The sequence below is a fragment of the Pangasianodon hypophthalmus genome, chromosome 3 (assembly GCF_027358585.1).
Source record: "Pangasianodon hypophthalmus isolate fPanHyp1 chromosome 3, fPanHyp1.pri, whole genome shotgun sequence".
NCBI lineage: Eukaryota > Metazoa > Chordata > Actinopteri > Siluriformes > Pangasiidae > Pangasianodon > Pangasianodon hypophthalmus.
Genome location: NC_069712.1, coordinates 25,819,716 through 25,963,894, shown reverse-complemented (window position 1 = coordinate 25,963,894; position 144,179 = coordinate 25,819,716). Strand labels below are relative to the sequence as shown.

The 144,179-nt window shown below is 39.1% G+C and overlaps 5 protein-coding genes across 8 annotated transcripts in view; 1 reads left to right on the top strand and 4 right to left on the bottom strand.

Annotated features, from left to right (window-relative positions):
* The window catches only part of golga4 (golgin A4), a 32,547-nt gene extending 21,209 nt beyond the window's left edge, over nucleotides 1–11,338 (bottom strand). The window contains exons 1-5 of one of the 2 annotated variants that reach the window (XM_034301217.2): nucleotides 11,085–11,338; nucleotides 8,816–8,881; nucleotides 3,663–3,764; nucleotides 725–793; nucleotides 207–530 (exon numbers count right to left, since the gene is read on the bottom strand). In XM_034301217.2, the coding sequence (XP_034157108.2) occupies nucleotides 207–530; nucleotides 725–793; nucleotides 3,663–3,764; nucleotides 8,816–8,881; nucleotides 11,085–11,162 (639 nt within the window). In that variant the 5' untranslated portion in view covers nucleotides 11,163–11,338. Of the gene's footprint in view, nucleotides 1–206; nucleotides 566–724; nucleotides 794–3,662; nucleotides 3,765–8,815; nucleotides 8,882–11,084 lie in introns of those variants that run through there. The other variant, XM_034301219.2, reaches the window with a different exon arrangement.
* Nucleotides 11,339–33,558: 22,220 nt separating this feature from the next.
* On the bottom strand, nucleotides 33,559–59,731 carry kcnk12 (potassium channel, subfamily K, member 12). Its single transcript, XM_026939503.3, has 2 exons — nucleotides 58,076–59,731; nucleotides 33,559–36,287 (listed from the first exon to the last, which is right to left on the bottom strand). The coding sequence occupies exons 1-2, from the start codon at nucleotides 58,413–58,415 to the stop codon at nucleotides 35,395–35,397; spliced, it is 1,233 nt and encodes a 410-aa protein (XP_026795304.1). The 5' UTR covers nucleotides 58,416–59,731; the 3' UTR covers nucleotides 33,559–35,394.
* Nucleotides 59,732–68,895: 9,164 nt separating this feature from the next.
* msh6 (mutS homolog 6 (E. coli)) lies at nucleotides 68,896–79,020 on the top strand. The gene is made up of 10 exons (XM_026939496.3): nucleotides 68,896–69,252; nucleotides 69,993–70,195; nucleotides 70,294–70,469; nucleotides 71,041–73,585; nucleotides 76,088–76,380; nucleotides 76,683–76,800; nucleotides 76,949–77,038; nucleotides 77,156–77,310; nucleotides 77,938–78,140; nucleotides 78,267–79,020. The coding sequence occupies exons 1-10, from the start codon at nucleotides 69,002–69,004 to the stop codon at nucleotides 78,346–78,348; spliced, it is 4,116 nt and encodes a 1,371-aa protein (XP_026795297.3). The 5' UTR covers nucleotides 68,896–69,001; the 3' UTR covers nucleotides 78,349–79,020.
* Nucleotides 78,420–102,108, bottom strand: fbxo11a (F-box protein 11a). Of its 3 annotated transcripts, none has more exons than XM_026939497.3 (22): nucleotides 101,788–102,108; nucleotides 93,965–94,092; nucleotides 92,960–93,041; nucleotides 92,710–92,854; nucleotides 92,361–92,490; nucleotides 92,029–92,112; nucleotides 91,690–91,822; nucleotides 91,485–91,591; nucleotides 91,009–91,120; nucleotides 90,815–90,921; nucleotides 90,381–90,518; nucleotides 87,411–87,628; nucleotides 84,476–84,656; nucleotides 83,869–83,991; nucleotides 82,484–82,569; nucleotides 82,265–82,341; nucleotides 81,955–82,098; nucleotides 80,869–80,979; nucleotides 80,682–80,789; nucleotides 80,487–80,595; nucleotides 80,270–80,368; nucleotides 78,420–80,104 (listed from the first exon to the last, which is right to left on the bottom strand). In XM_026939497.3, exons 1-22 carry the CDS (start codon nucleotides 101,873–101,875, stop codon nucleotides 79,975–79,977), a joined length of 2,640 nt encoding a protein of 879 aa, XP_026795298.1. In that variant the 5' UTR covers nucleotides 101,876–102,108; the 3' UTR covers nucleotides 78,420–79,974. The 3 variants fall into 3 exon arrangements, with proteins under 3 accessions (XP_026795298.1, XP_026795299.1, XP_026795300.1); XM_026939498.3 differs by having other exon boundaries at nucleotides 91,485–91,588; XM_026939499.3 differs by having other exon boundaries at nucleotides 92,710–92,842.
* A 10,685-nt stretch (nucleotides 102,109–112,793) lies between these two features.
* On the bottom strand, nucleotides 112,794–122,812 carry LOC113542106 (uncharacterized). The gene is made up of 4 exons (XM_026939423.3): nucleotides 122,475–122,812; nucleotides 117,495–117,584; nucleotides 114,730–114,891; nucleotides 112,794–114,438 (listed from the first exon to the last, which is right to left on the bottom strand). Exons 1-4 carry the CDS (start codon nucleotides 122,721–122,723, stop codon nucleotides 114,271–114,273), a joined length of 669 nt encoding a protein of 222 aa, XP_026795224.1. The 5' UTR covers nucleotides 122,724–122,812; the 3' UTR covers nucleotides 112,794–114,270.
* Between the last annotated feature and the right edge of the window lie 21,367 nt (nucleotides 122,813–144,179).

The window sequence follows — 144,179 nt, the reverse complement described above, 5'->3', positions numbered from 1 at the left end:
AGTAGAACACATAAGACCTATCTCTCTGCATATAAACAAACATATCAACAGGCACATCAACCTAATGTCGTCATAAAACATTATTCCCTTTTGATATAATCTGGCCAGATTGTAACACCATGGACGTTTTATATCACAAGATTTTGCAAAACATGGCCTTGCAATGACAGTTTATTTCAGTCAGTAGTCCTGACATTTGCTAATACCTCAGAGTATTTTCCTCTATAGTTTGCTAGGCTCTTTTCCACCCTATGCAGCCGATATAAGAGCTGCTCTTTGGACAGAGCCTCTGTGTTGCCAGGTGCATCTTCGGCTTCACTCTCGATGTCCGATGGAGGGTCGAAGGCAGGGGCTCCTGGGGCCTCATTCTCCCCCAGAGGAGTGAGAGATTCCCGTGACGCACTACGGACCAGACTGTCCCTGGAGCCGGAGCGGAAAAGCCCCTCGGCACGTCCCGAGACCCGAAAGAGAGACTCAACTGAGGACACCCTCTGCTGCAGCTTCTGTGCCAGAGACTGTGACTCCTCTCTCTGAATGAGATGACACATAGATGAGATAGTATGAGAGCTTGTACCCGTATAATCGTAGATAATCAAGCAATTAAAAGGACATAAGCAGATAAAATGTTAGAGTTAAAATATCTGTTAACTTTATTTGTTAGCTACCACTGTCCTAAATACTTTATATGGCTTCTATGGTGATAGCAAATTGTTGTGCTACTTGCCAAGGGAGAGGCGGCTCCATCTCCATTCACACTTCCACTGGGAGAACTAACTGCTCCTTTAGTGATGTTCTGAACAGGACCGAAATGAAGAAATAATCAGTGGAAAAATGTTTAATAACTGGGTTCTGTTAGTATACTATTAATCCAGCTGGCTGCACCCTGATTACTCTAGATGCAATATTAGTATTGCAGTGAGCAATGCAAGGGCCTCTGGCTACTTCCACATGCAGTCTGAGCGCCATGAAAGAGAGCACTGCATTAGAGACAATACACCAGTTACAATGTACACACAGTAGCCACAATGTCACACAACTGCCCCAATTAGACTGGGTCAGAAGACTTGCGAGGTTGAACTGAGGTTTAAAAAAAAAAAAAAAGGCATACTCTTCTCTCAATGTCAAATGTCACCTGAGGGGGTCCAGCCAGATTTATTATGTAAGTCAGTGATGGGTAATGTGTGAGTAGATGCACAAAATCCCTCCCCACATTCCACTCTATAAAACCTTACTTAGCCAAGACCAGATAATCTACAGAACAAGCTCAAGCCTGTGGAAAAAAAAACACTGTGTGGAAATGACGCTATTCCTCCACACATTTAATACATAGTGTATAAAACATGTTAGCCTCAAAAATTCAGTGCAAATAAATCAAATGTTAAAATAGTGCATCAGTGATCTCAGGTTTGCAGTAGGCTTTGACAAAACAAGCGCACTACTGCCATACATACCTAAAGAGTGTACATGTACATGTACATGATTTTCAAAGTACACAGTACACCAACTTTCTCTCATGGGAAAAATTAAGAAAAAGCCCCCAGTACCATTACCAGCTGTATATTATAGTTACCGAACAGATTCAAGCCAGTATTACGGTTATGTAAACTTTACTGCAAAGGCATGCCCCTGAAGTACCAAAGGCAACCCCATAAACAACCCAGAAATCACAGAATATTACACACCAAAATGCTCTGCAATTTTAACTGCAAACAAAAGGCACAAATAACTATTTGTCTACTGAAAAAGGTGACGGAACAGCAATTCATTAAGAACTGAAGCCAGTGGAAGAAAATGGCTGACACTGAGTGGGACGCTATTAAATTTTGAACTGACAGTGAGTTGTCATTCTGATCTATTTTGTATTCCAAAAAAATGTCCAATTCCATTTCTTTAAATATGCGACGAAAACATGGTTAAACCATCTATTCCCACCAAAGTATTCTATATATGGCCCACAGATGACTACAAATAATAATGAAGATAAATGAGCTGCCCATGGGCCAGATGTTTGCATGCAAGGAGACGCAGTCGAAAGCTAACTTGATTCAGTTGCGAAATGTGCTCACAATGCATCTAACCTCAGATTCACACCAGACCATCTGTTCCTTCCACACCACTTGTGTTTTGTTTGTGCTACTGGCATGACAGCACACTTCGGTTTTATCAAGAAAACTAATGATCAAATGTACAACTGTGTTAGGAATATGCCTGGGACCAACAGCTAAGCCGTCAAAAAGCCCAGGATTAACCAGTTCAGTAATGAAATAATTATTGCTTTAATAATAAAGTCTCGCAAGTATAGGTATGTATAGGAAACTGTATGCATGCCAATAATATGGCTGAAAAAAGCTCAGTTGATATTTCAGATATGTCAGAAAGGTCCTGTTAGAATTGTTAGATGTAAAATTGATGTATGTGTCCATGACATGCGCATATTCCACGACCAGGGTTGCCAGATCTGTGTGACCAACGCAGCAGGTTGCCTAAAGACTGCTTTTACTAATGTCCTAAAACAGTCTTATATTATTACACATTGTCACAAATAAAGAATATCTATGAGAAGGAATGAAAAAATATAATCAACTGGTAGCTCAAAAGTGGCTCAATTTTGCTTTTGGGAGGTGGACAAAATCACACTGAAAACCGCTGCTAATTTAATAATTTTAGTACAAAGCTTATAAATAGGTAATCAGCTGCTCTTCCCATTTATCCACCCATTTTGGTCTGACGTCCCACATAATGCATGTATGTATGACAGAAAGACGTTTGCATTTTGTTGTCATGTGCAGGCCAGATAAACTGCATACTGAGAATGTATGCCACTTTCATACATCGCACACAAGGATTTTCACACCAAATGTGACTAATTGTGCCGGAAAACAGGAGCAAATAGTTTGTCTTCACTAATGCTCATGCTGTGACACTAACGTTGTGTAGATCATACTGCAATGCATATGCAAGTACAGGTTTGAAAACGTACATTTAAAAACTCTGGAAACAAAAGTGCTAAGCAGCCTAATTAAGATGGATTTCTTTTTACAGCTCCTTCTATACCTACAACTGGTTTGGGCTAGTACAAGTAGATCAACTAGAAGACTGCTGATCAGTCAAAAGAGTCTCCTTAAGTATGACAATAACAAATGTATTATTTATTTCAAGTTCATCAAGGACATTGACTGGCAACAGAAGAAGCTCTCAGACAAAACGATTTCTTATGGCAGAACAGCAAATTACACATATTCAGTTACTCATTACTGTGGGAAATATGTGTAGGCAAGCAATAACTACACTTGGGGGAAAAAAACAAAGCATAAAAGGATCCTCCATCCCCTGAGATATCAAAAACAAACAATTCAGAAAGGACAGTCAAAGTAGAAAGAGCACACAAGCAACTGTCAATTTATAAAAACACCACTACAAGGATTTAGATGCAAGAATTAAGGGTGAAATGCCTTTGAGTTATGCAAGAGAGCAAGAAAATAGGAGGAAAATGACAGAAGGCTGCAAGCAGGTGATGATGGGAAGTATAGAAACATCCTTTAGTTCAAACCTCCAAAGGCATCGCATTAAAGGGGTGAGGCAGGTAGAAGCAGCAGGTTTACTGGGGTTTAGTCGGGGTTGTTGGGTGGGCAAGAGGAGGCAATGTGTGAGGATGAACTCACCGCACTAGGCACCTGGGCCGCTTTGGGTCGATTTGAATGGTCCAGAGCAAAGATAGTATATTCAGAGAGAAAAGCGGGCTCTGCTATCATCCCAGCCAGCAGCTGACCAACCCCCCCACACACACACAAAAATAAATAAATCAGACAGTGCATTAATGATTGGGGCAGGCAGTGCAGTGGGGCGAGGGTGACACAGAGCCATGACAAAACATCACCATGAGTAAGAGCATGAAGATGAGAAATAAGGACAGAAGAAATAAGAGACAGAAAAATGAAACAGTGAAATCCGCATGTTCTCATTTACAGTGTTTGATGTCTCATTTCATATAATCTGATTTGGAAAAATTTTTCTGTTTTAGTTTGTATTGTGATTAATGACCCCTGGATGTTAAGTAAGCTTGTGCAATATAATGATTTTATCTTCCCTGCATATTATTACACTGCCACAATATCCAGTAACATTTACTCTGATTATATTACCAGACCCGCCAACCTTAACCTCAGAGTACGCTAGTAGGAGTTATCACTCAAAATTACACCTAAAGTGCAGTCATTTTCTCCCCAGTAAAACCATATGTGAGCCAATCTGTATATCAATCTGGAATGATTTTTGCTAGTGCCTGGAAGCCCTCGCAAAAGGGCGCCTACTTGGGACTTGCGGGGGTGCCCACTTTCCTGTATGGTAAGTAATCTCCCTAGAAATCCTACTGTAATGTTACTAAATATATATATTATATATACACATACAGTATGTATACACACACACACACACACACACACACACACACACACACACATCAGCCATATAATTAAAACCACTGACAGATGAAGTGAATAATATTGATTATCTCATTACAATGGCAACTGTCAAGGGGTGGAATTTATGAGGCAGCAAGTGAACTGTCAGTTCTCGAAGTTGATGTGATGGAAGCAGGAAAAATGGGCAAGCGACTTTGACAAGGGCCAAATTGTGACGGCTAGATGACTGTGTCAGAGCATCTCCAAAACGACAGGTCTTGTGGGGTGTTCCCGGTATGCAGTGATTAGTACCTTCCAAAAGTGGTCCAAGGAAGGACAACCGGTGAACCAGTGACAGGATCATGGGTGCCCAAGGCTCACTGATGTGTATGTGGAGTGAAGGCTAGCCCGTCTGGTTCGAAACCACAGAAGAGCTATTGTAGCTATTGTTGGCTATGACAGAAAAGTGTCAGAACGCTGTGCATCGCAGCTTGCTGTGTATGGGGCTGCGTAGCCGCAGACAGGTCAGAATGCTCATGCTGACCCCTGTCCATCGCCAAAAGCACCTACAATGGGCATGTAAGCATCTGAACTGGACCAGGGAGGTGGTCTGGTCTGATGAATCACGTTTTCTTTTACAACGTGTTGATGGCCGGGTGCATGTGCGTTGCTTACCTGGGGAAGAGATGGCACCAGGATGCACAATGGGAAGAAGGCAAGCCGGGAGAGGCAGTGTGATTCTTTGGGCAATGTTCTGCTGGGAAACCTTGGGTTCTGGCATTCATGTGGATGTTAGTTTGACACGTACTACTTACCTAAACGTTGTTGCAGACCAAGTACACCCCTTCAGGGCAATGGCCTCTTTCAGCAGGATAATGAGCCCTGCCACACTGCAAAAATTGTTCAGGACTTGTTTGAGGAACATGACAAAGAATTCAAGGTGTTGACTTGGCCTTCAAATTTCCCAGATCTCGATCCAATCGAGCATCTGTGGGATGTGCTGGACAAACAAGTCCGAACCATGGAAACGCCATCTTGCAACTTACAGGACTTATAAGTTGCTGCCAGATACCACAGCACACCTTCAGAGTTCTTGTGGAGTCCAGGGGTCAGAGCTGTTTTGGTGGCAACACGGGGGTAATGTTATGGCTGATCGGTGTGTGTGTGTGTGTATGTATACACACACACACACACACACACACACACACACCCACACACCCACACACCCTCCAAAAGTACTGGAATCGCAAGGCCAATTCTTCTGTCTTTTGCTATACACGGAAGACATTTGGGTTTGAGATCAAAAGACGCATATGAGATGATAGATCAGAATTTCAGCTTTCACTTCCTGACATTTAAATCTAAATGTGTTAAACAACTTAGAACATGGTACCTTTTGTGCCAGACCACCCAATTTTTAGATGAGCCTAAGTATTGGAACAGATAGTCTTAAAGTAAATAACACTTAATATTTGGTCGTATATCCCTTGCTTGCAGAGACTGCATTAATCTGGCAACCCACTGACATCACCAAATTGTTGCATTCTCCTTTTGTGATGCTTTTCCAGGTTTGCACCACAGCTTCTTTCAGTTGCTGTTAGTTATGGAGGTTTCTCCCATCAGTCTCCTCTTCAGGAGGTGAACTGCTTCTCAATTGGGTTAAAGTCTGGTGATTGACTTGGCCAGTGGGACTTCATTCTGCTGCTACATCACGAGTTACATCATCAATAAAGATTAGTGAGCCCATTCTCATTTTCATCAGCTGTGAAGAAAAACCCAAAAACAACAGTCAGTGACCTCACAAACAACCTCCACAGGGCAGGAGTGAAGGCATCACAATCCACCGTTCGAAGACTTCCAGAGCAGAAATACAGAGGCCATACCACAAAATGCAATCCACTCATCTGCACTATGAATCGGGAAAGACAGATTGGAAATCACAAAGAAATACAGAGATGCGTCACAACATTTCTGGAACCAAGATTAACCTCTACCAAAGTGATGGAAAGGCCAAAATGTGGAGAAGCAAATGCTCTGCTCATGATCCAAAACATATGACCTCATCAGTCAAGCACGGGGGAGGCAGTGTCATGGCTTGGGTTTGCATGGCTGTTTCTGGAATGGACGCACTAATATTTATTGATGATGTAATTAATGAGGGTAGAATTAGTTCAGAAGTCTGCAGAAACATTCTGTCTGCCAATTTACAGAGAAATGCATCCAATCTAATTGCGAGAAACTTCATCATGCAGCAAGATAATGACCCAAAACGCACTGTCAGCACAACAAACAACTTCATCAGGGGAAAAAAAGTGGAAGGTTTTAGACTGGCCAAGTCAATCACCAGACCTTAAGCCAATTGAGCATGCATTTCACCTCCTGAAGAGGAGATTGAAGGGAGAAAGCCCCAAAACAAACAACAACTGAAAGAAGCTACAGTACAAGCCTAGAAAAGCATCATAAAAGAAGAATGCAACAGTTTGGTGATGCCAGTCACTGGTCATTGCCTTGACACAGTTATTGCAAGCAAAGGATATGCAACAAAATATTAAAGCATTTTAAAGCAATTAATATCTGTTCCTATACCTCTGAGCACCAAACATTGACAAGTCCTTAATTGATTAACACATCTAGATGTAAATATCAGGAAATGAAAGCTAAAATTCTGATCTATAGTCTCATTCATCTTTTAATCTCAAACCCAAATGTCTTCAGTGTATAGCAAAATCAAAAGAATTGGCCTTGCCATTTCAGTACTTTTGAAGGGGACTGTATATTTATGTATGTATGTATATATGTATGCATTTTTTTTCCTATTTACTTCCATACTGCTGCAGAATGGTGATTAAATTGTGGATGAGTACATGCACATAATTTTTCTTTATTTCCTTTTTTCTTTAGCATTTACGTTTGTGTAGTATTTTTTCTCTTTAGTGTGTATTTTCGAACCTCTTTCCTTTTCCTCTTTAATATAAAATTTCTTCCTCTTTTATGTATTTTTAATTTTTCGTTTCTTATGTAATTGTTTTTCCCTTCTTTTCTTAAATCTAAAGATAAATGAAGAATTTTTTAGTTCATTAACATATATTTACTAACGATGTCATCAAAAAACTTTGGCTGAAAATAGTTAAAAAAATAAAAATAAAAATCCACCGAAAGTGAAAATAGGATGAAAAAATTCCCAACTGCACAGCTGATAATATTATTACTCCCTATTGTACTCCTCTTAAATCTGATATGGTGGAAATGCTCATTTTCCTGTCTTTTTTTTTAGGGTATTGGCTCTGTAAGATTAAATAGTTTATTGCGGTTATTTTAAATGATAAACTATGAGAAGGGAAAAATCAATACTGCACAAGCCCAACGTTAAGTATCTGTATACATATTCAGTCTTGGAAATAATGGAGACATCAAAAAGGTAAAGCTGCTGAGACAACAGAACTTTTGATTTGACATGGTAGTGAATTTTTATGGAAACCTTCAGGAAAAAAAAAAAAAATCAGAAACCTAAGAAAATCCGGTATAACTGAGACCCTTACAATTACACCCTTTATACACAGTTACACAAATACATAGTGTGTTTATTTTATTTTATTTTTATGACAAATGCTGTCAGCTGCGGTAAGATTTTAGAAAAACAAAAACCCTGTATTTTGATGTTAGATGTGATTAATAACCTTTTAGCTCCCTGCTGGAATATGACAGGGTAAATCCACCTATGCAGAGGATAAAGTCCCACCTCATCATCCTTATCTTTTCATCAATTGTTCACTAGCACCACATGACAGGGTCAAAAAAAAAATATTCTGCAATAATATCACACTTTATCTTCAACATCATGCAATTTAAAATTTTAATTGTTGACATTATAGGCTAGAAAATGTTGTGACCATAACCAAGACAACAAATCAAATATCTGTGGAATACAGAAACATATTGCTGTTATTACAAAGACTCATGGTAAAGTGACCAAATAACAATAGCAATCATTAAGTCTAATCCAGGCAAGCATAACAGATTGAAACGCAAATTTTGCCAAATAATTAAGGCCACAAAGAGAAGTCATAGTGCACACATTGTGTGCAACAGGACTTTCATGGCAAATGTGAATATGCGCATATGCTAAACACCATTTTAAACACCAGGCTGTAGGTTTGAATAGCACAGAGCATACAAACTAGCAGTAAAGGCAAGAACATTATGTACTGGGTTTTGAGAGTAAATAGAGTCGGTGTGATGGGTGAGGGTAGAACTACAGCCTGCAGGAGGGTAAACCTGTACGAACATGTAGGCAAACTTTTAGATGGTGTTCATAGTGCAAAATAAGAAAATTGTTTCTGAGAGTTCAAGTGCAATTAGTGTTACATCTTAAATGATTTTAAAGAAAAAAATAAAACAGATCTGACATTCCTTACCTCTCTGTCACTTGAGGAGGAAGGAGCATCCTGGTGCAGTCCAGGTGATTTACCAAGTGCCTTCACCTAGACAGGGACAATCATACAAACATGATGTATACACAGAATTGAAATTTACATAATTGTTTCTGACTATTGGTACTAGGACTGAAACCAGCCAGAAACACTAAATCAGATTTGACATATTTTCTGATTTAATCCACATCAGTCATATCAATCCTGTCATATTTTTTACGCTGAACGCATGTGACTTCATTGACTAAGCAAAGATCTTGCTTGTGAACACTGGACAGAAAATGTCTTAACACACACCGCCATTGTACGTCTGGTGTTTCAAATAACTTGGCAAAAGAGATTTACAAAGAGTAAACTTGTTTACTGTGAGCTATATCAGTAATGGATATAACCCAGAGCTTTGAGATCGGTATCGTACAGAAAAAGAAAAAAATTGGATATATTTGGATATATCCATTATGGATATGGTTATATTGGAGTCATTCAAATGACTCTTTGGAACTTGCTTTTTAAAGCAAACACCAAGGGTTTCCATATTGAGTCAACATCAAGTAACTTCCTTTAAGAACAGGATTCACTTTAAAGCTCAGTGAATCATAATGATTGATTGATTGATTGACTTTATTAATCCCAAAGGGAACTTCACATCACAGCAAAGATCACCACACAATAAATAGATAAAATAAAATAAGTTTAAAAAAAAGAAGAAAAAAAAAAAGAAAAAAGAAAATACTGCACAATACTGTATTTCATACAGCCCCCCTTGTTTCAAGCATCAAAGTACACACTACACCATGTTATACAAAATACAATTTAAAATTCTACATCAGTCATCTAATATGACATTGATTATTTAATCTAATGGCTGTCTGTAAAAATGACTTTTTATATTGTTCCTTATAACACCGGGGCCATATGTTTTTGTGATACCATATGTGTGTGTTGATCTGGGAAAACCTGCAGGATGTTGCAGTGACTGAATTCTGGAAAACAGCCAAAAATGACAAAAAAAAAAAAAAAATCACGTCTTGTGCAGAGATTTTCAGCCAATAAACTCCTTGACTTACATATATTTTACCAAAACTGTGGAAAAATGTGCAAATGTTTCTATTTAGGCTAATCTCTAGCCTTGCTGTGCAAGAAAAACGTGTTCTTGATATCTGGTGGTGAAACCAAAGTGAAACCAAACCACCAAAATTTCACCTTGATTCAGACTGGGTGAACTGACTAATAGGTGTTCAAGCACCATAAATGCGCTTTTCTCTCATAATAAATGTCAGGTTTTAATCGGGTTGCTGGACCGCTATGTGCTAATCAATTCAGTTTCTTATCAGATAGCAACTGTCAAAATATCTGCCATGCTCCAGGCACATCATCAAAGCAGAGAAGAGCATTTGCACACTGTATAGATGACAGTTCAGGAAAAGCCTTTAGATTTCACTGGTATATATTTTATATTTTTTATATATATTTTATAAAGTCATCTTGCCAGTACTGGGATTTGAACTAAAGACCTTCTGATCAGAAGTCCAACGTCTTAACCACTGAGCTACCACTGCCCCTATAGCCTGTATGTGTACACATATATATATACACTATTATACATAATAGACACCTTCGCTTAATACTAATGTCCAACTTTTGCCACACTTATATGATAATGACATAACTGCTGACATTTGTCATTAGCAGCAGTTAGCTTGTCAGGCTGGTTTTTGCTTCGTTTGACATGAGGATCAATATCCCGAGCCTGACAATAAAGAGGGGTGTGCTATAAGGAAGCAGAGCTGTGCGTGCGCGGGATTTTGATTGGCTGCTGCAATCCAGTCCTGCGCTCGGATTGGCCAATAGTTCATAATCACAAGCAGTCCGGCGTCGAAATCCGGAATATGTTTTGGAATGTAAGTGCGGAAAATAGCGCTGTTGTAACAATGCACTTGGCCGTAAAAGTACAGATACTAGTAGTAGACTCAACCAAACACCTTCACTAAGTTTTAAAGCACGACTCGTTCCTTTAAATGTCATCTAACAGGCTTCAGGTCAAAACACAGCGTCGCTAGTAACCCTGACCCTGCTAAAGACAACAGCGTATATTCATAAATAAACACGTTTTTCTGTAATAGGAACGACACAGCGGTGCTAACTATGATAGAAACAGTGCTGTGATTGTGACACAAATGACAGGATAAAGATAAAGTTACTTTGCCGACCAGCTAGCAGTATCAGATGAGTGTTAGCTAAGCTCACTACTAACCTGGGCCTGTTGTGGTGACAGGACATTCCTCTGTGGTGACTGTTCTTCATTAATTTTCTGCTTCAGTTTCTTAAACATGACCGCTAACAACAGGTGTAACTTCCCAGAGTTTTTATTTTTATTATGTTATTGTCTGGACCTGCATCCAGTTTACAGTATCGGTGGCTCTGTTATGTCGCTTCTCATTTCGCAGGTAAGGTGAACACTGCGCAGATGCCGACGTGGAGCAAAAGCAGGCAGCTACGGCATCTCGCGAGGCTCAAACAAAATGGCGAAAAGGCAAAGGCGAAAGAAGATGAAGTGGGCTGATGATGGAGTGGCTTGATTTCTGCTCAGAAGTGTTTAGCAAAATCTTTATTACACTAATCAGTAATAATTAGTTACATAAATATAAATAAATAAATATAATAATATTTCACATAATTCACAGAAATTTTCTATGTCTACTATGTGGTGGGTTTTTAAAACAAAATCCCTAAAAATTCTTATTAAATTTCGTGTCATTACTCACGCAACTGTTCCTTCAACCAAAAGAGTAATTTAATATTATACCATGACAAACATGAATGATAATAATAATAATAATAATAATAATAATAATAATAATAATTCAAGCTGCAAGCAGTATTTTCTGGGGCCAAGCACCCAGACTCGGTGAGCTGAGCGTTGCCTAAGCAATCACAAATTGAGATTCAAATATATAATATATAGAAAACTATATAAAATATCAAAAATCATTTGATAACTTTTATTTGATATCAATCATTTGATAAGTTCTTAAAATTAAATTAGAAAAATGATGTCACAGAAGTTGTCACAGTTTTTGACCACAGGTGGCACAGTCATTAAACTTTCTGGAGACATTAGTGCGAGGTCCTTGCCAGCGTGTTACAGGAGAACCGTTTTGAATAACTTTTGTTCAGACAGCTCTCAAGATGATGTGAGCCAAATTTAGTGAAGATTGGACAAAACTTGGAGGAGGAGTAGCAAAAATGGCAGCTAGGTGGAAGCATTTTATCATGTTATTGTAACTTTTGACCAGTAGGTGGCACTGGCAAGAAATTAGTTGCATAGCCTCGGGTCATGGTCCTGAAGACGCCTACCAAGTTTTGTGTCAGTGCACCAAGTCTTTGCTGAGATACAGCCTGTTTGGCAGCTTCACTGTCAGATTTGTTGGCCCGTTATGGGCAAAATGTTTGGAATATCAAAATTATGTTCATAAGCTTTGTGAGGCTTACTCTGAAGATGATATGTGCCAAATCTGGTGATGATAGGACAAAATTTGTAGGAGGAATAGCAAAAAATACTTTTTGAAAAAATTCAAGATTGTGGAAATTAGGCAGAAATTGATGTCATAGGATGCCTTGAACTTGTCTTGACCCAGAGATGCCTTTAAATTTTGGACACGCGGTTCCAAAGTTATGACCATAAATGCACTTCCAAATTAGGCCCAAATTTCACCCAATGTTGGTGCTATAGAATTGGCAACACCTGGCCCAAATTTGGTCAGAATGTTCCTTAGACCCTCCCCAATCAACTGTTTACCAGGCTGCCATAGACACCCTAGCCAGAAGAAGAAGAAGAAAAAGAAGAAAAAGTAGAATAGCAATAGGGTGCCCATGCACCTTTGGTGCTTGGCCCCCTAATAATAATAATATAGCACTTTTCTACCACTTAAGGTCGCTGTACAAAAGCACAGACTGCAGATAAAGTAAAGACTAGCAGGCAGAATAAAGTGAAGTGTTAGGAGAAAAGGCAGGGTGAATTTTATTATATTGGGACATCAGGTAAATTTGAACAGTTTCACATAGCAGCATTTATTTTCTCGTATGATAAGTGAAAGTTACTTACTAGGCCCTTGCAGTGGAAGTGCATGATAGAAATAACATGACTAAATTTATGTAACATTGTACAACGTGGGGTGTGGTCAGCATCAAACATGAAGATGACCCCAAAAATCTTGAGGTGATACATACTTTGGCATTTTTATTATGATGTTTTATTATAATGTTGTATAATTGTCATGACTAATATATTACACATATTTATGTACATATCAGACATCGTATTACTGTCACAAGATAAGAACAAATTTGGTTAAAATCATGAACATATGTTTATAATTTAATCATTTTCATGAAGTTCCAAATGACCAGTCATAATTTGTTCATTTGGGACAGCATGGTTCAAGTTAATCGAAACGTTCTTAAAATACAATAAGTGGAGAGAGGAAAAGTGAAGGGATATAATAGATGCATGAATGGATGCATGAAACAACCCACAACTATGGGTAAATTATGTATAGACAGATTTTATGTGCATTAAATTGTGTTGTTAGGAAGCAACTTAAGAAGCAGGGGAATAAGGTAAACTGGGAAATAATAAATGTTGCTTAGGCCAACTACTTAGTATTTAGAGATTTCTTACCTAGTGTACTGTGTTCATATATTTTTATACATTGATAGAAAATGAAAATAGAAAATGATAGAAAATGTTATTTACCTTTTAGGGATGTTTTTTTGTACTGTAATTTTTACCTATTTGGGTCCTACTTTTGGGTCCGATTTTTAGAAAAGATTAAAGTTCTAAATTTGGAAAATATTGACAATTTACTAAACGCTGTCTAAGAATTATAGAAAGTTCCTCAGGACATCTTAATAAGTAGTCAGTTTTTCAGTTTTACTCACTCAATACAATATTAGAATATGCTGATGATGAATTTGGAGAAGATTCTTTCAAATCCTGTTACTGAAATTTGATTTATTGATGTCATGGATAAGTGTACTACAAATAAATAATGTTTAATTTAAACATGTCATTGAGGATGAAAGTAAAGGCCTAAAAGGCCTGTCTTAAATTGGAATACACATACAGATACAGTATTTAGAGCACTTAACAGATACAGAATGCATATCTGTATCTGTTTACTGCCCCAAATATCCTTATGTGTATCCATACCTGGTTTTAAACACAAACTGGGTGTGGCTTAAACCAGATTTTTTTTTCTTTTTACTTTTTATTTCGATTAAATATGAACCCTACCACTCTGTCCCCAGAAACACTGGAAAAACTGGATAAAAACCCAGAGGTACAAATGTCAGGTACAATCCCAATCTGACGCACACCTCTAGTCTCACGCAGTTGCACTGTGAACCTTTCTGGCAAGCTTTCTTTAAAAAAGGTTGTAAAAAAAATAAATTAAAAAAATGCATCTGCATACTGTATATCTGTATGTATCCTTTTAGAGCACATTAACTGTTCATTACAAATAACATGTTCACATTCGCCTACATCCCTAATACATGTCATAAATTCACTGGCAGTGATAAAATTCTATTAAAGCAAACTAAAAAAAAAAAAGTCCTGTGTTACAATGAAGAGCCCACTGGTTCCTGTCTGCTCAGCTGGATTGTTGCTGTATGTGCTTTTTTATTACTCTAGATGTCACTGTGATCTATCTGTGCAATCCTGGGCAACAAATGGTTTCCTCTGGCCTGTAATCAGGTACAAATCTATCTGCAAATTAAGTCAGTAACATCTTTCAGAACAGTATTACTGCATTAAGGATTTCAGTAGACATTAATGTACATGTTTGCATCAAAAGAATTTACACAATCCCATCTTTTTTAAAAAGACCAGGGTGAATCCTCATGCTGATTTAACTGATGCTGACATTAGTAAAAATCCTTTGGCTGACTCACGATTGATTGTTGGTCTCATGGGGATCACACGTCTGTCAGGTTGCAAGGCAGTGTCTAACCATCATTCAAGTTTTCTTTATTTTCTCTTTTTTTAATCACTCTCAGATGGTACTATTGTCAATACCTTCACTGTGTAATTCTGTTTCATTTATGCTACTATATCTCACACCCTGGTGCAATTTCTTGTCTTTTATTATCACTTTTAAATTTAAATTATTGCAATTTCTACAGTGCAACTTATACAGCAAATCAAGCATATACAGTCAACTCCAGAATTATTAGAACCACTCATTCAAAAATCATTAACAATCATCTGTCTTTTTGTGTGTTTTTTAAAGGAAAACAACATGTTGCATTCTTTAGGATTGTCAGTTTTGCCATGTTTTAACATGTTTTTGTCCCCCATTTTCTCCCCAATTTGGTCACCTGCCAATTTCCACCCACCAGCTATCTCTCCCCATCGTACAACAGCTACCAATCAGGGAGGGTGAAGGTTAACATGTGCTTCATCCAAGACACATGAAGCCAGCCAGCTGTGTACATTTTTTTCTAACTGCTGCTCATGCAGTGTAATACACTCAATAGAAACATACAGCATACATGAGCATACAGAAGCCAATGATTGGCTAATGTTGCTGTGATTGACAGGGGAGATAGTAACACCATCCCTCCCACCCAGAAAGCATGGCCAGGTCTGTTTATTTGACTCCCAGCCATGAATGGCTGTAACATCAGCAGGATTTGAACTTGTGATCTCTCGGTAATAGGGCAAAAAGTCACTTGGGAGCCCAAAATACTGTTCTTCTTGTGACAATTATTTTTTTGATAGAGAAAAAGTACATTGTTTCTCCATTTTTTAAGTGGACAATTTGTACCACTGTGTATAATGTTTAAATTGTTTCTCCCAAAAGGTGTCAATAACTGACTTTATGTAAATATCATCCTCTGTTAAAAATGAAAGTAACCTTCTTGAAAAATGATCTCACGTTAAGCTGGAGGGGTTTAAATGGCCTCTAAACGGCCTTTTTTCATTTTTTTTTCCAAAATATCCTTACACACCCACACAGCATTCTCAGTCTTGGCATGAGGCAGCCTTATGGAGGAGATTAGCATTTTTTCCTCATTGAAACCCTGATGTGTAAATCGGCTCAGGGGTTCGAAACAGATAGTGGATGTGATCAACTGGAGGCAGCAATAATGCAAAACAATTAATCATTTCTGCCTATAAACTAGCCAGAAATACTGCTACAGAAATCTCTGCTTGTCCATGGTGTTCATACTGGCACCTTACTTAAGCAAACTTAACATTATGGAATTGTGATCTGGGTTAAAATATTGACCTCTCTCTCTCTCTCTCTCTCTCTCTCTTTTTCAGGTTCAGGTTTTTGAACAAAATGAGTCATTGAGACAAAAATGCAGGTGTAAACGAGCAGCAGAAACTATCAGTGTTCATGAAACCATTTGAATTCACAACTTGGCCTCACACTTACAAATTTGTAATAATTCGCACAAATCAATTCAAATGATCCTGACCCCTTCTGCTCCTCCTCGCTGCCTGACCCATCCTGATGCCCCTTCTGCTCCTCCTCGCTGCCTGACCCATCCTGATGCCCTACTTCTGGTTGGAGTTCTCATCAGTTGAGTTCGCTCGCTGTTGCTGGGGGTGGCCCCATATGGACGGTCTGAAGAACCATTTGGTTTGCTGGGGATGGCACCACCTGGGGACTGTGGAGATGGCTTGGGGATCACATATGGGGAGCTGTACTGTAATGGCTTGGGACTGCGATTGCTGTAGTGGCTTTGGGGCTGCAGTTGCCACGAACACCTTCGTACTCAGGACTGCATCAGTGGACAGTGGATAGATTTTAACCAATAAGACTTCTTGCAAAAACTGTGATGAATTTATTGGTTGCACAATTGCACTATTTGTCCATATAGTACACAATAATAGAAGGGATTTATTTATAATTGCGCCCAGATGAGGATGGATTCCCTTTTGAGCCTGGTTCCTCTCAAGGTTTCTTCCTCATATCATCTCAGGGAGTTTTTCCTTGCCACCGTCGCCTCTGGCTTGCTCATTAGGGATAAATTCACATATTTACAATATATTTTTTGTGAATCCATTTATTTCTGTAAAGCTTCTTTGTGACAATGTCCATTGTTAAAAGCGCTATACAAATAAAACTGAATTGAATTGAATTAAAAAAGGTTAAACTTAGGGAGACGGTTAGAGATCATACCTTTGTGTATGACAATTTGTACATAATGGAATAAAATCTTACCACATTGGCCTTATGTGTTTAAATTCATAATAAACTCATATTCATATTAATTTTTTTTCATGAGATCAGGTTATTGTTCATTTTATATTATTGTTCTCATTAAGAAGGAAATTTGACCAAAAAAACTCTATTCCAGTTTTCCATGGTAATGAGTACAATAATTTGTGCTCATTCTTTTTTGTTTCATTTTGATTAACTCAGCATGACTCTCATGCAATAAATGTCATGTGAGGGCTTCTATGCTGACCTGTGGAGACCAGTACAGAAAGTGATGGCACAAACCATTAATAACGAGTGTTGAAGGGGAAAAGATGTGTGTATGTGCTGTTTTCATGTCAGAAAGTCGATAAAATTTCCATTTCAGAAAGTCAATATACATAAAAACATACATATTGTATATTGATAAGGAAATTACAGAAAACAGTGATCTACTGAATCAAATGTGGCACTAATTTACTTGTATATCATGGAGTTGTACCAAATACCACCAAGTTGTGTTTAAGCAATGTATGGGTGCTCTGGATGCTGTATAAAGGAAGAGGAAGTCGTTCAAACTGAGATTATAGCAGTGGCTTAAAGAGAGTCAAAGAAAAAGAAAATGAAGAGAGAAGGACAAGAGATCATCTGTATTCAAACCACAAACAATATTTGCCAAAGTCAGGAGATTAGTATGTGGGCACACAGTTATGTTTTGCTTCAACTGACGTCTTTGTTCACGGATGATGCTGCTCTAGGCTAGAGCATACTCACAATCACAATGTGTGTTCTCTTCTTGTCCACATGGCTTTCTTCCAGGTTCTCATGTTTTCTCCCACCTCCAAAAACATGGCAGCAGGTAGATTGGTGACATTTTCTAATCTTAGCAGTATTTGGTTTTCCTCAAATTCACAGTGAAACCCTGAATCCAGACGGTTTTGCCAATTGCACCACATTGATTTTGCATCCAGATGAAGACAACCAGAAGAAAAGGACTTTATTAAAAAGGATGGTCCATTTATAATTCACGCCTAATAGTTTGAGATTTATGCAATGCAAAATTTCTTCCTTATACATCCATATAGTCTTTGCATGTTAGGCTACATAACAAATGCTCACAGATATTTACAAGTCATCAGTCAAATCCCAGCACCTCCAAGCTGCCACTGTTGGCTCTTCAGCAAAGCCCTTAATCCCTCAGTTGTATCCAGACTTAATTGTACGTTGCTTCGCATAAAAGCATCATCCAAATGAGTAAAATGTAAATGTAAAAATGTAAGACCACTTTTAGGAAAAAGATGGATTTTATTGCAGCAACAAGTTCTTTGGTGCAAACCAATTCAAAGGACAGTGGGTCATAAATGTATTATGCATGCGAATCCATTTAAAAATGTGTTGCATTACATAAGAGAGACGGAGCAGGGAAAACAGGGAATATTTAAATAGTAACATTTAAATGTAAATTGAACACAGAAGAGAGAGCCACATACATGAGAATGAATACTTTTTCTTTTATACACATAAAATAAAAATGTGTTTACTCTGACACCTTATTTACTAGAAAGAAGTAAGGGGTATTTCCCATAAAAAATCTATAGACAACATTTTAGACACAGTAAATCTTGCAGCTTCATTTTTTTTTTGCTTAGGAAACTGTCAATATTGGAATTAAAAACTATTTTGTCATATGTCGTTTACCTTTGTAGGCATCTAAAAGGAATTTTTAGATTCCTTTAGAGTTTTCAATATAACTTTTTATATAGAATAGATAAATCTTTGTTTGGCTTTAAAATATTAACCAGAACTCTATCATTCTTAAATTGTATACCTCTCATGTGTGTAGTGTCTGTGATCAGGCTGCCTCGGCCAGTCTTGAGGATCAGATCCATGCAATACATCATCATTACTCGCATCGTATCCTGTCATGTCTCCGGTCACCATTGACCCAGAACAGGAATGCTCTCAGTTCCTCCAATCAGATTTGGCCAATTGTCCTGCTAATTAGGACCAGATACCAAATGGCTTTGTCAGATATGATTTAAAAAATATATTCAAAAGCTTTCAAAGATACATTGGCAATTCTGCATGGCCATGTGAGTGTAAATGGCCAAATCTGATTCTGGACACATGTTTCCATGTTCTATAGAAAAGCAAGCCTGTAGTTTGCCCTTCCAGCCTCTTTTGTTGAATTTGTTCACTGTTCAACTGCCACTGTAGCTATTTTGCAATCTACATCTATTTAACAATAAACAAGAATCTTATATCTTAGTATTAAATTTATGACAGGTAAGTGTTTTCTGTGTCATAAGATATAACAAGCTATCCTGTTCCAATATGCAAATGCAGGTCATACAATACCAATTTACTAGAGAAGAAAGATCTAAGGTTGGGGCATTTCTAATTTCTATATTCATAGGATCTATTTTTGCCAAGTCACTATGTGGTAAAAGTAGACATCTGTTCTCATTGTCCCAGCTCGCAAGCTCTTGTGCTAGGTTTGTGCTAGTGAGAGCACTGCTAGGCATGGTGGATAAGGGTGGAGAATAACGACTGATAACTGCTTCCATGCGTGTAAACATGACACAACTGCAGCCACATTACCTGTAAAAACTGGTCTCTTCTATCATTCACCAGGCCCTACTAGCCATCAGCAAGCTGCATTCCATTTGTTATATGCCAGTTTGCATACTTTCTAGCTGATATGCAGATCATTTTTATAGGCGTCTAAAGGAACAAGCTTTCTAATACCCCTGAAGTACTCAAATCTTTAAGTGCAGCATGTATTTCGCTGGTTGTATTCCACATCATTTTTAGAAAACACTTCCAAAATTGCATTCTGAGCTCCTAAAGTGCCATTCTCCCACTGCCAAGAAAATCACCATGCAATTCAGGCACAAGCACTTTCATCCAAATCAGTCTATCACAAATGGGTGAACTTTGCCTGCATCTGGCAGCTTCTCATCTCAGTTCCAAACAGAAAGTACTTAATGCAAGTTCTTCACATAAACCTTAGTCAGTGTGATAAAGTGTGTGTGTGTGAGAGAGAGAGACAGAGACAGACAGAGAGAGAGAGAGAGAGAGAGAGCGTGAGAGTAAGCGATTGTGCAGCCTTGTGTAAAATAAAATAAACAGCTCCTATTTACACCAGGTTTACACTATAGTTTAGTTATTATTTCAAGTTCATCTGATTTTGCCTTATGTACACATACAGGATGCCAGAAAAATCCATGGGTGGCAACTGTATAATGATGTATTACAGGTATATTATATTATTCTGTATAATAACAGTGCAAACTGCAATTTCAAGCTATAAGCCATCTCTCAGTGTCCGCAAGCCACCTTGGGGCCCCATACGAATGCAGGATTTTTACACATGGTATAAATGAGTGACACATCATTCTGATGTCTGTCGCGCCTCCTGGTTGTGAAACAATCCCAGACTAAGACCACACAAGACCCTGAGGCTATGTTAACACCAAAGCCCCCCCAACCCATCTTGATACCCCATGTTAGTCAAAAGGCTAAATTTCAGGTACACACGTACAGGTAGATGTAAAAATATTGGCTACAGGACACAAAGTAAGTTTGGATGTTTCCTTGAATTTAGGCACGCTTCAGTGATTGCAAGCTGTGTTTGCTGGCATTGTTTGCTATTTCTCCAGACGTTTTAAAATGCTACCACTTACGCTTCTGCATTTGTAATATGAAACTGTGAAAACAGATCTACTAAACATAATTTAGGTCTATTAAAATATAAATTCAGAGCAACACCATTTATATTATTTACATTTACAGCATCACAAGCATTGGTTGTAAAAGTGTACTTAAAGCAGGGCCACATCAGCATTTTAGTTAGCACTTGAAGGGCGTAAACTAAAGCCATTATTTTTTAAATGTATTATTATCTCTTCTACCACTTAAAACCAATAACCTAGGCTCTGAGACTACAGTAGGCCTTTAATATGATGTTCTTAACTGAATTGTAAAGAGCACAATTAATTCATTGACACTGCCAACGCCCGACACTTTTCTAAATTGTTCTTAGATGAGGGTCTGACTTGCATAAGATGCAGCAGAGAGGTGTTGATTTTAACCCAAGTTTCAAAGCAGTGAGATGAAACAGTGCTGTACAGTGATGTATGCAGAACACGGGCAGTCTCGCCGCAAGTGTGGATCTGCTGTGAATTCTAGATAGCATGAAAATGTTCAATAGTTGTGTGCTGGGGTCATTTCAATATTATTATTATTATTATTTTATAGTTCTGCTCTGAGTTTCTATGAGTAAATGTATATATGTCTGGCCATTGCAGGCTAGATGCATGTCCAGCTAGTTTGCAGGCTCAGGATCATTTAACCATTCACAGCATGTGAAGTCATAACAACTTCTAGAATTACACCATTTGAAAGTATTAGTTTAAGCGAATAGCACTCCCTATCTTTTAGCAGTAATCCATAACAGTAAGTGGCCTTGAGCGCCCTACATTTCTTTAAATTCCAGATTTATAATTCAGGCCCACTGAATTATAACATTTGAACATTTTATTATGTTAGTATCATGCAGTACTGTGCAATGGTCTTAGGCACATGCAAAGAAATGGTGTAACCCAAAGATGCATTCCAAAATAATGAAAATTAAACATTTCTACATAAAAAACTATTATAAAGAACAGTAAACTGTAACAAAATAGAGTTTGGTTTATTTGGTGTGATAACCTTTTGCTTTTTAGCAAAGGGTTAAAACCCAACAGCCTTCATTAAGATTTTGTTGGAAAAGTGGTTTATTATGTAATATGTTTGGAACTGTTTGGAAATCCAAAATCTTTTTGTTCTGATACAACAATGCAGAAATCATAAAATAAACTATTATTATCTATTATTACTATAAATCTATTATTAAAATGTCTAAGCCTTTTGCATAGTACTGTATGTTTACAGCCCAACACAGGGGGCAGAGGGGCTGAGTTTATACTTGACGCATGACTCATGCAGAAGCAGCTGCAATGTGTGTGGCATTGTTCACAGGCTCGCTTGCTTATTTTATGTCCATATGGAGGATTAAATGTGATATTCACTAGATGCAATGTCAAAGCCAAAACATCCCTGTTGTTGTGTCTGATGTCATGAGCTGCATCTCAGATCTAAAACCGAGATCTTACATTCAGAAGTATTTACTAATCTAGAAAATTCAGAAGACTGGTATGCAAAACAAACCTGTTGGTAGGTTTGAAGGCTTGAAACATTTTTAAAATTCAAACACTGCCTGTAATAAGAAAAAGTGTTTAGTGTTAGTACTTGATAATGGTCGATAATTGAGACACAACACAAGATTGGTTAGCTGAGGACGATGAGCAGGAAAAATTTTTATTGCTGAGTTCCTACACTAATGCTGCATGTCAGGACATTGAAAAGACTAAAATAGCACATAAACTCTTAATTTAAATGTGGTTTGTTTGAATGTGACTTCCAGTCACATTCAAAATAGTTGCACACAAAATCAATTTAAGTAGTTAGAGTGATATTTCTAACATTAATTTGTTAAATAAATGGCTAAAACAAAAGAGAGTTCAATACAATTTAAATGCAATTTAAAAAAATACAATTTAAAACCAGAGGTCAATACAAGCTACATGTCATGTCCTAAATAGGTGAATACTCAGCCGTGCAATGATTTCATTTACCAAACAAGAAAGCTAAGAAACTTGCTGGCTAAAACACCCAGCCACTCACAACTTCCTCTTCCTTCTTAGCAACGAACCATGCTGAGTATGTTTTAGACAGCGTTGCTGTCTTGCTCTGACAGAATTGCTCTGACTTTAGTGATTCAAACTACAATAAGCTTTCACCAAATCTCTGTTGTAAACACACTATGTAACATCAAGGTAATGATACACATGGGGTAGTCACTTCAGGTAATAATTAATTTATTGTTCATTTTTGTACATGTCTTATTTGTTCACATTTTGGGAAACCCAAGAATTATGAGATAGTCATTTTGTTTAGACAGCTTTTGAAATGCCTCTGCCTAATCACACCATCTATCAAACCTCATCACTGACTTTACAATTAGGCATTCTGCCAACTAGCATCAAGACTGACACTGCTGTTGACTCATATGAATTTGTGCAGTTGTGGGAATTGCCTGCTGAGAACTGTACTCCTGGGCCACATGCCAAATGTCCTCAGTGTGGACAGAGAGCAGTTGACATTATGGCTAACCTGTGGAGAGATGGAATATCTGATGAGAATCTTCTGAAAGGTCTTGACTAGAGAATAGCTGTCTCAAACATTTGCTGCATAATTGGATTTCACTAAGGCAAGGTTCTCAGAGTACAATGAAGAGAATTTGAGATTTCAGGTGTTTAGACTTTTATAATTTGGAATATGAACAGCATCACACAATATAAAAAAGAAAAGTGTGTCTTGCTTCATGTTTTTTTTTTTTTTTATTTATTTTTAATTTCTGTATATTTAGGTACATACAGTATAACATACATGTATGAAGCAGAATTTGTTCTTGTTATATGTAATCTTAACATGCCAACCACATCTCTTTCAATGGTGGTACACTGAAGCCAAACTTAAAACCAGTACATAAACATGCACATATAGTGACATACAGTGAGACTCTTGATAGCTAACCATTGCCAAGAAAATACTCAGATGTTACAATAGATCAATAACTATCTTGCTAGGAGTACAACATTTTTCAGAGGCAGTACAGTCTATTTTTATTTGACAAAAAAGACAAAAGTGCCTAATTAGAGTAATTCAGCTAGGCCTTTTCCAGGTAGATCTAGATTTTTTCCAATAAAATAAAAAGTAACAAACATTACTTAGTTCACTTATACCTATTCCATACTTAGATTTTCTGATTCTAGAGTATGTAACTTGAGTTTAACCTGAAATGTTAATACACTCACTCACTTTCAATAACTGCCTTATCCTGATCAGGGTTGCAGTGGATCCAGAGCCTATTCCAGGAACACTGGGTGTGAGGCAGGAATCATGGATGCCAGTCCATCACAGGACAACATGCATGCACACACATTCACACCTAGAGGTAATATTTCTTAGCCAATCCACTTACTGGCATATTCTTGGGAGATGGGAGGAAAACGGATAACCCAGAGGGCGTTGGTATAATATGCACATGGGTAGAACATGCAAAGAAACTCCACACAGACAGTCACCCGAGCTCAGGATCAAACCTGGGACCCTGGAGCTGTGAGGTGCTAATGCTACCCCCTGTGCCACCATGCCACTCTGCCACCCTAAAATGTTAATACATCCAAATACATCCAAATATTTTGAAATACATGTATAAATTGGATATTTAAACAAAATAGATTGTGGAAATCCCAGAATACAGGTATTTTATATAACTGAGTATTTAGTACCAGTTAGGGTTGGTGGTGTTATATTCCATAAATAACTGTGTATCACTGCTGCTGAATCTTCAGAGACAATAAAAAAAAAAAACCTTTAACAGTAAACATTTAAGCAGTTTGTATCTACTGAATTGCCTGGCACTTCCATGTGAAGACAAATGACATTTTAACTGTGCTTTAATGTCCGTCATCAAAAAGTTATTGGCGTATTAGTGGGGTAGCATGTTGCCTCTCTTTACTGCTGTTTTGCTTTGATGTCTCATCTCAATCAGGAATGATCAATACCACAGTTTTCATGCCCAAAGGCTTTTTTTGCCATCAGTATCATAAGAATAGGTCATCCTTCACATGAATGAAGCAGCATGTAGAGTAGGTTGATGACACTAGTCCATTCTTTAAAAAAAAAAAAAAATCTTGCTGCACATCTAGAGTCCTCTCCACACAAATGTGGTTGTTACTGCTGGCAAGCTGGTGTTCTGTTTGAAGCAACAACCTAAACCTAGTGGTTTAATCCTAATAAACCATGGTTGTGATGAATTGTGATGAACATTTCTCACCAGCTGCTCCTTTCCCTGCAGCTACAACTAGAGTCTCACTGTTTAATATGTCTAATCCTAATGATAGGGATTACAACTAATCTAATTAATTAATACTTTCACAGCAGTTCTGTTTTGGTTACCACCGAAACAAAACTGAGATAACATCATCACGCACCAGCTCAATGTGGATGTTTGCGGAACAGTTTAGAATGAATGGCTCTGCATCTTGGTTCACAAGGAATGGTTCTTGGAAAATGACTTGGCTTGTTTGTGGAGGTTTGGTTCAATATCTGTCAACAGCATATTTATAGAATGGAAATGTGAAACACTATACCTGTGATGGTGTACTAAATAGGTCAGCTACACTCAGCCAGCCATGTGAAGATGGTTGATGTCTTCTATTGGGGCAGTGGTGGTTCAGTGTTTACGGCTCTGGGCTACAGATTGCAAGGTTGGGAGTTGGCACTGCCAAATCTGCCCCTGTCCGGCCTTTAACCCATTCTGCTCCAGGAATGCTGTACCATGCCTGACCCTCGTTTCTAACAAGCTAGGATATGTGAAGAAAGACAGTTATTGTACTGTATTTGTACATGACAAGAAAAGCTATCATCTTCTTCTACTTGACTTTTTCCGTACAGGGATCACAAACTCATTGGTGTGGGAACAAACCTTGAATGAAACCTTCACTTTGAATAAGCTTCAATAGCAAGGGCTCATAAGACACACTGACACCCAGCAAAACAAAAATGGGTGCATGCACACACACACACACACACACAAACAAAATCAAGACCTCTAAATACTAAATGGCTCAGTACATTAGCACCTCAACTCAGCTCAACTGTCATTTTAAGAGAACAGATATTGCTATAAGTTGATTAAACTTATTTCAGATTCAGATGGAAAGCATAGCTGTATGCAGGGACATGTGTCTCCTATTTTGTAATCAAACGGCGATGAGAAGTTTGAAAGTAGAAGGTCTCACTTCAACAAAACCAGCAGTGTTTCCCAAGATATAACAATAACCTACAGCATAAAAGAGATAAAGATGAAAAAAGAAAGCATGACTCTTTCGAATATGTTTTATTGTATATGGGTACCTTTTTGTTGTCATTATTTACATAAATAGAAAAGTACAATAATCATTTATAAATTTGCAAATGGCACCCACAAGGAAACTGCATACAGTAAATCAATGGTAAAGCACAAGACAGGCAACATGGAACATGAAAAGTTGTGGAACAAACATGACTGAGAGGACAGATGATCAAATCTAGTTGTTTGCCACATTATATCTATGTGATGTATTAGAAGTAACTCACCATAGTAAACTTTAGGATAGTATTTGTGCTATATCTGAATTTAGTTTCCAATTCATCACAATCATATACACAGGGATAGGGGAGATGGAAAGACAGATAGGGCTAAACTGAATCTGTTCCTATTTTTACTCCAAGCCATATAATTGAAATATAATCGAATTAAAAATCGATAACATCAAATAAACAAAATCCAAGACAAAGACATAATAATGCTATGCATTTGACATAACTTACTACCCAGTGTGAACTGAATCGGATTTTATTTGTTGGATTTGTTGCTTTCCCAGAAGAACCCTGTAACAGCACTGACATCAGCAGGTCTCATATGCTGTAAATGTCATACTGTCTCTTCCCTCAGGTCATCGTTGTTAAATGTCACATTGTCTAACCTCACAGTGTCACTTACATGAGCTTTAATGAGTGTTTAATTCCACTCTTTACATAACCACAAAAAGCCTAATAGCTAATAATCTAAACCTGGTTTCTGCAACTCAGACACCATAAATAGAATACACTTAAAAAAATAATAAATGTGTGTGTGTGTGTGTGTGTGTGTGTTAAAACTATTTGCTTTTAATATTGCTGTAGAAAAAAATAAACAAAGCATCTAAGATTGTTCAAATCACTGAATCTGTTGATGGATGTATCGAGCTGCCATGGCTACTCATTTCAGAAAAAATGGAAAATATGATTTTCCTTTTCTGTAGAAGGAAGATGAAAGACTCTGGGGTGTTTAAACCCATTGCAATCAATGGAGATAAATTTTGCAAAATGCAAAAGATTTACAGACAAAAAATTACAAAATATCTGATCACAATACAGAGAAAAAAATAAGGCAGTTAATATCAAGCCATGCATGCAACATTATTTCTGTAACTACATACATTATAAATGTGTTATTTTCTGTAACTAAATGCACTTTCCATATACATTCCAAATGCTTTATGCATCCTCAGGCTTCAACAAGTACAGTAGATGCAACAAAATGTAATACAAGCCAATTTTAATGCACAGTGACCACACCTGACTCTCCAGTCTATGCTCCTTATATGTACCAGTGCATCCACTACTTACAGTATTTAAGCACATTAGAAAAATATACCTATAGGAGTTTATACAACTATATCTCATATGGCTTCAGCATATAACATGCATGATACTACTATATATCAAGCCTGAATTTTAAATTACCTGAGTTTTTTTTCTCTCTATTTTTCCTTTCTTCTAAGATGCAGCAGACAAAAATCAAGTACCATTTTCTACTCAGGTACAAGAAAAAAAAAGGCTTACAATTCCTACCATGCCATGCTGAACATTTTCAGGACGCCCCATGGCTATTTACAGCATTGCAGGGATGCATGATTGATATGGTATTGTGAGTGAAATAGCTACAACTGCTGCACTGAGCTTGCAGCTGAAGGGACTGTGTTACACATGGTCTAAATACAGATGTAGCCGTGGAAGGGGGTAAAGCAGATGTCCAGTTAAAGCACTGGATAGAGACTGTGGGAAATTATTAGATAGTTTGGATGGCAAATGGGGAGCCAAATACCTGCTCTTAATGCCTTTTCACCGACCACTTACTAGGATTTTCACTGTACTGGCCTATATAACTGGCCTAACGTGCTGCATGCATGTAACACTCAATTTCAGGACAAATGTTCTTGGACTTGTTCTTTCACGTTATTTTGTCACATATACTATATTTTCCAATATCCCATGCACAGCTGTAAAGCAACAGTGTCTCTGATAATATTCTTATACATGAGTACATTTAACAGAATTTCCTTCAGGTTTGAGCTTTTTGTCACTAATCCACCAGAACCATCTCTTGTAGATGGAACTGTAACATTTTTAAATGATAGAATATTGTCAGTCCCTGCCTCAATTAACAGGAAGAATTGCAAATTATATTTCTACATTTGGGTAATCCATAATAGTTTAACATACCATAAATGGATTTTTAGAGTAATAAATTCAGATATTGATGGGGAGATGCATATCCCAATGAATGTGTGACTCAAGGACTACATGGCTCCACTTAAAAGTCTCTGTTTTCCACATATTAATACCTATATTGCTTGTATCATGGTTGGCCAAACCATAAATTGGAAGTAAGTGTGAAAGTTGGAAATGAACAGTCACTGTACAAAAAAGGCAATACACCTTCCAACAATATTTCTGTTTTTAATATTTCAGGTCTAATTGTAAAATTCTAGTTAATAGAACAATTCCATAGGGAGTATGCTTGTGTGCTCTTGTGATAAACGTTTAAGCAGGCATTAAGAACTCACTGTTTTACATGCTGGTTTGCAGAGATCCGAGAGCTCTGTTACTGATAAATTCCTCATCACTTCTCTTGTCACTCCTTTATTAGGTTATTCTACTTTTTTTAAGTTTTGAAGCTTATTGGTGTATTTCACATAGTGCAGAGGAGTAAAATTTCCCAAAATGACTCTGACTTCTGTAGTGAAGACAACTTTGTTTTTTTGTTTTTTTTTGAGGTATCATAAAAAGCAGCAAATACATATATGAGATCCCTGTTGATAGAGGGTAGAGGTAAATGCATTCCAGTAAAAATAATACATTTTCTCTTATTCTGAGAACTTCACACACAATAGCAGAGAAGACTGATGTGACTGATCCTAATTAAAGATAACTAGAATGACACAGGTTAGCCTTGGGCTCAACCCAAATCTCTCAAGTTGGGAAACATCTGCTGTGATGCTGAACCAACTACATTAAAGAAAAAACACTCAACAACAGGCATGGGTCTCTTTTATAAATGAAGACATGACTCTGCTTATTAATCCACCTGAGCAGATCACAGACACATCTGTCCATAGACAAGTCTGTCCATAGGTCAGTTCTCAAAACATAATGTTTAATGCCCAGAATGGTGCTTCAGTTGCACATGCTTTACATAAACTGTTCATATTGATAGACAATAATTACTTCTCAGTTTATTTAGTTTATTTTAATAAAAACTTTCACAGCTTGTTAATGCAAGCACAGAGTAATTTTTTGGATCCTTGAAACCTGATCTGGATTTCTCAGTGAATACCATTTAAAATAACTGACCTGCATTCTGGTCTTAACTTAAGTTAAGATTAAGATTGTCTTATTTAACAAATCACATTTTACAGTGTTATTTTATTAGACAAATTATTTTAACAATCAAGGTAATTGATGGAAAAAGTCTGTGAAACCTCTAGACAAAGACCTGTAAATGGTGTTTAGAGTCAGGATCCCAATCAACTGAGGACTATTTTAGTTATTTACACTTTCAGACTCCATGAGATGGAAAAGTTAAAGGCATCCACTAGTCTACACTCAGGAAGATGTATCAATACCATTGCTATTTTCCATAAAACTGGCATCATACAGAAATCAACAAGGCTACCGCTTAGACTACTAAGAGTTGTACAGTTAGGGTCAAAAGTCTCAGTTCAATCTCAGTTTTTCACAACTCCACACATTTCATGTTACACTTTTCATATTTCCTTTGGCAAGCCAATTAGGGCATCTATTTTGTTGACATCAAAAAAGGAAATTATTAAAACAAGCAGTTAGAAACAGACTTATTTCAGCTTTAATTCACTATATCAGAATTCCAGTGGGTCAAAGGTTTGCATACACCAAGTTGACTGTCTCTTTAATAGTCTGGAAGATACCAGAAATTGATGTATTGAACTTTAGAAGCTTCTGATTGGCTATTTGTTACAATTAGGAGTTAATGGGAGTGCACACATGACTGTAAAAGGACCTACCTTTAGAGACAGTGCCTTTTTGATCTTGATACCATGGGAAAATCCAAGCAACTCAGCCAAGTCCTCAAAAAACAAATTGTGGACCTCCACAAGACCAGTTCCTCCTTAGGAGCAATTTTCAAACACCTTAAGGTACCATGAGTATCTGTACAAACAATCGTATACAAATTTAAAAATCTTGAGACCATACAGATACTGTGTCATTCAGGAAGGAGGCACAAATTAACTCCCAGGGATAAAAAAAAAAATTGTCCGAAAGTTTCAACTGAACCCCTAGACAATAAGAAATTAACAGCTGAAGGCTTTGGAGGCATCATGTACCAAATATATCAATCCATTAAGAGAGACCTATATTATTATGGCCTTAAAGGCTGTTGAGCAAGGAAGAAGCCTTTACTCCAAGACTGACATAAAAAAGTCAGACTGGGGTTTGCAGGTGATCATGAGGATCAAGGTCAAGGTACAACAGGGCAGCAAAGTGAAAGTATTGGAGAGGCCATCAGGTCAGTGGCCCTGACCTGAATCCCACAGAAAATTTGTGGACTGTACTTACACCAGGTCTGACAGGAGGAATGAGCAAAAATTCCAGCTTGTGAGAAGCTTGTGGAAGGCTAGCCCAAGCATTTGATTAAAGTTCAAGCAATTTAAAGGCAATCCCACCAAATTATGGCTGGGCCATAATCTTGATTTTTTTTTTTTTTTCGAATTTATAAACAATTCTCGATTACAATTATTTTTAGTTCTTAGATATTGAAATAAAAAAAATTATGCAATTTATTTATATATATATTTTTCTTTATTAGGATGGACTTTGGAAAATGTAGACATTATTTTAATTATTATACATAATGTACATTATACATTACAAAATAGTAACAGCACCATCTATAGCAAATAGTGCAAACAATGGTTCATTGACATAAAGGATATTTAAAACAACTATTGTTTGCACTATTTGCTATAGATTGTGCTGTTACTATTTTTGCACAACTTAGGAAACCTTCCTTCTCGACAGAGTAAATGGTCACCATGTCTTTCCCGAAATGAAATGTCACCGTATCAATAATTTCGCCACCGTATCAATAATTTCTTTCCCCCAGGGGCTCTTCTTGTAATATGGAAAAGCACTGAAAATGTTTAAGCTAACATTGCATTCATCTTGAGGTTACAACTTGTAATTCCAAACCTTCAACCTTCTCACCTGTGTCTTAATACCGCCAGTCTACTTATGTGTGTCTCTTTGTGCTTTTAGTGACTCACGTAACCAGCGAGAGAGAGAGAGTGATATAGCTGGTGGTGTTTGCGAGACACACACACACACACACACTGGGTTCTACAATGGTGCTGAAACCTAGGCATTGAGGAAGACTCCGACACCGCCTTGGAAGCCTCCCCACTTTTAGCGAGATTGTCAAGGCTCTCGCCATTCTCCACCAAACTCAACATCAAGCGGTCCTCGACCTGTGCAACAAGCAAAGGCTGCGCTTGGAAGCCCTCATGCAGGAGTAGGCTGAGAACTGGAGGGCACTCCAGAAGCTGCTGCAGACCACCATATTTTCAGCTGTGTTCCCTGGCACCATGCCAGATGTCACGCTCACCAAGCTGGCCTCCACAGACAATATGGATTCCCCTCAGGGAATTCCCCTTGGAGCAGTCGCACGATGAGACCCTGAGGCATGCCTTCGACCAAGTGAGAGTAACTGATGGTCAGCAAATCTAGCCTAATATTAAATTTTATTAAATCGATTTGCACAAGTGTTTACCATCAGCAAACAGATGGCCTGATGGAGCGGTTTAATCAGATGCTAAAAACGATTCGTAAGTTCGTTCACGAAGATGTGCGGAATTGGGATAATTGGCTCAAGCCCCTGTTATTTTCAGTAGAAGAGGTCCCTCAAGCCTTCACAAGGTTTTCAGCATTCAAATTATTGTATGGGCACAAGCCTTGTGGCATATTAGACATCATTAGGGAAAATTGGGAGGAGGAACCTTCTAACAGCAAAAACAAAATTCAGTACATTCTGGACCTGAGAGCAAAACTCTACACCTTAGGTCACCTAACACAGGAGAGCTTGCATCAGGCCCAAGAACAACAGTCCCGACTGTACGACCCATGTCGAGCTCTAAATTACTTGCAAAGTGGCAAGGACCCTTTTAGGTCGCACAGCGAATTGGAGACATTAACTCCGAGGTCAAACGAACGGATAGAGCTGATGCACTTCAAATATACCACCGTCCCAGACAGCACAGGTTGCCAGGTTGCAAGAGGAATTTTCTGATGTGTTTTTGCCTCTACCCTGTTGCATGGACCTCATAGAGCACCACACTGAGACTCCTCCAGGTGTGGTTGTATGCAGCCACCCATACTGATTACCTGAACACAATTACTATGGTTCAGGATGAACTCAAGGCTATGCTTGACATGTCAATAATTGAGGAGCATATAACATGCATATATGATGCCTCGCATTGATGAACTGCTCAGTTAGGTACAGCTCACTTTTATTCGACACTGGACTTAAACAAGGGGTATTGGCAGATTCCCTTTACACCAATTTGTCACCCTTCCATTTGGGTTGTTTGGAGCCCCAGCAACATTTCAACTTCTCATGGACAGAATCCTCTGTCTGCACAATGCATATGCTGCTGCTTATTTAGATGACATAATCATTTATAGTAACGATTGGCAGCGGCATTTACAACAGCAGTTTTATGGGGGTCTGCTGTTGCATTCTCCTGACTTTTCTCTCCCTTTTGTTTTGCAGATTGACGTGTCAGACAGAGAGCTGGGGACTGTTTTGTCCTAGGTGGTGGAGGGGGAGGCAAGCCCCGTGCTGTACATCAGCCGGAAGATCTTGGAATGGGAGACCAACTACAACACAATCAAGAAGGAGTGTCTGGCCATCAAGTGGGCGGTCCTCACCCTCTGATCCTACCTACTGGGGCCTCTTTTACCCTCTGTTCTGATCACACCTTGCTCCAATGGCTCCACCGAATGAAGGATGCCAAAGGGCAGCCGCAGGCCGGATGGGCGTTGGGGGTAAAGCATGGTCGAGCGTCAGCTGTGGACAGAGAGGAGGCAGGTTGAACAGACAGGTAATGTGTGATGATTCTCACCTGTGTCTTATTGGAGACTGGCAGGAAAGTCTCAATATAGGCGATCATACACACACGTTGACGATTTACAAATGCAGATTCAACAATTAATTCATAAATGTAAAAACATTCAGAAATTTACAAATACACTTGTATATTTATAAATTGTGTTTTACATTTGTGAATCGTATTTTGTGAATGAAAATTTATTTATGCATTTGGAAATCATATTTTGTGAAAATGAATAAGGTTATGAATGTGTGGATTACTGTTTGTGAATATATTCATGTTTTTTGTGAATGTGAATTAGCTTCCTCGTTCGTGAATCAGATTTAATAAATGTATTCATTTTGAGACTATTCTATTTTCATCGAAAATGATGTAATTCTCACCAGTGAATTAGCACTTACGAATGCAGCATTATATTTCACATCAACTTGTTCAACTGACTTTCAAACACATACCAATTCCTTATCACTGAAGCGATATTTGTTATGAGCTCAGTCCATGAAGTACTACTTGTTTATCTTTTTTTCTTAAGTTTTTAAGGTGTGTTTGGGAGTAGCGCAGAGTGTAGGAGGTGTTTATCAAGTTGAGAAGGCTGAGTTTTTCCTCTGTATTGGTTTAAAAATTTTACATAACACAAATAGATTTTTTAGAATTATAAATTAAATATGTATATCTAAACATGTGAAATCTCAACTGGAACATTTTAAAAATTGTGTTAAAACATTCATTCTGATTAACCGAGTTCATTATTAAAATCACCCAGCACTTCACCAAATACTAACAAGATATATGTAAACTTTTGACCCACTGAAAATCTGATGTAGTAAATAAAAACTTAAATAAATCTGTATCTTATTTATTATTTTGACCTCTTATGGATATAAAGTAGATATCCTATTGACTTAATGGGAAATTACACAGGAACTGTATTGTAAACTATGGAGTTGTGAAAAATTGAGTTTGAATGTCTTTAACCTAGGGTAAACATTTGGCCTCAACTATATATTGCATCAACAAATACTAACAAATCCAAATCTTTGATCACAAAGGTATGGGGTAGCCATTGAGGAAGCAGTGACTTGTAAATTGAATCAGTTTAAACAGGGATCTATGATCCATAAGTCTAAATAAGGTTAGGTTATTCAGCATTAAAATGATCTAATACACAAAGGTAAATTAAGTACAGAAATTATGTGTTTTAAAGTACAGTCTTGACCTCAATCATACTGAAATGCTACTATATGATCACAAGAAAAGCATATCTTGCAAGACATATCAAAAATATACCTGAGTTGAAAGGTTCCTTTAGAAGAATGGACCAGAATACCATCTAACCTCTGCTCAATTCCAATCACCTGCTACAATAATCTTTTCTTTGTGAAAAACTTAAAATTCCACTTTTTTTTTTTTTACATACAACAACTACTCTTATTTATTATTATGACTTGAAGATGAAAATAATTAAGTCTTCATCATAAAGAGTCATTAAAACATTAATGTAGATAATTCCAAAGGGGTCACAGACTTTTTCTCACAACTGCATTAACATCATTCTGATATGTATGTTCTACATTTGAATTTTTAATCAAGATTATTTGCAATGATATCAAGCAATAATCTCATAAGAAAGAGATGCATAGCTGAAATAAAGGCATGTGCAATATGTTTGATAGCTGAGAATGATGTAATTTAACCTACATCTCATAAAGTTGATCCTGTATAATAGAGAAGATCTATATCAATCATAGGTAATGCTCTAAGTTTAGAATTCCAAAAAAATGTTTAGATTTCTTTGTATGGGTATGGTCAGTATGCTATACTATGCACTCCAAATATTTAAACTAGGTTAAAGCTGGAAAATCCTGTATGCACTTAACTATAAACTCTCCCACTTTTTAGAGTAACTGTGCACCCCTAAAAAGGCTTGGGAAGATCATTATGCTATTTTCACACTTTATCAAGTCACATGGGGTGTCTTACTCCACTGCATTCAAATCCATTACTTTTTGAGTTGTAGCCTAATTTCCAAACCAGTGGGGTACCATATTAATCCTGGCTCAAATGGATATCTGAAATACATCATGCAAATCATGCTGTTTCACTGGAACTTTGCACAAGGCAAAGTCAGACTGTAGTCAAAACAAAAATCCATCACAACATCAGGGCTCCTGTACTTAGAAAAGCTTTCCTGTAAACTACAGTATTACTCTTGATCCTTAAGACACCTTTACCTAGAGTCACTTGTCTCTGCCAGTCTGTTGTTCATGATGCCCAAAGCTCCAACTCCACCAGAGAAGCCATTGTGTCTTGAGCTTCCACAAACTGTCCTGGGGTACCCATTTGCAGACTCTGAGAGTTGTTTCTGCATGATGGCCAATGATATCTTGTTGGAGCCTGCCAAGTCCCGCATGGAGATCATCTCACCAGAGAGCCTTCTTCCCTCCCGGTCATTGTCACAAGGTCCTTCAGAGTTATATGGGTACCCAAATTGGCCCTGTCGGAGACGTGAGCCAGGGCGGATGGCATTGCGGCGCCCCAAGAAAGCACTAGTCTTGTTGCAGCGCTGGCAGCATAGGCAACTCATCTTGCTCAGCATCCAATTGAGCACCTGCTTGATTACAATGGAAATCACATTGAAGAGTGAGTAGATGCAGCAGACGCCGGTCAGGATTAAAAGGAAGTTGGCCAACCTGTACAGGCCCTGGTAGCTGTAGGCTTTGCTCTGGCTGCTCACCAGGTCTCCAAAACCAATAGTGCTGAAGGTGACAAAGCAGAAGTAGAGGGAGTCGAGGTAGGCCCAGCCTTCTATGGGGGTGTACATGGCTGAGGCGCAGCAGGAGATGATGATAGCTGACAGGCCCAGGATCAGCATCACATGGTAGACAGAGGGCTTCCAACCTGGAAGAGTGCTGGCTGCAAAGTCCTGGCATATTCCTGGTGGGAGGAGGCCACTAGAGCGCAAGTGACGTAGCCTAAAAGCTTTCATCACCACAGCTAAGAGGGTGATGATACGTTCTAGGAAAAGGTTAAAGAACAGAATGGTGGCTGCACACCCAAGTAGACCATAGAAGATCAGAAACACTTTGCCAGCTACCGTCACTGGGGTTGTCATCCCAAAGCCTAGGAGAAAGAGACAGCAAAATAAAGATTCAGCAAAAACTGTTATATATACAGTTGCACACTATATTTTTCATTTTAAATCTCATGTCAGAACCAAATGTTAGGGGAGATTTTAGAGAAAGATTAAAGATTAAACATTTCCTTTATTTTGTGCTTGGCAGAAATGCTGTTGAGTATCTGTCCTCTGCCAACTGCAAGTGCTTTATACAGGCTTCTTAATAATTAATAAAATAATAAATTCATTATTTTACATTTCCAAGAACATACAAGCTCACTTATAATTTGCTTGTAATTTGTAAAAAGGAGCAGAAATTTTGTAGATTGTTGCATTTTTCTATGTTAAGTTATAATTTCACTCAAGAATTTCACTTACTGCTTATGGACAGTCATAGAAAAACAATATGTATGGCAAATTAAAAAATGCTTGGGAAATACTATAATTAAACAAAATATGTAACTAGATTTAACAGATTCCAGAGTAAATATAAGCAGATGCTAACCACCAACAACTGGGGAAATATTGAAAGTGAATAAGAATATTTTTAATCACATTTGATGACAAAGAGAAGAAGAAAGAAAGAAAGAAAGAAAGAAAGAAAGAAGAGAACTGATACACCAGCAGTAAAGGAATGGTGCTTGCTAGAAAAGCACACATGCACAAGTGCACACATCGACAGTCAGACAAACAGACAGACAGACACACATACACTATATGGCCAAAATTATGTGGACACCTGACCATGACACCCATATGTGGGCCCTCACTTGCCAGTCTAATGTGACTGAGTAAGCAAGCTAACTATGTTTGAATGCTTGTGTGATAAACTGATTTAATCATCCCTACATGATATTACATTGCCACGATATCCATTGATGTTTATTCTGATTATATTGTATTACTACACCTGCCAACCTTGCTCCTAGGCATTTCGTGTAGGAGCTTTTATCACTCAAAATTTAACCTAACCTAACCATATACAGTCCCCTCCGAAAGTATTGGAATGGCAATATTTCAGGAGGTGAAATGCATGCAAAAATCCTTCCACTTTTTCCCCTGATGAAATGTTTTTTTGTGTTGGCTGTGTGTTTTGAGTCATTGTCTTGCTGCATGATGAATTTCGTCCCAATTAGATTGGTTGCATTTCTCTACAGTATGAATTGTTTCTGTCATCAACTGCTGTTGTTTTCCTTGGCTCACCTATTCTGATGTCTGGTGGATAGTACATCAGTAGTTTCTTTCTTTGTCAGCATATTCCAAATTGTTGTATTGACTATGTCCTGTGCTTGTGCTATGGCTCTGAATGATTTTTCCTCTTTTCCCAGCTTCAGGCTTTCTTTTCTCCCATAGACAGCTCTCTGGTCTTCATGTTGGTTAAATCTTTTTAACAACAAATGCAGTCTTCACAGGCAAAATCCAGGGCTCAGACCAAGAGTAGACATTCAGAGCTATTAATTGTTTAAACAATCAATCTAACAGGGCACACCTGGGCAAAAAGAAACACCTGTCAGTCATCTGTTCCATTATTTTTGATCACTTGAAAAACAAAAGGTGCCAAACTTAACACATCTAGATGTAAATATCAAAAAATGAAAGCTGAAATTCTGATGTATCGTCTCATATTCATCTTTTGTGGGAGGCAAAAGATCACCACATTTTTACAGTTACACTTTTTTTTTCAATTACACTTGTGTCCGCTTTGACATTAATGACCTACTATTATACTATTATAATACTCTTACTATACTGCCAGAACATGTGCTGATAGAAAGTGGGTGTACAGACACACGATTTCAGGAGTGTCTACATAAAACACAATGTACCAATGCTGCCCCTTGCAAGCTGCCACTCTAGCAAATTGCCTATGTTGCCTATAGCAGAAACCACTACTGCTTTTTTCTATGCTGTATATGACTCATTATTACTCTTAATATTAATCAGTTGATTGTGCTTTTGGAGTGTTATGAGATTCTGTTTCATTCTTCCTGACCGCCAGAGATGGTGTTATAGCAGTGGATAATAGGTCGAAAAATATATACCAATGAAGTTACTTAAGATGAGCTGAGGGACTATAAGCCACTGCAGCTCAGCACCCCACCTCTTTCACTTTCTCACCTTTGGGTTAGGATGTAGTGTTTTCAATTTCATCACACAGTCAGGTGCAGCTTTTTTGGAGCATTGAAATTCATCCTCCCAAGTTGTGACAATAAATTTTTTGGCATTGGATTAGATTATTTTTCCTTCATTACAACTTCACGGTGAGTTCTCACATGGTGCCACTTGCCTTAGGATTCTGTCCAGGGGTTGACTCCTGTGCTATTGAGTTAACCATTTTGACTGTTTATTTTAGATTGTTGCTCATTTTTGCACATTGCAGCTACGTGCTGTCAAGTTATGGCCCATTTGCTCTGTATGTGTCAGACTCAGGAAGTGAACCCAGGTCCCTGGAGCAGTAGTTTAACACTAATCCACAGGGCTATCAGAGGGTGGATAGACTCACTTGCAGAGCAAAAAAGCCAAAAACACCGTAAGCAAAAGCTCTGGACTGGACCACAACCGGGACGCTAAGGTTTTGCAAGCAGAATTGAGTTTGCAGCAGAGAGATCAGAAGCGCTGTGCATCAGCACCTTCTCATGCTCCTCCAGCTAAGGAAAAAATCTAATTCTAGAAGAAATCATTTGGCAGGGCACCTGTTGTCAAAGAAGTTTGCTTGCCTTTCTTCTGACATGGCGGAGATGAAACATCTCTTGCAGGCCCTCCAGCCAGCAGCCTTAGTACCTGCTGCTGCAATGTCTCCTACTGAGGACACTCAGTCACATTCAGTTCAATTTAAATTCATAAGAGTTATTATGTAATAAGAAAGCTTACTTCTAGCTGCATGTGGTCCTAGTATTTCTGTCTTGTCAGAATTAAGGAAAAGAAAATTAATAAGCATACAGTGTCTAATGTCCTTTACACTTTCCTCAACTTTATTAAGCTGGTGTCTGTCATCATGCTTTGCCGAAACATACAATTGTGTGTCATCAGCATAACAGTGGAACCTAATACCATGTTTATGAAATATTTTGCCCAGAGGTAGCATATATAAAGAAAAGAGCAGTGGGCTGTTCCCTTAATGCCTACAACACTTTCTAGTCTATCGAGGAGAATAGCATGATCAATGGTATCAAAAGCTGCACTAAGGTCAAGAAACACAAGCAAGGAAACACAACCCTGATCAGAGGCCAGTAGTAGGTCATTTACCACTTTAACCAGCGCTGTCTCTGTGCTATGATGAGGCCTAAATCCTGACTGATACATTTCATGAATGTTATTCCTATATAAGTATGAGCATAACTGCTGTGATACAACCTTTTCTAGGATCTTGGAAATAAAGGGGAGATTTGATTTTGGCCTACAGTTGGACAATTGACAGGGGTTGAGGTCAGGGTTTTTATCAGGAGTTTGATAACTGCTAGTTTAAAAGATTTAGATACATAGCCAGTGCAAAAGGAAGAATTGATTATTTTTAGAAGAGGTTCGATTGCTTCTGGAATTATCTGTTTGAAGAAATTCGTAGGTAAGGGATCTAGTATACAAGTTGATGATTTCGATGAGGAAATTAGTGAAATTAGTTTGGTCTCTCGAAGGGGTGTAAAACATTCTAATTGTTGATCTGATATTATATTATTATCTATATTATTTTTGCCTGATATTTTCAATTTTACCATTGAAAAAATTCATGAAGTCATCACTGCTACATAATGATTGTGTGCATGTTTCTGTTGTGGTCTTATTCCTAGTTAATTTTGCTACAGTATTAAATAAGAATCTAGGATAATTTTTGTTATTTTCGATTAGGGTGGAGAGATACATTGATCTAGCAGCACTAAGCTCTTCTATAGCACAGAAGACTCTCCTTCCATGCTGTTTGAAATACTACCAGTTTAGTTTTACCAAAAAACATCATTTACATTCAAATTTTTGAGTGGTCTGTTTTAAGGTGCGTGTGTGTGATCATTTTACCAGGGTGCTAGCTTTTTCTCTCTAATTATTTTTCTTTTAAGTGCAGCTACCTTATCTAGCGTCTAACGGAACATTGATTATAAACTATTCGGTTGCCTGGTCAAGTTCTTCGGGATCAGACGGTGATCAAATCATGGTTCAAGTGAATTTGATTGCTCAAGTGAATGTATGTTTGACGTGGTAGCATAGCAAGGTGCATATATTATGATTAAGACACATTTTAAAAGAGATGAGATAATGATCTGAGATAGCTTCAGATTCTGGAAATGTGACTATATTTTCTATATTTAATCTGAATGTTAGTATTAAATCAAGAGTGTGACCACCACTATGAGTGGGTCCTATTACGCTTGATTAACCCCTACTGAACCCAGAATGGACACAACTGCTATTCTCAGAGGATCTTCTGTGTTATCAAAATGAATATTAAAGTCTCCAACAATTAATGCTTTGTCTAAAGAAACAACTAGGTTAGAGATGAAATCCACAAATTCACAAAGGAATTCAGGGAATATGGCCCTGGAGGTCTGTAAATAATAATTAGTGGAATCATCTGGATAGACTTATTTTTTGTGGCTATGTATGTTATGTTAGTATAAAGAACTTCAAACACGTTGAATTTATGACTAGGTTTATGTGTGATGCCTAGATTATCATTATAAATAACTGCGACGCCTCCTCCTCTGCCAGTTAGACAGGGCTGATGTATACAACTGTATCCAGGAGGACTAGCTTAATTTAATGTTACATACTCATTTGGTTTAATCTATGTTTCTGTTAAACACAGTACATTAAATTCCTGATCAGTAATAGTTTCATTAACAATAAGCGCTTTAGTCATAAGAGATCTAATATTTGACAGTCCTAGCTTCAGATCAAAGGTGCTGGCTGTGCATTCGGTTTGATTTGATTTTATGTTAATTAGGTTACTAAAACAAACTTTCTGACATTTTTGTTTATCTTGTGGAACAGACACAGTCTCAATATGTTGGAACCTAAGTGAGTCAGTTTAGCCTGCTTGTCTGCTCCCTGGCCTTGGCTCTGTCACCAATTAACTAGGCCTGTTCTGTGACTATGTGCTATGCTTCAGTAAATGAGAGCAGCACCTTCCCCAGTGGCATGCGCACTGCTCCGCCCTAATAGCCAGCCTTGCCCTCAAAACTACTCCAATTATCTATGAAGGTCACATTGTTTTCAGAGCACCACCTGGACATCCAGCAGTTCAGCGACCATAACCTGCTGTAAGCTAAAATCGCCATGCTGTATTGGGATGGGGCTAGAGCTGAGGAGAGCAACCCTGTTAGACATGTGAAGCGGAGAGGACTGGTGCTCCCATGGGTGAGCCTTGGCGTTAGCATTGGCTTTGCAATTATGCTGCCGAGTCGTCACTCATTCGCCCCACTGTGAGGGCTCTAATGCCAAATTTGGGGGATTGCTAACTCCGCCTAAGGCATCCAGACTTTCCTCTACAGAAACTACACTACTCTTGCTCTCACTCTCACTAACCCTCTCTAGAGTCTGGATGTGCACCTCTAATGCTGCAATCTTCTCCATCAGAGAGCTAATGAACACTTATCACAAATAAAGCTATTACTAATGATGGAGGAAGAATGACTAAACATTCTGCACTCATCACACTGAACAAGCTGAATGGTTGCCATGTTATTTAACCCTCTGCTTGCTGTCCTTAGACAAACAACAAATGCGTTCTTCGAAAAAAAAATATGGTGAAATGAAAGTGAAAAATACAGCAGATGAAAATGGTGAAAACTGCATCACAGGACATCACAGGACTGTCATGGAATGATTCATCATTGATCATTGATCACTGATTGATCATGTAGTGAGGAAGCTACTGTTTCACCTTACATTCGTCATAGCCCTCACATTGACGCTATGTCTACATCTGCTTCTGACACACATTTTCAAGATCATCTTCTCACTGATGTTGCTGAGATTCAGGACAAGCCAGCGGGGTCCACATTAGTTGGTGGCTCTGGTGAGGGCTCACTTCACTCTTCAGGGACTGCTTCACCTCTGGTGGATGATACATTGGGGTTGCTTCGGATGGCAGTGGCCCGTCTTGGCCTTGATGAATGCCCTGCACATCCTGTTCAGTCCATTGTGTTTTTCACAGACCTTCCCTGTGAAAAATGAATTTGCTATGCCTGTGTGTAAGGACTTTGTAGTGCAATTTTCGAATGCCCTTAAAGGACCAGCAATGGCCAAGAGGCTTTCCAAGACTGTTTGCACTTTGGCTTCAATAGCAGAAGCAGAGTTTACTGGAGTGCAGAATGTACCACAAGTTGAACAGTTCAATTCAATTCAATTTTATTTGTATAGCGTTTTTAACAATGGACATTGTGGTTTCAGACTGTATTCTGCCTTTTGGCCACCTGATGGCAACCCTGAGGACTTTCTATTAGAGCTCCAGACTAGTTAATGTGTTTCAGCTGTGTCTCATTTTCCTGTGTATTTAAGTTGCCCTGTTTGTTAGAGTCTTTGCTCAGTCTTTGCCTTGGTTTTAGCCTTGTGTAAATCTCTGCTATGCTCTTCTGCTTTTTGTCATGTTTGACTACCTTGCTAGCTTTTTTATGGACTGTGACTGATAATACCCTGCCTTGGCTCTTTGCCCTGTTTTTGTATTTTGTTGGAATTTTTGCCCTAGCTTTTGTGTTTTATTTTTTGATGTCTTCTGAGCGTTGCATTGTTTGAGTTTTTTGCTTGCCTGTTTTTTTTTCCCTTTTGGATTTTTGCCTTTTGCTACTAGTCATCCTGCTGACATTCCTTGTCATTTTTGCTCTTCCCCTATTGAACCATTCAACCTACTCCTATACCAGCCTCTGCTTTTAAGTCCTCTCATCTGTGTTTAGCTCCATCAGTAGAGCATTAGGCCTGTACCTAGAGATCCTGGGTTCAAATCCCACTCTGGTCCTGACAGACATTGTCATAAAGCAGCTTTACAGAAATAGATAGATTCAAATTAAATTAAAATTAAATAAATTGTAAATGTCAATTTATCCCTAATGAGCAAGCCAGAGGCGACAGTGGCAAGGAAAAACTCCCTGAGATGATATGAGGAAGAAACCTTAAGAGGAACCAGACTCAAAAGGGAACCCATCCTCATCTGGGTGCTAATGGATAGTGCAATTATAAATAAATCCCTTGTATAACTGTGTACTATATGGACAAATAGTGCAATTGTGCAACTAGTAAATTCATCACAGTTTTCACAAGAAGTCCAGTTTGTTAAACCTATCCAATGTCCACTGATGGAGTCCTGAGTACAAAGCTGCTCTTGGCAACCAAAGCCATCACAGTCCCAAGTCATCACAGTACTACTCCCCATATGAGATCCCTAAGCCATCTCCACAGTCACCAAGTGGCACCATCCCCAGCAATCCCACTGATCTTCAGGCCATCCATGTGGGGCCACCCCCAGCAGCAGCAAGCAATCTCAACCGATGAGAACTCCAACCAGAAGTAGGGCATCAGGATGGATCAGGCAGGTCCAGAGAACAGAAGGGATCAGGATCACTGGTATCTCAGGAGTAGCATGTGTAGCGATAGCATCCAAACATCTCACTTCACCACAACACTCTATGCCTGTGAAGCCTCCAGACCTGCTCCTTTACTTAAGAGAAAACTATTCACAAAAAGGCTTAACTAAACAAATAGGTTTTCAGCCTAGACTTAAACACTGAGACTGTGTTTGAGCCCCGAACACTAGCTGGAAGTCCGTTCCATAACTGTGGGGTACACAAAAGCTCTACCAGCCTTAACTATTTGAGGTACCAACAAATAGCCTGCACCTTTTGATCGTGGCGGATCATAAAAGACCAAAAGTTCGCTGAGGTACTGTGGCACAAGACTATTCAGTGCTTTATAGGTCAATAGTAGTATTTTTTAATCAATACAAAATTTGATTGGGTGCCTATGCAGTGTGGATAAGATAGGAGTGATGTGGTCATATCTTCTGGTTCTAGTAAGGACTCTCACTGTTGCATTCTGGACTAAGCCAGACAGCAAGGCATTACAGTAATCCAATCTAGAGGTAACAAATGCATGAACTAATTTTTCTGCATTGTGTAGTGACAATATATTTCTTATCTTAGCAATATTTATGAGATGAAAGAAAGCTATCCTAATAATAATATCTACATGAGCTTCAAATAAAAGACTGGAGTCAATAATCACACCGAGGTCTTTTACTGCTGCACATGATGAAACAGGAAGGCCATCCAAAGTTATTATGTAATCAGAAAGCTTACTTCTAGCTGCAGTGTTCCTAGTACAAGTAATTCTGTCTTGTCAGAATTAAATAATAGAAAGTTAATAAGCATCCAGTTTCTAGTGTCCTTTACTTTATTATGCCCCCTCAACTTTATTAAGTTGGTGTCTGTCATCTGGCTTTGCTGAAACATGCAACTATGTGTCATCAGCAGAACAGTGGAAGCTAATACCATGTTTACAAATAATTTTACCCAGAGCAGTGGGCCTAAAAACAGAGCTTTGCGGAACACCAAACTTTACCTTAATATGCGTAGAGACGTCACCATTTACGTCTACAAACTGATAATGATCAGGCAAATAAGTGGTGTCACTGGCTAGTGGACATCACTAGCCTTTTTCAGAGCAGGCGTTCCATTACGAATTGTTCCCACTTATCGGTAAGTGGTAACATACAATGCATCATTTGTGGGTTAGGGAGCAGTCTGGAACCACAGGGGTATCAATGGCAAATGGTTGAAGGACTGGTCTATGGATCACAAACTGCTGGAGATGCATATAGCTTTTCTGGCCTTGAGACATTCCCTTCTGGTGCTGGCAGGCCACCACATTTTTGTATGCTCAGACAATACATCGATGCTTTTCAATCTGAATCATCGGGGGGCCCAAAATCAGAGAGCTTGCTATGGCTCACTCACAATATCCCCACCTGGTCACTTCCATAGTTTGCATCACTGCGGGCTGTTTATCTGCCAGGGTCAGTCAATCAGACTGCAGATGCTCTGTCCAGGAATTGGCTGCATAAAGGCGAGTGGAGGCTCCATCCAGATGTAGTTCAAGACATTTGGCAGGAGTTCTGTATGGCAGAAGTGGATCTAATTGCTTCAGAGAACGCAACTCACTGACCATTGTGGTTTGTTCAGATGGAAACCAGTCCTATTGCTCATATCCAGTCCACTGGGATAGGACGCACTGTCACACGATTGGTCGGATTGTCTACTGTATGCATTTCCTCTGATTCCTCTGTTGTGGGAGACACTTCACAGAATTGCTCAGGGCAGACACAGGGTGCTTCTGATAGCACCATGGTGGCTGTCCAGACCATAGCTTCCCTTGCTCCTAACCTTGTTGGTGGCCGTATTTGGCATTCAGATCTGGCCCATCTACAGTTATGATCTGGCCTCTGGGGCCAACTCCCTTCTAGCAGACTGTGAACCCTCGGTCATTCACACTGTTCTCAATGCGAGGGCTGCTTCTACACGAATGCTTTCTGCCTATCAATGGAAGTCTTTTTGTTCATGGTGTGAGACTCATGGTTTTGACCCTGTACAATGTACGGTTTCAGTAGTTTTGAGTTTCCTACAAGTTCTTTTAGGCAGTGGCAAGGCAGCCTCCACCTTAAAGGGCTATTTCTGTGTACCATTCACCTGAGGACGGCACTTCTCTGGGCTCCCACAACCTAGTTTGCAGTTTTTTAAAGGGTCTGAGGCGCCTCAATCCTGCTTGATCTCCCTGTTTTCCAGTGTGGAGTTTATCTTTGGTGTTGGAGTCTCCTTGTCAACCTCCTTTTGAACCATTGGAGGATGTGGATCTTAGGTGCAAGTAATTGAAAGCGGCCTTCCTCCTGGCCGTGGCTTCTATGAAAAGGGTTAGTGAGCTTCTTGCACTGTCCGTGAGCCAATCCTGTATGCGATGGAAACCAGGGGGTCCTGGTATTATCCTTTGGCCCAATCCGACCTTCCTTCCTAAGGTGCTCCTGCACCAGTTTATTAATCAGTCCACTGAGCTGTATTCCTTCCAACCAACAGTTCTTGAACAGCGTTCTCTGCTCCTGTGCCCTGTATCAGCCTTGAGGGGCTATGTAGAGGCTACAGAGCAATTAAGACAATCAGAGCAGTTGTTTGTCTGTTGTGGTGTGTTAAGAAAGGTGACTCTCTATCTAAGCAGACACTGTCATGGTGGGTTGTTGAAGTTAGTGCCTTGGTGTACAAGAAGGCTCTGCAACCCATGCCCGGGGCCATCACTTGCCATTCCACCAGGGCTGTTTCCTCTTCATGGGCTGCCTTCAGGGGTCTTTCTCTTAGTGACATCTGTGCTGCAGCAACATGGTCCTCTCCTTGTACCTTCACAAGATTCTACAATATCAGTGTTGCTTCATCCCAGGATGTGAGATGGGCTGTGCTTCGCCAATAATCCCTGTTTTTCTTGTAAGTTACTTTCCATGTGACTTTGTTGGTATAGGTCATCCACTGCTATAACACCATCTCTGGCAGTCAGGAGGAATGAAACAGAATGCTGGTTCGTGTAACCATGGTTCTTTGAATTCTGGATGACCACCAGAGTTCCCTGTCACTCAGGGTGCTGAGCTGCAGTGGCTTATATTCCCTCAGCTCACATCACTACGTGACTTTGTTGGTATATGTTTTTCTGGCTGGCTCTGCGATTATCCACCGCTATAACACCGTCTCTGGCGGTCATCTGGAATTCACAGAGCCAATTTTACATCCATACCCAGCGTTTTATGTTGTCCATTAATTGTTAGGGGGAGTATAACTAACAAAAATCAGTGGAAATCTATTTAACGCAATCTATTGCAGTGGTAATCTATCTAATGCAATTAGGATATAGAGATTGCCCCTTTCAGATTTTAATTGCCAATTGCCAGGAAAAACAGTAATTCTTTATTGCTTCTCTACACAGAATATGGTATTTTATAAGGGCAGTTCAGACTGCTTCCTTTTGATCCCTCTCACAGAACAGCACACAGTGGGTGTTTAAACAGCAGCCCTTGCTACAAAGCACCAAGCTATCAACGAGTTCTGTCCACCAATGCAACAGTTTTAAAGGCCCTTGACATAGGCCCTTAAAACTTTGTTTAAAACAATCTTAGTATATGGTTCAAAAATACTGTTTTGCAACTATGCAAATTTTTATTTTTACAATGCACCTTCCATTACTCTTTATGGCTCACTACCTGGCCTGATGAAAGCCTAAGTTTGCAAATGTTGTACTGACAATAATGTTCTCAAATGCAACATTGGTGAATTTGTAAATAAGAGCTTTGTATTATTACCAAACACACTGAAAAAGATTCAGTAAATATGACAAAAACAAACCTGTGATTTTACCCCAAAAAACTAATTATTAGAATTACTTAATGCTTTCTAATGTTCTGTACTAAATTAATTCATGTAAATATGCAGCCAAAAACTCAAAGTGTATATTTTACTTACTTTACTATTTTACTACTTTTACTTACTTTACTTTAAATTTATTATTATTTTGCAAGCACTCACAAAACTAGAAAAAAGAAGTAATGTTTAATTGAACCGATTGCATACTTGGCTGAACTTGATTTGCATGTGTTCACAGAACTTGATCACTGAAATGATTTAATTTTTTAGCATTATGGATGGGTTGTTTTCAATATTTCTTGTTCTGTGTCAGCTTTAAGGCCTAAGGCTATTGTATTATGAAATGTTTTGAAAGATCAAGTGTTTCGGTAAAGTTTTCTTGGTTCATCTCTTTTCTCATTCAGGTGTATGGTGCGCACGCGCACACAATTTGTTGCTTGTTTCTTGAGTAAATTTCACTACAATATTTTTTTCATTGTACAGTATTACCCATGCATAAAACAAGTTATGATCATTTGGACAATTCTTGCTAAGGCTCCAATCTGGAAGAGCAATACTTTTTGGTAGTGAAACAAAAGATGTATTATTAAAGACCACATAAAAAATTTAGCAACTTGTATGTTTGTTCATAGCTTCAAGGCTAATTCTCGATTTAAATGGTGAGCCAATTTGCTGTTCTTTGAGAGATATAACTGACATGTTTTATTTCTATTCATCTGAAAAACAATAATATAGTCAATCAGCGGAATACGTGAATAAGTAAAATTATTTAAGATGGGTCTGCGAGCAAAATTGAGGCTTAACACTGGCATATTGCTAATGGAGAACAAATAATTTTTTCGTGATTGCAATTACAGATTTATCTCATATAATTATCTCATAAAATACAATATACGGCCAAAAGCATATGGACACCTGACCATCACATCCATATGTGGGCCTTCCCCAAACTGTTGCCACAAAGTTGAAACCACACAACTGTAGAACGTCTTTGTATGCTATAGCATTACAATTTCCCTTCACTGGAACTAAGGGGCCCAAACTTATTCCAGCATGACAATGCCCCTGTGCACAAAGCACGGTCAATAAAGACATTGTTTGAAAAAGCTGATGTGGCAGAATTTGAGTGGCCTGCACAGAGCTCTGACCTCAACCCGACTGAATGCCTCTGTACACCATTCTGAACGCCAACTGTACCCGACATCACTATTGCTCTCGTGGCTAACTGAATAGAAAGTCCCACAGCCATCTTCCAAAATCTAGTGGAAAGTCTGTTACAGGCTATTATAGCAGCAAAGCGGGGACCAACTTTGAAATGGGATGTTCAAGAAGCACATATGGGTATGATGGTCAGGTGTCCACATACTTTTGGTCAGAGAGTGTATAAAGGTCTATTATTATCAAAAACATCCCTGAGCTAAAAAGCCAGTTAACACTTTTAATGTTAAAGGGAAAGAGAGGAGTAGTTGACTGGATATTGCAGTATCTCACATATTCTCATTTTTAACAGTATATTCATTCTACAACACCAATTTTTACAAATCGGAATTGGGAATTATTGTTATTCATTGAGTAGATTGTAAGTCTGGGAAAACAAAGGCATTTCGAGAGCATGCCAATCAATTCTCATAGCTGCCCCTCATTCAGATGTTATAGCATAGACAAAGTGTTTTGGGGCAGGGCTTCTGAGAAAATACCAAAGGGAGGGGCATCATCTATCTATCTGTCCATCCATCCATATATGCATCTACAGTGGAGTCCAAAAGTCTGAGACCACATTGAAAATCTGCTTTTTTTTCATTTAAAATTGGAAATAAAGTGAAGGCTTTAGAATTTTGAAATATTTGAAACAAAGAAAGTAACTGTTCAATGTTCATCTTGAATATTTAAAATTGAAGATTCTACACTCTTTCTAGGTTATGATTTAAATGTAACACATGTTCAGATGACACTCCAATAGATTTGATCTAATATGGATTATCATGTTTTGCACAAACTTGTGTGGTCCATGCCAGCTCAGGTCATTAAAGCAAAAAGGAGAGATACCAAATACTAAGAAACTTTGAAATTCATGTAAATATTTCAAAGATTCTACTTTTCACTCAAGTTGTTGTCAATAATATAATTTGTAATGAAAGACCAAAGACCAAACATTCTCACTAGTGGTCTCAGACCTTTGGTCCCCACTGTATATAGAAAAGTCTACACATCCCTGTGAAATTGCAGGGTTTTGTGATGTTAAAAAAAAATTAGCCAAGATAAATCATCAGCTCTGTTTCGCCTTTAATGTGATAAAGCAACCAACAAAATTCAAGTGAAAAACTAATAAAAATGTTGTAGGGGAAAGAAAAAGAAAAAACTTACAATAACCTGATTGCACAAGTGGGCACACCCCTTAACTAATATGTTGTTAATGCACCTTTTGCTTGTAATACAGCACTCAGTCTTTTGGCTACAACATATGTCTACAAGAAGTATCAAATCTAACACTGTACAAATAATGTTGATGGTAATTATAATTGGACAGTGCAAGTTATCAAAAAGCTGGGAAGTGGGGCTCATGGGGAAAAAGTTCGAATACCTCTGCTTTAGACAATGAGATCAAGTACATGCTTTGTAAGCTCTTTGCTGACGATGGCTTCAGCAGTCATCTTAAACCAAGAAGATGTCAAGAAAATGCCTTCATCACTTCACTGATGACAGGTGTATGGCAATTACTTTCGAACATGAGTTTGCACGTGATTGAATGGATTGATTCTGAGCAAGGTCTCATGCCCCATTATAAAAGGATGTGCACACTTGTGCACCCAGGTTATTGTAATTTTATTCTTTTTTCTGTCACATTAGTTTCTTGGTTTCATTTATTTATATCACAAAACCCTACAATTTTAGCAGGGGTGTGTAGACTTTTTCTATCCACTGTACTTATCCTTAAGAAACTCTTCTGTGACAAATGGTGAAAGTTTGAACTGAGGGTAAAAAAGGTGTTTTCTCTTATTTAGCTAAGATGTCAACCAGTCCAGTGTAGTGCCATCAATAGTTTGCGCAATAAGGATGGAATAAGGACAGAATAAGGATTGTCAGAGACAAAAGATGTGAGTAGTAGAACAAGCCAAGCCAAAGAAAAGCTTTTGAAACAATGTTTACATAAAAGTGTATAAAACTGAGAAGTTTGAATACCTCTGAGTCTCCTCATTTCCAGGGAAACCCATAAGAGTGTCACACTGAATTATGCTTTTGTACTAACTTGTTTGGTAACATCTTTTGATTGCAGTGACGTTATTTTTGCAACAAAATGTTTTTTGTTTTTTTTACTGTCTCAGAAAAACCTTCTGATTTTTAGTGTTTTGTTAGGCTCATATAATCCTAGCTATAAAGAACTAGCATACCGGATGTCACCACACCACAGTCACTCAAGTGGATGAGTTTATTTACATCTTTCAAGTGCATGTAACAAAATGAATGTGCCCACTTCCTGATAAGTGAGCTGCTGTATTACAGTCAAAGAAGTGAAGTGAAGTGAAGTGAAGTGAGGGTAAAAAAGGTGTTTTCTCTTATTTAGCTAAGATGTCAACCAGTCCAGTGTAGTGCCATCAATAGTTTGCGCAATAAGGATGGAATAAGGACAGAATAAGGATTGTCAGAGACAAAAGATGTGAGTAGTAGAACAAGCCAAGCCAAAGAAAAGCTTTTGAAACAATGTTTACATAAAAGTGTATAAAACTGAGAAGTCTGAGTCTCCTCATTTCCAGGGAAACCCAATTATGCTGTTGTACTAACTTGTTTGGTAACATCTTTTGATTGCAGTGATGTTATTTTTGCAACAAAATGTTTTTTGTACAAACGGAAGTGACTTGTGGCCAAGTAGGGTGACCCATACTTGGAATTTGTGCTCTGCATTTAACCCATCCAAGTGCACACACACAGTAGTGAACACACCCGGAGCAGTGGGCAGCCTTTTTTTGCTGCGGCGCCCGGGGAGCAGTTGGGGGTTCGGTGCCTTGCTCAAGGGTCTCACCTCAGTCGTGGTATTGAAGGTGGGAGAGAGCGCTGGTCATTCACTCCCCCCACCTACAATCCCTCCCGGACCTGAGACTCGAACCCACAACCTTCAGGTTCACCTTCCTTGGGGTTGCAAGTCCGACTCTCTATCCATTGGGCCACGACTGCCCCCCGTTCAAACATACCAAACATACCAAACATACCAAACATACCAAACATGTGACAGCATAATTCAAAATACACCAAATGCATTTGGGAAGCCACCTATGACAATGAATTTGTAAAGTGTTCTGGTTTTACAAACGGAAGGGAGACAGGAAAGGAGAAAATTAACCTATTAGGGAAAATTTGAAAAATATTTTGTTTTTATTGACTATTCAGTCTTTGTTGTCTAAAATTTGCCAAACTAAAACAAAAACAGCCATTTCATTTCAGTAATTTTTTAAATTGGCCAAAAGCCAAAAAGTCTGTAATTAAATTGAAATAAACTGCCATAGGTAGATGTCTGCTTGGATGAGCTATTCTAGGCTTCCACAATTACAGTATTGCATGTATCTGCCCCATCTATGACTCACTAATGACAATGTTATATTCCTCTATGACAAATCTGTTCAAAATCTGATTCTGAAACACCAATTTCTACTATTCTTGAGCCTTCTACTTCTTCTATTCCTGAGCCACCATTCTCTCCCTCTCTTTCTGTTCCTGATTGTTATTTGTTAAAATCAAAAGGGAAGGGAACGTCCCATGCCCAAGTAGGTGCTCAGTCACATGAAAGGCATGTGTTCCAAAACTAAAGCTTTTAAGTTGCTTATTATGGCAATTACACACAAATGTAATGACAATTTTGTGGAACCCTGCCATTTCATATTAGTGGCATTAAGTAAAGAAATATGGAAAAAATAACTAAAGAAAGCTAGCCATCACAAATCCATAAAATTAAGACAAATAAGACAATTCAGGCAAAATAAAAGCAGCTGTATAAAAGGAGGAAGCACTGCAATGACTCACCTGGCATGTTAGGTGGTTCCATTTTCCACAGCATTCCTTCTTTAATGCTGTGCAACACTTTATAGCCAGGACTAAGTGACCTATAAGTGACTAAGTGACTGACCTGGTATGTAACAATATGCAATGTGCAGTATACTGCATTCCATCATCGGGCTTCCCAAAAAAAATAAATAAATAAATAAAAAAAAAACAGCTGTCCTTACAACACATATCCTCCTGCTTTTCTAACATGGCATCAGGGATGGTGCCAAGCACAAGAGGCCAAAGTGTGCAAGAGACTGAAGAGCACATCAGCGCACAAGATTTCTGGCTGACAGTCACACAAATACTTAAAATAATTAAAAATAGCAATTACCCTGCACGATGTGCTTAGTCCATGATCAACTGGGTACAATGTAGATATATATTGTTTTCTGTTTTCATGTCAAACCATTTTTTCAACTCACTTAATTCACTCCTAATTCACCTTTTCTGTAATGTCTCCAGATTTTAGACTTTTCAGGTGCTGTTGAATATTATAATATTATTCAGCTGCTGAATAATATCTTTATTGGTGTAGATGCGAGTCAAACTATCTTCTATCTGAGAAATTCCTTTTATTTCACTGTTCTTCCTTATTTTACACTTTCAGTTTTCTGTGAGCTTTACCTTTAAGGTTACCCACTTTATTTCACTCAATGCAAATGAGCCAAGGCATGCACGTTGTTTGCACTTTACAGGTGATTTGAGTTCATAAACATACACAAGAGAAGACAAAGAAAAGGTTTATTGTACAGTTAACAGTGTTAACTGTAAACGTGACAGAAATTTTAGTTTATTTTGACCTACAAAAAAAATTGATATTTACATTACATTTACATGCTGATGTTGTGTAAGTAAAATAAAAACTATCTGTCTATCATACAAATCTATCAAGATAAAAATGAGAACAAACAGCCTCATCTAAAAAGTCTGTATTTCCAATGAAAACATATAGACATACAGTGTGAGACTGTGTATAACATCCAGCCCAGACAATTCCATGCCAGACTGCCATAGGGCACCCTCCCCCGAATTTTAAACGTCTTCTTTGGTTATCTTGCTCACTTCCTTTCTAACAGATATATAAGCACATGGACTCATAGTCACTTTGCAAAGCTTTACAGCAGGAGTCCTCACACTTCTATGACAAGAAATCTACTTTTTTCATATTATTATTTTGGTAAGACCCATCATGTAAAATATGTATGTATACTCTAAATTTGGAGTTTGAGAAATTATTTTGAGAGATTTGTTTTTATTCAAATAATATTATGCAATCAAGTTTCATTCAAAGAAATCACAAAAGTAATATATAGCAGTGGGGGGTGTGGTCGAGTGTTACTGGTGGACGGAGAAGAGGCGGGTCGAACCATAAGGAAACAGTTCATTGTGGAGGTTGAGGCCAAGGTAAACAAGGACAGCCAGGTATCCAACAAACCCAGAGGTTACAATATGTCAAAACCTGTTCAATCTGTGCACACTCCTGGACCTCTCAGCAACTGCCCAGTGGGCTGCTTGAACGCCTTCTGATACCTTGAAATCCATGATCCCACATCACACTTATCAATGACCTGGCCAACTATAACATTTTCACCATTATCAACCACTTTTCCAAGGCATCCTGTGGACCCCCTTCTGAAACTATCCACAGCAATGGAGACAGTGGAAGTGATATTCAGAGAGGTGTTTGGGGGTGGCGTGGTCGAGGCCATCTGTAATATGCAGTCTAGAAAATTCCATGCCAGACCACCAGATCCTGCCCTCCCTGAATTCTAAATGCCTTTTTTGGTTGTCTAGCTTATTTCCTGTCTAACTGATATATAGGAATATGGACTCATAGTCACTTTGCAAAGCCTTACAGTTTGCCCATCATCATATTAATTTCTGAGCCATTGATATCTGGATTGTTTACCTGTGTATGACCCTATCTTGTCTTGTCTGGTTTTTGCCTTTGTCTGACCCTCTGGATTTGTCTATGCTTCTGATGTTTGGATTATTGACCTGGCCTGTTTCTTTGACCATGTGATTTGTGATTTTGGACTGCATATGCTCTGTATATGCTTTTTTGATACCATTACACACAAGTGGAAGAAGGGAGAATATTTATGTAGCTTGAACATGTGCAGTTGAGAAATTATGATAATGAGTAAAGCATCCCAAACAGAGAGATATGATTGGTCCCTGTGCACATGTGACCACACCACGGCTTCATTATGACTATGAACTGTGGTCTCTAAAAATTTTGAAATCAGGAGCCAGGATTTGCAAATGATAAGTCTGTAAGAGGTGGTTTTGATCCCATGAGCCCCTTGGGGACCTGTGAGTACTGTTATACCATAAATTAATTTCCTCTATGCCTAAACGACACGACTAAAAATGCCTCTCAAGATAACGGTTTAATGTGATATTTATGAAGGAAAAACTTTAGCAAAGAAATCCTTCCTTCTAGCAGGGTGAGCATCTTCAGATAATCTTGCACATAACCTGCTAAGTAAGCAAAATTTTCCTGAAGTATTGCCAAGATAAGGAAATTTACACATGTAAAAATAATATATTTTCAGTATCTGTTTCTTATATGTTTCTCTTAAAATTAGTAATGCCAATCGTAATAAATAATGTTTTCACGGGTATTTTGTCATGCACCAGGTGAACACAGTCGACTACACCGAGCTGTGTGTGGTCCTCGAGTTTATCGATACCCCAAATGCACATCAATTTGGTCTGTTCTGGCCTGGTTTCAAAGGCTGGTTAACAAGTCTCTATCTGCTTTGTAAAGCAATTTGTCTCAACTGATAAATGAGCAGTGGTAGAGAAGAACAAGACAAGATGACAGAAAGAAGTGCTGAGAGTCAGTGATACAGCAGCCTGTGAAGCTGGTGCAGCAAAAATACAACAGTGTCAGCAACGAAATATACTCCATGAACGCTAGTGGATGCGGAAGGTATTCTCTGTGGAACAGAGCTATAGCTATATGAAATAATAGCTATACCTAGTAGTGTATTCCATACAAATGCTATCATTTATAAAAAATAAAACATCTCAGAGGTGTAAACTCAACTATTGAAAAAATAATTAGTTGAAAAAGAAAAACAAATCTGGTTTCTTTCTGCTTTCTACACCTAAAATTTATTCAGGGTAGATTGTTCCTGAAACAGAAACTAGTCCTTAATGCTGCTCTTATATGCACTGGAAATAAAAAGTCTACACACCCCTGTTAAAATTGTCTAAGAAGGAAAGCACACACTGAGCTTGGTGGTTTTGTGAGTCAGTGCTCAGAGGGTTCATGTGCAAGGCCTATGTCATGTACAACAGTATTGGACTTCCTGTCCAAATCCAATTCTCCTTTCTGCAACATATACATTTGATTAAATTGATCATATCAGACCTTTGATACAAACTGAGACTGAGGATGTGTGTATGTATCTGCTTTAGAGAAAAGGTATCAGCCAATGTTCCTGGGACATCCTGCAGATCAACAGCACCCTGACCAGGATAAAGTGGGTACTGAAGATGAATAAAATAAAGGAATGAAAAAGTTTTGATCAGCAATTCTAAGACATATTTCCTCTAGTCCTTTGGGCTAGTTTTCTAGTTTCTGTGTTTTTTAATTGTTTTTTTTTTACTTCCTGGTTTTGGCCCTTGTCTGTTTGTCCTTTTTTTGTTTCTGCATTAGGATTTTGTAAACAACAGTATCAGCAACGAAATATACTCCATGAATGCTAGTGGATGCAGAAGGTATTCTCTGTGAAACACTATGTATAAATAGCTACACCTGGTAATGTATTCCATACAAATACTATCATTTATAGAAATGAACCATCTCAGAGATGTATGTAAACCCATAACTCTAATTAGGTGAAGAAGAAAAACAACTCTGGTTTCATTCTACTTTCTACACTTCAAATCTATTCAGGGTAGATTGCTCCTGAAATGGAAACTAGCCCTTACTGCTGCTCTTATATGCACTGGATAGAAGAAGTCTACACACTCCTGTTAAAATCACAGGTTTTTGTGATGTAATAAATGAAATCAAGATAAATCATGTCAGATCTTTTTCCACCTTTAGAAATAGAACAAATAGAACAAATAGAAATGTCAGGAATGTTTGGAGGGGGGACTTACAATAATCTGGTAGCATAAGTGTGCGCACACTTTTATAATGGGGCATGTGACAGTGCACAGAATTAACAAATCACATTCAAACTCACGTCCAAAGTAATTATCATACACCTGTCATCAATAAAGTGTTTCTGATTAACCCCAACTAAAGACCAGCTGTTTCTGTAGGATTTTCTTGACATCATTTTGGTTTCACCCGACTGCTGAAGCTATGGTCCACAAAGAGCTTACACTAATGCATGAACAGGATCTACACAGAGTTTTCCAGTATCTGTATTTTTCAATTGCTTTTTTCTGGTTTTGTCCATTGTCTGTTTGTCCTTTTTTCTTGTTTCCGCATTTGGATTTTGTAAACTTTTATTGTGGCCCTTCCTACTAAACATGTTAATTATACACACATTCATCCTGCTTCTCATTCCCACGCATTAGTGATTTGAGGGAAGATGCAGCTGCATAATATTAGAAGACCAACTTATTAACAGGAAGAGCTCTCTACACATACACAGTAAATTGCTTACACACACAAAATGACCAAAAGGCATGCTTGCTCCTTAGTGACCTGTCAAACATTGCACATGTTTTTTTCACACTTGTTTTCTGGCAGCAGCAGTGCAGCAGACTGTGAGCCTGAGGCTGTGTCCTGAACTTTAACAGCAGGGATATTTCCTAATGCCACGTCACTGGCATGCCTGAAAGTGTGCACACTTCAAGGGGTTTATACTTTGCCATTGCAGTGCCAGTGGAGAAGATGAAATGCATGAAAAACAGATTGTCCTCTTCTGAGAGTCTGAGGGATTATGAGAGTTAATATGTAGGGTCACAAGAGCAGCCATGTTGCCTGTAGCTACTGCGCTGATATAAACTCCTAGGCTACGTGTGTATTATTGTTGCAGTTCTAGGGAATGCACATTATATACACCCACCTATACAACATACATGTCCTATACCCATGGGTACTTGGAGTAACAATGTTGCTTAATAAAATGAGGTAGAGAAAAACTCAGATAGCATGCTATGCAGAGTTGGTTATTTCATAGGATATTGTTCTTCTAAATCAACAATAATGGACAAAGTAAATAAATTAAAGAAAAACATTTATACTATATATATATATATATATATTTTTTTTTTTTTTTTTCCTTTTCCCCTTATATTATGGCTAACAAATGAACAGGAAACCCCTTTGTGTGAAGGAAATGTGAAACACAATGTGTAGTTGAGCTGCTTTTCATTACCTCAAGAACTCATACAGCAACCTAACAACTCACCAATAGTTGACACAACCGTCGCCACAAAGTAAAACGCCCCCGTAAAATCCCATCGCGGTCGGAGGGCATCGGCGCGGATTCCGGCGGCCGCAGCGGTTTCGTACTCGCGCAGGAAGGAGCTGAGCTCGTGCACGCTGATGTTGAAAGCGTCGCTGAAGTTGTGCAGTGTGCGATTCCAGCGCGCTCGGGCTCGCACCTCCGACGGCTGCTCGATGGCTGAGAAGACCGCAGCTCCGCACAGAAGGTATGCGAGGATGAGCAGCGCCAGCAGCACGAAGCGCCCGTTATCCTCGTTGATGTGCAGCGAGCGGCAGCCCGGGAGTCTCTGCCGTGCGGACATCGTGCACGTTTCAGCACCACGAGCACGCGGGACAGCACGCAGCTCCACCCCGGGGCGCACAACCACACTGCCCAGCGCCGGTGCTCCTGCCTTCCATCCTTCTACACATCCTGACAACACCGCGACACGTTAAGACTTTTTTTTTTTTTTTTTTTTTTTTTTTAGCGCAAAATGAGAAACAGAATTAAGTTGAGCGCGTGAATGCAAATTTGCTCGTCATGAACGATAACTAAAACGCTCCTTTTTCCCTCTCAGGCGTAGAGAGTAAGGGGATCCTAAGTCATCCCTGCCATGGTAATATCTAAATAACGCTTTTATTTGGTGACTATATTACTGACCACATTTCAGCACCAGCAGCCCACGGGACAGCGAGCAGCCACGCTAGGCAGCACTAGTGCTCGCGTCCTTCCAGAAATCCCTCCCTAAAACAATGTACATTTTATATCCACATGACAAAATAAAGGAATTCGGCAATCACGTGTTTATGAAATCATCAAAAGTCACCCTCTGGGTGGGAAATGTCAGGTCGATGCGTCCTGGGGCGCCCAAAATGTGCAATGGGTTCATTAATTAGTGAACGAAAATGTAGCACCAGTGTCCATTAGGGGAAACTCTGCTTTTGTTCTTGTCAAGGCTGCAGCTCACTGATGCGACCTTCTTGTTGCTGATTTATGCGGATTGTACAGCCGTATGAAGCTCCGTGCTCAGCGTTTGGGTCGCTGCACCAAACTGACCGTCCCAAGGAAACGCATCAATCTTTACAACGGATAGCTTATTACATGGTCCGTGAAGTCAGAGAAAGAGACGCACTTTTAGCCTTTTCATCAGTTTCATCTTTGAACAACGAACACTCAGAATTAAAGGTTTAAAGACGAGATTGGACGCCAGCACGCGCTAGAGCATCGCATCAGATTTGCGCATGCTTTCAGGATGCCACTAGCGCAGGAAATAAATGAAGGTTCATATTATCGCGACATTAAGTTGTCTATTATTTTATATCTGCGCTAAATTATGCTTCTTTTCAGCGTTATTTCCGATTAATTCTTGTCTGCCGCTGGAACAGGACAATGCAGGACCTCGCGATACGGTTCAGTGGCGGTTGATTCCTAATCTCTGCACATTTAATCCACCGGCGCACGAAAGTAATCTCGCTCTCAGTTTCCTGTATTTCCTCTTTGTTTTCTCATAGTTATTTCTACTGAGCCATTAAATGTGTGAACTGAGCTGTCCTTAGTGAGGAGGAAAAAGAGCAAACTGTCATCAAGGTGAAAGTGTCTTCACTGGTGTTAAGTGAAACTGTCCTCGGGGTAGCTCAAGCCTCCTAGCGCGCGAGGGAGGAATGGAAGGAGTTGGAGGGCGGGGCTTCACCGAAACGCGCCAAAAAAAAAAAAAAAAAAAAAATGGTTGCGCATGCGCGATGTTAACATAAAGCGCCATACACTGCGGAAACTCAATGACTACGTTTACATGCACATCAGTATTCCGATATTAATCGGAATTTGGCAGTATTGTAGTGTAATGGCTTGGGACTGCGATTGCTGTGGTGGCTTTGGGGCTGCAGTTGCCACGAGCACCTTCGTACTCAGGACTCCATCAGTGGACAGTGGATAGATTTTAACCAACCGGACATCTTGCGAAAACTGTGATGAATTTACTGGTTGCACATTTGCACTATTTGTCCATATAGTGCACAATAATAGAAGGGATTTATTTATAATTGCACTATCTGTTGCGCCCAGATGAGGATGGATTCCCATTAGAGCCTGGTTCCTCTCAAGGTTTCTTCCTCATATCGTCTCAGGGAGTTTTTCCTTGCCACCGTCACCTCTGGCTTGCTCATTAGGGATAAATTCACATGTTTACAAGATATTTTTTGAATCCATTTATTTCTGTAAAGCTTCTTTGTGACAATGTCCATTGTTAAAAACCCTATACAAATAAAATTTAATTCTAATTACTATTGAGTCATGTAAATGCCGCAATCCGATTGCCCGATTCAGATTAATACAATATTCTGATTCCCCAAATTCCGATTCCCACCCCTGTTATATTCCTGTTTTAATCAGAAGTTTGTTGCATGTAAACACCTTACTCAGAAAATCCACTGAAAGGAGACATTTGCACATGCTCAGTCCACAAGGAATTGTGAGTGCTAACAAATGCTTAGCTTAACAGATGCTTATCTGACCCTTTCCATTTCGAGGCGGTGTTGTAGGGCATTTTTGATGGTAAAAAGTGTTAGCGTAAAAACAGTAATAAAACTAACTGATCATACTCTATAACCAATGGCAGCATCTCGAACTGCAGGAAAGGAAAAGTGCATGTGTAGATCGGCATACTTACAACATCCATGTATACAGAAATATTCCGATGCATGTACGCATATAAACATCGTATTCGGAATATGGCTGCAACCTGAATATAGATCTTAAACGGAATTTGATGTGCATTTATATGTAGTCATTGAGTGCATCCCAAAATTCTGTGTACTTCTAATTTCTTAAAATACGGCTCCTCATTTCCTTTCCCTACTTCCCTTCCCTGTGAAGGCAACGAACAGAGGAGGAATAGAGGACAAACATATTTATGAAACGTCCTTGCTTACTGAAGCGTCTGGTTAAAGCGATTTAAGTGAATTCACTTATTTATTATAGTTACTGGTGTATTAACTGTATGACAGATCTGCACATACACTACACACTGACATGAGGCAGATGAAGACTGATTTTTTTTTAATTTTTTTTTTTAATATTCAACTGTCCAGTTTGGGTGAGCCAGTGCCCATGATTCCTGTTCTTGGGTGACAGAAGCGGAACCCAGTGTGGTCTTTTGCTGTTGTAGCCCATCCACCTTAAGGTTCGATGCTTTTCTGCTAATATCCTTCCTGGCAGCTCAAACCAATCTGGCCATTTTCCTCTGACCACTCTTATCAATGAGGTCTTTCCACCCACAGAACTGTTGCTCATTCAGTGTTTTTTGTTTTTTGCACCATTCTGTGTAAACTCTACAGTTGTGTGTGAAAATCCCAGGAGATCAGCAGTTTCTGAAATACTCAGAACAGCCCATCTGGTACCAATAACCATGCCTTGGGTAAAGTCACAGAGTGCAGAGTGCACTTTTTCCCCCATTATGATGTTTGATGTGAACATTAACTGAAGCTCTTGACCTGTAGCTCCATGATTTTATGCATTGTGCTGCTGCCAAATGATTGGCTGACTGGATAACTGCATAAATGAGCAGGTGTTCCAATTAAAGGGAGTGTAGTTTTGCCCAAACAAGATTTCTTACACTAGGACAGTGATTAGGCCTACACACTGAATTAACCGTAATTAAAACATTACTGCAAGACTTGCACTCGACATCTCATATGGCTCATAAAGCAAGTCTTACTCTAATTGACTTCCAGGACTTGGCTCGGCTTGAGGTCGTCAGAGAGCTGGCAGAGAGTCACGCTCTGACACAGTGCCAAAGTGTTGTTTTTAAGCTGGCGATCGACTTCAGACCGACTCTAATGTGTGTTCCAGTGTGCCACTGCGCTGAGGGAGGGACACAACTGCGATTTGTTCCTTCATTTGTGAACATATTACAAAGCCGCTAAAGTATACAGTACCACAAAAGCGAAATTAAACAAGTTTAATCAGGGTTCTAAATTATTACGCCCATTAGACTAATTATAAAAATGTAAATGGCCTTCATGACAACACAACAATATTTATCATTTTGTTAAAGCCGTCAGTTCTAAATGAACAATGGTTTATTCCGTTTGGGATGACCAGACCCGGATTATAATGGGGCTAGGGCCTAAGCTCGGAGGGGGCCCCTGGTTGGCTGTTGTTCATGTCAGCTCTGCATGACTGACAAGTAAGAAGTAGTGCGAGAAAGCGGGAATACTATGGAGTAAATTTTGTGCCAAAAGTTTCAAATAAATAATAAAATCCACAAGCAAAGTATTAAATATCAAAATGTAAAAAAAAAAGTAATGAGAATCAAATCAAAAGTAAGTTTTCAGAAAGATTATTTCTGATTCACACTCTCATTTTGCTTTAATGTTTTTCTATTTACGGATTTTTCTGATTTAGGTTTTTTTTTTTTTGCCTCTGACTTTTGGTTTTAAAAGAAGGCGTTCTCTATTGGTCAACTGATTTTGGAGTGGGTGGTGCTCTGAAAGATAGCCATGCCCATCTGTTAACGGCAGGGCTGCCTCTGCCATGGTGGAACGAACGGAGCCGAGTGTTCAGCAGCAGGGAAACTGTACCGTTGTTGCATTATAAAGCTGACAAAAATTAATATAGGTAGCTACTGAATTGTTTGTAGATGGATTTACAGATATTTCTTTATCATACATGTGTCCTTTTTCCATCCAGTTAAGTAGCAGTTTAAAAAGAAAACTAAGTGACAAACCTGAAGCTGGCTTCTTATTCACCAGCTTTTCTGTTTCTACTTTCTGCCTAATTCCAATACCATTATCTCTTCATTATGAAAATGAAAAAAAATGTGTAAATTCCACATTAAATATATTTACATTACATGTACATTTATGGCATTTGGCAGACGCCCTTATCCAGAGCGACTTACAATAGTGCTTTGAAGTCTATCAAAAATACATTCTGATATTGGCTCACTAGGTCACAAACTAGGAATACCATCAGTCCAAAACTCTGTTGGGGATTTTTTTTTTTTTTTGTGAAAGTGCTAACTTAAGTACTTTATGAAGAGGTAAGTCTTTAGACGTCGTTTGAAGACTGCCAGTGACTCAGCTGTTCGGACATCTAGGGGAAGTTCATTCCACCACCTTGGTGCCAGAACAGAGAAGAGTCTCGATGCATGCCTTCCTTGTACCCTGAGAGATGGTGGGACCAGTCGAGCAGTGCTAGATACTATACACTATATATACTTTCGAAATGTGCACCTTTGAGACATTTGAGGCCATTTCATATGAAAATAAGTATAATGTATTATTATAATAATGGGATAAAGAGGATTGGGCAGAAAGTGCAATTTGCCTACATCCGATAATCTCAAATGCCATGTTCACAGGCCCATTATTTAAAAATCCTTCAGTTAAATTTCTTCATACAGAGTATTTCTACAATACATGACACTTATTTTCGTGTGAAACTGTCAGATTTTTGGGACATTTTGAGAATAATGAGATAATGGTTTAGGAAGTTGTACAGTAAGTGATATTAGTGCGCTTCAGGGCGCCATCTGCAGGTGCAAGCTCGTAAGTCCTGGGGCCTCATTTATCAACCGTGCCTACGCACGTTAGTATGCACTGAGTGGGATTTATCAAGTTTTGCTTATGCGTGAGGATGTGCATATATTTCTTCACACTCCTGACAATGCGTATGCAAGTACCCCTAGTGGTAGAAAAGAGTAATAGCAGGTAAACTGACTATGCGGAGCTTCTATATCACACACTGTCAGCATAACTGAGAGAGTAATTACTGATTTTGGTGCTCAAAAGATGCAGATAGTTGACACAGAGGGAATGTTAAGTAAAATCACATAAGTTTCAGTTGATCTCTGTTCTAGGGCTTTGAGTTACAAGTACATTTCAAAGACAAACTGGAGACGGTACTGCATTTCCCAAACAATGACAAGTCGAATGATGACACATCTTACCTTCATTCATATCTTTCATTTCTTATATTTCCAAAACCAGCAGTGTAATAAAAGATAATAAAAATTAAAAATTTTCATGCAATCGCAGAGTTTCTAAATGTAATTAGGGAAATAGAATCCACACACGCACTCATACACTCACCATCCACTTTAATATGAACACCTGTACACCTGCTCATTTATGGAGTTATCCAATCAGCCAATCATGTGGCAGCAACACAATGCATAAAATCATGCAGATACAGGTCAAGAGCATCAGTTAATGTTTACATCAAACAACAGCATGGCGAAAAAGTGTGATCTCTGTGACTTTAACCACGGTATGGATGTTGGTGCCAGATGGGCTGGTTTGAGTATTTCAGAAACTGCTGATCTTATGGGATTTTCACAGGACAGTCTCTAGACTTTACACAGAATGTGGATGTGAAACATGGAGTGGATGATGACACAAATTATTTGTTGTAATCATTCAGTGCACAAGCTAGTGTCAAACAATTTTACCCTAAATCAAGTAAAATGCCCGTGGTGTACCCACTTCACAGGATCCCCATCATGCTATGAAGCCAACTAAAGCAAGAGCTCAACAGCATGGAGAAAAACAACATCATCTGCAAGGTAAGTGAACCCATAGAATGGGTGAACGCCCTAGTAGTTGTAGAAAAACCCAAAACAGACACGCTGAGCATGTGTCTAGACCCCAGAGACCTTAATAAGGCAATTCAAAGAAATCTTTTGGCGTACTGGACGCTAGGTCAGAATATTGGGCCATAAAATTGAGCACTGATTCCTCACTGTTGACCACTTTCAACACAGTTTTTGGCAGATGCAGGTCGAAAAGACTGACATTTGGAATCATCTCAGCACAAGAAAATGGAATAGCAGCCACACACCAATCAGCCATAACATTAAAACCACCTGCCTAATATTGTGTAAGTCCACCTTGTGCTGCTAAAACAGCTCTGACCCGTCGAGGCATGGACTCCACAAGACCTCTGAAGGTGTGCTGTGGTATCGAGCACCAACACATTACCAGCAGATCCTTTAAGTCACAAGGTGGGGCCTCCATAGGTCAAACTTGTTTGTCCAGCACACTCCACAGATGCTTGATCAGATTGTGATCTGGGGAATTTGGAGGCCAGGTCAGCTTGAACTCTTTGACATGTTCCTCAAACCATTCCTGACCAATTTTTGCAGTGTGGCAGAGTGCATTATCCTGCTGAAAGAGGCCACTGGAATTAAGGGAATACCATTGCCACAAAGGGATGTACTTGGTCTGCAACAAAGTTTAGGTAGGTAGTACGTATCAAAGTAACATCCACATGAATACCAGGACCCAGGGTTTCCCGGCAGAACATTACCCAGAGCATCACACTCATCATGCATCCTGGTTCCATCTCTTCCCCAGGTAAGCATAATTTGGAGAAAATAAGAGTTGTGAGAGACTATATCTAGTCGTCACATAATACTAAACTACTTTTCTTCTCTTCCAGATATTAAATCACTAACAAGCATTTCCCTGTGATTGGCTGACCTATTATGACTTTTGAAAGACCTGAGCTGGAGGTCTAGGCTGTGCTGGAGGTCTGGGATGTGCTGTTCTCCCCTGTGCTGGTCTCTGCCTCTGCCTTTACTGATGATTATGAGCAGAACTGGCCTACACTGCTTCTCTTACTCTGGACACTATATCATGACAAGTTCATTAATCATTATAAATCAGAATTAGAAGATTACAAACAGGTTATTTGGCCAGTATACAATACAGAAAAATTGGCACAATATCAAATTCAACAAACTGACATTAAAGCCAAGCCATAGTGTCCACATCATTTGATAGTCCCTTTGAGCATGCTAACATTATTCTATGTGGACCTGTGCATCATGGATGTCTGCAAAGACTGTCTGCACAACACACAAATTTCAGTCAACAGGCACACCTGTACTATTTAAAATCTTTTTAACACCATAACTGGAGGCACACTTAGTCTATGAAAATAAACTGTCTATATACATATATTACATATATACATATATTTGTGTGTGTGTGTGTGTGTGTGTGTGTGTGTGTGTGTGTATACATATTAGCACTGGGTATTGTTGACTACCTCATACACTGTACGTATTACGATACATCACAATATAGCACAAAGCATCATATCCTTTTCACATCTTACAGGAAGGCTGTTACTGCTCAACACAAATTTTTAAATAGTTTTACTGTTCAAATGTAATAAAAGTGCAAATTTAATTAAATGACAATTGACACCAATTAACGAAAAGCATAAGCCAGTAATTTCAATACAGATTTTTAATATTTATTTAAAACTTTGCCAACACAGTATCTCAGTGTGAAAATTTAACTACCGATTACTTGTTAAGAAAAAGATAAGCCCATAAAAGAAATGTGGTAAAAAATACCTTAATTTAAAAGTAGAGTAAAAATGAATGAAGAGCATTACAAAACAGCTGTAAGATTGAGGGGGGTTACAGAGAAAACGCTTTGCTAAAACAGCCATAAGAGGATTCCAACTCATGAACCTTCCAAGAGGATGACTCTAAAATGAAAGTGCTTTTTTCAGTCAGCCAATATAGATACATAACTAAATCATGATGCACCGCAATATCATAAATGGATTGTGATTAAAGTAGCGCAAGAGAAAGAGTGAATCCATGAGTTCAGTGTCAGTCTCTCTCGAGCAGGGTCAGAAGAGAGTAGAATCATTCCTGGTACTACATACCGGTGAGCTCTTCACTTCAAGCACTTTTATTCATTTTACATGACTGCTTCAGCGGGACAATGCCTTCAGTGACTGCAGTTGTCAGGGGCGGGGAAGGGTGAAATTCAAATAAAAATGCACCAATTACAACAAAGAATCGCAGGTTTCACAAAAAAAGACAAACAAACAAAAAAAAACCCAGAGCTTTAAACACTGCAACTATGTTCGTTACCACCTTGTGTGACCTAAGTTTTAATAGTAGTTTTATTTCTAGCAGCAGACACATATCCCTATGGAACATCAGCCTCCCAAATAGACATTTTAGCTTAAATAAATGAAATAAAGCCACTAATAGTCTGCCACCCTGCTTGTTTGGAAGAAAGACATAATTGTCTTTTTTTTTGTTTATTTTTTAAACTGTGGTGCATGGCAGATATCTACCAACAGAACAGGGATTTGAATACATAAGTATGCTTATAGGTTCAATACAATGACTGTATAGTATATCCGAATGAATAACATGGACAATCACTCCCATTGTCAACATGGACAGTCACTCCCTACTAGGCTGCTACTTCTTATGTTTACACCTATTTCAGCAACTTATATTGTACTCTTTTTGCACTATTGTCACTGGATTCACTTTCTAATAGAATTCTGTACTGGTCGGCGCTGCACTGGGACTTACTGTGCCCATTGTGTATCTCAGTAGTCATTGTACTGTCTTGTGCTGTGTGCACGTTTGCACTTGTGCACTTTCTGTATAAATTATGTAGTCCCTTGTAGTTCTGTGTTTGTCCTATGTAGCACCTTGGTCCTGGAGGAACGTTGTTTCGTTTCACTATGTACTAACTGGCTGTATGTGGTTGAAATGACAATAAACTCCACTTGACTTGACTTGACTTATGTGGTTTTGAAGGCTTTTTGGGTCAAAATGTAAGTTGCCATCTTGCAAAAAATTTGAGCCAGAGTGTGCACAGTAGATATGGCCGGTGGACAATGGGTCCTCCTCTCGTCTGCCCATGTTAGTGATGAGCACATTCGTGAGCACGCATGCTGACATTACCTGAAGAGCAACTTAAAATCGTGCATTGGCTAACTCCAAGCGGCATGTAAATTGATTAATATGTACAATTCTAAATTGTAGTCATATAATTTTCACAGGTATATTGATTTAATTTGTTAAATTGTTACATTGTTAATTGGAAAAGATTTTAGAGCTTGAAAAGACTTCTTGCGAAAACTGTGATGAATTTACTGGTTGCACATTTGCACTATTTGTTCATATAGTGCACAATAATAGAAGGGATTTATTAATAATTGCACTATCTGTTGTGCCCAGATGAGGATGTGTTCCCTTTGGAGCCTGGTTCCTCTCAAGGTTTCTTCCTCATATCATCTCAGGGAGTTTTTCCTTGCCACCGTCACCTCTGGCTTGCTCATTAGGGATAAATTCACATATTTACAATATATTTTTTGAATCCATTTATTTCTGTAAAGCTTCTTTGTGACAATGTCCATTGTTAAAAACGCTACACAAATAAAATTGAATTGAATTATGCATCCTTTTAATCAAATAAATAATTAAAAGTAATTATAAGTAGCTATTGTAAGGAAGACAACAGTCAACATTTACACTCAACACAACCTATTTTGAGGGGGAAAAAATCACTGTTTGAGTTTGTTAAAAAAAAAAAAACTGACTGCCTAACCTTACCAAGATATTTTGAGTGTTCGCTAAGGTCATACAGTAAATACTAAATTATTAAGAAACTGAGATAGTGTTAGCTACCTTGGGTTATGCCATCACTTCATTCACTCACCTTGGTTTGCTATTTATAATATTAGCACAACGAGCTAGCTTAAACATCAAATTGAGCAACATAACGGAAAAACTGCAAAGAACTCCCTGCTGAGGGTTTGTTACAGCAGTTTACAACAGAACGAGCCATGGCTCTGTTGCAGAACTGTCAAGAGCTTCAGGTCCGTGCTGGAAAGTACACGCACGTTCATGAGGCTCGTCCATATTGTTCCTCTGCCCCATTTACATGGGCAGGGGACGCGGATGGGGTAACCACATCCATTCCTGCCTGGAGCACATGCCTGGATTTGTACAGGCCTGTACGTCAATGACGCACAGGACCCGCCCACTTCCTCTTCGCACTTTTCCCGCGAAAGGTTATCCGCACAGCCTGCGTGCGTGAGAAGCAGCTTAGCATTGCAAACATCAACTTTGTGCAGCTAGTCATGGCAAAGCAAAGTTCCATCTTTAATTTCTTTACAAAGTCGCCGCCAGCCGTCGCGAAAACAAAATCTAATCCGTCTCCAACCGAAGCAGATTTGCCTTCTTCAGTTTCCAAATCCAGCAGTTCCCCCAAGGAGGAAGCTAAACAAGCAGCCCAGAACAGCAAGAAGGCTGCGGAAAAACCCCGCAAGACTCAGACTAAAGGCGGTCATGGCAGACCTTCTGGACAAAGAGCTACGGATACAAATCAGAGGTCTGCGGAATATAAGCTGACTTAAATTCAATGTATGCTTGTAGCGAATGCATGAAGCAGGTTAGCTGAGTCACATATTGAGGCTAATGGCTTCAATATGTTTAGCTAGCTTAGCTAACTGAAGTGAAGGCTAGCGAGATAACTAGCTTTCGAGTCCATTGGGCTAGTTAGTGTTTTGATATTCTTGGTGTTTTACTTTTAATAAGCTTTAGAATGTTGTAAACCTCTTAGGAAAGGCAGAGGTTTGGCCTGACACATAAACACCCACACACAAACACACACACACACCCACTTCAACACACACACACACACACACACACACACACACACACACACACCCACCCACTACAACACGCACGCAAACACATCTCTGTCGCCATTTCAAGATTTTCTGGCGGGAGATAAAAAGCTGGGCAGTTGCGTTGGATCATCTTACACTCATTTATGTGCCACTGGTAATGAAATGAGACTTCCTGAGAATCTGGATGAGGGATGAATGATCAGTGACACCAAACTAACCTTTGAAGCGTTGCAATGTTTGTGAGCAATGGAGCAACCTACGAATCATGAGTAAAATTTCTGCTAGACATTTCCCCAATCTCCATTTTTTCCCCTTTTTTATGCTTTATCTTAATAGTAAAGAAAATATTCTTTAGAGAAGAGCAATGTAAAAGGCGAGAGAAAATAAAGCTATTCAAAATGAATGTTTGTTTTATATTTTTATTTTGGACATTTTTCAGCTCTTCATTCTCTCTCCATGCGGGTGACCTGGTATGGGCAAAACTAGAAGGACACCCATGGTGGCCCTGCATGATAGTGCCCCACCCGTTGAGTGGGCAGCAGATGAGGGGCAGAGGCCAAGATCAGAGAGTGCATGTCCATTTTTTTGATGAGCCAGCAACGAGGGGTTGGGTCAGAAAGAATTACATACGAGAATATAAAGGTGAGCTGAGGTTGCATAACATGCATTTGGAGATCTGGAGCTATACTGAAACTAATTAAGCAATCCAGCATCGAATGAATTTTGGTTATGCCTAACAGGTTCAGAGAGTGCTGATGCCAAAACAGGTGGTTTGTTCTTCAGTGGCAAGCCTGTGATTCGCAGGGCAATGGAGTTGGCAGACCGCGTGCTGCAGGACAGTCCTGAAAAGAGACTAAAGTTGCCGATATGTATGGATGCCTCTGATGAGGAAGCGGAGGATGAAGAAATGATGGAGGTAAGAAGCAATGTTATATGTCTAGCATCTATTTTTTAAATTATTTTATTCACTGAATTAATTCATTTAATTTAAAGAATTTTTTTCTTCTTCTTCTTCTTCTTCTTCTTCTTCTTATTATTATTATTAATGTTTTTATACATAGGGTTTGTAGGATGCCATTAGATACAACAAGTTAAAATTGAAGTAAAGAATAAATAAATGTCTAAACGACTGATTATGCTTGTAACTAGTTAATAATTTAGTATTAGCATATTTATGTATATATTGAGCTAATTGACATGTTCTTGAGGGAAAAATAATTTATTTTAAAAATGTTTTGAGAAGAATTATTTTTGTTAGAAATGTATGTAGTTTCTTTAATTGTTTAAGTGGGAAATTTTAAGCATAGTGTGTAATGTTTATATAATTATTTGCATATTCTTTTGAAGGGTGAATGTAATACCTCAGTTGACTGTATGTCTTGACCTAGGATGGATAAAACAGGAGGGATTTGTTTTATATCATGCCTGGTTTAATTTACTGTAAGGCAGGAAGTTCCTACCCACTTGTGACATCACATTCCTTGTAGGTTGAAAAATCAACACCATCAGATGAAGAAATGTCAGAAGATGAGGTTCAGAAGGTGAAGCCTAGCAGGCGTTCATCACGTGCTGCAGCAGCGCATGCTCAGAAACCCAAACGTCGGCGTATTGTGGTGGCCTCTGACAGTGAAGGCTCTGATGAGGAGTTCAAGCCAGATCAGGCAGAAACCAGCAGTGAGGATGAAGATGGGGTCACTGATGGGGTCAGTGAGGCGGAGGAGAGTATATCTGAATCTGAACCGGACAGTCCTGTGAAACCTGTAAAACGGAAACGTGTAACAGAGAAAATGGATAAAACAAAGAGTACACCTATACCGTCAGAGATCCACAAGAGCAATGCTGTGGGTCTTGCAACTGACACAAAGTCACGTCTGTCTGCTTTTTCTGCTCCAGACAGCTTTGAGAGTCAGGGCAGTGCTGCAGGAAACCTAGATGGCGTTGGTGTGTGGGACCATGAAAAATTGGATTGGTTGCGGGATGGCAAAAGAAAGGATGCTCGGAGGAGGCGTCAGGTGGATGAGGACTATGATCCAACCACTCTATTTGTGCCTGAAGACTTCCTTAACAGGGTTACACCTGGCATGCGTCGATGGTGGCAGCTCAAGTCAGGGATGTTTGATACTGTTCTTTTCTATAAAGTCGGCAAGTTTTATGAGCTCTACCACATGGACGCTGTGATTGGTGTCAATGAGTTGGGGCTTACTTTCATGAAAGGCACCTGGGCACATTCTGGTTTCCCTGAGATAGGTTTTGGCCGTTTCTCTGATGTGCTCGTACAAAAAGGTTACAAGGTGGCACGCGTAGAACAGACTGAGACCCCTGAAATGATGGAAGCACGATGCAAGGCTATGGTGCGTCCGACTAAATTTGACCGTGTAGTCCGGCGAGAGGTATGCAGAGTAATCACCCGGGGCACCCAGACATATAGTGTGCTTGATGGTGCCCCTTCTGAGGCCGAGAGCAAGTACCTGCTGAGTGTGAAAGAAAAAAATCAGGAGGAAAACGCAGGCCAATGTCACATATATGGGGTCTGCTTCATTGACAGCTCAGTGGGTCGCTTTTATGTAGGCCAGTTCCAAGATGACCGCCACTGTTCCCGTCTGCGTACCTTACTTGCACATTATGTGCCAGCCCAGGTGCTATTCGAGAAGGGTAACTTGTCAGCTGAGACGCGGAAGATCTTCAAGGCTGCTCTGTCCTCAGCAATGCACGAGAGTCTCAATGCTGGCTCACAATTCTGGGATGCTCAGAAAACCCTGAAAACCTTAGCCGATGAAGACTACTTTAAAGAAAGTAAAGAAGAGAGCGATAATTCTTCAGCTCTCCCCAGTGCTCTAAAAGCAATGACTTCTGAAAGCGACTCGCTAGGTCTTACTCCTAAAGACGGATATGAACTTGCTCTCTCTGCACTTGGGGGATGCATATTCTATCTTAAAAAATGTCTGGTTGATCAAGAGCTTCTTTCTATGGCTAACTTTCAGGAATATGTTCCAGTGGATGTGGAGATACAGCAGTCAGAGAATGCATCAAATTTCTTTGCCCAAACTTGCCAACGCATGGTGCTGGATGGAGTGACACTGGCCAACCTTGAGATTCTCCAGAATGGTTCTACTGGAGGCACAGAAGGCACTCTGCTTGAACAGTTGGACACCTGCTGTACTCCTTTTGGCAAGAGGCTGCTAAAACAATGGCTCTGTGGTCCCCTCTGTAACCCAGCCTCCATTAATGATCGGTTGAATGCTGTTGAAGACCTAATGGCTGCTCCAGCACAAGCTACTGAGGTTACAGAACTCCTGAAGAAACTCCCAGACCTTGAAAGGTTACTCAGCAAAATCCATAGTATGGGTACTCCTCTGAAGGCACAGGACCACCCGGACAGCAGAGCAGTTCTTTATGAGGAGATTGTCTATAGCAAACGCAAGATTGCTGACTTCCTTTCAGCACTGGAAGGGTTCAAATCCATGCAGGAAATAGTCTCAATCTTGGAGTCAGTCTCAGAAGGATTCCAATCTAAATTGCTTCGGCAAGTAGTGATCCTAAAAACAAGAAGTGATGAGGGGCTTTTTCCCGATCTTAGACCGGAGCTTAACCGCTGGGACACAGCTTTCGACCATCAAAAAGCACGTACGACTGGTGTGATTACACCCAAGGCTGGCTTTGACCCCGAGTATGATCAGGCTCTGAGTGGGATCAAGGACTGTGAGAGAAAACTGCAAGACTACTTGGATAGACAGAAGAAGAGACTTGGCTGCAAGAATTTATCTTACTGGGGCACAGGACGGAACCGATATCAAATGGAGGTTCCAGACAGTGTTTCTGAGAGGAGCATACCAGAAGAATTTGAGGTGAGGTCCACAAAGAAGGGCTGGAAGAGATACTCAACAAAGGAGATTGAGCATATGTTCTCAGAGCTGCAGAGCTGGGAAGACAAAAGGGACACTGCACTGAAAGATTGCATGAGGAGACTGTTTTACAACTTTGATAAAAACTACAGAGACTGGCAGACTGCTGTGGAGTGCATGTCGGTTCTTGGTAAGGACTACCACATAATATATCATTTCATCCAGTTTTTAAATTCCTCTTAGAAAAAATGCTGACTGAAATGAGAGATATTGCTGTGCTCTTCAGAGACCTTTAGCTCTTAACTGCACAAAATTGTTGTAAAAATTAATAAATATAAAGACCAATACTACCTATACACTACAAAGCACATGGGAAAGTAGTTGTATTTACCTAAATATTCTTTACACATTTTGCTGATGTTTACATATCATGCTGCATTGGGTTAAAGGTTGCTAAACCTGACAGATGCCTCAGTCTTCCAGAATGAAAATGAGAAAATGCATTGAAAAATTTGAATATGTGGGTTTATTTAAGTGACATAAGACATGACTTCCAAAATTGTTTTAACATGAGCCAAAATTCAAAATAGTTCTAATACTAGCTCCCCAGTCATTTTTCAAATTCCACTGCTTTTGATTTTGAACATCAGTAACTATCATTGCCAAACACAATGTAATATTTAAAGTAATACACATTTTCCAAAGCAGTTAAAACATGTAAATTTGGTCAATTATTTCACCAATGCTCTTTGTTATACACTCACCAAACTCTTTCTTAGGAAATTATTCCACTTCTCTTAGCCAAGAACAGAAAGCTGAAGCTGCAGTGGGCACTGGCACACAGGTGGTAGGGTCAGAATTTGGTGCCAGCAGCATGAATCCATGGACCCAACCTGCCTTGTGTCAGCAGTCCAGGCTGGTGGAGGTGGTGCGATAGTGTGGGGAATGTTTTCTTGGCAAACTTTGGGCCTGTTAATACCAATCATTGTGTGACTGCCACAGCCCATTTGAGTATTGCTGCTGACCATATGCATCCCGTCAAGGCCACAATTTACCCATCACTTAATGGCTACTTCCAGCATGTCACAAAGCAAAAGTCATCTTAAACTGGCTTCATGAATACAACAATGAGTTCAGTGTTCTTCTGTGACCTTTCCAGTCACTGAATTCAATAGAACACCTCTGGGATGTGATGGAATGAGAGATTCGCAGCATGAAAAGGGCAAGATGCAATTACATGATGCAAGGAGGCGCTACCCATTATTAGTATAATGTTCCTAATAAAGTGCTTGTTGAGTGTATATTGCCATAAACAAAGTGTTCTTATGAGATTGAGTAAATCAAATCACTGTGAGGTTTATGGGTATGTTTGGCATTTTTATGGAGTCGACTAGAGTTGAGTTAATCGAATACATGCACAATCCGTAACCTGCAGGGGAAAAATCAGCTCACTGCACACATAATTTATAAAACATTTCCAGGATTTGTCACACTAAGTTGGTAACCCTAATCAAAACTACTTATAACATTAACTTATAACATTAAAAACAAAACTGAACAGCCAAATGAATGACACTTAAGCATTATTTAGTTTTAAGTCTGAAATAAACATACTTACAAAAAGCAAGTTGCTAAAAGTCTTACCTTGTTAGGGAGCCAAGCACTGAAAGTGCATAGGTACCCTAATAGTTTTCTTCTTCTTCTTCTTCTTCTTCTTCTTCTTTTTTGATGGTTTGTACATAACATGCAAATGAATTAGATGAAGTTACCAAACAGGATGTGAGGGCATATCTCAGCAATCGTGTGATGGATTGTGAACAAACTTTGTAGATGAGTAAGTGACTTTGTCCTGAGGGACTCCACGAAGTTTAGACTAAATCCCCTATAGGGGGTGCTGTAATTCACAAATTAGTAAAATGGCTCATAACTTCTGAACCACTTAACCTGCAATCTGGGCCAAGAGTTCGACTTTTAATGGATTTGTGATCTGCCAAACAGGAAGTCAGCCATGAAATTTAATAATTTTATTTTGCTTTATCTCTTACAAATTGTGTACAATCATCAAGAAATTTGGATCACAGGAGATCAATCCAAAAAAAAAAAAAACTTGGATTTTTGATAACCGTGATGTTTCATCCATAATCTGCCAATGAATTTAATGGCCAAGTCGCCAAACAGGACACGAAGGCATATCTCCGCAACGCTTTTATATATTAAACTTGTCACATGTATTTAGCAACATGACCTGACATTAAGAAACCAAATTTGACATCATTTGCAACTTGGGAGGGCTACTGAAAACAGGAAGTGAGGTATTATCTCAGCAACAGCTTAACCATTTGCCTTTAAATTTAGTACATCTCCTTTGGAGCAAGCACTGATGGTGCCAGTGGCTTCTGTCTTCTGCTGTCACTAAGGGGTGGGGACAGAAAGTCCTTGGCCCCCTTAATTGCTGCTTGCAGCTATATTTGGTATTTGTGTTAATGCTCTCTAGCCTTTGATTCTTTAGATTTTGTTATACTCTAAGTTTAGAGGAGGTTTGTTGTAAATTACACCATTACTTTTTTTTGACTTGGGTACATTTTACCCACATACCTTTTTAGGAACACCTAAACCTCAAGTGATCCTTATGAAACCTTGTTTCACAATCTAATAAATACAGTAGTGCTTTATAGTGTCTGTGCTATTGCAGATGTGCTGTTGAGTTTGTCCCGATACAGCCAGAGTGGGAACGGGCCGATGGTAAAACCAGAGATTGTTCTGCCAGGTAATAGCCCCCATTCTTCCCCTTTCCTGGACCTCCGAGGATCCCGGCACCCCTGTGTCACCAAAACCTATTTTGGTGATGACTTCATCCCCAATGACATCTTTATTGGTTGTCCTGGCAATGAGGAAGAGGAGAGCGAAGGCAACAAGAAGGCACTAGCCCCATGTGTACTTGTCACGGGGCCAAACATGGGAGGCAAGTCCACCCTAATGAGGCAGGTGAGTTCATTCTTGTGGACTGTTTAGGGCACAATTCTAATTAGTAAATAATTTTAATGTCAAGTTTGCCTTGATTTAATTTTTTTTATTGCAGAGTACTTATTTGGGGGCTGTGGGAAGGATATTGGTTTGCTTTTTAAGCTTCTTTTTAAGTATTTTTTTCCCAGGAGGTTGTTACCCTTTAAAGTGGACAGGGTTTTTACTGGTCTGCAGAAACACTGGCTTTATAGATTCATTTTGTTTTAGTCATCTGTCTTTTTGACACCAAGAGGAAATTTAGCCCTATGCATTTTTTGCTGTAGTGTGGCCTGATTGTGATCTTGGCTCAGTTGGGTTGCTATGTGCCTGCTGAAAGCCTGCGCCTAACCCCTGTGGACCGAGTGTTCACTCGCCTTGGTGCCTCAGATCGTATCATGTCTGGTGAGTTGTCTCCCCCTTTGTACGCAGTGCTACTTAAGGTGCCTGTTTAAGGTTCAAAAAGAAGATATTTTATAGTGCAAGAAATGACTTTTAATGAGATCACCTGACTTGGTTTAGATGTTCATGTTTACCTGTTCTGTACCATTAGGAGAGAGTACTTTCTTCGTGGAGCTTAGTGAAACAGCCAGTATCCTCCTGCATGGGACCACTCATTCACTTGTTCTTCTTGATGAACTGGGTAACACATTACTTCTTTTATGTTGTTCTTAACATATCGTTATAGTGTTTTTTCCCTTCAAAGCCTGAAATGCACCCAACACACCCTCTATGCCACATTTAATGTGATTGGCTATAGGCAGGGGTACAGCCACCTATGATGGCACAGCCATAGCAAGTGCAGTGGTGAAGGAACTGTCGGAGAGGATCTGTTGCCGAACTCTGTTCTCCACCCACTACCACTCACTGGTAGAAGACTACGCTCAGGACTGTGCTGTTAAACTTGGTCATATGGTGAGTCTTATTCATTCTTTAGCTCAGACTGAGATGGATCACATGATAATTATTAATCTATTTAGTCGAACAAAACCTGGCCCTTTCTACCACCACTGTCCTAGTAATTTAACTACTCAGCTCAACAATTTAAGAGGTTGTGACAGATCTGTCTTTGGCACACATATTGTTCATACTTTAACAATGTGAAAATGTTAACAGTTTAATGTATAATTATTAATCAAAATTTCACAAACCCTTTCTTTAGACACTACTTTGTACACATAAAGAAAGCTAAATTTAGTTAAGCATGTTGCTAAAATGCAATATGTGGATTAAAAAACAACTGCTCAAACACACTATTTTCTTTTGAAAATTTCTGTAATAAAATGCATCGTATTTTCACTTTTTAACTTACAGGTGAGCCATGCAACATCATGCTAGTGAACATTAAATTTTCTTGCAGCTTTCATAATCCATTGTCTTGTTACAGAGGAAAAAAAAATTGCAGCTGTACACCAGGCACATTTATCAAGAAAGGGAAATGTAAAGCTACCTTGTCTAGTACATATTAAAAGTCTCAGTCATGACCCTTTAATTCATTTGTAGTTTTAAGACTTGTGATCTTTCTACCACACTTGCACTCAGGCCTGCATGGTGGAGAATGAGTGTGATGAGGATCCTAGCCAGGAGACCATCACATTCCTGTACAAGTTCATCAGTGGTGCTTGTCCCAAGAGCTACGGATTTAATGCTGCACGCCTTGCCGATATCCCTGAAGAGGTGCTTCAGTCAGGACATTGTAAAGCCCGTGAGTTTGAGAGGAGCACCATGGCTCTGAGGATCTTCAAGTGAGAAACATTAATTCTTCTAAAAAAATTTTTTTTATAGAATTTAATGTTCAAAACAGGTTTTCCAGTATGCAGTGTGAGAATTCTTACATATATTCTTATATATTTTTTATATTCTCTCTTTAGGAAAGTGTGTTCATTTACTGAAGATCGCACAGCTAACCATGAACAGTTTGCCAGACTGGTTCAGATGATTGGTAACCTTTAATAGAGAAAAGAGTTGTACTCTGTATAAGATGGCTATTGTTCAACTGGAAAGTATTTTCACTACTACTGACATGATCTAATAAAGTTTATTCTTAAAAACGCACACGTTCTCGCTTTCACTAGGAAATTAGATCTTTACCAATATCTACTTAATGATTAAGTATGTATGTCACAATATATTAAGTCTAGCTGTCATGGAACATGCATACAATTCTGGCTGTATAAGAACCCAGTCATCAGATGCAGTTGTAGGAAAAAAGCCAAAGCAAAAAAAGAAAAAAATGTCAGTATTAATCTGAGCTTCAATAAAGCAAGAAACTGCTTTACATTTTCTGCAGCAGAGTAGCTCATTCATTTGGTTTAACCCTTTCACCCAGGACATTTCGAGGAAAAGGCAACGATCAGTGACGTTATGAGAATGCTTCTATACATATTTCACCAGTCATTATTGGGTGAAAAATCTGACGACTATTAGCAGAGGAAGGGTAATCCCAAGGAGGACAAGTCAGAGATGGATTATACAGTCATTAAAAAAAGAAGTTAAACAGAGGTATTTTCAAAATCAAGAACGTACAGAGGCCACAACCTTTACTCCATTAGGCTTGTGAAAACACTCGTTCTGCCATTAAAACATTTTCCCTTTAATTAAAAAAAAACAAACAAAAAAAAAAAACAGCAATGCTGGAGAATAGCTAGTGTTTTTCATTTTCACTTTTCCTGATAAATCTCTTTCACAGAAAGAACAATACATCCTGCACCATGAGTACAATTACAGTTAAGTCCAAAAGGTATAACAACTCCCAAAATTAATATTTAATAAAATAAACATTCAAGTACATTTAAGATTTCCACTTGAAAATACAAAACTATGAGAAAGCATTAAAATTGAATACCAGTTATTATTATTTTTTTTAAAATGCTGCAGTGCTGGTCATATTTATCACCATACATACACCATAGTGTGGCAATAAATTCTTGGAGACATTTGCTAAGAAATTGGTGAAAGACTGCTCTTTCCAGTTAAGAACCAGCAATCTTTTACCAAGTTTCTTTCTAGCACTACCCAAAATCAGTCTGTGGCTCATGAGTCAACGTTTACATCCATCACCTATCCACCTCTCTTGGAAAACAAATCAGGGGAATTATTATATCCCAGGAGAATGGCTGCTTTTTTTTTTTTTTTTTTAAATACTAGTCTTTTCATAGCTTGCATTATTAGTTGTCTTCTGTCTTACGCTTTCTTTTTGAAGTGTTCTTAGTTTATAATTTGTGAAATTATTACTGAAATTGAATTATTTCTAAAATAATTTCACCACTGGATTGAGGAGTGCTAGGGATCCACCAATCTGATCTGTTGGATTTATATTGGATCAGATCCGACACACTTCTGATCCACTGACAATTTACGCTGTGAACAATGACAATATAGACCTTGCATGTGAACATCTGAAACACCATAGCTTAGTGCCATTGTACTGAAACATTATGTAATTTGGTAACAGAAGCTTGCAGAGTCGGCTTATTTATGCCACTCCTCAAAGCACTGATGTTGGTACCGTATTGAAAATGGAAAAAGGGCAGCGGTACATCACTAAGGAGTGGTATGAAGTCTCTTGAGGTCACAGACTCAGTTGTGCTGCAGTGTGCTGGACTCTATAGGAGGAGCAGAGTCATACAGTGTATCCGTGTCATGTGTCGGCTCTCCAGCTAACGTGCATGGGTTTGACAATGTCCCAGCACCACAGTCACAGAAAAACCTGTGGAGTAAAGACATTACACAGGTTACACAAAAGAGAAGAGAACCAGTCTCACACTTTCAAAACATTTCAGTAATAGAGGTCGCAAAATCCAAATCCAGAAGGGTGAGCACTGGAGAGCACTGAACTTTACCAAAACTGCAATGTATGACCGATGGGACTGACCTATCATGTCTAATAAACTCTACATCATGTCCTTGATGACACTTTTTGATGCAGTTCACACAAATTGCATTGCGGTCTGTTGTGTTACAGGTGTGACATCTGCATGGAGAAAAAGCAATTAAATTAGTTTGGTCAATTCTATACCATGTAGAAAAAAATTTCTAAACAACTTATTACTTATTGTCCAGTAGCAGCTAAGCCTGAGGAATGGTGTTACCTGTAAAAATCATGCATTGGATAGCTGGTGTAACTGGAAATCTTATACAGGCATTGTCCTCGGCTCACAGCTTTTTCGATGGCGTCTTGATTGTTCATTATCTTATTATCTGTGTTTAAGGATGATTATTTATTTTAAAAGGCTTACATAAACAGCAAGCAGGTCCACTCATGACTATCCTCAACATTTCCTCACCTTTCATTGTCACGTTGACACCAGATGCAAGAAACAACCCACCAAAGCGGTTGTTAAAAATCTGATTTCCTTCTAAAGTTGCAGTTGCATGGTTTGTAATCTCAATACCTGTTTTACACATTGAAATGATTAGACAAAAGGCACATTTTTAACATTAATAAGGATTCTAAGTACATTTTCTCCACACCTGCAGCAAAGCCATCAAATATCCTGTTTTTTCTCAGTACAGGGTGACTGTTGGTACTGATGAGGACCCCTGCCTGGGCGTTCCTAAAGATGTCATTCTCCTCCAGCAACCCTGAAGCAGAGACACAACAAATAAACACAATCTTATGAAGAACTGCTCCAGGCTTAATTCAACAGACTGTAGTGTAGAACTACTAGTGTAGAAATGTAACTGTCAATCAAAATCGTGAAACTCATATTACTACTGCTAGCTTTAAAGTAACGTTGAACACAATTCTAAACCATTAAAATAATCCAGTTGGAATAATAAAATTGTGTATCATGTTATAGAAACTATTACTGCCCTAGGACAGGGTGTTAGTAACATGTATGTGTAACACAAATGATTAAATAAACAAAGGAATATTCCTTGTATTGACTTACCAGTCTAGTGGGAAGTGTTTTGGTCTTATAGGAAAATAATCCACACCAGGGTGGTGTGATACGGACCGACGCAAACCAGAGGAGCCTGGTTTATACTTGGCTCGTGACCACGCAAGCAGCATTGTTCACAATCGCTGCATCTCTTATCTACTACATCCGGAAGCTTTAAAAATGACATTCACTAGATGGCACGTCAGAGCCAAATCATTCCTGTCTGTCAGGCTTTCAAGTCAAACTGTAAAATGTTTAGCGTTTACATGCACAGTGATGTCAAACAGACTGATGAGCTCTGTCTCTTAAAACTTTCTGCCTTGGTCATGACTGCTGTCATGTGCTGAGTCTCAAATCAAAAACTCTGACCCTACATTCAAAAGTATTTACTAATCTAGAAAATCCAGAAGACTGGTATGCAGAGCAGACCTTTCAGTAGGTTTGAAGAGTACATGAGAAGTTTTTAAAATTCAAAATGCAATTATTACTTTGATGGAGACTACAGAGCACTTCTGTAAGTCAGTATGGGTAAGATATATGTTAAATTCTGTAAATGTAAATTTACAGCTTTACTCTGTAAAAGGTGCCATTTTTAATATTACTTTTACTTGTTTTATTTTATAAACTTCTGCAAAATCCAGTCTATATTTCAAGCTGACTCTAGAGCACTAACCTCGTCCTCCATTAAATATGCAAATTCCTCCATCTCTCCCATCATGGATCTTATTCCTACGAAGTGTTGGGTTGCTGTCTGTCTTGATCCAAACCCCTGCCATGGCATTGTCAAAGATCTCATTGTCTTCTATTAAACCCAAACCTGAAAACACATCAAAATGTACCACTAAGTCAATTGATCATAAATACTTTCCATCAACCTCACTAGAATGACTAGAGCTGCAATGACTGTCACTTGCAGCAGAAACATGCCTTTTTTCAACATCATGCCAAATTACAAAGATTCTAAAGGAGAGCAGAAATTTTACCAGAGTTGTAAACAAGGATGCCGCCATTTTGTCCACCCCAGATCTTGTTTCGTCTTATTTTTGGGTTGCTTCCAGTCCTGTACGTTGAAATAAGACAATAACCCAGGCAATTATTTAAATGCATATCAACTGGTATTAAAGGCAGGGCCAAAATTGCAAACAGAACAGTTCTATATAATAGTGTCTCTACTCATTTCTACTCTGTGCATGAGAACTGACCTGATCTGAACTCCTGAATACATGTGGTTGTAGATATCATTGTCTTCCAGCACTCCATGCCCATTATCATAAAAATAAACACCAACCTGTGAACACAATGAGGAAAGAGAAATCTCAGCTGTAGGCTCCAATAAGCCACTATTAGTAAGACTGAAAATGTAGTGCAGGTTTTGTAATTACAGCATTCAGTCTGTAAGGATTAAACATTATTTGGGATTGTAAGTGTTGTCGCTGATTTCTAATATGTAGAATGTGGTTTGTAATTTAAAAGGAATTCTGAACATGGAAATTTTGGGACTTAGTTTGCATCGTCAGAATTTGCAGAAAATTAACTATAATTGTAAACTACTGTTTATTGTTGGTGGTGTTCCCCTCTAGCTAACCAGAAGAGACAACTGAAAAGAACTATAAGCTGAATGTTATAAACACTTAATTCCTTCTATAAGTTATTTCCTTTAAAGAGCAGCTCCAGTAGCCTATTTTCCAATTGTCATGCCTGTGTTCGAACACTGTCTAAATCACCAGATACTGCATTCCTTGACGTAAACACTGATGAGGGGGTTATTTATTTGCCAGTAAACTATAGGTATGTATTTGGGAAATTTCTAGAGGTCAAAACACTTGACAGACAAAATAAGAGAGAGTCCATTAATTTCCCTAGGAGTTGATTTACTTACTCATGGTCAGAAAGTACAAAAATAAAGCACTGTACTCTGTACCACTGAATAGAAAATGTTGTGAATGGAAGATGTAGTGGAAGTTGTTGTGTAATTGTGAAATAATGAATGAGTCATGCATAGTGAAACAAACAGCTTAATCTGCACAAGAAATAAAGATATCTACATTTCTGGAGATACGTTTAAAAGAGTAAATACAGTTTAAGATGGGTTGGGTGTATTTTCTGTAGTGGCTCTTTAATGAGAAAAGTTGAAGTTGTCTAATAAGTTTCACTTAAGAAGTCTAGTCCTATGCAGGGCAAAAAAAGTTGGCACTTTTCCAAAATATTCAGTGCAGAGTAGAACAGTAATACTGTTTATAACAGTAAAGCAGATAGTATTATTCAAATATTACAAATTAAAAGTAAAATATGTTATTCAGAAATATTTTTGGCAAGCTGGCTAAACACTACAAATAAAACTTGATGTCACCGAGACAGGATCAACATGACTCAACCTGTCGTGATTAGTGCATTAGGTATGGCAGTGTTGTATTAGGTATGACTGAAGATCGACTGCATAACAGATAGACAGGCAGAGCTCAGATAAACAGAGACATTACAATTAAATTAGTTTCTCTCAAATGCTGATTTGATAACGCATGGCTGTTTCTACTGCAAAAAGAACATGTTATCAGAATTACAAGGTGGAAGAGGAGGTAAATTGTACCTGTTTTCCACTGTGTATTCTATTCCTGCGCAGTACAGGCATGCTTCCTGTGGTTACCCACACTCCAGCCAATGTGTTGCTGTAGACTTCATTCTCCTCAATCACACCTTGGCCTTTCTCATGCTGCAAGACTCACACACAGGATTCAGGCAAATGGCATCTGGATCACGCATTTGATTAATACTGCTAAGTAGAACTTGATTTTATATATACAGTTAGGCCCGGAAGTATTTGGATAATGATGGAGTTTTAGTGATTTTGCCTTTATACACCATCACAATGGATTTGAAATAAAACAATCAAGATGTGATCGAAGTGTAGACTTTCAGCTTTATTTTAAGAGGTTCTACAAAACTATGGCATTTACCATTTAGGAATTACAGCCATTTTAAGCAAAGAACGTCCATTTTCATTGAATCACAAAAACTCTGTCATTGTCCAAATACTTCCGGACCTAACTGTGTGTATGTGTGTGTTAATCCATTGTGGTATATATATATATATATATATATATATATATATATATATATATATATATATATATATATATATGTATAAAAGATTTATCACACAGCAATTTACGATACTGTTAACCCCATTTTCTCACCACATATATGCCCCCGTGTTGGCCGTCATGGATCTTGTTATGCCGGACAATAGGACAGCTGTTGGTCCGGATCTGAATCCCTGCCAAGGCATTCCCATATATGTCGTTTCCTTCAATAAGACCCCGGCCATCACCAAATATGTAAACACCACCTTGGTTGCCATTAAAGATCGCATTACCCCTGCAATTTCACATGAGGAAATTAAAAATAAACATGACATTTTGATGCTGAACATTGACAACATGGTTGATTTTGATATGCATAATATTTATTGTATTAGGAAACATGTGATGTGTTTAAGTACACACTAGTAAGTAATATCTATTTGTCATTCGTTCATCTTCAGTAACCACTTTATCCTGGTCAGGGTTGCTGTGGATCTTGAGCAATGATGGTGTGTATGGGTGGACATCGTAACACGGGTGGAAAAAGTGAAGCCAAAATGTCTGAGCCCCCCTAGTGGCTGGCTCCAGTACTAATTCTTTACCCAACCAATTCCCATGTTAATGAATGAGACAAACCAAGTTTCCACTTTAACTTAGTTTCCACAAATTATTTAAGGGAAGTGTTCTTGACTACTGTCAAGTTCAGTTGACCCTGATATTGCTCCCATTATTTTTTGTATGATAAAAGCCTTTCTGATGATAAATAAAGCTATTTGATGATAAATAAAATGCTGTGGATGATGTGATTGACAGTTGTGCACGTGACAGTAAAGTCTCATGAATGCGCACACACTTTTCAACTTGCACATAAAGCTCTTGATAGCTCTGTAGCAAAATCATGTCTTAGCTGCTGTAAATGCCTCTAACAGACCCTCACTGGGGAGTACTTTCTAGTTTTTCGGGTAGGTTGCTCATCTGATGTCTAACCTAGCTCACTGTACTGATATCTAGTAAACCAAGTGATTGAACGAAGTGATGGCATTAACCAAGGCAGCTAACACTAGCTTAATTTCAAAATTTAATATTGACTGTATGACTTTATAAACCACGACGTAGCTTGGTAAGGTTAGCCACTCACTCCTTTTTAAACGTACTTAAACATACCCATCAGCCATAAGCGGAGCATAAAAGAGCCCTAAATCATGGAGAGCAGCAATTCTCTCCCCTCTCAAAACAGGTTGTGTTGAGTGTAAACGCTGACTGCTGTTTACCAGTATATTTTCACTTGGTACATTACATTAGTTACTTACACCGGTCAGCTATAACATTAAATCCACCCACAGGTGAAGTGAATAACACTGATTATCTCGTTACAATGGTACCTGTCAAGGGGTGGGATAGATTAGGCAGCAAGAACAATCAGTTCCCGAAGTTGATGTGTTTGAAGCATGAAAAAATGGGAAAGCATAAGGATCTGAGCGACTTTGACAAGGGCCAAATTGTGATGGCTAGATGACTGGGTTGGAGCATCTCCAAAACGGCAGGTCTTGTGGGGTGTTCCCAGTATGCAGTGGTTAGTACCTACCAAAAGTGGTTCAAGGAACGACAACTGGTGAACTGGCACCCAAGGCTCACTGATGCGGGCTCATTGAAGGTTAGCCCGTCTGGTCCGATCCCACAGAAAAGCTACTATAGCACAAACTGCTGACAAAGTTAATGCTGGCTGTGATAGCAAAATGTCAGAACACACAGTGCATCGCAGCTTGCTGTGTATGGGGCTGCGTAGCCGCAGACCTGTCAGAGTGCCCATGCTAACCCCTGTCTACCACCGAAAGTGCCTACAATGGGCACCTGAGCATCAATGGCGCAATGGAAGAAGGTGACTGGGTCTGACGAATCACGTTTCTCAAACCTTGGGTCCTGGCATTCATGGGGATGTTACTCTGACACGTACCAGCTACCTAAACACTGATCAAGTACACCCCTTCATGGCAACAGTATTCCATAATGGCAGTGGCCTTATTCTGCAGGATAAATCACCCTGCCACACTGCGAAAATTGTTCAGGAATGATGTGAGAAACATGACAGAGTTAATTCCCCAGATTTCCACACAATCTATGTGCTAGATAAACATGTCCAATCTATGGAGGCCCCACCTTGCAACGTACAGGACTTAAAGGATCTGCTGCCAAGTTCAAAACTGGAGCCAAAAGTGGTGACTTTCATTTTGACCAAAAAAGGCTTCGAAAACCTAACAATGAGCCTCATTTAACAAGGATAAATGGATGCAAACAGATTGATTTGTAAATTGTTGGTATGAGCATTTGGTATTAATGAAAATCCTTTAAATTCGGAAAAACGCTCATATCCTATTCATGCTCCTGAGTGCGTCCGCGATTTTACGCATAGGAACATTAATGTAAACCTCGACTGTTCCTGGCTTCCATAAGATTTTACACGCAACTTTACAAAATTGATAAATGAAGCCCAATGGGAATAAATAGCACTATGTTGTCCACTCATATATACTGTACAGTCACTGATCGAGAGCACTGATCTTTGAAACACTGGGTGCAAGGCTGGAATTCACCATGGAACACCAGTCCTTCAGAGTCCCATTTACACACACTCACATTCACAACTAGGGCCACATATACTGGCATGTTTGTAGGAATTGGGAGAGAAGAAGGGAACCCAGAGGAACCCGACAAAAAAAAAACAAAAACAAAAAAAAAAAAAACAAAAACAAAAAAAAAAAACACAGGGGGAACATTCAAAACACCATGCAAACAGTAACTCAAGCTCAGGGTTGAAGTGGGGACCGTAGAACCAGCAGGCCACAATATGTGTTTTAATTCTTGTTGTATTAAAGATGTAGTTTCATTTAGTAAGCTATATCTTTTGAATGAGTATCATAATCTTTGATGTTATAGAGATAAATAGGAAACAGGAACAATTTTAAATAAAACTGTTTCCATAGGGCCCTACACATTTTTGGATGCTAAGTGCATGTGAATGTAAAATGTCCTATAAAACTGTCAGACTTACCTAATTGTAGGGTCACTATTTGAGGTAATCCATACACCAGCAAAGTTGTTTGCATAGATCTTGTTCTCAATGAACTGCCCTCTGCCCTTTTCATGTACATATATGCCCCCAGTCTGTCCATGGTGGATTTCACAGCGCACTACTGTGGGGTTGGCATATGCCTTCACTTCAAATCCTGCTATCCGGTTTCTATGAATGTTGCAGCTTTCAAAGTAGCCCTGAAGGGGAAGGCAGGAGACAAAAACCAAAGAACACTTCATTTATCCTAAAACTAAGACCCATGGTTACAAGGACATTTTTGTGTGGGAAAAGAGAGGAGTGGAGTAATCCGAATTTCCTTATTGTAAAGTACCATTAGACTCAATTTTTTCATGATTTTTAACAGAAAAATTTACCCAAACACCAATAATCAAGAAGATTTAACCAGTTAAAAAAGGTCACATTTTCTACAAAAAAGAAACTCTCATGTAGTATAATGTACAGTGCCTTGCGAAAGTATTCATTCCCACTGAACTTTTCCACATTTTGTCACGTTACAAACACAAACGAAAATGTATTTTATTGGGATTTTATGTGATAGACCAACACAAAGTGGCACATAATTGTGAAGTGGAAGGAAAATGATAAATGGTGTCCAAATTTTTTTTACAAATAAATATCTGAAAAGTGTGACGTATATTTGTATTCAGCCCCCTTTACTCTGATACCCCTAACTAAAATCCAGTGAAACCAATTGCCAATCAGAAGTCACCTAATTAGTAAATAGAGTCTACCTGTGTGTAATTTAATCTCAGTATAAATACAGCTGTTCTGTGAAGCCCTCAGAGGTTTGTTAGAGAACATTAGTGAACAAACAGCATCATGAAGACCAAGGAACACACCAGACAGGTCAGGGATAAAGTTGTGGAGAAGTTTAAAGCAGGGTTAGGTTATAAAACAATATCCCAAGCCTTGAACATCTCACGGAGCACTGTACAATCCATCATCCGAAAATGGAAAGAGTATGGCACAACTGCAAACCTACCAAGACATGGCCGTCCACCTAAACTGACAGGCCGGGCAAGGAGAGCATTAATCAGAGAAGCAGCCAAGAGGCCCATGGTAACTCTGGGGGAGCTGCAGAGATCCACAGCTCAGGTGGGAGAATCTGTCCACAGGGCAACTATTAGTTGTGCACTCCACAAATCCGGCCTTTATGGAAGAGTGGCAAGAAGAAAGCCATTGTTGAAAGAAAGCCATAAGAAGTCCCGTTTGCAGTTTGCGACAAGCCATGTGGGGGACACAGCAAACATGTGGAAGAAGGTGCTCTGGACAGATGAGACCAAAATTGAACTTTTTGGCCTGAATGCAAAATGCTATGTGTGACGGAAACCTAACACCGCACATCACCCTGAACACACCATCCCCACCGTGAAACATGGTGGTGGCAGCATAGTGTTGTGGGGATGCTTTTCTTCAGCAGGCACAGGGAAGCTGGTCATAGTTGATAGGAAGATGGATGAAGCCAAATACAGGGCAATCTTAGATGAAAACCTGTTAAAGTCTGCAAAAGACTTGAGACTGGGGCGGAGGGTCACATACAAACATACAGCCAGAGCTACAATGGAATGGTTTAGATCAAAGCATATTCATGTGTTAGAATGCCCAGTCAAAGTCCAGATCTAAATCCAACTGAGAATCTGTGGCGAGACTTGAAAATTGCTGTTCACAGACGATCTCCATCCAATCTGACTGAGCTTGAGCTATTTTGCAAAGAAGAATGGGCAAAAATTTCCCTCTCTAGATGTGCAAAGCTGGTAGAGACATACCCCAAAAGACTTGCAGCTGTAATTGCAGTGAAAGGTGGTTCTACAAAGTATTGACTCAGGGGGGCTGAATACAAATGCACGCCACACTTTTCAGATATTTATTTGTAAAAACTTTTGGACACCATTTATTATTTTCCTTCCACTTCACAATTATGTGCCACTTTGTGTTGGTCTATCACATAAAATCCCAATAAAATACATTTTTGTTTGTGGTTGTAACATGACAAAATGTGGAAAAGTTCAGTGGGTATGAATACTTTTGCAAAGCACTGTATGAGCTGTTTGTCATTAATAAAGTAGCTTAGTTACACTATATGGCCAAGTTTCAACACAATTGTATAGGATGTTTTTCCCCCTTCACTGGAACTAAGTGGGCCATCCCAAACAAGTTCCAGCATGACAATGCCCCTTTGCACAAAGCAAGGTCCATGAAAACACGGTTTCATTACAGTATTTTATCAGACCGATCAATACTGATACATGCAAGCTTTAAGAGATCACTGTCTCTGCAACGGTACTGACGGACCGGTTTTTGAAAGCCCTCATTACAGACACATTATACTACAGTTTTACTTCTCTCCAAGGTGAAAAAAACAGCTTCATAAGTAAACTGTAGAGCAGATATGATGATGATAATACAGAGCAGATATGATTTATTGTGCATTAGCTATCTATAAAAACAGAGCAGCTACACAAGTTCCATATTCTGAAAGAAAGTCTACTAAAAGGCAGCACTCTTGTTAGTAAATTACTATCACATCTTTCACTTTGGCTTAGGCCCTGACCAAGACGAACATTTGTGAAATGCAATGGAAATTAACTGTAAATGTGTTATTAGGTAAACTTCAGGGGAGAGAGCTACCAAGCCAGGATACAAAGCAAATATTTCTTATTGATCATATAGTGCACTACATGGTATAGAAGCTATTATGTTTTACCCTATGTACTGCAAGTATGTAGGGAGCACAAATCATTTGGGATTTGTAACTCTCTTAAGTCTCTTATAGAATGTGAGGAGTGGGTTTATGCCATCAGGAATTAACGCCAAGAAACAACACAGTGTATGTGGCAGTAACTAACCAAATATCTTGCTCAAACCCAAAGTTGAGAGAATTAGAATATTTTAGTTCAGTATTGACGAACAGATAGAAGTTGTAGTTACCATGCCATGGTCAAAAGTAAAGACTCCCACATCTCTACCATGGTGGATGTGATTCCTTCTAATTATGGGATTTCCATGGTTCTTAACCCAGATCCCAGCTAGAGCATTATTGGATATCTCATTATCTTCAAAAATGCCCTGAAACAGGAGTGAAAGGTAACATGTTAATGGCTACAGTTAATAATATGCCTTATATAGAAGAATCATTCTTATCTTCCATATAATACATTTGAGTGTCAATATATAAACAATGACAACAGAAAAAATACAAGTTCATCTGCAATGCTTCTGACTCATGTATCACCCAATATCACCTATAAATCTGACACATCATTAAAATGATTTATCAAAATAAATAAATAAATAAAATAAACATACATGTTGAGTCATTAATTATAGAAAGTTTAGAATGCAAAGTCATAGGCTTTGTTAACCTGTGCATGGTCAGTGATGTAGAGGCCTACATTCTCACAGTCGCTGATGTTACAGTGTTTGATAGTGGGACACGCCCCTTGGCCACTCACACATACTGCTGAACCCACTGTAGATGAGATGGCAGTTTTAGTGCCACACAATATACCACAAACAGAAAGCACAGCTAATAAACTAATTAAAGATCTGGGTTCACCTGTGCATGTGCTACGTATGATGCAGTGGTCAATGATGGGGCTGCAGTTAACTGTGATCTCTAAACAGTGATGCGCATTGTGATGCTGGGCTGACTTATCATCAGGGTTGAACTGCAAGAAAAAGCAATCAAGTCTAGCAACATTAAGCCCTTACTTTATACTTGTCCTATACCAAAGCACTGTTGAATTCTCAAATTTGACTGCTCAGAAGGTGTTGATTATTTTTGTATAACAGCATGACACAGTTTTATAATAATGTGAAAGTTTTCAGAATAGAGGACTTATAGTTTCTTAATTTTTTGCTCAATAAATAAAAAAAAGAATAAAACATGCTGTTACTACAAAATAACCATCACACCCAATTATTGATCATGCTCCTATAACAGCAAGTCCCACTGTGCTTTATTTCTTATCTATCATGGTGCTTCCGATATTCTGCCAGTAGTTACTACACACATTACAAAGGAATTCTTACCTTTATTGTCATATAGCCGACATATGCATCTTCTGACCCCTCCATGAACACAAATGTTGAATCTCTAGTGTTCTCAATGACAACTTTATCTGCAACTTTCCCTGCTGCTGTGGTAGAAGGGGAAAAAAAAAAAAATACCACTTTAACCAGATGGGGTAAAGTTGGCATAAATTTCCCTGAGTCTAACATATCGGGACATACATACCTGCACCAATCATTGTGATTGGCGACTCAATATAGATCCACTCATCTGTGTAAATCCCTGAGTGGACAAATATAAGCCCATCAAAGTGAGCCTCCTGTACCCCGCCTAATGCATCCTCAATAGTGTCGTAATACTAGGCAGAGAAAGAGAGAGTGGGAGAATAGGAAAAAGAGACACACGAGCACGCAGAAAGAGTGACAAAGACAGAGAGAGTGAAACAGAGAGAGAGAGAGAGAGAGAGAGAGAGAGAGAGAGAGAGAGAGAACAGGTGTTTTAAGCAGAGGCCTGAAAATATGAATAGAACTCAGAGTACAGGACATCTCCATTATAAATACTTACCAGCATATTCTCCCTCCCTTTATATCTGGCAGGGTTACTGTAAAAGTGTTCTGCAAAGCCTGGCTTCACATGTGCTCCCTTATACTGAAGAAAAAATGCAAATATCACAGACTTCAGTCACTGTCTGACTCAGAAATATTAACTGGCAAACATTAAGGGTTCACTTTCATGACCCCTTTAAGACTAAATAACACTATATTATGGAGCTTTCCTGAGTGGCATCTAAATTAATTGAATTTGCAGAAAAGGTTTTCTTTTCAGTGATTAAAAAAAAGAACAATTACAGATTAAAAAATAAACAAAAAACAAACAAACAAACAAACAAACATTACCAGCTGCTGAAAGCTCTCCTTCCATGGATTGGGCTGCTCATACTCCTCTGGGTTAATTTGGTAAAATTTTCCTGAGTCTGGGTGCATCATGGGACGGGCGTATTCAAAAACCTCTATATAGAGTCGCTTCCTGTCAATAAATCATTTTAAAAAGCACCATTTTAGTTTGGTTACTATTTAATAAATTTGCTCGTTACCCAAAAAAGAGATTTGATTACGGGGTAAAACAAACACTCTAAGGAAACATAACTATCAAAGTTAATTTCTGACTAATCTATTTACATGCTCTCAGTCTACTTTAGCAAACACAACTGCTGTGCTTAGAATCCAAACTTGAAAGCAATCTCACCACAGAATGGGGTCATTGGCCAGTTCACTAAAGCGTTTGCACACGCAAGCAGCCCGACACAGATCTTGCTCCAGCAGATAGGAGAAGATCTTCAGTACCACCTCATCTGGAAGCTTCACTTGCAGGTACTGCTCTGCTGGAGCAGCTGGGGTGGTTATAAATCATTAAATGCCCACAGATCATGTAAACAATAAACACTAAGAGAATAAAGGTTCTTTTAGAGCACTGATGTAATACAGATATTCTTTACCTGTTATGTCTTGTAATTTCCCTGACACCCTAGCACGCTTGGCCCGATGACCAAAGTTTTCTGTTGCTGATGTGGAATCACCCTATCCAAGGAAACAAAACAAAAAAAAAATTATTACACACAAACTTCTACACTGGGTAAGCATATAAGACACGTAGACATGGATTTTTACAGTTACAAAATTCATTAATCAATTATGCAGATGTCATCATTCCAACTGGCCAGTCAATTAGCACAATTCATCTAACAAAGTTATTTAACATATAGTCTATTATCTAATATTTTGTGAATAAAGCATTAACATGAACAGTCTACGGTTAAAATGTTGACAGAGACCTAAAGTACAAATTGTGCTTTTTTTTCCCCCCCACTTCTGCCAGACTGCCAAGTAGGCCAACCTAGAAAAGGCACTTTTGTTCACTGGCTGACTGGCTGCTTGGCTGCCTTACTGATCCCAGTCAAGAGGTACATCTATACACAGAATGGTGGTATACTTACAAAACCTATATATTAAGATTAATATATTTACCTAATTTTATGTATTTCTTTTCTTGATTGCTTAAGAAGAGCTGATAGCCAACTGTAACATGTGACTCAAACATCTTGGCTATAGGCTACATACCTAGCAAAATGTCTGCTGTATGGACCTATTTAAGCATAGGCTGATCAGTGAGGAAGTTACGCGGGCTTTACTGTATACTAGGGCTGTCCGAGCCAATTTCACAGCTTGAACACTATTTTAATATGTGATGACAAAATATCCACATTCGAGTGTTTAATTAGTACTCAGTTTACATTTTCAAGATGCAGTTTTATAGCAAGAGTCATAACTTTTTGCCTTCATTTGTAAAAGTTATTCAAACTTTAAGGGAATTTTAAGCTAATGATTTTCTTTCTTTATATTTGTCCTGACAGGCAATAATTGAAAATAATTGCACTTTAAGTTTGCTTAAACCACCAATTTAGGTATCAGTCTTGTGCTGATATAACCATGGCATTACTTGCCTCCATATTAGTCTTGGCTGGATATACAGTTCTTTTGGGTAAAAGAGACTTTCTCCGAAGTTGATATGGACTATTCTGAGCTCCTGGACCAGATTCGTCAGCAACCATGTCTCCAGCACCCTCCTCATCTATGAATAATTTAAGAAAAAAAGCAAGTCAATTACAATAGAGTTTAAGCTTGTAACCTGATGTACATTTACAAAGATCAGAAATGAAACGATTACGTACATCAAGTATGCATTGTGTATGCATTGTGTATGCATTGTGTGTGTGTGTGTGTGTGCGCGTGTGGGGGGGGGATGAGATAATGAGATAATCATTTTCATAATTCATCAATTAATAATTGTGTTTACTTAGCAGGATATTTTTCACAATTTTTTTTTTTTTTTTTTTGCAAATTTGCTTGACAGGCCTGCATTTACAGCTTTCTAGTAACTATATATTAAGGGCCACTTTTTTAAATGCATCAACATTAACATGATATCTGCAAGTCAATACACACTCAAGAACTATTCAAGGGTGCATCCCAAACCACATGCTATGCACTAAACAGTGTGACTAATGACAATTGCTGTACTGACATGCACCATGCTTCAGTATGGTAATATGCAGCTTGGAATGTGGACAAAAAAAAAAATTCACAACTCGAACTTGTAATCCGCCTCTGATCCTGTTAGTGCACTGCCAACCTGATCACTGATGCTAAGGTGCAACTGTACATATCACATGCAAAGAACAGGGCCTACAAAACAAGCTAACAGATTAACATTAGCTAGCTAGCAAAAATAGAAGCCCTTTTTAAAGGGGAAAGGATTCTCATCACCCTGATCTCTCAGTGTACGCTTTACAGTGAGAATTTCCTTCGTCCCCTAGGTAGGTAAATGACAGAGTTCAGAATAAATACTCATGCTTGGTTGTTTCCAGTGTGTATATTTTGATTACCTGATCTGTAGTCTCTTAAGTTATATCTCTAAGGTTTAGCATGATGGCATATGCATCTGAAAACTCCCCCTAAATCACAGGCTTGCCAGGGTGATTCACAGTGGTATATATTAAACATGCTCCTAAGACACTTGCTGAAGTTCAGGTGTTGCATTTCGTGGATGGTTCTCAGGAAGGTCTTCTTTTGTACAGTCTTTCCAAACTTTCATTATAGAGGTGGCATTCAGTAATTGATTCTGAAATGCATTAAACTAATTTTCATATTAGTCAGACCCTACATGACGGGATCATTTCATGCCATGGATAATGTGCCATTGTACATTTTGCAAAAACACACCTCTACAGACAGAAACTGGTCTGTAACTATAAAGGATTTCACTTGGCACATGTCTTCATCCAGAGTTTGCAAATGTGTAAACAGCTGAAAACTCAGCAATTGTGCAAGGTCAGTAAATAAAAAGGACACAATGAACTCCATAGCAGCGCCCAAGGCGTCATTTTACCTGGAAATAGAGCTCCAAAGTCGACCTCTTTCTTTGGCACTGAAGAGTGCAGGGGCTTGGGGTTGTTGTTGTTTGAAAGCTACTGAAGAGCTCTTATAACTGTTACAGTGTGGTTTTGTAACCATATAACTGTCAGTCATTTTGATCTGGAGCTGTGGGCCCAGGGTGCTCTCTATATATATATTTTATGTCTATGGGTTGTGTCGCTTGGGACCTCTGGTGTTCAAACAGTGCATCTGCATTACATGCATAATTCATAGAACGCTGATTCCTAAGATGTGAATCACACATTCCCTCGATCATCTAATTTTTGTATCGTGATGCATTGTATCATGATGCATATTCACACCCCTATGATATTACGAGAATAAAGTCATATTATTTCAAGGAAAAAGTCATGATATTGTGAGAAAAGCTTTGCGATATATAAGAATAATACTCTGACAGTCATAATACTATGACTGAATGGTGTATATATCAGTGCAAAAAAATAAAAAATACTTTCCTTAACAAATAAAGAAATACTTAATCTTCTGGCACATCGGCACCAGATAATTATTATTATTAGAACTTTAAAAGGACTGTGCAAGAAATTGTTTTTTTTTTTTTTTAGAAGAAGAAAAAATGATTCCAAAGCAAGCCATGTGTTATTTTGGGAGTGGTGTAACCAGAAATTAATTTCAGAGGGATGAGGAAATATACAAAATAAAATCACGATTGTTTTCCTGAGCTGCACAACTGGTAAACGGGACATGCTTCTGCATTTCAGGTGAATGTCAGACAGCAGTAGGATGTTAACAATTCAAACAATTTTTCCAGATCAATAACTTTGCCATGAAATACATTTGACACTGAAAAGATTAAAATAACATTTATAATAGCAGAAAATTACACATATTATAAACCCTGATCTACTTTTCTTACAATACAATGCATGTATGTATGTACAATGATACTGCAGTGGCTCGATTACAAAATAAATATATTAAAATTTTATATTTTATGTGTGTCAATATTGTCTTGTGAAGTCTGTACCGGGATACGTGCTTTTATTGTACCATCTTATGCCTACTAGCGAGGGTTACATCTGCAGCAAAACAGCCATAACGCCGCAGTCAGTACAGTAGTTGAGGCCCCAATGCGTTAGGGCATATGCACTCACCATTATTCATATAAGTTTATCGTACGAGTCCATATGACTTCACGCACTGGACGTTGAGCATGCCGGAGTTCCATTCCTTTGGAACTGATCATTCTGATTATCATTCATCTACACGCTAGGCCAAGCACAGCAGAGATACTCAGCAAACACAATGCTGTTTGCTGCTACTCACTGCAGTAACCACTAGAAACACACAACTACTGACCAACTACTGCAACATCCCTAGACGAAATCTAAACACAAAATCTCACTGAAGAGGACCACAAACCAAAATCATAAAACCAAAACTGTTTCCATTAGACGATTTTCAAAATCAAGAAATTTGAAACTTAAATTTCCCCATTTCAATTTATCTCAGACGGATCTTTTATTTGGGCAAAGCAATCAGCCACTAGTCTGATCTGACTCCTCACTGCACATCACCTGTGTTACAAGCAAATAATATTCAAGATCTACAACTCTGTCAAGTGCACTCTCCCACTCTTCCAACAAACTGCAAAACAATCAAGAATTCTGTCTTCTTTCATTATGCACCACTTTTATACATATAAATGTATTTTCATAATTAGATGCACAAATTAGATGCACAAATGAAAAACTCAAAATCTGAATCAACATAGGAATGCTCATTAAAATACTGAGGGGAAAAACAGGACAAAACAAATAACCATAAGGCCTTGACTGTTGACTTGACTCCAACACACCAAGCCAACTGGTGACTGCTTAATGCTGTCAAGTATTGATTATCCTTAGTTGGTGTTTGCCTCGGCTCTTCTTAGTGTATCATGGGCCATAAGAATCCCTGTCATATTAGTTATTGGAGATAACTAATCCCTTATTTATTAGCAAAAAGCACTTGAAATATTAAAGGCAGACAAAACCTGTTATAAAAATCTGTTATAAACTCCTCACTGCACATCACCTATTCTATTTATAAGTAAATGCTGCAAAATGATATACTGAAAAATAGACTGATATACTGAAAAATAGACTCTTGAAACTGTAAGTATTCAAATTACAATTCCAGCATAGAGCAGTGTAATGCTGAACATTAACTAAAAGTCTGTACACCTAATGCACTAGTGTGCAAGTTTCTCTTTGCAAATATGAGCATCTCGTTCACTGACAGTGTGACGACAAATTCAAGTATATGCACTTACTTCAATTATGACGATATGACGTATTTCCAACAAGAAAACTTAGTAGTAAACTCATCATAAAACAGACAAACAAAATCTGCCCCCAAATCAAACTGACAACAATTGAGTGACGCAGTTATGAAACAGCCTTACAATTAGTGTTTGGGACTCAGACACAGTCTCAGTGTTTAAGTCTAGGCTGAAAACATATTTGTTTATTCAAGCCTTTTGTAATTTTTTTTTTCCCACCAGTAAAGGAGCAGATATTCAGGGCTCATGGGCATAGTGTTTTTTGGTGAAATGGGATGTTTGGATGCCACTCTCAAGTGTTCACTCAGGTTTGTTGTCGGTGGATTGGCTGGCCGCTTTATGTCCCAGGGTGCCTCATGCCTGCGTTACCTTCCGGCTCTCCCTTTTAGTTATACTGTCATAGCTAGTCTTGCCAGAGTCCCTGCTTGCACTGCACACAATGTACAATTTCTTTAACCATTACATGACAATGAGCATACCTCAGTCTGTGCTTCTCTCTCTCTCTCGCTACTCATGCTATTCCTGAGATATCAGTGATCACGACCCGTTCTTATTCTCCGGACCTGGCTGATCCATCCTGATGCCCTACCTCAGGTTGGAGTTCACATCACCTGAAAACGACTCGCTGCTGCTGCTGAGGATGGCCCCATATGGACAGTCTAAAGTGAAATTACTATGGATGGTACCACATAGAAACCATAAAGATGGACTGCAATTGCTACAAATAGTTTTGCTACGATGGCCTAAAACTGCAATTGTTACGATAGCCTTATGAGTGCAATTCCTACAGATAGTTTTGCACTATTTTTTGCATAGTAACCATCACTGAACAGTTGATAACTTCAACAAAAAAGACTTCATGTTAAAACTACAATGAATTCACAAATAAGTCTGAATTCATAAGTTGCTCATAAGCTCACAAATTTCTGGTTACAAAATTGCATCTTTTTGACTATATAGTATAGTATTGACTCCAAAGAGCGCCCTTTGCACACTTTGGTGAAGCCCAAATCAAAGCAGACACAGAAGCAGTCTCTGGTTCTGTGGGCTTCCTCTGGGTTCTCCAGTTTCCTCCCACCTCCTAATACCATGCCAATATGTGTGCACATTGGGCCCTGCAATGGACTGGCATCCCATGTAGCATATACTCCCACCTCACTCTCAAGTAGAGGTCTGCATTCCCATGGCTCTCCTGCAGGAACCGCGGACCCAATCAGATTTCTCACGGCACGGGATTAAATTCAGAATTAAAGGTGGTAGTAGCAGGCAGTCTGACAATAGCCTTTTATTTAATAATAAAAATAAATAAATAAATAAATAAATAAATAAAAAAAAAAAGTGTGTGTGTGTGTATAATTATATATATATTACACACACACACACACACACAGGTGGTCGATAAGAATGAAAAAGCAAAGTGCGGGTACGCTGTCGTCAAAGGATGTTGAACTTGGATTGGAAACTGTCAGTTTAGTGCTAAGAAGCCACCCTCAAGCAAGTCAGTCGTCAGTGAATGACATCCTATTCTTGCATGGATGTTTTAAATTGCTTGTTAAAATTTTAATTTCATCTTATAGTATAGTATCTATAAGAAAAATATATAAAACAAAAAATAGAAAAGAAAATATAAAACAAAAAATATCTTTTTTTTTTTGGTTTGTTTATAATTTTGGCTTGGAGATGGCTTGGGGATCACATATGGGGAGCTGTACTGTAATGGGACTGCAATTGCTGTGGTGGCTTTGGGGCTGCAGTTGCCACGAGCACCTTCATACTCAGGACTCCATCAGTGGACAGTGGATAGATTTTAACCAACCGGACTTCTTGTGAAAACTATGATGTATTTACTGGTTGCACATTTGCACTATTTGTCCATATAGTACACAATAATAGAAGGGATTTATTTATAATTGCACTATCTGTTGCACCCAGACGAGGATGGGTTCCCATTAGAGCCTGGTTCCTCTCAAGGTTTCTTCCTCATATCATCTCAGGGAGTTTTTCCTTGCCACCGTCGTCTCTGGCTTGCTCATTAGGGATAAATTCACATATTTACAATATATTTTTTGAATCCATTTATTTCTGTAAAGCTGCTTTGTGACAACGTCCATTGTTAAAAGCGCTACACAAATAAAATCGAAATTAAAATCTTGTATACACTTGTATATTTGCACAAGTACTCAAGTACTCGCTCTCTTTCTCTAGGGGAAAATTTAAATGTAAGATTCTGGAAATGAGATCTAAATTTAGCAGGAGCAGTTGGCTCAGGAAGAAAATCATTCTAAGCAGATACCGGGTGTATATAGAGTGAATTTTAAGCAGGAGCGGGCAGGTACAGGATAGAACCTAGCAGGAGCAGGACCACGCAGGACCCACGCAGACCACTACTCTCAATTGTTCCCAGTGTAGGCTCTGGATCCACCACCTCCTGACCAGGATAAATCATCATTTGGGACAGAGCCAATAATGCATGTAAAAGCTAACTTAATAACAGCTAAATATTAGTGTGCAGATGAGTGACTGAACTGCACCAATCCCTCTTTTTGTTTTCCTATATGATACCAATATTAATACCAAGTTTTGAGTACTGATTAACACGTTCATAGTAACCAAGCCAAATATGTGTAGCATCAGTCAGAACTGTGATGTGATTTACCCGTACTTTTTACGGGTGTGATCTGTGTTGTGATCTCATCATGTGTTCAAGGCATAAAATCAGTCAATCAGAATCAAGTTGATGCCAACTTCATGACCTAATACCAATACTCTGTATCAGAATGACGCATTCTTTTGAGTAACTGGACTGGTCGGTGACTGGCTGAGTCCATGAGGTGCAGCCAATAAAGTAGCTCTGACTGCAACAATCTGGAAACTTTTTCTTGTTTTAAGACCAACATACAGTCTTGGATGAGGGCCACAAGAGAAGACTATGGATTGTTTATATGATATTAACGCCTCAGTGTTTCTCAGCAGATAATGTTTCTATTACATGTGTACAGCCATGACGTGAAAAACATTTTTACCGAACTAAATGACCAGAAAACCAGCAACAGATGAAGTGCTTTCATCTGCAAATCAGTCTGTGCAATGTCTTTCACATTTTAACATTACAGAATGCTTTACAATTTGGACCACATAAAACATAATTGGCCGTTTCTAGTCAACTTGCACAACTGACCCAAATAAATCACCTTATAAAATAAAACACCTTACTTTCTGTGAGAAAACACTTAAAACTAACCCAAAGTCTCAGGCTACATCGAGTTTAACTTCAGACAGGGGCGGATTTAACACTAGGCAAAGGCAGGCCACCGCCTTGGGCCCCCAGAAGCCAAGGGCCCCATAAAAATGCAAATTATATATATTTTTAATTATTAATGCTAAATAACGTGTGCTGAAAATTTAAATATTGATGTTAAAACACTTGAATGTATCAGAATGATACATTCCCCACTCCTATATTTTGCCTAGGGCCTCCAAATCACTGAAACCGCCCCTGATTTCAAATAGATGGCAAGCCAGTGTCAGACTGTCGCAGGTGCTCAGAAATGGCAGCACTGAGACATTTTGATGGATAGTTAGTCGGTTCATGAATGACATAAAACTGACTTGAAAAGCAGTAAGAAGTGTGGGTAATCAGTGACATGTTAGCTCAGAGTAGCCACACAGGTCCCCCTGGCTGCAGTTGCTATGCTGAGCTAATAGAGCCATTAGCTACAAACGAACTCAGGAAAGCAAGTAACTGTTGCTGTTAAAATAGACATTTACCCTCGCGCTTAGGGAAAACCCAAAAGGGATTCATTCTAAATGCAACTATATGATAAAACAAAGGTGTAGATCACACAGGATTAGAGGAGACCAAACAAAGCTTGGCCTCGGCTGCCAATACAGAGCCACGGTGTTTCCTGATGCTTGCGAATTACAGCAAACGCCCGCCTCTTCTCCTTTTAAATCCCAATCACGCCTGAAGAAAGCAGTCGTTAATCAAAGAGAAGTGCATATCGCTTGGCCATATAGGCTTGACCTGAAAATAAAACATACAGCTACCTCTTTCTTGGTTGTTTCTTTCCGGCGGCACCGGGCGCGGCCTCGACACTCGCCTGGGTCTGCGGTTCGCAGCTCTCACCGAGTTCATCTGGGGGTGTTTACTATTCAAATAACACTAGAACCCGTCCTTATTTAAGACAGAGCTCAATCCAAAAAACAAAGCGGAAGCCCAAAAAACATTGCACTATTAGGCAATCAGTGCTCCCCTCCTCCAAAAACGCACAATGTTATTTTTCTTTCACAAACCCGCCACTGTGGTTCAGGTTCCTTTTTTGACCCTCTTTCGCAGGAGGAGCCATTTACTCACAGGAACAAACGACCACAAGCGGCGTCACGTGGACGGTTTTCACCAATCGCAGCGTCTCTTCCCGAACCTGCAAATGGGAATGCTTTTGCTCCTGTATGCTTTATTCCGTTGGATTGGGATATAAACTGAGCGGGTTCCCGTTTGTTACAACTCGGTTAACTTTTCGCTCTATAACGATTAAAACAGTCATAGACACGCGGGAATGTGATTACGGAAGCCCCTAAGAGGACATGGTTATGGAAAAAAAATATGACATGGGAGGAAAATTTATATTTCGATGCTTATGCGTTCTCTAGCAAAACTTTTGCGTTCCCCCGAGAAACTTTGCGTTCTCTGCGAATAATAATAATAATAATAATAATAATAATAATAATGAAAGCTGCAAGCAGCATTTTCGGGGGCCAAGCACCCAGACTCGGTGAGCCGCACATCCACAGACACGCTACAGTTGTAATCTAAGCAATCACAGGAAAGCAGAGCCATAACTTCAGGGAAAGGGATTCAGGAGTGATTTGTAGTTTCACTCATGATGTGTATGTTTTGACCACGCACAGTGGTGGAATTCTCTGACTGTATGAGGAAAAGTCTAGATGAGCAAATGGGCAGCAGGGTGGCATTGCTGCTGCAGCTGCCACTACTGCTGTGACCTGTGGTGCTGCCTGTTGCTACTTTGACCTGTGGTAGTGATTGCTACTGCTCTGAATTTTTTTCTTCTTCTTGGAATTTAAAAACATTTAAGGTACTTATGTTTTTTCTCATCAGTCTGGGCCGTTTTTCCACTTTGTGCAAGAACCTACACCAAACTTATATCTGTCTTATATTGTTTCTTTATTATTATTATTATTATTATTATTATTGAAAATTGCTCAATAAAAATGCTATTTGATATTAAACCCTGTCAGTCATGTGCTGTCTGAATAATAGCACATTGAACAACTAGAATGGATGTAGACAGTTGTTTAGACAGATCTCAAGATGATGTGAGCCAAATTTGGTGATGATTGGACATAATCTGTAGGAGGAGTAGCAAAAAAAACAGTTTTTGACAAAAGCCAAAATGGTCGACAGGAAGTACACTTGAATTTCAGATCTTGGTGTGTGTTCACTTCAGGGAATTACAGGAAAAATGAACTGTGAATTTAGCACAAATTCTTCTAATGGTATGAGGGGAAAAAAAATGAACGCTGTTACAGTTCTTGACCACAAGGTGGCACAGTCACAAAACCTCTTGGGTACATTCAGGGTATGGTCTTGAAGATACTTATGAAGTTTCGTGATGGTACATAGATGCATTGCTGAGATACACCCTCAAATTTTTTTTTTTATTGCATTTGCCAGCATGTTACAGGAGAACGCTTTTGAATATCAAAATTCTTTTGGTCTCAAGACGATGTGAGACAAATTTGGTGAAGATTGGACAAAATTTGGAGGAGGAGTAGCAAAAATGGCAGTTAGATGTAAGCATTTTTAGCATGTTGTTGTAACGTTTGACCAGTAGGTGGCACTAGCATGCAATGTGTTGCATAGCCTCAGGTCATGGTCCTGACGACATGTACCAAGTTTTGTGTCAGTGTGCCCATTATGGGCAAACCGTTTGGAGTATTCAGAATTCTTTTGATAACTTTTGTGAGGATTACTCTGAAGATGACGTGTGCCAAATTTGGCGATGATTAGACAAATTTTTTAGGAAAGTAGCAAAAAAACATTTTTGAAAAAATCTAAGATGGGGGAAAATCAGAAATCGACATCATAGGGTGCGTTGAACTCACCTCTACCCAGGGAATCCAGAGATGCCTTTTACATTTTGGGCACACGGTTCAAAAGTTATGACCATAAAAGTACTTCCAAATTAGGCCCAAATTTGACCTGATGATGGTGCTATAGCATCGGCAGTACTTGGCCCAAATTTGGTCAGAATATTCCAAAGACCGTCCCCAATCAGTGTGCCAAATTTCACAACTTTTTACCAGATGGTTCTATGAGCTGCCATAGACACCCTGCCAGAAGAAGAAGAAGAAGAAAAGGAAGAAGAAGAAGAATAAGTAAGGTAGAATAACAATAGGGTGCCTATGCACCTTCTTGGCAGGCTAATAATAATATAGTTGTTTATTTTTATTTTGCTTCATGCTTTCAAAGCGTCTCATTAAAACTGAAAATAAAATTAATGATTTTTTTTCTCATTAAAATTTAAAAGATTTAAAATAATAGATTATAAAAAAATTTTTGTAGTTAAGTTGCTTTGGTTGTGTAGGAGCTTGCAGACACTCGCTTTCCCCTTTCGGCACTATTACCGTTACATGTCTGAAAGCCGCACCCCTAAATTTTATGTGCAGCTAGATTAACCATGGTTTCAGGAAGAGAGGCTGGCTTAACTGAGGTTTCTTCATGATCACTACTATGATTTCGAATAGTAGTGAACTGAATTTCTGAAATTTGTATGTAAAGAGCTGCATAAAGAGAGCATGTTGTGTGGATAAAATGCAGTCCTGGGGCCTCATTTATAAAACTTTGCATGGATTCCAAGTGAAAGTGTGCATATGCACAAAAACCAGGACAAAAACAGTTAGGACAAATATAAAACCTCGTATACTCACACCTGCATGCCGTTTAAGCTTTCTAAGTGTCCCATTCACTTTTGAATGAGGTATCGTTGACATTGTTGGAGAGAAAAAAAAAAGAGGAATGTTGGGGAATGCGAATAGGAAGTTGTGTCAGAGACACAATACCAATGACATTGAAAAAAGGGTTAAGGGGAAAAGAGGGGGGGAGTCAGTTCTGCTGTGCCATGTTGTGGAGCACAGTACATGGGCCTATGCAAACACAGTGTGTGGGGGCCCCTTTCCCATCATCCCATGATCCATGCTATTTATCGCTATATATTTTTTCCTTCCAAATAATAGTGTACAATACAAATAGCACTCACTGCTATTAGTCGCTGGTGAGTTACTAATGTAATATTTAAACTAACAGTATTAAAAAGAATGTATATCATGTAAACATATAGTATAACATACAAAATTATATGTTATTTGCATCTCTGTTAATGCTGCATTCTGAATATTTGTGTATGAATTGTGCTATACTTAAATATAAATAGAGCACCTCAGCAATCCCCTTAGAGATGAAAATGACATTTTATAATAAAGATATAACAATATTTAATATGAATTGTGTGTTTTCTTAACAGAGATATTGTGCTTTGTATTCCATAATATTTCAGTCCTTTCAAACTATTTAACAGTAAAAAAAAAAAAAAAAAAAAAAAAAATACAGAACAAATTGAAAACTTTGCCTCCTTTCAAAGCATGTCTGGACAAGTTGAAATAAATAAATAAATAAATAAAAAACAACAAAATAATCAAAAGTTAAGAAAGCTGAAAAACCTAAACTAGAGTACTGATGCTGACATGCTATTGGTGGTCATTGCCCTAATGCCCATTGGCGGGTCTTCTTATTGGCAAAATCACTGATAAGAGCTTCAAAGTCTACTTTTTTTGGATAACTAGCTCTCAATTGACAGAAGTGCAAGGCTGCTCACTCTCTCCTGACACTCTGTTGACCTCAGATAGTTTTTCACTAGCCTTAACTTGCTGAAAGCTCGCTCACCTCCAGCGACAGTCACAGGCAGTGTACAGAATATCATTAATGCAATACAGGCCTCTCCAAAAATGCTCTGTAGCTGCATCTTGTGGATGGAATTAAGGAGCTCAAGAGGAGACAGATTGTTTGAAAATGTGACACTGTATATACTATACAAAACTATAGTTTTCAGATGCAGCATTTCATTCAATTCATTGCACATAGCCTGCATCTCCTCTGGTAATGCCCTGATGTTGTTAGTTTCACTGTCAAGCGAAATATCCCCTACCTGAAGGATCACATTTCTGTTCTCAATGCACTGTACCACCTTCATCTATACACTCAGAAAAACAATTGTATTAAATGTCTTGAAATAATTCTTCAGACCATGGGCCTCTGACCTGGCTTCATTTGTCATATTGCATGACACTGAGATGGATTCTAGTACCGCAACGATCATGGGTAAGCAGCTATGTGAGCACTCTAATGAGTGTCAGACAGACGATGAAGAGAGAATCCAGTTTTTTCTTTCAAGATCGCCCATCGCTCTGGACTAGCACTGAATAGATTGTAGAGCCTACTGATTGAGCTGAAAAATGTGGAGACTTCAGTACAGGAGGCAGCTGCGTGTAAACCCACCAGATTGAGTGTATGGGATGCAGAAGGGGATATATGTAGCTAGTGGATTGGCTTTTAAAATTTTAGCTTGTACTCCTTTCACCTTTCCTGACATATTGGTCCCATTATCATATTCTTGTCCTCTACAATCCTTCAATGGTATACCATTTTCTTCCAGTCCTGCCTCAATCATTTCGGAAATTTCCCTGACTGTCTTCTTATAAAAATCTTTGAACTGAAAAATCTCTCAATTATTTCCCAGTTGCCACTTTCTTTATCTTGATAAACATATCTAACCAATAGCATGTTTTGTTCTGTATATGTATGAATAATATATTGTGTCCTCTCTCTCAGCCAAGATGGTGTTTTTCGCTCTTCTGCCACACAGGTCATTGAACTCATTTTGCATTTCAGGACTTAGATAACTGTGAACCTGTCTTCTTTTGCCTTACTCTTTGTAAGTGCTCATTCAACAGGGGGTCATAATGAGCTAACAGCTCAAGACTTCCTAGGAAATTTCCATTATGAACATCAACCAAATGTGTTGTTTTGCCTCTGAAAAGCAGATTTCGTGATGCCAAATTAAGTGTCACATCCAAAAGCCTCTGTAAAATCAATTTATTCCTCTCCATCTTTGTTTGAATTTGTAGCTACAGGTGACTATCTACTCCTTTGGCTGCTGAAAAGGAGTGCTGCAGACTCTTCCACTTTAAGTAGCACTGCTTATGCAGCCTGTGCGTCTCATGTTCTGGAAATTTTCCATACAATCTTTTTGTGTTTGCCAAATTAAGTCCATCCTTGCTGTTCAGAGCACTTGAGGGTGGTCGTGTTTGCTCATGTGAAAACAGAATACATGGGATGCAGTACAGAGATCTGCAGCCTTTGGCTGCTTTAGCATATTGTAGATAATTTGGAAATTTGTTCTCCTGTCATATCTTTTGGAGCAATTTTGGTTAAATTAGCTTCTTCAGGCTTTGTGTTTGCCAGTGTGAGAATAATTGAATCCCTCTCCTGATTTGTCAACCTCCAAAAATATGTGTTGTAGGCTGAGTGGCATCTCTAAATTGTCTGTAGTGTGTGAATGGGTGTGTGAGTGGGTGTGCGACTGTGCCCTGCGATGGACTGGCACCCAGTACAGGGTGTCTCCTGCCTTGTGCCGCAAGTCCCCTGAGATAGGCTCCAGGCTCCCTGCACCCTGTGCAGGATAAGCGGTACAGAAGACGGATAGATTTTTTTTGTCAGATGTGCGCCCTTTCATGACGACTGTATGCCCCTCTACCCACAGGCTATATTTAGCAAAATTAATTGTGCCAATTAACATCCCTTCAGTGCTGACTAAATTTAATGGTTACAGAAACAGCTGACAACATGTCATGTTAGGACTAATTTAAACACAGCCTACATCATGACGTGATTATGATACATCACCATAACGCATTAGTTAAGCATGTTGGCGCTGTTAGCATACGCATTAGTGCTACGCAGTTATACCCTACGCATAATTGGATGCTCATCATGAAAAATTATGTGAAAAAAGATCAAAATTATCAGGTGCACAAGGCAGGAAGCGGCGCAAAGGAGAGGATGACTGTGCAGATCAGACATTGATGTTTATTTACTATTTTGAATAGCTTATTTAGAACCTCTTAACTGGCATGTACACTGTGGGCCATTTTTCATTTGTTTTATAAAGGTTTAGTGCAAGTTAGCAGTGTATTTTCTTCTTTTAAAAGAGACCACAACTAGGCCTGTAGTCTAAAGCATTCATAAATTGCAATCATTTAAGTTTATGTATGTCATTTTCCAGTCTGTGTTCAAAAAAGAGGCTAATCAGACTAACTAGCTAGCTAGCTGGCTAAGATCTAAGATCTAAGCTGGTTGGCTGGTTCGAGCTGGTCTCTCAGCCTGGTCATAGCTGGTTTAGCAGGCTGGTTTTAGAGGTGTTTGGACCACTTTTTTTTTTAGCTGGTCAGGCTGGTCTTAGCTGTTCAATGTTGATCAGGCTGGTCTTAGGTGACCAGACCTAACTGCTGATGTTGGCTGGGTAAGATCTAGACTAGTCCATTTTATTTAAAAAAAAGAAGAAGAAAACTGCTATAGAAACACATCTCTGATTGATTGACTGATCACCTGAGGTCTTCTCTATTTTTCCTGTCACTGGGTGTTTTGACAAATGATAGAAATAATTGAAAGTATACTTTATATAATCTTCAGTAGCACAAGCAACCATTCAAAGAATTTGTTCTTTATTTGATATTGAAATTCCCTCAAGAAGAACAAGAAACATGCAACCCCAATGTTTTTTACAAAATAATTAAATGGAATGATTAAAACTATTTCAACAATTGTAATTGCGATTCGGATTAAAAAACAACCCAAAAGGGTGATTCATTTGCGAACTGTATGTCACTAGACGACGATCACTAGAAAACGTTCCTCTCAATAAATGGGTAAGACATTTTCACAGGTTTTGAAAACCAAAGTAAGTTCTTAATTAACACATATGTTTTTCTTCTTCAGTGCTCTCTTTTTTTTTTTTTTTTTTTGCGGTTGCTGTTTTGTCCTTGTCATCATCCTGACTAACGATTTTTGCAGTTCTTATTCGTTTGGAGGGGTTGGCTATTTCCTCTTCCAGCACTTTATGGGTCTCTAGGCATTTTTGTATCTTGTTCGCTGGGAAAACACTATAAAGCTCAGGTACTTTTGATAAAAGGTAAGGTTAAGGTTTTAGATAAAGTAAATTGGGCTTTGATTAACGTAAATTCAAATAGGCATTAATCAAAGCCCAATTTACTTTATCTAAAACCTTACCTTTTATCAAAAGTACCTGAGCTTTATAGTGTTTTCCCAGCGAACAAGATACAAAATATCCTGCTGATAATATTTTGGGTCAAAATTTTTAATGTCTTTTATGGGAACGATATGTTTGTGCCCGTCCGAATACTGCCCATAGGCAAACATGTCTGAGGTGAAATACCACTATTTTAAAAACAAGTTGGCATGAGAGCCCTCCTCACGCCCTCAGTGGGGGTACCGCACATCACTGTTAAGGTATCACCTAATCTTGTTTTAAAATGTTGAAACTAACAACTTCCTCAATTTTTACACTGATAAAACTTCTATTTATAATACTTGTACCAGGTTATTCAGTTAAATTTCTCTGTATAGTTACCGAAATGAAGATATAAAGAATACCTAGAGCCTGGCAGTGTGTCCAGGATACCAGGCAAAACTAGACAAAGACTTGAGAAGAAGGCTGCTTTTGAGGTAACTACACGTTTCTATTAATTGTCCAACTAACAATTTAAAATGCAATGAACATGACTGTGAAATTTAAGTAATAAACATTACTTATATTGTTTTAAAGGTGGGAGATCCATCAGGGACAAACACCAGCTCACAATCATACCAGATGATACCTTCTGAGATGGTATGGTACCCTTCTGAAGCTCCTTTGCACCTAGATAAGTTGACTTAAGACTCAGAGATAGGGTCAATTATAGAAGGGACACAGTGGATGACTAATTGTCCAACAGCTGACTATTTGAACATTGCGCTGTAACAGATTTTGAATTGCACGTTGTGTATGATTTTTTAAGGTGGAAGGCATTACAGGGACAAACAAAGCTCTGTTCAGATGAGTCCTCTTTGGACATAAAAAATTCTCTTCAGATTCAGAGGTAGCTACACTATATAGAGTAGCAACCACCAACTCATTCATAAAAATGTAATAAGCACCATGCTTTACTACTGAATTTTAATGGCTTTTGAATTGTTTCAGAGGTGGGAGACCCTTCAGAGTCAAACCTGACCTGCTCGTACTCATGCCAGGCACCTACTGACGCACGACGCACTTTTCCACCGACGTTACTCATCCAGAATGGCCTTACACCACTGCGGTTGCTGCCGCGATTTTTTAATTTCTACTGTAAACCAATATTTTACATTAAATTAACAATCACTAAATATTAATATTAAAACATAGTTCTATGTCCTGTGGCATACTAAGGCAAGTGCCATACTAAGCCAATTTTCAGCATGTCTTCTGAAGATCTGATGACACAGATAGTGAAAGTGAGGTTCAAACTCTGACAGATGCTCCACTTCACAAAAATTGGCAAAGACACAGGGATGGCTGTCAACTGGATGACTTGCTGAAGCTCATTAATTTCCTTTTTGGCAATGAAGTAGTCTCAAGGTCCAAACATATGTTTAATAAGGTATTCAAAAATAACTCAGAAATAGTTGAGTTTCATCTTTACTGTAAAGGCTGCAAATCTCACATTGGAACACAAAAACTAGTTACTGACCAGAACATTACAACTGTAATGAACCAGTTGTAATCAGTTCTTTAAATAATGGTAGCTTCTTTATCAACATGCCAGATTCAGAACCTTCTGGAAATCTAGAAATTCAAGAGCACCTCCGCTATCGTTTTGACAGGCCACACAGTATTGAGAATGTTATCTCAGACATCTATGATGGAGTTATGTATGAAAAATAGTTACAACCTGATGGAATTCTTTCAAATCCAAACAAATTTTCATACAATTTTAATTAAAAATGAGATTTAAGCATGTAATCATTGCTGGTCTATGGTTTGGAACTCAAGAGCCAGCTATGCAAGTCTACCTAAAACCATTTACAGAACAAGCAAAGTCACTCATTTCTAAAGGTGTGTCGTGGAGAAAAAATGGCTGTGGAAGCGGGGGCGTGGTCGAGCACCAATTTGTGAATGGAGGGCGGAGCCAGAGGAGGTGAGTGGTAAGGAATGCACACCTGCGGGGAATTTGACTAAGGAGTATTCTGTGTTGTAGTGAGCTGGGGCGAGGATAAGGGGGAGAGAGACGAACGCATTGAGAGAGATAGCATGATCCAGCACAGAGTCGTGTGTGTGTGTGTGGGTGTATGTGTGCGTGTGTGGAACTTAAAGAGACCGCTGAAAGCGGAAGAAACAAATTGAGAATAAATCGCCTCTGAGTTGTTCTAAGCCTGCCTCCTGCTCCCTTATTTCCGCCCGAATCCATGAGATTGCTACACTGGTGCCGAAACCCAGGATACTCAAGGAAGAGGCTGTCAAGGAGTCCTCATTTCTGGCTGACATCATCTCGTCTCTCGCCAGCCTCCACCAGACCCAGCATCAGGCCCTCCTCCAGCTACACTGAGACCAGGAACAGTGAATCACGGGACTGCTGGACGCCCAGGCAGCAGATCGACAGGTGCTCCAGGGCCTGGTCGGGCAGGCTGGCACCGCAGCCGTGGAGCTGGTGGCCACCATGGCCATGCCCCATGTCGCCCTCACCAAGAAGGAACCGCAGGACGATCTGGAAGCGTTTCTAGAACTGTATGAGTGCTCCGCGGTGGCATGGGCTGGCCCGAGGATCAGTGGGCGGCCTGCCTGTTGCTGCTCCTGATGGGTGAAGCCCAAGTCGCGGCCCAGCAGCTGCCAGTGGCCAGACCTGAAATAGGTGGTTTTGCAATGGGTCAGCCACACCCCAGAACAGCACCGTCAACATTTCCGGACACTGACCTTCCGTGAGCTCGGTTGCCTGTTCGTGTTCGCCCAGAAGCTCCGGGACACCTGCTGGAGGTGGATGCTGGCTGAGGGACGCGGCGCCAAGGATTTGATCCACCTTGTGGTACTGGAACAGTTCGTCGCCTGACTTCAGGAAGGGATGGCGCAGTGGGTCGAGTGCCACCGACTGGCTTTGCCCGAAGAGGCCATCCAGCTGGCAGAGGACCACATGGCAGCGTATCTCTCACTATCGTGTCTCACTCCTTCCTCCTCGCCCTTTCCCTGTGCCTGCTCCACGAAAACGGGGGCCAAAACCTGTTCCCCGAACCCTTGCCCGAACGTCTTCTCCCCCCGTGTCTGTCTCCTCTCTCCCCCAGGTGAGTGAATCCAGGGCTGCAGGTGTGGGAGTAAGGCCTGGGCTGGTGTGCTGGCACTGCGGGGAGCCCGGGCATACCCAAGACCACTGCCATGTGATGGAGGTGGGGTCCGGATCCCCAATGCGCCACAATAAAATGACTGGGCTAGCTGTTTATGTTTGTACTTTTCACATTATTTGCCTTGTTGTTTTACTTGATAAGGTTACATTAAGGTTCATTTAATTTTCTTGGACTATTAGGCAAACCCATTTTAAGAACAGTTCTCTAAAAGTCTCCTGGAAGAGTAAAACTGAAACTAAACCTTCAACAGGAGCACAATTGTTCATGCAGTATAATGCCAACTGAAATCTCTGAGATGTACCAAAAACTGTTCAAAATACAATATGAATGCAAAATAAAATATATATGTTTCTGTATCTGTTCATAGGGAAGGGTGAATTAAAACTTTTTTCCTAGTCTCTGTTTAAATGCTGTTGGTATCATAAATGTGAATGTGCACTGAATATGTAATATGACACCAACTTTGCCATACTTGCATTTAGTCATCTTTTTAAGAAACTTATTGATTATTGTGAGCTATTAACAAACTGCTTCATTATTAAATCCTAATTAATTGTTTAATTTTGTATTCATCTAGAGGAAACAGACTCCATACTTCATACTTATCAACTTGCACATCACTGTTCCTAAAGGGATTTTTCAAGTTTAGTGAGTCACATTGCAGCTTCTAGTATAATCCATTTGCATTGACTCTACCCTGTGCACCCTCCACAGCACTTTTAGGTGTAAATGCCCCACATTGCATATTCATTAAGGCAAACATGCAAAACTGGAAAACATTTTTATTTTTATTTATTTATTTATTTTATTTTTTTTTACACATTAGGCCTAGATGTACAGTGGATATAAAAAAGTCTACACACCCCTGTTACAATTGCAGTGATATAACAACCAACAAAATTCAAATGAAAAAGAAAAACTTAAAATAACCTGGCTGCATCAGTGTGAACACCCTTTTGTAACAGGGCATATGACTGTGCTCAGAATCAACCAATCACATTCAAACTCACATTCAAAAAAGTAATTACCATACACCTGTACATCTTAGAAAAACCAAACAGCACTCAGTGGAGCGTTATTTTTCCTCAGCCAGAACACTTTGTTATTGGTTCTGTCTTCACTTACACTTCACAAATATCAAAAAGAGCCCAAATATCATATTATTAATAATAATATTTTTTGCAAGACTTAAGAAACATCCTGGCCATGTTTATTTACAATGGAGCTCTCACAAGTCAGAAATTTTAAAGTGAGACATTATCAAGTATATCTATGAGGCCATGGGATTTTGAACTAATCTATTTTCCTGACACACATCAAAGGTATAAAATAGCCACAAAAAAAAAAAAAAAAAAAAAAAAAAAAAAAAAATCAAGCATTTGCAATACAGTGGGAATTCAATATGACGTCTTAAATATGTATGGTATTTAATGTTGAACATTGCCTCAGTTGGGTTGTTTGGTAATTACAAAGTGATTATCATACAGTCCCAGCGTTATTATAAAGAATTGCTTCTCCTCAAAATATTCTTAATTTATCAGATGTACTGTGCAGGAATAACTAAGTAATTAACAATTTGTATTTTGCTTCCATTGTTCTAAATTGCTGAATTTGACACAAAACTTCTACTCATCTTTACGTAACCTACATATGAAGTTCCACAGAACTCAGAACATAGTTATGGTGGTGGGCCACTCAGTAAATCCATTTTTTACTTTGGCCTTTAAAAAAGCTTCACACAGAGGATTAGCTCAGCTGATATAAAAAATCAGTCATAAAAGGCCAATAAAAGTCCATTTAGCTTATTAATATGGGTTAACATTAATGGGTTATTAAGTTTAGCCTAATAGTGTGAACAGGTTACATTTGTTGTATCTATCAATTTTCAAAAAGATGTATTTTTATAATCAGTTTTGTGAATATTAAATAAACCTTGAATACTGTCCCCTAGTACAAGGACGAGTTCCAATATCTGTGGTCAGTGGCCCTGAGCCCAACTCCATGAAATATATACTTGTATGTCGGAGTCATCCCAGCAGTGAGATAATGTGAGAGCTTGAGCAGCTTGGCTTCATCTCAACAGGCCAGAGATGTGAAGAGACAGGGCCAAACAATGACATCATCCCCAAATAATTGTTCCTCTTGTGGCTGGTCCACCTTCCTTTCCCACTCCCTTGTTCTGCCTGCTCTCTGTCCTAGACAAAAAAGCCCCAGACAACAATAATGAGCATTAGAGAGAGCAAGAGTGAACAAGCAAGCAACAGAGAGAGAGAGAGAGAGAGAGAGAGAGAGAGAGATTAACCCCTCATGGACTAGAAAATTTGATTGACCTCTTTAAGTGGCAGAAAAGAATAATAATACATTTTCAGTCAGTAAGAAATGTAAGAAGAGTAAGTAAGAGTAAGAAATGAACACCATTAATGTAGCACAGACATTAATAGACATTTTAAAAGACATGTAGACTGATATTAAAGTATAGTGAATACCTGAAGAATCTCCATGTTAAACAGTGCATTTTGCTGAGTAAAACAGCTATCCTTCGGGACTGAAAAGAACTTTGAAACCCTGAAGACATCTTTGTGATTGCAGTGTGGGCTGCTCCACTTGAAGAGTTCTATTACAGTGGTTCGAGATTTGATCATGGAAGTCTGTGTGCAAATACATAGACAAAGAGTAATTATTTCATTTACAACCACAATTGGAAAAATAAAGATAGTCCTCTCCAAAAGTATTGGAATGGCAAGGCCAATTCTTTTGTTTTTGCTATACACTGAAGACATTTGGGTTTGAGATCAAAACATGAATATGGGATGATAGATCAGCATTTCAGGTTTCATTTCCTGATAGTTACATCTAGATGTGTTAAACAACTTAGAACATGGCACCTTTTGTGCCAGACCACTCAATGTTTAGATAAGCAAAAGCATTGGAACAGAAAATCTTAAATTAAAGTAAAGTAAATAACACTTAATATTTGGTTGCATATCCCTTGCTTGCAGTGACTGCATCAACCCGGGGACCCACAACATCACCATACTGTTGCATTCGTCTTTTGTGATGCTTTTCGAGGCTTGTACCACAGCTTCGTTCAGTTGTTAGTTTTGAGGGTTTCTCCCTTCAGTCTTCTCTTCAGGAGGTGAAATGCATGCTCAACTGGGTTAAGGTCTGGTGATTGACTTGCAAGTTCACACTGTACAGACAATTTGGAAATGACAACCAGCCTACAACGCATGTCTTTGGACTGGGGGGGAGGAAACCAGAGTACTCGGAGCAGTGCAATGAACCCGGAGGAAATCCCCGAAGCATGGGGAGAACATGCAAACTCCTCACGCAGAGGGTGGAGGCAGGATTTGAACCCCCAACCCCAGAGGTGCGAGGCAAGCGTGCACATTCACAATTAACACACACACACACACCACACACACACACACACACACACACGCACACACACCAATTACAAGGAAATCTTATTTTTACTGGAATTCTAATCCATATCAATAAATCTGGAGGAATACAGGACAACACCATAAATCACATCATCATGAGGGAATGTAAAACTGCCCATTTTAGGTCTTAATTATACAGCATAAAACCATTGCAACAATTTATCCAGTGGCCTCTCGGTTTAGCCGAAGCCCACATACCAGCACACAAATGACGATAACCAAGACAAATTAATACAGCTGGCAAGATTGAACATTTCTGTAATAAAATCATGGCAATGATGTCTTGTTATGTTGTATCAACTCATTTGCCCCTTTTCTTTCATAGAGAAAGTTACTGATTGAAGTTTTTTCCCCCTTTTTTTTCTCTTAAAACCAGACATGTTTGTGTATTTTTAGATTGTTAATCAGCACAGATTGTACTGAAAAGGTATATTCTGTCATCCACTGACGACCAGCCTGTGTGACTTCATGTTTTCCATATGGCAACAGAGGGGGAAAATTCCTGCCTATTTCAAATGTGAACACTTGCATAAAGTTAAACTGTGCTGTGAATAACCCAAGTCTTGGATCTGAAACAAAGCACACAGGCCAGCAACCCATTGGTTTTGACTGCAGAATTCCCTCTTTCCAATTATTTCCAATGTTGTGCCCCTCCTTATCAAACGAGTGGCACATAGGTGGTCAGACCACAGACTAAATCTGTTCAAAGGGCATTTAGCATTTTCAAGGTCTTGAGTCACATTAACCCAAGACTGCCATAGGGTTTCACAGGTTCATTTTTTCTACAAAACCAAGCAGATAATAAAAGCCTCATGGATGTTTACACAAGATTCTGGCTTTTTTACATTCTGGTGTCTTCCATGCCACCGTACTGGAGTCAGAATAACAATAATAAATCCTAGAAAAAACTAACATTATTTCACAGGTAGGGTGAAACACATCCACAACTACAAGGTATGCCTGTCAACCTAAAAGGACAAAACTAGACTTACTATACACTCACTGAGCACTTTATTAGGAACACTATAGTAATACTGGGTAGGGCCTTCCTTTGCTCTCAAAACAGCCTCAATTCTTTGTGGCATGGATTCCACAAGATGTCAGAAACATCCCTTTGAGATTCTAGTCCATGATTTTTCAAGTGCACTTTCATGCTGCAAATCTCCCATTCTACCATATCCCAAATGTGTTCTATTGGATTCAGATCTGGTGACTGGGATGTTCAGAAAACCAGTTTGAGATGACTTTTGCTTTGTGATATGGTGCATTATCATGCTGGAAGTAGCTATTGGAAGATCTGTAAATTGGGGCCATGAAGGGATGCACATGGTCAGCAGCAATAGACTGTGGCATTCAATTACGATTGATTGGTATTAGCGGGCCCAAAGTGTGCCAAGAAAACATTCCTCACACAATTACACCATCTCCACCAGCCTGGACTGTTGACCAGGCAAACACAAGACAAGTTTGATCCATGGATTCATGTTGTTTTGCCAAATTCTGACCCTACCATTTGTGTGCTTCAGCAGAAATCGAGATTAATCAGACGAGTTTATATATTTCTATATTTTTATATTTATGTCTTCAACTGTCCAGTTTTGATGAGCCTGTGCCCACTGCAGCCTCGGCTTTCTGTTTTTGGCTGACAGACGTGGAACCTCAAGGTTCGATATGTTGTGCATTCTGACAACTGTATTTTACAATGTACTCTTATAAATGACATTTTATAATGTACTCTTATAAATTGTGGTACAAATCTGTTATAATTTATTATATTATTACTTTATCATCTATATAGCATTCACCTGTTGGGCCTCATGGCACCTCTCCCTGTTGAACAGCCATCCAGTTGTATGCTCATTGCTATGCTGTTCATCATCTCTGCACAGCAAAACCTATCACATACAAAAGATACATATGTAAAGACACATATAGGCAATGTACTTTATACTAACATTTATGAAACTGTCCCTGAATTTACAGAATGGTGCGATGTGATTGTATAATATGAATGGCAACCCATGAAGAGCATTATCACATCTGAACCACCACAGGAAATTACAGGTGAGCTCTTCATTAGAATTACAATCTAATGCACAAATATGAAATCAACAGAGATAGCAAGTCTAGACTGAAATAAAAATTACTTTACCATGCTTCCTGCAGCATTTTCATACTAATGATGTAGGTAATTACTCACTATGTTGTTTTGGGAAACAACTGCAGATGGGATGTTTAGCCAGGCTTTTGGGTTCACTTTGTTCTTCACTGCCAAAAAGCAAATAATCTGAGAAAATGTATAGTCTACTTGCAAGACCTACAATATTATCTTTTTAAAATGAAAATGATGCTAAAATAGCTTTAACTTTACAGCATTTATACAGAATTGAACAACTGGGCAAGCAGATCAATTGGAAAATTAGAGCAGCATTGGTTTACAGTAAAATACCAGAAAATGCAATGCTCAAGTCTTAGTGCAGGAGTGACAAAGGTAAAGATTCTCTTTGTGTACACATCTGAAAATTAGTGGAACATTTTTGTGCCCTTTATTTTATTGAATGTTTTAGGTGAACACAAACTCTCTATGTGTTTAAGTTTAATTTCTCATAAACACTTTGGTTTAGTAAAGCAATGAAATCTGCCTTTTATGCTAAGAGTATACTACAGGACTTGAAGCACATGCAATCAGTTGTTTGTTGCTGTAGGGTTGTGTACTCTACATGATCGCTTGCAGATTAGGCGAATACACTACACAATTTTTCAAACCTAGTCTCAGAGAAAAATTCCCATGCAGCTTATTTGCAGCACCTTCTATTCGATGAATATCAAAATTCTGGTACAAGCATACATTGCATAGCCATGTATCAAACATTTAATCAAATGCTTTGTATGAGATGGTCTGCACCAACGTATTTTAACCAAGCTAACTTCTACCACTACGCTATTTGAAAAAGATCAAAGTAATATAATTTGAAAGTAACTAATTTTACCTTAACATATTGAGCATTGCTCACGTCATGCATAAAGTGATGTGCTTTTCATGTGCTTTTCATGTCATATGACTAGAATCACCGGGCTGATGAAACGTCTCTTCTCCACACAATCAGGCTTGCAAGTCACATGGTAAAGCAGTTCGGTAACATGAGCATTTTTAAAATGTGGAAAGTCCTTGTATTCTCTGCAGCCTAAAGAATTTACAGAGTAAGAACTATCTGCATTTTGAAAATACATGCATAAAGAAAGTGCTGCAAATAAGCTGCATGCAAACATTTTTTTTTAAATCATTCACCTGGAGAGATCCCTGTTGAAGCATGCTTGAGCTCCAAATCCTGCTTTCTCACAAAAATACTCACGTGAACTATCTATCATGTGACTGTCACTATTTTGTAGTGAAACAAGAAAAAAAAGAGTAATAAGAGAAAATGTGGAGAAAATATTGGTTGGGGAGACACAGGCAGGACATAGTTAAAAGAAACATAACTATTTTTATGCTGTGTGCCGGTATGAATCATTGTGTTTATTTTTGCTTTTCCTAACCACCATTTTGGTATGACATGCCAAATAAGTTTTTATAGAAGCAATATTACTGTGCCTACATTTTGTCCTCACCCTCCCATACAGCTAGATGGATGATAAACTAGATTCAGAGATGAGAGTGGATTAATTTGATTTCCTCATTAGTTTCGCAGTGCTGTACTTGCAACTACTTGTAGAGGACTTCACACTAGCTGATTCATCACCTAGAAAGTTAAACATGCTCAAAAATATTAGAGCTTCAGTAATCGCTCACAGACTAAGAAAATTGTGAGTACTGGTGCACTGGAGGGTATAGCTGACGAGCACCAAAATGAGTCTTTGACTGGATAACAGTAGTAGTAATAGTAGTGCGCAGTGTGAGTCAATTCAATGGTAGACGAGGTTGAATCAGTGCAAGCTAGTTAAGGGAAGTGGTGGCTCAGTGGTTGAGCCTTTGAGTTACAGATGAGAATATTGTGTATTGAAACCATGCCACCACCAAGCTGCCATGGTTGGGCCCTTAACTTTCAACTGCTCAGTTGTATCATGCCTCTGCTGCCAGTAAATTAATGTAAATTTTACAGTAAATTTTTGCAATGGAATTTTAAACAAGTCATGTCCATATCCAAGTACGTATTTCAAAATCAGGTTTGAGAAATATAAACTAGTTCTCACCTGTGAAGCAGTGAATTATGACTTAGAAGTAATGTTCCTAAAAGTATGCATATGTTCCAGCCTGTCTCCCAGTCATTCCAAACTGTGTTAAAACCTTGTTCAGTTAGCATAGTAAGTGTTCAAATAACTGACTTTTTTTATTTAAGACAGGACAATACTATTTTTAAATTATCGTAGTCAATTTTTTTTAGAATACACTGCTATGAAGTTTGCATCACTTCAATATTTTCCACAATGTGCAGTGATTTGGAAATGGGTTAGACACAGTGTTGGGAGAGATAGGTGGTATTTTATTCAGAGTACCCTTTCCCATTCTCCTCGTTGTATCTATGTATGGGACATCAGGTAAATTGGGACAGTTAAACTTTATTTTCTGGCCTCAAGAATGAAAGTCAAAAATATTACTGTGGGGGCGGGGACGTGGTTGAGCACTGGTTTGTGAATGTTGGATGGAGCCGGGAAAAATGAGTGGTAAGGACTTACACCTGTGGGGGATTTTGTTAACAAGTGTTCCATGTTTCAGTGAGCGACAGCAAGGATAAAATGTGGAGAGACGAGAGCCACGGAAAATAAAGCTGAGCAGCACAGAGCCTTGTGTGTGTGTGAGTGCCCAGTGAAATAAAATCACTGAAAAGCGAAGGAATAGAAAAAGGAAAATAAAAAGCCCCCCTTTTGAGTTGTCCCAAGCCTGCCTGCCATCTCCTCATTTCCAGTCGATCCCATAAGAGTGTCACAGTGAATAAGCCCTTGCAGTCAAAGTGCTTAATAGAAATAATGTGATTTATCATATAAGGTAAGCATCAAACCAGAAGTTGATCTAAGAAATCTTGAGGTAGGAAAAATGACATATGCTTCAGTTAGCTTTTTTTCATAAGGTTATAAAATTGTCAAGACTAATACACTATATGGCCAAAAGTATGTGGACACCTGACCATCACATGCATATCAGTTTGTAGAACATCCCATTTCAAAACCAAACATAGTTGGTCACTCTTCTGGGAAGGCATTTTACAAAATTTTGGAGTGTGTCTGTGGGAATTTGTGCCCATTCAAAAGAGCATTTGTGGGGTTAGGCATTGATGTTGGATGAGAAGGCCTGGTATGAAATCGATGTTACAATTCATCCCAAAGGTGTTCAGTGGGGTTGAGTTCCTCCACACCAAACTCATCAAACCATGTCTTTATGGACCTGACTTTATGCACAGGGGCACTGTCTTTCTGGAACAGCAAAGGGCCTTCCTCAAACTTTTGCCACAAAGCTGGAAGGATACAATTGTCTAAAATGCCTTTGTATGCTGTAGCATTGACATTACCCTTCAGTGGAACTAAGGGCCTAGCCCAAACCCTGAAAAACAGCCCCAGATCATTATCCCTCCTCTGCCAAACTTTACTGTTGGCACTATGTATTCTGGTTGGTAGCGTTCTCCTGGCATCTGCTAAACTCAGATTCGTCCATCAGACTGCCAGATAGTTAAGTGTGATTCATCACTCCAGAGAACATACTGTATCAGAGAATACATCTTAATCACCCTATGTATGTACACTCACTGTCCACTTTATTAGGAACACCTGTAATACTGCACATTCATGCAGTTATCTAATCAGCCAATCATGTGGCAGTGCAATGCAAAAAATCATGCAGCTACAGGTCAAGAGCATCAGTTAATGTTCACATCAAATATTAGAATGAAGAAAAAGTGTGATATCTGTGACTTTGACTGTGGCATAGTTGTTGCTACTCAAATAATCACCAACCATGGTGAGCAGAAAAGCATCTCAGAAAGCACAACACATCAAACTTTTTGGTGGCTACAACAGCAGAACACCACATCGGGTTCCATTCCTGCCAGGCAAGAACAGGAACCTGAGGCTATCATGGGCACAGGCTCACCCAAATTGGTCAGTTGAAGATTAGAAAAAAAATCACCTGGTCTTTTTCCCCTCTTTAACTGTCCAGTTTGGGTGAGCCTGTGCCCATGACAGCCTCAGATTCCTGTTCTTGGCTGACAGGAGTGGAACCTGATGTGGTCTTCTGCTGCTGTAGCCCATCCATCAAAAGGTTTGATATGTTTTGTGTTCTGAGATGCTTTTCTGCTCACCATGGTTGTAAAGAGTGATTATTTGAGTTACTATAGACTTCCTGTCAGCTCAGCCCAGTCTGGTCATTCTCCTCTGATCTCTCTCATCAACAAGGTGTTTCAGCCTGCAGACCCTCCACGCCCAGGATGTTTTTGTTTTTTGCACCGTTCTGTGTAAACTCTAGAGACTGTGTTGTGTGTAATTCCCATGAGATCAGCAGTTTCTGAAATACTCAAAACAGCCCAACTGGTACCAACAACCATGCCTCAGAGTCTAAAGTCACAGAGATCACACTTTTTCCCCATTCTGATGTTTGATGTGAACATTAACTGAAGCTCTTGACCTGTATCTGCATGATTTTATGCATTGCGCTGCTGCCACATAATTGGCTGATTGAATAACTGCATAAATGAGCAGGTGTATAAGTGTTCCTATTAAAGTGTATGTATGTAGGCAGGGAGGTATGTCAACATGTTTATTTATGACTAGTTGAAAACGCAAGAACGTAAGGATACCTTGGAATGGTAACTTGGCTTTTTTTCACAGACATCCTGGACTGTTCTGGACCGCTGTGTGGTGGCTGCTGTGATGTTGTTGTTGTTGTTGTTGTTCGTGGATCTGGAGGCGGCCGGCGGAGAGATAGTGTTTCTATTCATCTCGCCCGCCAAGTCGTTCTGTCCATGCGCGTTCAGAATCCTCCCACGTCTTTCAGCAGGCAGTCCAATGTACACAACCACGTTTTCGGTAAAGTTCGGGCTATCCATTGGTGTGTACTGATCAGTAAAACCTGCGCCGATAGTCAAAGGCTGAATTTTCCTCACAATGTTTTCTTACATGGTTTCGCAAAGTTTATAACCCCCCCCCCCCCCCCCCCCAAAAAAAAGACACAAGCGCTATGAATAATCCTTTCCCTGATTAAAGAGTAAAGAGTGATTAAAAAAAGAGAAGAGGAAACGGTTAGTTGTCCACTTTTTTGTGCATGTTGAGAATGCAGAGCACACAGCCGAGAATAGCCTCCTTGGACTCCTGCGAGCTAAGACGCTCCCAGATGATGCGCAGCGCGGCGGAGAGATGGCCAGCCGCAGTGGAGACGCTTCTGCTGAGAAAGTGAGCTGCTGTGCTCGCTAAATTGCTGCCGAGGAGCCGGAGGAGCGCCGAGCGGATCAAGAGGAAAACAGCGGGCATGCTGAGAGAGAGAGAGAGAGAGAGAGAGAGAGAGGAGCAGGAGGAAAGGGAAGCTTTGGTGAATGGGGGATGAAGTCACCGTCAAGGCCTTCGTCAGCTCGAGCGTGAGAACGAGGGAAAGTCTCCGGCTGTCGAAACGTCCTGTGAGCGCAGAGAGAGCGTGGAGATGAAAGAGCCAATGACTGAGAGAAACAAGGACGCACAACCCTCTCGAACCCTCTGAAAAGGAGTCTCAAACAAAAGCATATACTGCTTCTCTTGCCTGTCCTCTAACCATGCTGAGAATAACAATAATAATAAAAAAAAATCAAAAGAAAAATGAAAGATACGGGATGTTCCGTCTTCCTTTAAAAACTTGGGTAGTGGCCTTACAGACAAAAATTGTGGTCATCAGGTATAGCTTGCAATCTCTTTAGATCAAATAGCCTTATAAACCTAGTGGCCTCACCAAACAATTAAGTCTTGACAGTAGTCTTGACAGTAAGGACAACTGGGGAAATGAAGCAGTTAAACTGAAGAAAAAGAGATGCGCGACTTCGTTGTCCGCCCTGTTGTCGGCTTCACTGACACTCCTCTGGTGTCTCCCTATTTCTTGAATGTGTGTGCGCGCGCGCGTGTGTGTGTGTGTGTGTGTGTGTGCGCGTAACAGTTGTTTGGGGGCGTGGGGAGCGGATACCATTTGTTCAATGAGCTTTTGTGGTGTATGCGTTTCAGTGTACTCATTATTTTCCGTAACTGGTATTTTCTGCATGTGTCATTATGCTTTTTCTTTTCTTCTCTTGTTCACATTTACTTTCAAGCAACTGGGTCCTAAGCGTTCTACATTTGCAGCATTTAGCAGACATCCTTATCCAGAGTGACATACAGAAGTGCTTTGTAGTCTCTTTCAAAAACACATCCTCATGTTAGGTCACTAGGTCAGAGATCAAGAAATCCCATCGAAATCTTTGTTGAGGAGGTTAGTACAGTATGAGAATAAAACACAAGACCTTTTGCTTTATATATATATATATATATATATAGTAATAAGTAAGTAAAGTAAGTTATTATTTATAAAGCACATTTAAATTCAGCATTACACTGACCAAAGTGCTGAACAAAACCAATACAACAAATTCTAAAATAGAATAAAAAATACCAACAATAATAATAATAAAACAATAATATCAACAACAATGACAACTTTTTATAAATTAAAAGCCTGGAAAAGCAAGAGAATAAAAATGTGTCCTAAGTCTAGACTTGAAAATAGAAAGAGAAGAGGCGCTCCTAATGCCAGGTGGCAACTGATTCCGCAGACGTGGAGCAGCGACTGCAAAGGCTCTGTCCCCTTTTGATTTAAGTTGAGACTGAGGCACATGTAATAGAGCTTTATTAGCCGACCTGAGGCACCTGGGCATTGAATGCAAATGAATAAGATCAGAAACATAAGATGGGGCTTGTCCATTAAGAGCTTTGAAAACAATAAGTAAATGTGTAAACATACACACACACACACACACACATATATATATATATATATATATATATATATATATATATATATATATATATATATATATATATATATATATGTATATATGTATATGTGTGTGTGTATATATATATATATATATATATATATATATATATATATATATATATATATATATATATATATATAGAGGAGATAAGTCTTTAGTCTTCATTTGATATCAGCCTATGACTCAGCTGTTTAGACAGCTAGGGGTGTTGGGTGTTCATTCCACCATCTGGGTGCCAGGACAGAGAAAAGCCTTAATGCATGTCTTCCTTGTACCTTGTGAGAGGCTAGGAGGGAGCATAGTGCATAGCAGGGTGTTTTAAATCTGATATAAGCAGCTACTGGAAGCCAGTGAAAGGAACATAGCAATGGGTGGTGTGGGAGAACTTGGAGATATTGAAAACAAGTTGTGCAGCTGTATTCTGGAAAAGTTGCATGAGGCAGATGGCATGCAAGGGCAGACCTTCCAGGAGTGATTTACAGTAGTCCAGTGGATAGAAATAGCCAGATCCTCCTGATGTTGTAAAGGAGAAACCTGTATGACCAAGTCAGTTTAGAGAAGTGAGAGGAGAAAGATGGTGTGATGGGGAGAATGATGGGGAGATCTGACATGGGGATGCATCTCCAGGAGTGTACAACAGCTCTTGCTGAGATTTAGTTTCAGTTCAATAATGAGATGTCTGCCAGACATACTTAGAGCTGTGCAGAAAAATGAGCGTCTGCGAGGAAAGGAGAGGACAGGTCATCAGCATAGCAGTTGTATGAAAACCCAGGATATGACCTCGCTGAGAAAATGGTTATAAAAGGAGAACAGTGTAAGAACCTTCCCTCACAAAAAAAAAGTTTATTCAAGAGTGCGATTAGTATACTTCTTTTAAACTGAAAATTAAGAGATTATACATTCAGTCTACTTTTTATATACTTATCAGAGATACACTTAACAAAATTATACTTAAGTATACTTGGCTTATAGCTGTGTTTACTCTTTTGATAGAGTAGCCTATTAAATACTTTTTTCACACATATTGGCTTCTTTGAGATAGTACTCCAGCATATGTTTTACATACTTACATCTTATAAACTTACATGTTCAAGTTTATAGTAACAAGTCAGCTTTGGGGTAGAATAGCTTGGAGTAAATAGCTAAATGCTAAATCTAAATGCTGCATTTAGAACTTCTGAACACTGGTGTGCCATCACAATTCCAAATTAGTATCAAGTCATCTTTTCCAAGAACTCCACTCTCACATAACTTCTGATACTCTTTACCAGACTGTATGTCAGAGAGAACCCCAAAGGTTCTGTTTTTTTCATTAAGACTGACACCATGTTCTTGCAGAACTTGTTTAATCTGTGCATATTTTTACTGTAGTTTTCTGTTTTTTTAATTGTATACAAAACTCTGTAAAATTACAGACATTATCCGTAAATTAACAACCCAACTGTTATTTTAAGTATTATAGTAATAACAACAAATTATATTTATTTCTCTTCTTTTTACTTTTTTTAAAATTTAGTTCTATATTATTTATACCATATTTTTTATACTTTCGTAAAAAAAAACATACAATTTTATATAAAATGACAATAATTATCTGTAATTAAATATGTAACTCATTCTATAAAGGTTTATGAGCATACTAACAATTTAGTGTTTTCCTTTGTAATTGTAAGATAAATTTTATTAGTTTTATATTTATGTGTACTTTTACATTCAAACTGTGTAATTCTGGATACAAATTTAGCAAACTTTATTCATTACATCAAACATTTTGCATAGTATTTTTTTTTAAAGCCAGACTGCTCTTGAGGTTGAAATTTTCTGGCATGCTGTGCCTCTGGCCACACCCAATCAGAGATGTCACAGTGCATAAAAGCACATACACTATATAGCCAAAAGTTTGCAGACACCTGACCATCACACCCATATGTGGTTCTTCCCCAAACTGGTGCCACAAATTTGGAAGCACACAATTGTATAGAATGTCTTTGTAGGCTATAACATTACAATTTCCCTTCACTGGAACTAAGGGGCACAAACCTGTTCCAGCATGACAATGTCCCTGTGCACATTGTCATTATCACATGAAGACATATTTTGCCAAGGTTGGAGTGGTAGAACTCAAGTGGCCTTTATAGAGCCCTGACCCCTGAACACCTTTGGGATGAACTAGAACGGTGATTGCCCCCTTACCTGACCTCACTATTGCTCTTGTTACTTAATGGGCAAATCCCCACGGCCACTCAACAAAATGTAGTGGAAAGCCTTCCCAGAGGAGTGGAGGATAACAGCAAATTGGAACTAAATCTGGAATGGGATGTTCAACAAGCACATGCTGTATGAATGTTATGGTCAGTTGTCCGAAAACTTTTGGCCATATAGTGTACATGCCAATGCATCTAAAAAAAGTAAAATGAGTAAAGGCAAAATCAGGAAAACAATGCACTGCAATAGTCCAGGCAGGTAGTAGAAGCAAGAATGATAAGGTTTAAGTCCTTTAGAACAGCAACATGCATGAAAGTTTCAACGCTGAGAGAGCAGTGAAGCAGAAACATTGTGCCATATGTGATTTAGTGTGGACTATTAAAAGTGTTCACAGTAGGCAAGGCTTCAGAACAGAGAATAACACAAATAACAGTGCAGCAATAAACACCCTTTCTTTTTAGTCAAAGCCAAAGGCATATTGCAAAACAAAGCCTTCTTATATGAATATTTTCTTGGTGTTAACACTCCTGGACAAACCAGGGAAAAATCAAGGAACATGGACAAATGCCAATTTCAATTTACATTGTCCCATATCAGGGATGGCTAATGGCCTAACCACTGCAGTCAACACCTTGGACCTAGCTGGCCCAGAGTTATGTAGAACAATAAAGACAAATAGAGGGGGAAATGGCTTTGCAATGGACTGACTCACTCCATGCAGTCAAATAAAATACTTGTATGTAATTATGGCAATGTTGGAAAATGAATGTTGCTGTGGGCAGAGGCTTAACCCTAAACTAACAGGTCGTGTAACACTGCAACACAGTAAAAGGGAAAATGTCATGTGTGCACAGTTGGCATTTTGACATAAGAGTGGTTCTAAAGGAAAGATCAAGGATTTGTTACAATGCAAGACGGTCATTCTATGGGCCACATGAATGTAATAGTAACATCACCATGATGTCTATCCAGCCATTAGCTTGCTCTGTAGCTGTTTTGTAGCAGTGGTGGCTATAGGAGATTTTTGTTGATTGTTCCATCTCCATTGCTGTCAGTCCTTATTTTTGTTCTTGTGCAGGTAATGGCACTAAAACCTTTTTTTATATATTTGGGCACTTGATTTTGTTTAAAGAACCACTTCTCACCAACACAGGCCAAACCTCCTCAAATGTCCCTATTCACACATCCAAGATGGCTGTCCCCTTTCACACCTCGGCTACCTCCTCCACAAGATTGGGGCATGACAGCCAAACCTCCACCTCTTCTCACCAGCAGACAATGCAAAGACAGAGATCGACATCACTACATCTTCCACACCCAGGAAGACAGCATCCTGCATAGTCCCTGTGCCAGAGAAAGGACATCCCAGTGTTCTCAAGGACTTCAGACCTGTGGCCTTAATGTCACATATAATGAAGACCCTTGAGAGGTTGGTTCTGCAGCACCTCAGGCCCCTAGTATGCGACTGCCTGGATTCGCTGCAGCTTGCATTCCAGACTGACTTAGGTGGGGAGGATGCCATCATTTACCTGCTTCACAGAGCTTACACTCACCTGGAGAGGCCATAAAGCACTGTAAGGATCATGTTCTTTGACTTCTCAAGTGCTTTTAACATGGTCCAGCCACTCCAGCTGGCTGAGAAGCTCTCTGTGATGTGGATGGACCAGGACCTCATGGCCTGGATTACAGATTACCTCACTGACAGTCTGCATTAGATAAGGCTGCAAGGCTGCTTGTCAGACTTGGTGACTAGCAACACCGGTGCACCCCAGGGAAATGTACTGTCACTGTTCTTGCTCACCCTCTACACTTCTCCGTTCTTGCTCACCCTCTACATCTCTGACTTCTGCTTCAATTCAAAAACATGCCACCTAAGTTCTTGGATGACTGCTCCATTGTTGGCTGTATCACAGATGATAAGGTGGAGGAGTATAGAGACCTTACTGAAAACTTCATAGGATAGAGCGACAACAACCACCTTCAGCTCAACATCGGGAAAACCAAGGAGCTGGTGGTGGACTTCCAGTGCCACAAGAGGCCCCCCACCCCTGTCACTATAAGGGGGGAGGGAGTGGAGATGGCGACAGGGGTGGGAGTGGACACCTACAAACACAGACTGGTAAAACATCTGTAGAAGCCTAATGCACACGTTAAAGAACGTCCTACTCTGTCCTTTCCTATAGAGAGCCTCGGTATTGTCTGACCAGTCGAGTTTGTTGTTGGGTTGCACTAGGTGTCTACAGATGTTTTACCAGTCTGTGGTGGCCAGTGTTATCTTCTTTGGTGTGCTGGGGAGGTGGCATTGGGACTTGTGGTGCCAACAAACTAAGCAAGCTGGTGAGGAAGGCCAGCTCTGTGGTGGAGATGGAACTGGACACAGTGGAGGCAGTGACTGAGAAGAGGATGAGAGGGAAGCTGAAAGCTATCATAGACAATCCTTCTCATCCTCTCTATGCTGAGCTGAGGAGGCTCAGGAGCATGTTCAGCCACAGATTCATCCAGTCACCTGTGTCAAAATGTCTGGGGGGTTCTTTTGTGCCATCAGCCCTCAGATTCTTGAATGCCACAATACCCAGTACCTCCTACTCCACTGACTGAGTCCCACAAACACACACACTTAACACTTAATTGTCATTCCACAGATATTGCACATGTATATAAATACCAAGGATTTTGCACATGTGCATATACAAATAGAACTCTAACATATGTACATGCACACAGATCTATTTTATTGTTTCTATTATTTCGATTGTTTCTATTATTTCTATTGTATAGGTATTTATGGAGATTCTTTTCTTTGATGTTACTCCTCCTACTTGTGCTGTTGTGTCAACTTGAATTTCCCCTACGGTCAATATCAATATCAATATCAATAAAGGTACAATAAAGGTCCTGGCCTAAGACTGTGAGATGGAACATCTTCTAGGATTTGCAAACATTTACTGAAGGTTCTTAAGAGGGTTCAGCACCGTAGCAGCCCCGTTAACCTCCTGAAACAGAAGTTCACTAATGCCCCCTTCCTGTGTCACCCAGACCCTGACCTAAAGTTCACCGTGGAGGTGCTTCTGAGAGTGGGGTCGGAGCTGCCTTATTCCAAGGACAAAGTAATCCAGCTAAACTTTATCCATGTGCCTTTTTCTCCAGGAAACTCACACCTGTAGAAAGAAAATATGACATGGATAACCGGGTCAAGTCAGCCAAGAGACTGAACCCATGCCAAGCCAGGTGGCCACTATTCTTTATCTGCTTTAATTTCACGCTCATATACAGACCAGGTAACCTCTCATGTATGGCAGGACTTTTGCAGATGACTTAACACCAGAACTCCCTTATTCACTCATCCACAGGTCTCACCCCTTTCCAATGTTCAGAATTTCTGGTTCTGCTAAGGATTCTGGCTGCTGCATTCTGGACTAAGTGGAATTTGTTTATGCACCGACTGGAACATCCAGACAGAAAGGCATTACAGTAGCCCAAACCACACGTAACAAAAGCTTGAACTAGTTTTTCTGCATGATGTAATGGCATTGTAAATTAGCTTCAAATGAAAGACTGGAGTCAATCACACTGAAATCTTTCACTGCTGCACATGATGTAACTGAAAGACCACAGAGAGTTTTTACATAATCTGAAAGCTTACTATCAAATACATGCAGGGATAAAATCAAAGACCACTTTACGTTTTAAGATTAATTTGTAGTTGGTGGAAAGAAGAACTTGTTAGATGCCCTTTCAGACAGATGATGGGGTTTAACAGTTTCATAAATGTTTTTAATCAAAGAAAAAAAGAATCCCAGTTTTCTGAAAACGAGTTTTAGACAAAACTGTGTGAACAGCACTGACACCACACATTTTAGTGTTATATTATTTTGAGGAGTACCTCCTATTTAAAAACTCTCTGACCAGATGTAGAATTTGATTTATCCTCTGTACCTTATTGCTGAGTGCAAGCAAGCTAGTCAGCTAAGTGTAGAATAGGCAGTGCCGATTGTTTAATGGCCCGGTACCTCCAACCAACAAGCATTGATTCCTTCTGTATAACCAAAGAGGAAATCTTATTTAATAAAAAGTGCAAATAACAGTAATTCATGCTATATTTTAATTATAAAAGAAAATAAAACATAAAGGAGACATGCAGATAATAAACTGTAGATATTATGGCATAAAAAATAATTTGGAGTGGCTCAGGGTAGCAGTCCTCTGCTTGTTTACACGCCTCCAACGTGTCAATGAAAATCATGTAACTTCATCTTGTCTTGTTTGACAGAATATATATAACCACAAGACTATATGCTGGAGTAGATAAATAGAACACAGAATTCTATGGAATACCATGGATGATGTCATGTACCAGCAACCTCATGAAGGAGAGTAGGAATGACAGCACACTTTCCATTGCTCCTTGTACATGTCAGAGTTTATCATAGCTTCATACATATACATCTCAGTATTAGTTTAGGAAACAAAGGAATATGATTTTTATGTAATGTAGTTCATTATGCTTCTATAATTTACAAAATATACAGACATAAAGCCATCAGGACTGCATTCACATACTGTAGCACAGCGAGGTTGCAAGGGGGCAGAACACAGACAACAGGAGGCAGAAGTGGGGGGAAAAGTGGGGAAAGTCTTTATTTTAAGTAACGGTTTAGGAGAAAGGCTGTTGCAGAAGTGAGAGTGGCTGGTGCAGGAGGGTGAGGTTGCGATCTTCCCAGAGTCAGGTGCGGCGAATTCAGGGCAGCAGCATAGCAGCGGGACCCAGGAGGCACGGCCGTCGCTTTCAGGGTAGGCGAGGGTCAGCGTGCAGGGGTCTAGGCTCTTCATCCTCGCTGACCTTGGCTAGGATTGAACTAGTGTAGGTTTTGTAAAAAGGTGGAGCACAGTAGGTTTTAAGTGTCCCTGTAAGTTTTTCTGTGTTGTTGAGGCATTAAAATTTACTGTATTTTACTGTGCTCAGTGTAGCTCTGGCCATGTATTAACACAGTCAAGTGTATAGCCAGAGTGGGCCACATAGTAAAACCACACTGTTTAACAGTACAGAATACAGAGAATACGCTTTTACAGGGTAACTACAAGCATCAAATTTTAAACCAGCATAGAAGTAAGCAATGACATGTTATTCAGTGTTCAGGTCAATGAATTTTGTGAAAGTGAGCTATGCCAAATGAGGAACACACCAGAGAAGTTACAGGGAACTCATATATTCTTGAATTCCATTGTTATTACCTACATGTTTCATGTCTTGACCACTGGAACTCTGATATTTAAACTTTCACTGACTGTAGACTTTCCACAAAACATGGAAGATGGTGAAATGATGTTCCACTGAACAAAAGATAGATTTACAATGTGTTCTCTCTTAGATATCTCCCTCCCCCACCAATTAGGGGAACATAAACTGACAAAACAAGCCTGCACTCTCTGCAGCCTATGACCTCATATATTTATTACTGATTTTAAATGCTCTGAAACAGGCTGCTGTCTTCACACACCTAGAGATCAGTTGTGAAAGTCCAATTTACAGTGCAGCGTAAATAAAAATATTCTCTTTTTATTTGTCGCTACTGTTCTCTCTAGATGCAAATAGAAATCAGCCTCAGGCAGCAGTGAGCAAGGAAATGACTGTCAGTTGGTCTGTTCCATCGCCAGCATGCATTTTCAAAGTATTTAAGCTACTTTAAAGCTTGCTCCAACTTCCAAAATTAGTCTTGACTTTATGTTTTCTCACTGTAAAAAATAAATCACTTTGATAGCAGTATTTCACCTTTAACCATGATATGATAACAATGTTCTACATTTTGCAATGTAAAAAGTGAAACCAAGATAAATCATATCAGTTGTAGCGACTCGCTGCAGCGGCAGGCAAAACACAGACACAGAAGTTGCTGTTGATGGGGTGAGGTCTTCACCCTTTTGGACCAAGGTGGGTGATAGACACATGTCCTGATTTGCTCAACCTGCAACAGTCAACAGAGAACTGACATTAACATGGAAACAAAGGGCCTACCTTGGTCAGTTAAGAGGTCCATGGGGAACCCTACTCAGCTGAAGAGGAGGATGAGTTTCCTGGCGATGTTAAGGGAGGTGGCCTTCAGGCGTGGGGCAGCCTCATGGTACAGAGTGGCATAGTCCACAGTCACTAGTATGTACTCATGTCCCTGGGCAGATTTTAGGAGCAGCCCTACCAGGTCCATGCCCACCCTTTTGAAGGGAATGCCAATGATGGGAAGCAGAATGAATGGGGCAGGTGCGGGCTTCTTGAGGGAGGCACAGAGGGCACCACTGGTAGAAGTTCCATACTTCTGCTTACATGCCTGGCCAGTGGAAGTGGTCCCTTATTTTTTCCAGGGTGTTGCGGGCCCCCAGGTGGCATCTAGTGGGTGAGAGTGGGCTAGGTGCATCAGCAAGTCGATTTTAGATTGGGGGACCACCAGGAGGTCACACACTTGCCTCCAATACTTGGTGTGATAGTGCAGAAGGCCCTCCCTTATCAGGAATTGTGAGGTGGGCAAAGCCTGAATGTTGAAGGGACACAACCTAGTTGACTGAACATTGAATGGACAACACCTGTCACTTATCCATATGTAATCAATACATACTTCTTTTTTCGATTATTAATCATTTAATTAATCAAAAAGGGGGAGTGAAGAATATGGTTTTCATTATAGCTCTTCTTGCTTTTCATATTAACAGTATGGTATGGTATATAATTTTCAGTCTTACTGGAGCATGTAAAACAGGTCTCATCTGTTAATGAAAACCCTTACAGTCCATATACTGTGAACAGGAATGTGTTTACCAGGGCCTAGGAGACATGTTTATCTGTGTGTTGACTTTGGGTTAAAAGGGGTAAGATGTATTAAGAAAAGGCTTTTGTGGTATGTAATGAAGTTGAGGACTGAATGTTGAAGGGACAACACCTGTGTATGTACATGAAGCTTCAATAAAACTATTCCTCTTCATCAAGTTTGTGCTTGGTTGCATCTTTATTAAGAAGAAAATCAGAAAATCTTTATTAAGAAGAAAATCATTACTTCACAGTCCATCAACCGTCAGCTCCCGCGCCGGCGCTGTCCTCTTCCTCCTGAGCCAAGTGTGCTGGGCGGGCCTGGGCCAGGTTCTGTTGAGGTTGTCTATGCCATCTCTGGGTTTTTGTGGGCCCCAAGGTTGCGGGTGACTCTGCAGGGAAAGCTAGCCAATCTCTCCCTACAACTACGAGGCAAAGGTAATTCAGGCACCAACCCAATTAGGAATGGCCACTCACCACTTTCACCTCGTTCTCAACCCGGACCTCACCGGCGAGGCCTCACACATATTAGTAGATGCTTCCACTGAGTACTTTTTCCACTCTTGTTGTGATAAATTGGCCGCGGACATAGCAAAATGTGTCAGCTTCTTGATGTCAGAAAAAAACACCATATATTTAAATTTTTTTCTGATTTTATGTGAACAAAAAGATGCAAAATCGCCCGTATTCTCAATGAAAATAGGTAAATTCCAAAATACTAATGTCCCAGTCACAAAAGCAAAGTTTGAGGGGAATAATAACCATTTACCCATGACCAAAAAAATAAATAAAAATTTGTTATATAGTGTTGCAGTGTGTGTCTTTTTGTTATTCAGTTATAATCTGTAGAGAGAGAAGGTCCTCTGTAGAGGTTGAACTAAAGAAAATATGTTTCAGCACTTGTTCTTCATGAGCCAGCTGGTCACTTAACAGGTGTTTTAAGCTTAAACAGGTGTTTAATCTGAGCTGATAGCTCATATTTCTGATGAGAAATTTCTGTGATCTAATTTTTGTGTACATGCCTTAAGCCAGTCAGGAACTCAGAAAATTCATGTATCAAATCCTCTAAAATACTACTCACTGGTGCCTACAGGCTGTTATTGAAGTGTTATTGTTTAACTGATCTAACTGTGACAAATGTGGTTACAGTTCCAAATTATGGAAATATTAACGTATTAGCAAACATAATGATCACAGGGGACTAACACAAATGTATTTATACAGCAATGTATACAGCAAAGAGGGTGTAGTAATTTAGTCCTTTGTTTGGATGAAAAAAAAACAACTTTTTTTGCTAATGCTTCATTAGTTTTAATTTCCATACAACTACCCCAAAGGTAAATGGTCAAGTTGAGTAGCTTTTATTGTCTTTCCTCTCTTCACAGACAGATCTAACATTAGGAATGAAATTCAGTTCAATCCAATTCACTTTTTTATATAGCACTTTTAACAATGGACACTGTCACAAAGCAGCTTTGCAGAAATATATAGATATAGATTTAGATCCTTAATGAGAAAGCCAGAGGCGACATTGGCAAGGAAAATCTTGAGAGGAAGCAGACTCAAAAGGGAATTCATCCTCTTTTGGGTGACACCAGATAGTGTGATAGTGCTACATTTTCTATTCACTCATGGCTATGAAATCAGTCAAAAGATCTGTAGAAGCAGACTCTAGTGAATCAACCTCATGAATGTGGGTAGGCAGGCCAGCCAGCAGTCTTCACACATGGTACACCAATCCGTATTTGGTTGTCCTGAGTTCGCAGTAAAATTATAGCCTACCAAATCCAGAGGTCATTGTGGATCTCATGGCATCTGGATGTTTTATCAGATTAACACCACATTAATTGCACCTTGCATAATGCTGCACTGTACATATATGCTTTGTGTCATTTGTTCTGTGAATCCCAAGACTGGAGGCTGGATTTTGATTTACATTTTCTTTACTGTTGATTGAAAAATGTAATGGGAATCCACTGAGAAATTATGTTACTTCTCTATTTTTTTCTTTACCTACTTCCCCTCACTGAATATGTTTATTCCTGCAGGAGACAACTTAACAGCACACTGTCATAGAATATATATTTTTCCGAGTCTCAGTGAATGTCAGTGCTTCTCCATCATGGGGCCAACTCAACCAAGCAATTCCATTTTTAAAAGCAACTATTGGCTTCAGCGGTTGATATTTCCTCACAATTTTATAGCAGTTGGGAAGGCTAACAGATTAGGAAGGCTTAGGGTTTTTCGCAGTGTCTCAGCCTCTTCTTGTGTGTGCATAGGAGTGAGAAGGGATGAACAACACAAAGCCATTTCTTTCTCAGATCTTGTAGTTGTGCCTGTGTGTGCGTACGTGTGTGTGTCTTGCCAGTATTATACTGTGTGTAAAAATTTGTATTTATTTATTTATTTGTTTTATAAGCTCAAAATACCCAGGCATTATGCAAATGTCACTGTTTCATTAGTTAAAGGGGTCACACTTTATTTTACAGTACAGATGTCATGTGTACATTGCACATTGCATGACCCCACTGACCACACACGTGTTCCTTATTGCACCTAATGAGCATTGTATTTAAGCCCTGGTTTTTGTAAGTTCCTTTGTCTAGCATTTGTCCTGTGTTACCTGCTGTCGGTGTGTTGCTTGCCTCATGTTCATAGTTTTTGATTCATATCTATAGCTCATACTTAGACTCCTAGTTTATTGTATTGTCTATGTGTGTTTGTGTTTTGCTTGTAAATAAACCACTTACACTTGCATCCAACTCCAAAATCCCCGATAACAGTAAGTAATTGGCAATTAATTTTATGTAGTAGAGGTTTTATGTAGTTGTACTTGTCATAAATCAATAATTACCCAGAAATGAATAATGATGTAGAATGTACAAGTAATATTTGATGCATATTTTGTAAGTTTTTTTAGGAGTAAGTAAATTTAAGTACATTACTCCATTTGTACCATAGGTGTGAATTTTGCGTATGCTAACTAAAATGATTGATCTTAAATGATCATCAAAAAATCTACTACTGTAGGTATATACTGTATATATTAAATTTCTGCCATGCAAGACAAGTGCTATTATCGTGAAATGGAAGTATCTAGGAGCAACCACAGCTCAGCCACAAAGTGGTAGACCACACAAACTCACAGAGCGTGGCCACCGAGTGCTGAAGCACACAGGGCATAAAATCACCTATCCTCTGGTGCATCATTCACTACAGAGTTCCAAACTGCCTCTGGAGGGAACATCAGGGCAAAAAGTGCATAGAGAGCTTCACACAATGGGTTATCTTGGCCAAGCAGCTGTGCATAAGCCTAAGGTCACTATGCACAATGCCAAGTGTCAGCTGGAGTGGTGTAAAGCACTCCACCACTGGAGTCTGAAGCAGTGGAAACCTGCTGTCTGGAGTGATGAATCGCACTTCACTATCTGGCAGTCTGATGGATGAATCTGGGTTTGGTGGATGCAAGGAGAACACTACCTATGCTAATGCATGGTGCCAAAGTTTGGTGGTGGACAAGTTCCACCTCCATGATCTGGGGCTGTTTTTCAGGGTTTGGTCTAGGCCTCTTAGTTCCAATCAAGGGTAATGTTTATGCTACAGCATACAAAGACCCCAAACTTTCCTGTTCCAGGATGACCGTACCCCTGTGCACAACGTGAGGTCCACAGGATTGATGACTTTGGTGTGGAGGAACTCCAGAGGCCTGCACAGAGCCCTGACCTCAACCCCACTAAAAGCCTTTGGGAAGAATTCTTGAAGCCTCTGACACACAACCCAGAGAACTGCAGTGAAGCCCAGCTCCTATGGGCTTCTATTCCAGATTCAAGTACACTGTGTTTTAATAAGAGAAAATAACAAGAACATCATTTTGGGTCCCACCCAGAAGCATGGCTTCTCTAGAGCTGAAATGGTGTGTGGGAAGGTGGGTTTTGCATAGAAAAAAATACTTCTACTTTTACTGGACAGTTCACTCTTTGCACAGCTTCTCCATATGACAATTGGGGGATCTTGATTTGCTGATGAAGAGGCGGAACCTTGTAAACAACTCGCAGCGTACTCGGTGCTGCCGTAGCAGTTAGTAGCCTAATATATAACAGTTTTGCACAATTAGTATAGCAATTAGTTATTTTATCATTGTAATTAGTAGGTATTGTATATAACTTGTAAGTATGGAGATATGTTTGATTATTTGCATTTGTTTTTTGTTCATTTATAGCTCTAGATATCTAGCTGTCACGACCCTCTTCAGTGAAATTGAGGTAGCTAGTTAGTTGACCTGATTTTGGAAAAGTCTTCTGATACTTTTACTTATGAGGACTGAGAATTTAACAGGAGACTGAGAATAAACAGGAGGCCGGACCAATAGATGAAAAAGATAAAACAGAACACACAGATACTTTAATGATAGACACCTCTGCTTCCCCTATTTTAAAAATCACCAGCTGCCACTGAAGCATGCATATGCCACCATTTAAATAAGTGATCATTTTAATTTTACAATTTTATAAATGAAGCCAATGGTACACAGGGAATTCAGATATTTCAGTTTCATACAGGAATTACTCAGAGAGCTAAAACTGATTTAATTTTAAATAATATATTTTTTTGAAAAATAAGTATATACTGATTACTCTTTAATATTATATTGTGAAAATTATTACATTAAATACTTATATATACTTACTGTTATACTTATATTTACTTACATACTTCTGTATTTGTATAAACCACAGTGGTATATGCAACTATAAGAGTAAAGAGATGTGGTGCCAGTGATGGATAGATGGGGTTGATCATGCAAGGACAAATATAGGGGCAGCTGCTATGTCCAAAAGACAGCTTCACTATTGTGTGTCTCTCTGCAACTGACACCAGCTGCAATGCTGTTTTAAAATTAGCAATCACAGCCCTTGGTCTGGAAGCTGACCCTGCCTTACACAGAGCTTTTTGGAGCAGCCCTGCCTGCTCCACCTGTCAGTTGAACAAGTCAGCTGTCAATGTCCCCACTTTCTAAACACCCCCCACCCAACATCATTCATTCAAGTAGGGTGGGCTGCCAACTGAATGTAAAAATGATTGTGAGGTATATTTGCTGCCATTGTTCACCAGGCATTTTGAAACAGTTCTACTTATGCTAACCCAACACACAAGTGTGAAAAAGGTCCATATCAGTCTTAATACTATGGATAGTCACTTCACTAAGACACAGACAGAAATCAATCACATCATTTTGTGTCATGTCCAGATGGCATCAAGTTGCTTAGGGAAGCAAAAAAGTGACAAAAAAAAGCCATTGAATTTTTAATAATGAAAATTAAAGACAACATAATTCATAATATTGAAATACATTAGGTTGAAAACCACACATCTGCATTTGTTCATTATGAATTCTTTTCAGTGTTCCAAGATTCACATTTTGAAATTTGGTTAAGTATAAAATTAAAGTAAAGTCAAAGTAAAGTAAAGTATAAAGTTAAGGTTAAAAAAAAGTAAGTATCTATATTTAATATATTTCTTCAGTGTCCACAAATTCAGATTCAATAATTTAGTTTTTTAAATATTTAAAAACCTGTATTCAGGTATTCAGGTTGCTAAATTCAGTGCTCAATCATCCAGGCTACTTGGGTTAGGCAAAGGCAATCGATCCTGGAGCATGTTGTGCTGTTTTGAATCCCCTGCCGTCAAACGCTTCCCCCTGTCAGGAGCGTGCGCACCTATCTCATTATATCAACAGAAGGCAATCATGGATTTGAATCAGATTAATAAAGGAAATTTGTCTTATAACTACTGTATGTTCTTTAGCTGGAGTCTGTAGCAGGAATGTGTGGGAACCGGTGAATTATAACGTGGCACGGGTGATGCCATGATTTGTGGTTGTTATTCAATTCTCATTCTCTCTCTAAACATGTGTGTGTGTGTGTCTGTGTGTGTGTGTCAAAATGAGCAGAAAGATGATATACACTGAAAAAAATGATTCAGCTCTTCAGTAATATGATGGCACTGAGTAGCCTTTTTCACATAAGTAAATTTTTTTCTGTCTCCATCACATATGTTTAGTAGCAAAGTAAAAATAAAAATGAATACATTCCTCTCATACTCAGGTGGGGACAGGCTCGATTGCTCCAGGCTCAATTGCCTCTGCTTACCCCTGAGTAGCCTGAATGTTAAACTTTTAAAAATTTTTTTTTGAATTTTGCAACCTAAATTTGAAGAACTTGGTTGAATATGAGCACTGAAATTGGCAACCTGAATACAGGTTTTCGAATTTTTGAAAACTAAATTATTAATTTGGAATTTGAAATTATTAATTTTTCAACATTGAAAAAAATAGGCTATTTAAATATACCTGAATTTTAAAATGTGAATCTATGTATACTTAAAAAATTGTCTGAATTTAAAGAAGGTTAATTCAAAATACATAAATGCAGATATGTGGTTTTCAACCTAATATGTTAATGTTATTAATTCAGTTAAAAAAATTCACTGGGTTTTAATGGGTTTTAGTCAATGGGTTTTAAGTCATTTCTTCAAATCTTTATGTTACTTTTTTGCTTCCTTAGATGCTCCCCATTTGCACATCTTCATAACGTCTGGATTTTAATCGTATATAGGGCTTTTGCTCATCTTCAATATGTCTCAAAATCTGTCTGGAAGATCTGTCAGTGATGTCTAGCATTGTTCATGAATTGTTCATGAATTTTGTTCATGAATTTTGAATGATGTAATTCTGATCTTTTTGAGATGTTTATAAAATGTTTATACATCAGGTTCCTGGTGGTCTAGTGGCTGAGGATCCCATGCGCTCACCGCCGAGGCCCAGGTTTGATTCCCAGACAGGGAACTAACCCAGCCGCTGGGAATGTACTCTCAGTGCTGGTCCCAAGCCCGGATAAAATGGAAGGGTTGTGTCAGGAAGGGCATCCTGTGTAAAACCTGTGCCAAATCAAACATGCAGACCAATGTTCTGCTGTGGCGACCCCTGTTCTGCTGTGGCGACCCCTGAAAAAACAACAACAACATAAGATGTTCATATGTCGGCAATATGTCTGTATGGCAGGTGGTGGTTTGGTTTAGTGGGAATGTAGGGGGGAATTAGCAAATTAACATGGTGCACACCTGTCTCTCATCTGGAAATGCTTATTTTGCATGTTAAATGTTTTTTCTTGTTTTTCTTTCTCTCTCCCTTAGTGAGCGGGGCCTGTGTGTGCGCGTGTGTGTGTGTGTGTGTGTGAGAGAGAGTGTGTGTGAGAGGGAGAAATTCTCCTCACGTGGGCCAATGCGTCCCCGGCCACTGGACATCCCAGCATGCACTGAGCCCTCCAACTCCTCCAAGCTCCACCTTCGCTCAAGCCAAAGTACCTCGTACCCTACCTGCTAGGAAACTCCAACTGCTACCAACTGCTGGCTATTGACTTCATCACTGATCTTCCCACATCACAAAACAATACAGTAATCATGTATATTACCCACTGTTTCTCCAAATCATTATGCCTGATTCCCCTACCTGTCCTGCCATCAGCATTTGAAACTGCAGAACTAATCTTCAACAATGTCTTCAGGTACTTTAGCATCCAAAGGATATTGTGAGGGAAGCCCAGTTCACCTCATGCATCTGGGGGGATTCATGGAGAAACTCAGTGTTACTGTGAGCTTAATGTCAGGTTATCACCCTCAAGCTAATGGACAGGTAGAGATCGCCAACCAGGAGATTGGGAGTTTTCTGTGAACGTTCTGCGCAAACAATCAGGAGGACTGGGCACAGTTCCTCCCCTGGGTTGAGTGTGCGCAGAACTCCCTCTGGCACTCAGCAACCAAGCTAACCCCCTTTCAGTGTGTTCTAGGATACCAGCCGCTGCTGTTCCTGTGGAATGCCAACCCAACTGACTCACCCGCGGTGGACAAATGGTTTAGGCGGAGTGAGCAGCTATGGGAACAAGTCGATCAACAGCTTGAACACACAGCCCAAGTAACGAAGGAGTTTACAGATCATCACAGAAAAGATACTCCCCACTATGAACCTGGAAACTAAGCCTGGTTGTCCACTAGGAACATCTGCATCATAGAGGGGTGTAGAAAACTCTCGTAAACACGTAAACTAGTGCCATTATTTCCTGTTTCATGTCTCAAACCAGTGATTCAGCCACCACACCACATGCATGGGAGGGCTATGAACCTGAGGAAAAGAGAAGGATTCCATGATGTACTCAACCCCATGCTATGCCAAGAATTCCAGGCCAGAAATGGTGTTCAACTACACTAACCAGAGTACTACGCGGCCTACAAATATGGCCGCTACAGACGACAACATGCAGCACCAACAGAGACTGTCACGTTCAAGTTCACCATCTTACTGATTTTCGAGCTGGTCGAGTCCCAGAGCAACCAAGCCTTTAGTTTCAGTATTTAATGACAGGCATAGGACTATAAGTTATTGTTAATAGATGGAGCTCCAAAAGAGCAAAAAGGGAATATATTAATGAGAGACATGTTTCTTTGAGATGATAGGGGGCATTACATACAGACAAAATACTAATTTGAGAAGCCTTAGAGCAGTGGTTGTCAACCTGTCAATCGCGATCTACCGGTCAATAGCCGAGGCGTTTTTAGTAGATTGCAACCCTCCATGTACTGTTAATGATCATAAAAAACACCTTTTTTGTTGTATGTTTGTTTTTGTTTTTAAATAATAATAATAAAATACAATGCAATGGTGAAATATCTGCTGGTTGGCTAGATTTGTATACCACGACATATTTATTTGATGGTGGCAACTGTATGGGTTGGGAATAGTCCAATTCTGGCCAGTTACAGTTATGAAATTAGGTGACCTTTGCAAAATACGGTTTCTTGCTGTGTCACCTCAGCCTGCTGTTAAGGTACGTAGCTATTTTCTCTGTTCCAGAACCATGGTCGAGCAATGAAAGGAATTTGTTTTAACAGTGGTAAAAGAAAAGATTTCTGCTCGATATGTCACCAGACTTTAGCATTGTCGAAAAGGGGTAATTTGGAGTGCTATCCCACCACCCGAAATTCAAGGATTCATGCCCAAGAGCAAAATACGAGAGAAAAGAATTCAAAAGTTTTTCAAAGCCCAGCAATCAATTTTCACAAAACTTTTCACGAGAGTGCTACAGCTGCTACAGAGGCTTCATTCCGTGTTAGCCATCTACTGGCCAAGCACAATCACTCATGGTGAGTTCTAAAAAGAAGCGCTGACAGATTATTCATGGACGTTAAAAACAAGGAAGAAGACAGCAATAAAAATGGCAATTAACAGTGTGCCACTACAGTAATGAGAAGAGTGGAGTTGTTATCTGAGGACAATTCTGATCAGATTTTCAAGGACCTACGAATGCCTTTTCTCATATGAAAATCAAGTCCAAGTACCGCACCATCTGACACCTGAATGACTGCATTGGGCTGGCAGTCTCAACCTATGCTCCAAACTAAAAGGTACTGACAAAGACAGCTCTGGCAGAACCATCACATTGACTAAATGAGTCAAAATATTAACACTGTAACCTGTATAATTTAAACTTTACACTCTAGCTGTGCATGTTGTATTATTTAAGGAATAACACACGACAGAATGTATAATAAGGAGAAGAAAACAGTTTGTAATCACTCTCGGTCTCTGTACCACTTTCTATTTCATTTTACATTCTTCACCAGTCTATCTATCTCTCTCTCTAACACACCTGCACACACACACACACACACACACACAGTGCAGCATGCCACTTTACTGATAAAATGGAGGAAATGTAAAGTGCTACCCTGAGTGCTTTCAACCGTGACTTAATCAAAAATTAAAACTTCACCACATCAACGATGATAAGAAATAGAATTTAGGGTGGCGCTATGGAGCAGATATCTCACGTATGCCCCGTGCCACGTAGGCCCCATTTAGCAGTAAAGCCAGGGGGGTAGCAATCTTATTTTGGAAGGGTATTTCATTTCAGCTTGACTCGATAACTACCGATTCACATGGCAGATATGTCATGATTTCAGGATGACTTAGTTCTTTGCAGATAACAATGTTAAATATATATGGCCCAGATACCAATGACCCTCAATGTTTCAAAAATATTTTTGATGTAAAACAGCTGAGATCATAACCAATCCAGAAGAGATTAATTAATCTTTTATCGATTTTTATTCTAATCTTTATTTCTCAAAATGTAATGCCAGTCAAGAGGATTACGATACCTTTTTTGATAGTCTTAATCTTGCCCAACTAGGTGAAACTGCAAAGAAGGACCTAGAAGGCTCATGTTCTGAAGCGGACATTCTAGAGGCCATTAAGTCTTTCCCGTCTGGAAAAGCACCACATCCTGATGGCCTTGGATGTGAATTTTATAAAACTTTTTCTTTAAAATTAGCCCCTTACTTATTGAGAATGATCAACGATTCTTATAAAAATGGCAGACTTCCCAATTCATTATCTGAGGCCAATATTTGTGTACTATTAAAGATTGAAAAAAACACAACACTGACCTGGCCAATTATAG

What these genes read in the sequence shown, in the direction of transcription:
- msh6 (XM_026939496.3), top strand. Translation starts at nt 69,002, where the DNA reads ATGGCAAAGCAAAGTTCCATCTTTAATTTCTTTACAAAGTCGCCGCCA. An exon ending in AGGATGAAGAAATGATGGAG is followed by an intron (nt 70,470 to 71,040) that starts GTAAGAAGCAAT and finishes CATTCCTTGTAG; the next exon opens with GTTGAAAAATCAACACCATC. An exon ending in CTGTTAAACTTGGTCATATG is followed by an intron (nt 77,311 to 77,937) that starts GTGAGTCTTATT and finishes ACTTGCACTCAG; the next exon opens with GCCTGCATGGTGGAGAATGA.
- fbxo11a (XM_026939497.3), bottom strand. Translation starts at nt 101,875, where the DNA reads ATGAACTCGGTGAGAGCTGCGAACCGCAGACCCAGGCGAGTGTCGAGG. An exon ending in AATCACAATGATTGGTGCAG is followed by an intron (nt 91,592 to 91,689) that starts GTATGTATGTCC and finishes CTTCTACCACAG; the next exon opens with CAGCAGGGAAAGTTGCAGAT. An exon ending in TATTCAGGAGTTCAGATCAG is followed by an intron (nt 82,342 to 82,483) that starts GTCAGTTCTCAT and finishes TTCAACGTACAG; the next exon opens with GACTGGAAGCAACCCAAAAA.
- LOC113542106 (XM_026939423.3), bottom strand. Translation starts at nt 122,723, where the DNA reads ATGGATAGCCCGAACTTTACCGAAAACGTGGTTGTGTACATTGGACTG. An exon ending in AGCCAAGTTACCATTCCAAG is followed by an intron (nt 117,585 to 122,474) that starts GTATCCTTACGT and finishes TGTATGTGATAG; the next exon opens with GTTTTGCTGTGCAGAGATGA. An exon ending in TTAACATGGAGATTCTTCAG is followed by an intron (nt 114,439 to 114,729) that starts GTATTCACTATA and finishes TTTTTTGTCTAG; the next exon opens with GACAGAGAGCAGGCAGAACA.
- kcnk12 (XM_026939503.3), bottom strand. Translation starts at nt 58,415, where the DNA reads ATGTCCGCACGGCAGAGACTCCCGGGCTGCCGCTCGCTGCACATCAAC. An exon ending in GACGGTTGTGTCAACTATTG is followed by an intron (nt 36,288 to 58,075) that starts GTGAGTTGTTAG and finishes TCTTTCTCCTAG; the next exon opens with GCTTTGGGATGACAACCCCA.